Below are 100,957 nucleotides of genomic sequence, written 5' to 3' on the forward strand. Positions count from 1 at the left end.
GGTCCTAATAGGCCAAAGATTAAATTAGAGAGAGTGGGTGGATTTATCTATAGATTTGGTGGGTAGATTAGTTAGTTGTGGATGTGCTACATTTGATCAATATCTTGTCCACTTGAAGAAAGAACTGTATCATTACCTAAACATTGACATTAGAATGCTCCCTTGAAGGAACCACCATGGAATGCAGACTAAATCTGCGGAGATATTTAGGCTAGTTGTTAAGGTAAAAACATTCCGTGTGAAAAGCAGTGTAAAGAAACCTTTGTAGTGAAGAAAAACATAGTTTCAGCTCACTTCATTGCCTTTCAACCGCTTCAGGAAAGGAAAGGCGATTCCCTGGTTACCTTGAAGAATAACAGTTGACTTACATGGCCACTGAGATTACCAATAACAATCGTCAGCTCCATAAAACATTTTAAAGAATCAAGTAGCACATTCATATTCATAGCTCAAAAAGGATGGTCACAACAAATACATTAACGACCATCTAAAGACGGACCAAGTGCATTCAGCTATCAGTGACAAAGTCTATAACACAGCTGTGAAACCATACTGGTCACAGTGGGTATCCTGGCCCTTTCCCATCCTTATGTATGCCACAGTTTATTCTAAGCATTGCAGTATTTGGCTGTGTTCCTTTGTCTTTGTAAAAAAGAGGAGGGTTGTGACTATGAAGGTGATTTCAGAAGATTGACTGACTGCACAAGCGCTTCAGATGTTTTTTAGACATTTATAAATCATATTTTATTTCTATGGTACCAGGTGATCTTGTGCCAATACCTAGGACTTCTGTCAACATGACTATAACACAAAGCTTATTATTATTACTACACAACATTAAGTTTTGAGGTCAGTTTCATCCATTTACAAGCAATGTTCCCTCTACTTTTTTTGGCCACTGAGCGAATGGCAGGTCTGCTGAGCGCAAACTTGAAAATTGTGAAAATTCTGTGCAACTTCCGGCTCACGTTTACTGTGAACACTGAGGCTGTACCCGCTTTAAGTTACAGTTTTACTGTGAACACAGAGGCTGTACCCGCTTTAAGTTACAGTTTTACTGTGAACACTGAGGCTGTACCCGCTTTAAGTTACAGTTTTACTGTGAACACTGAGGCTGTACCCGCTTTAAGTTACAGTTTTACTGTGAACACTGAGGCTGTACCCGCTTTAAGTTACAGTTTTACTGTGAACACTGAGGCTGTACCCGCTTTAAGTTACAGTTTTACTGTGAACACAGAGGCTGTACCCGCTTTAAGTTACAGTTTTACTGTGAACACTGAGGCTGTACCCGCTTTAAGTTACAGTTTTACTGTGAACACTGAGGCTGTACCCGCTTTAAGTTACAGTTTTACTGTGAACACTGAGGCTGTACCCGCTTTAAGTTACAATTTTACTGTGAACACAGAGGCTGTACCCGCTTTAAGTTACAGTTTTAAAAGTGGCCAAGTAGGCTATTTTGTCTATTTGATCATAATGCAGCTCTACCAGAGTGGCCTACAATAAAAAAAACAATGGAGAAAAACTCATCTCATAACATTTTAACATGGAAATAGCTGTTTTATCGTTCAGCCTGCAGTAGCAGCCAATGTGTGGTGTTCAATGTCGGCCGACATTCCATGAGACTTTTGAGGAGAAAAAAACATGCAGGGCTTGACATGAACCTGTTTATCCACTCGTCCTTCAGACAAGGTGACTGAAAATGTTTGATGCAAGAAACCACTTTACAAAATAAAATGTATTATTATTCCCATACAGTTATTACAGAGAATCAGACAAATTATGCTGTGCTCTGCCTATTGGCTACTTAGCGTATTCAAGACCGTCTCAAAATACAATACTGCCCCTTTAAGACAAAAAGAAAGCTCTTTACATGTAACCAGACTGGCTTTTCAAAGATGTCTAGAAATATACATGTTTTGTAAATGGCATAGATCCATATAAGGCAATGATCTATTTGCATGTAGGCCTACTGCAGCTCTGATTGGTTATGGTGCACTGGTCTGTGTAGAATATGGGATTTAAGTCGTGCTGGTCAATGCAATAGTATTCTACTTCAATGTGCTCTGCTTACAAGAAAATCTCAGTGCACAGTTTAGAGTGAACATTGTTTACAAGTATTCAATGTAATACTAATATACGTATAATATTTTGATGTACCTCTATGGAGTATGCCATGGCCTGCCAGATCTGGGTGTTTACTTAGCTCTGTCAAAACTGGAGAACAGATGACTGCCGGCTTTACCAACAACAACAACAAATTGTGCATTTGCCGTAAGTGCAAGTTGTGAGATGCAGGTGAAAGCAGGTTAATTGAATTGGGCTTTAAAAATAGTGTATTGAGTGTGAGAGCATGTGCCAACTCTTGGCCCTCATTCTTTATTCTCCTCCACTTTTCCCACTTGTGCTTCATGCATGATCAAATCTCACTGAGGGGTCTCAACTTGAATGTTTTTGCACAGGTTTGAGTGAGTGAGTGAGTGAGTGAGTGAGTGAGTGAGTGAGTGAGTGAGTGAGTGAGTGAGTGAGTGAGTGAGTGAGTGAGTGAGTGAGTGAGTGAGTGAGTGAGTGAGTGAGTGAGTGAGTGTGCACATCAACGCCAGCGTGTCAGTACCCTTACATGTTACTCTTGTTATTATTATTTTTAAATAAAGAGCATGTACTCAGCCCTATAGGTGTGGATCAATCTGATGTGCCTCAGAACCAGTTTATGTACTCATCCGGGTTGGGATTAATTCCACTAATTCAAATGAACTTCCCTCTCCCTGTAAATTCCATTTAATTCAATTCCCTCTCCCTGTAAATTCCATTTAATTCAATTCCCTCTCCCTATAAATTCCATTTAATTCAATTCAAATTCCAGGTCATTCTTTGAATTCAGAGATAATTAAATTTCTCAACTCAAATGTTAGGTACATTTCAAGAATGTAACTCGTTATTAAATATTATCCCTTACAATTCCACAAATTCCAATTTGAATTTAACTCCATCAGGCTTTCCGACTGATCATTTCACTGTTCAGATAGCCTAGCTACAGTATCCTGGAAATATACATTTTACATTTTACATTTAAGTCATTTAGCAGACGCTCTTATCCAGAGCGATATAGAAATACAAGTTGAAATGATACTAGAATATATATTCTCCACTTCAAGAATTGTATTTGAAATGAATATGGAATTGACTCCCAACCCTGGCATTCAGCCCTGTAGGTGTGGGTTCATCTGATGTGCCACAGAACCAGATGAAAGAGGTCTTGAAGAGAAACTCGTCTTCCAGCATTGACCCAATGTTTGCTCTGACTGACAGGATATTTCCAGGTGAATACCATGATTCACTCATTCCCCGAAAAAAAGTTTAACTGTCATTCTCTATTGTAAAGCGTTAAGTACAGAGGCATGTTTGGGCACTGCTTTGTGGGTTTCTAAAGGAAAAGGTGTATTTCAGTGTGTTTAAGGACAAATGTTGTTTAGCAATGTCCATAAGAAGAACAACTTCTGAGATGTGTTGTATGGTGTATCATATTACAGCAGGTCACATACTGCAACACATTTTGAACATACAGGTCACCCCCCAAACTGGTCAACTGGGGACTTTATTTTCAACTGGACTTCTCTTACCTTATCATACACTGCAGGTTGTGATTTGAACAAAACACTTGCAAGAAAACATTCCGACAAAGTAGTTCATTAATTTTGCTCTTAGGCATGCCGCTGGATACTCACACTGGTTAGAACACGTGGTATAAACCTGTTAGCATTATGATTCAGATGAACTTGGTTGGACAGTTTTTGTTTCTTAGCAATGTGGGATTATGTGTCCTTTACTACAGCCATTTCCCAGCAACTATAAGACAAGTAAATAAAATGTAAGACAGAGATATTTAAATGAGTTATCTGCACATTTCTTGGCCATATTCTGTTTTAAATTGTCAATAAAGTGGATATTTCAGCCCAGATTTTCTGTCTGCAGGTTTGCTTCCGCTCAGTGGTTAAGAAGGCACTTCCAAATTAATTTAATTCACTGTCACCTAATGTACGAAAATAACAACGGTAACCCATTTGCCATAATGCTTTGTGTACTCAGAAATGCATAGTTCGCAAAGTAATTTGTCGCATGTTGAAAGCTTTTTTAAACTCGAACAAACATAGTTTAATAATGCATCGTGCTTTGAAGGTCCAGTGAGTGCATCATGTTTACAACACAGTAGACCTCAAACGATATTTTATGTCAAGTCTGATTTATGAATAGTTTGTGATAACAGAGTGGCTTTTACATCAAATTATATTGTGGAAGAGAAATTGTGGAAGAGAAATATGAGCTTCAAGTTCCTTACCACTAAGAAATTAACATGGTCCACACACACCCGCAAAGTCGTGAAGAGGGCACAGCAGCGCCTCTTCTCCCTCAGGAGGCTGAAAAGACTTCGCATGGGCCTTCGGATCCTCAAAAAGTTCTACAGCTGCACCATCGAGCAGCTTGACTGGCTGCATCACCGCTTGGTATGCACCACCCTCGACCACAAAATGCTACAGAGGGTGGTGCGGACAGCCCAGTACATCACTGGGACTGAGCTCCCTGCCATCCAGGACCTCTATATCAGGCGGTGTCAGAGGAAGGCCTGAAAAATTGGCAAAGACTTCTGCTACAATCCAGCAAACAAACATACGCAAACACACACACATACTTTCATACTTATCATTGGCTGATGTTACTCAGTTCTTTATTTTACTATTATTATTATTAACTATCCTAATGCCAAATCAAGTTACCCTATCTTCATGTACAATAAACAAAAATATAACCGCAACATGTAAAGTGTTGGCCCCATGTTTCATGAGCTGAAATAGAAGATCCCAGAAATGTTACATACACACAAAAAGCTGATATATCTCAAATGTTGGGCACAAATTTGCTTACATCCCTGCTAGTGATTTCTCCACCTGACAGGTGTGGCTTGTCCTGAAGCTGTTTAAACAGCATGATTATTACACAGGTGCGCCTTGTGCTGAGGACCGTAAAGGGCTACTCTAAAATGTGCCCCACGGTGGCATTTGGGTTATGGTATGGGCAGGCATAAGCTACAGACAATGAACACAATTGTATTTTATCGACGGCAATTTGAATGCACAAAAATACCGTGACGAGATCCTGATGCCCATTGTCATGCCATGCCGCAAGGATCTTCTGTACAAATTTCCTGGAAGCTGAAAATCTCCCAGTTCTTCCATGGCCTGCATACTCACCAGACATGTCACCCATTGAGCATGTTTGGGATGCTCTGGATTGATGTGTAAGACAGCGTGTTCCAGCATGTTCCCGCCAATATGCAGCAACTTCACACGGCCATTGAAGAGGAGCGGGACAACATTCCACAGGCCACAATCAACAGCCTAATCAACTCAATGCAAAGGAGATGTGTCACACTGCATGAGGCAAATCATGGCCACACAAGATACCGAATGGTTTTCTGATGCACACCCTTACCTTTTTTAAGGTATCTGTTACCAACAGATGCATATCTGTATTCCCAGTCATGTGAAATCCATAGATTAGGGCCTCATTTATTTATTTCAATGGACTGATTTCCTTATATGAACTGTAACTTTAAAATAGTTATATTTTTGTTCAGAATACATACTATATTTACCTCAAATACCTGGTACCCCTGGACAGAGATATGGTACTGGTACTCTGTGTATATAGCTTCATCATTATGCATTTTATTACTCTTGCGTTATTTATATATTTGTAATAATTGTTTTATCATTGGAAAGGGCTCATAAGCAATAATATCACAGTAAAGTCTAAACCTGTTGTATTCAGCGAATGTGACAAATAAAATATGAGCTGATGTGATTTAAAAAAAACATAAAACACCATCAAATCTAAAATCTTGCCTTTACACAAGTTTCAAGGAAAGTTGACAAGACCGGATGTGAACCACTGCTATATTCATACATCTTAAAGTTCTAACTGTACTGTACAGTGAACCACTGCTATACTCATACACCTTAAAGTTCTAACTGTGCTGTACAGTGAACCACTGCTATACTCATACATCTTAAAGTTCTAACTGTGCTGTACAGTGAACCACTGCTATACTCATACATCTTAAAGTTCTAACTGTGCTGTACAGTGAACCACTGCTATACTCATACATCTTAAAGTTCTTACTGTGCTGTACAGTGAACCACTGCTATACTCATACATCTTAAAGTTCTTACTGTGCTGTACAGTGAACCACTGCTATACTCATACATCTTAAAGTTCTAACTGTGCTGTACAGTGAACCACTGCTATACTCATACATCTTAAAGTTCTTACTGTGCTGTACAGTGAACCACTGCTATACTCATACATCTTAAAGTTCTAACTGTGCTGTACAGTGAACCACTGCTATACTCATACATCTTAAAGTTCTTACTGTGCTGTACAGTGAACCACTGCTATACTCATACATCTTAAAGTTCTTACTGTGCTGTACAGTGAACCACTGCTATACTCATACATCTTAAAGTTCTAACTGTGCTGTACAGTAACTCGATTCAACAAGGGCCCTTTACCATTGTAGTGCTAATACCTACTGGGAGGAGATTAGGTCATTTGCTTTGGCTGAGAATCATGTCCCACTTGTTTTTGTGACAACACTAAACTACAATATGTATAATATGTATAACCATAATCAAATGCATGATTGACAATAAACGTATATAATTCCCTAGTAGGGGCTGTATGTTGCCACAATGTTCTTTAATTTTTTTTTTTAAATGTTTTTAATCACTGTGTTGCATTAAGGGCCTTGTATATACTTGCTCTGTGGTTGCACAATCAGCCTGCCTTTTCCTGAATCTCAAACAAATTGTCCAGAACAAAAGAATTGTATGCCCAACAGTTTTCATAACATTTGTCATTGATGTGCAATCTGACTACAGTATTTAATGGTATGTCTGATACATCCGATTTGTTGTGTCATCCAAATCAAGCGATCCCTTGATTGAGGAAATCGTTTCATGGAGACTGGTGCTGTGTGGGTTTATATCAAAACTGCCATTGTATTGTTCTGCCATTTCAAATCCTGGTTCATACCTACCAAGCTATGCACGACTCTGGTCCCAAGTACCTGTCTGAACCTCATCCTACCCTCCTGCCCCACACGCACCCTTCACTCCTCCAGGTCAGTCTCCCTTCAGCAGACTCACAGCAAACTACAAACTATGGGTGACAGGGCTTTGAGATGTGCAGCTCCTCGGCTGTGGAACGCACTTATAGCCACTGTCAGGGCTGCAGAGTCTCTGGCCTCGTTTAAGACACAAGCTAAAGACAGAGCTGTTCAGAAACGCTTTCAAGGTCCTATGTTAATTTTGTTCTCCTGTCCACCGGATCTGACGACACCTGTATAAAGCTTTGATTGCTGTCTGTTTACAATGTTCTGTGTTTTGGATTGTTCTTATTATAATTGTCTTTTTGATTTTCTTCAGAACCTTGGGTGTGAGCGAATTTCTTAACAAATTAAATGTGTTAGTATCATTATTATTATTATTTTAGAATAATACTTAGAGATGTATGATCTTAATTTGAACCAGTTTGCTATAGCAGGAAAATAATCCTGCAGCAACAGGAAATATGAATTATGTGAATTATAATTAATGGACATTTTTTGTAGGGGTTGATACATTTTTTGTTAGGGCAAATCATGTCTGACATTTTAAAGTGGAAATTACAAACTGTAGAAGCCTTTTTAAACCTCGTTTCCTGACGTGCAGGAAAAAAGGTAGACGACAGTAGCTGAGAGGAGAATTTAAACTAATCCTACCTGCCTGGAGCAGGAGGAGGGTGGCACTTGTGGTTTATTTGAAGTTACCCGCAGCATTTGTGATTCATGAGAGCTTGTCAAATCTAGAGGTCTTCACCAGGTTTGCCTTCTCAGGATCTTATTATTTTACCATATCCAAATGAACAACCTGGTCTCAGAGCATTTTGAATGATTCTGTACGTAAATCAGAGACACTCCATTTAGTAATATATGCTACGTTTCATATGGTATGTATTAATTTGTGGCTGTCCATCACACGAATTACAATTCGTATTATATGTTACGAATATGCCAAATGTACAATATATTAAATATTTGCAAAAAGTATAATATGTTAAGAATTCTGCCTAGGTGGCTAACATTAGCTATGTAGCTTGCTAATGTCAGCTAGGCTAGGGGTTAAGGTTAGGGCTACGTTGAGGAGTTAAATTGAAGGGTTAAGGTTAGTGTTTGGGTAAGGGTTAGCTAAAAAGGCTATGGTTAGGGGAAGGGTTAGCTAACATGTTAAGTAGTTGCAAAGTAGCTAAAATGTAGTAAGTAGTTGAAAAGGTGCTAAAATGTTCAAGTTGTCCGTGATGAGATTCGAACGCACAGCCTTTGGGATGCTAGATCTTCACGTTATATCCCATCCCTTAAGTTACCATCTATCTTATGTAACCATACCAAACAGTATCATACTAATTTAAGTGTTCCGGATTTACATTTACTATGTTACATCTAGTCTATGAGACCAGGCTGCAATGGAATACAGAGTTCGTTGACCTGCTCAACAACAGATCTTGTCACTCACCATAGAAGGGCATGTTGTGATAGCCTGAGTCTGCATTTCACATCTGACCACCTGACGATGCACATTTTAAGGAATAAGACGGTGTTTACTGACATTCCATTGTGAGTGAGCTGAAATGTCATAATAACATAATAACAATAACAAACATCTTCAACAAACAAACTGGTGTCTTATACAATAGCTTGCAATAAAGTAGCCTAGTCATACATAGTCTACTTTACAATACGAACATAAACAACCGAAACAACATGTTATTTGAAGGTTTAAATATTTGAGGCAAAGCCTATGACTGTGAAAGGCAATGATTGTAATAACTTTCTACTTACCTGCATTGCTGTCGAACGATCCTCCTTCCGAATGACGTCAAAACACTTGAAAGTTGCTCTGACTGCTATTCTGGAGGAAGAAAAGAGAGGACCCTTCTCCGGGAAAAGAGAGAGAGCCAGCGCAACTAAGTCCCACCCAAACAGGCTACACCTATTACCTCCCCCTGGACGTAAAACGGGGATAGATACATCACACAAACTTAGTTTTGTTCGCCCAAGACTATGGACAAGTTTCTCCTGCAATTTCATTGAATATAACACATTTTGGAAACAATGCGACCTGAAAGTGGAATAGTTATTGCTGCCTTGTTCAGCCTGGGCTGCAGCATGACACTGACAGCGGACAAGAAAGGTAAGTGTGAGACCGACTTTTACACGTATATGCTTGGGAAAATGGGAAAATAGTAGGGAATAGTAGGCCAGTCTAGGCTAATTACTTGAACGGAATGATATACAACTATGAATGACAATTCTTCTGGATATACCACAGTATAACATATAATTTTTTTAGGAGACACCGACAGCATGTTGCCTAATAATACTGAAGAAGTTTTACATGATTTCAAAAGCAACTCTCTCTATGGATCAGTAGAAAAATATACACAGTAGTATGTATGTCGACTGATACACTTAAATAAATTGCACTTAATTTTTTTATTTTTTATTAATAGTATAGTATAGTATTGACATATGCAAGCTATTTAGCCTACCTTTCTGAACACCTACCTCATGTCTTCAGATATTTACATAGAGCTCTACAATGTTGTTCCTGTCACTGCATTACTGTCTTAAAGTAATTGTCCAGTGTTTCCAGGTTTTTATTAAATATGACCTATAATTCATAAGAATATGAATAAAATAGTTTTCCTTCCCCCCAAAAAATGTCATTAAGTATATTAAAAAGCATGTTTTCTGATGTTGGAATGGTGTGGGCGTATACCGTTATTAAAAATATTAACGCAAGTAGACTGTTGATTGGCCAGCTCGTCCTCCTCAGGAGGATGACATCATCCTCTATCAAGAAATAGCAAGCATTTTTAAATAGTCTGTTTGAGATACAAGTTTGAGGTGGGTTTTTTTTTATGTTTTTTTTCTCTCCAATTTATACTTTGGCTACAAATACGAGTATATGATGCGTCAACAACATTATTAGTTAACAAAATAGGAACTTTTTAGATTTTCACTGGACAGTTAATTTAAGTCTATTTCTAAGCAAAATAATAATTTTCATATTCTGAACAGAAACACAATAAATTAAGCAAAATTTGGATCACACAGTGGTAAAATGCTTCACTCCTTACACATCAAACATTACACCTCAAACTTCAAATTAAAATGCAAAAGTCATCTTTATTTATTTTTTACCCAGCGACAGATAGCCTAGCGGTTAAGAGCATTGGGTCAGTAACCAAAAAGTAGACTTAGAGCCGACAAGGTGAAAAATGTGTCGATGAGCCCTTGAGCAAAGCCCTTAACCCTATTTTCTCCTGTAGGTCACTCTGTATAAGAGTGTCTGCTAAATGACTCAAATGTCAATGTAAAATGGACATAAGTAACCCACAAGGAGTTGCAAAGCTGCTGTGGGACTGTCCAACCCTCCTCCTTGTCTAAACTGTCTTGGCACATTCGCCAACCCTGGGAAAGAGGAGACAAATTCTGGAACGGTGTTGTGCCAAAGTTTGTCTCCAGTCCAGATGGTGGTGATGACAGACGGCTGTCCCCTATGGAGCAGGGACTGCCCCATGTCCCCCTGGCTCCCCTGTGGACCTCCACTTGCAGTAGGAGACCCTCTAATCTGGCCATAGTGTTAGCTGTCTGTCAAAACACAGCAGATTGTTTGCTAGCAGGTTGTGGATATGTGTGATCTGGTTGGGGTTTTGTTTGGGGGTGTTGGGCAAAAGGCATTTCCATTCTAACCAAAATGGATGGAACATGTTAGTATATATTCTATTCTATTTTACATTTCTCAATTTAATGTGCCGTCATACAGAGAGTGTTAAAAAATCACTGGTTTAAAAAAAAGCAACATTAGACATATTTAGCAGTCATTTATAAACTGTGATATAGAAGAAAGAGCATGTTCTGCCGGGACGAATTCGCAAGTTGTGTTTGATGGAAATGTAGGGACTTGGAAATTCTACAATGAGCCATTATAAAGTCTGATTTATTTAATAATCTATTGAGCACCAGGGAAGGAAGATTTTCCTTTTTAGTTACTAAAATGGATTCAAATTGAGCTATATAATTGAGCTATATAATTGAGCTATATAATTGAGCTATATAATGCTGTCATGATTTTCTTATTTGTTTCTGTAATTAAAAGATCTCTCATCACGAGATAAAATAATTGAGTTATTGTTCTTTTTTTGAGTCAGAATAGCTGACGGTTCCTTTTCTTTGTCTGGTCTGACACAACAGCTTCAATATCTTGGAAGGACCCTTGCTTAATGCCCACACCCAAATTATCCTGGTGTGTGTGTGTGTGTGTGTGTGTGTGTGTGTGTGTGTGTGTGTGTGTGTGTGTGTGTGTGTGTGTGTGTGTGTGTGTGTGTGTGTGTGTGTGTGTGTGTGTGTGTGTGTGTGTGTGTGTGTGTGTGTGTGTGTGTGTGTGTGTGTGTGTGTGTGTGTGTGTGTGTGTGTGTGTGTGTGTGTGTGTGTGTGTGTGTGTGTGTGTGTGTGTGTGTGTGTGTGTGTGTGTGTGTGTGTGTGTGTGTGTGTGTGTGTGTGTCAATTAGTGTTCATCTTCAGTACATTGTCTGAATTGATAAGACTGTTCCTGTGTCATAAACTTGACTCCTTAGGAATGTTCCCTCTGTTTCCACTATAACACAGACCTTTAAGAAAACATGTACAGAATTAGTATTGTTAATAATAAGGATCGTTGGTACAGTATGTCAGTGTAATTGTGGTCTGTTCTCAATATCTTTTTAGAATTCATTAACTGAGTGATAATAGCAATGTAACAATGTCCTTGATAAAATGAACACAGTTATTTAATTCACGTAAAGAGAATGTGCATAGAGTTGATTGGAAGACCCATCTCAAATTGATGTTAGGAATGTCTTGTTCATATGACACTGGTTCAGTTTATACCAGGGATGCTGAAGTAACATTTGCTGTTGTTTTGATTCAATGAATGTTATTGTTCTCTAAAACTCTTGCCAGACTCTCAATGGCAGCTGTCTGCATTTAATCGTCATTTTATTTTGTCAAGGGGCGTCATGGGTTTTGTTTTGTTACTCCACTCCGTCTGTGGCCTCGAACAGTTTTAAAAACAGTCAAAGCAGCCAGCCATTCAGAGCTCATCAGACCTAAACACATTAGAATGACAGTCCTGCAAAGCTGTAGTAGGTCTTTAATGAGTCACACAGTCAATGTAACAGCTTTTAATCCATTGACAGAACATCCAGGCAGGTTGCAAACATTCCAGGACTTTAAGAACCCTACGGAGCATACTGTAATGGTGTGGTGTTATGGCTCACCAAAGGTCTCACCTATTGTACAGGGGAAGAGTTAAAACAACACTCCAGATATGACACACAACTGATTTGGAATTATTTTATAGAATGAGAAGGTAAGGTGGAACTCGTTCCGACAGTTTGTGACATAAGTAATTGGGTTTAAAATGGCCTTCGTGTGGACATCCTCTATATATCCTGTCTGTATGTCAAGTCTTTGTGTCTGGTTCAGGTGTTCATAAAAACACATACAGTATCAAGTATTTCAGTTTGAAATGCAATGCTAAGACAGTAAACTCTCGCCTTAATTGTGACCTTGCTTATCAACAACACAAAGTTATCACAAAACATTTGAACGAAAGCAATCCATTTGAGAAAAAGAAACATTTCTTTCTTTCTTCCTCAAGATTAGAAAATCAGTTAAAGGAAAACTCCAAAAGATAGTTTTTGGGTGGAGTTTTCCTTTATGTTCGTCTGCCTCACCTGTTCCAAAAACGTGTGGCGTCATGTTCTGGACTGCATTTCCCTAGGCTCCATTTATGACAGTATTTCTACCCATCAAACTGTGCACTCTAACCCTACCTGGAATGCTTGTAACGCCTCTGTTTCAAATCATGAAAGTATGGGCTCTATTCAATCTGGATTGCTGAAATGTAATAGAAATGTGAAGGTGTTTTCTGATTGAGCCGAGATATGCGTTTACCATGAATGCAGTCTCCGCTAAAAAAAACGTTGCCTTTAATTTTCAATCATGCTGTAATGTTGAACTTCAGTGATAGATACTGAATCGAGGCCTAAGTATCGAAGTACATTGAAAGGAAGTTGTCAAAATTTCAATCAAATTTTGTTTTTTTAAAAGCTCGATGAGTGAAACATTTTGATTGGTATGAATGTTATTGACATTTTCTTGTACATGTTCTTTAGACCACTATCTAAAAGACACCTAATCAGTTTGACTGGAGGAACCTTAAAAACCTCTTGAGTGTAGGGGGCAGTATTTTGATGTTTGGATGAAAAACGTACCCAAATGAAACTGCCTATTTCTCAGGCCCAGAATCTAGAATATGCATATCATTGTCAGATTAGGATAGAAAACATTCTAAAGATTCCAAAACTGTCAAAATAGTGTCTGTGAGTATAGCAGTACTGATATTGCAGATGAAAACCTGTGGAAAATCCAACCAGGAAGTGCCAAAGAGAAACGATTCTCCCTGTTCCATTGCATGCCTATCCTCCAATTAAAGAGATATCAACCAGATTCCTTTTCCTATGGCTTCCACATAGTGTAAACAGTCTTCAGACATAGTTTCAGGCTTATATTTTGAAAAATGAGCAAGAAAGATCACATCGCGTCATTGGATGGCTGGGTGTCAGCAGCGTTTTGCATGTACCAACAGAGTGGAGCAGACATTTTCTCTCTCTCTCCTATTGAAGAAGCTACAGTCCGGTTGAAATATTACCGATTATATATTGTAAAAACAACCTGAGGATTAATTGTAAAAAACGTTTGACATGTTTCTTCGAACTTTACGGATACTATTTGGAATTTTTGTCTGCTCCGTCGTGACTGCTCGGGCCTGTGGATTTCTGAACATAACGCGCCAACCAAATGGAGATATTTCGGATATAAAAATAATCTTTATGGAACAAAAGGAACATTTATTGTGTAACTGGGCATCTCGTGAGTGCAAACATCCAAAGATTATCAAAGGTAAGCCATTCATTTTATTGCTCTTCTGACTTTCGTGACCAATCTACTTTGCTGCTAGCTGTTTGTAATGTTTTGTCTGCTGAGAGAGATATCCTTACATAAACGCTTGGTATGCTTTCACTGAATTTTTTTAAATTTTAAATCTGACATGCCAGGTGGATTAACAACAAGCTAAACTGTGTTTTGCTATATTGCACTTGTGATTTCATGAAAATTCAATATTTTTAGTAATTTAATTTGAATTTGGCGCTCTGCAATTCAGCGGATGTTGACGAAAATGATCACGCTAACGGCATGGGTGCATCAAGATTAATGCTAGAATCTTTAAACAATAACAAAGCAGCCACCCCACCTCTGTTAACATAAAAAGCTGAGGGACGGCACTGGTGAAAGGTAACCACTCTCAAATTAAGACAGAGCTATGGATGCAAGGACTGACCATCCATGATATCAAAATGATAGTTTTAACCATGTTTGGATACTATGCAGTGTTTGTTTACATTTACATGGTTTACAACCATTGGAGTAAACAAACTTATATTTTGAGTTCTAATGGGCTTCGACCATTAAATAAGCAAATGAGCAAATAAGTTATATTCTTCAAGAATCAATAGGTATACAGTTTATAATTAATTTCTAAGACCCGAGTGGATATAGCAAGATTTTAGCTTTACACCTCCCTCCACAAAGAGTTACAGAAAGAGGTCCCATATTTACGACACTATATGACAGTAAATTGAACAGCATCCAAGCTGGTCAACAAATAACTTCAATATTTGTTTTTCTTCTTCCATGACTTGGCTTTTATTGTTTTAGTGTTGTTTAGCATGGATTTCAATAATCTGCCTAAATACTTCAGTGTCAACAGCATTAGTACTAATCACCTATGTCTATGGCGCAACAAGGGCACTGTCCAGCGTTGGCATTTGGCTCTAGGGTCTTCTCAAGCATACGTTGGCTATTCCCAGAACTACAAGTCCTCTCCAACCCAGAAGCCAAGCTTTCTCATTGCCGTTTTCACAAGACTAAATCGACCTTTTGAGATAAATCACGTAAATCACTATTTACTGGAAATGGATTTGATGCCACATACAATTTCAAGAACAATGTAAATACAGAACTTGTTAGCCATTTAGGCATCATCTGTTATTGAGTGTGTGAACAATGTTTTCAAGCCTGATTATCCAAATGTATCACCCAGGGGGAGGTCACTTGGGAGTGTGTCCACTCTGTAACACTTATCAGTGTTAGTCCAATAGCATTATATCTCACTAATCACAGCTGATCTGTTGGCTGAATTGCAATGGACTTATTTTGCTTGAACATTACTGGACTCGTTATTGAAATAGCTCTGCAGTCTTATTTGGCAAGTAAATGAGGGAAATTAACCAGAGAATTTTAAAAAAAGTTGTACATTCAGATCAGAACAAAATTATACAATATAGATGAAATTATGTTTACTGTAAAATGAAGAGTTTTATCATTTAGATTTTTAAAAAACCAAGTGTAAACTCTGCACCTTGTGCAAACACTTCTCGGTATAGGTCTATCTAATTGTACATTAGCAGACAGACATTTTTGTGTTGTCCCCTGCGCTTGATCTCATTATTTTAATTTGGCACATCATCATAAAAGTAATTTATGGGACAGATCATGCTGCATTAATTTTGTTTGGGAAAAAACCACCACTTTCCCAGGAGAAGTACTGTAGGCATTATTAAACCAATGTCTCTGTTTAAAAAGATCATGGTCAGGCTAATATTTAACACATTTGTTGATGTTGTACTTATGTCCAGAAATAACTACAGACATTGGTGTTTTAAAATAGAACAGGAGTGTTCAACCCTCCTCCTGGAGGGCTGCTGGGTCTGCAGGCTTTTTCCCCAGTCATGCTTTACACTCTGGAAAGGCTTTTTCCCCAGTCATGCTTTACACTCTGGAAAGGCTTTTTCCCCAGTCATGCTTTACACTCTGGAAAGGCTTTTTCCCCAGTCATGCTTTACACTCTGGAAAGGCCTTTTCCCCAGTCATGCTTTACACTCTGGAAAGGCTTTTTCCCCCAGTCATGCTTTACACTCTGGAAAGGCCTTTTCCCCAGTCATGCTTTACACTCTGGAAAGGCTTTTTCCCCCAGTCATGCTTTACACTCTGGAAAGGCTTTTTCCCCAGTCATGCTTTACACTCTGGAAAGGCTTTTTCCCCCAGTCATGCTTTACACTCTGGAAAGGCTTTTTCCCCAGTCATGCTTTACACTCTGGAAAGGCTTTTTCCCCCAGTCATGCTTTACACTCTGGAAAGGCCTTTCCCCCAGTCATGCTTTACACTCTGTAAAGGCTTTTCCCCCAGTCATGCTTGACACTCTGGAAATGCTTTTCCCCCAGTCATGCTTTACACTGGAATTTTACTAATCAAGATACGAAGCTGATACTGGTGTGTTAGGACAGGGCTGGAGCAAAAACCTGCCTATCCAGTAGTTCTCCAGGAAGAGTGCTGGCTGCCCCTGGAGTAGAGATTCTCACTTGTCTTGAGTTTCCAGTATACTATCATAAAATTGGTGTTATACAGTTGTTTTCTTCAAATTGCCTGAATCCTGTCAGCGTCAAAACATGTTTAACTCAAATATACACCGTACACACTGTGAATGTATGGTCCTTTTTGACATGTAATATGAATTTTAGAAAACACTTCTGTAGTAACAAATAAACCATTATGCTATCTTATTTCATCTGAATCGTGTTTCTATACATGTATGTTCCACCTCCTCGTTAACTGCACTATCTCATTTAAAGCAGCCTTAATTTCATTTTCTAAACAATGTAATATAAAGCTGCTGGTACACCTTCCTGTCTTTGTTGGTAACATTTACTGAAAGGGGAACTGCTCAGTGAATAATATTCTTGTCTCTCGCTACATACTCTGTGGGAGACATCTAAAGCCAGATCTCAAAATCTCGAGTCCAAAGTGTTGTGAAATACTGGCTTGCTGGGGAAAAACAAAAATCCTGTCGCTGAGTTGATTCTTCTTATGTAGTGTTGTTTTCATATGTAAATTATTCATACCAGTCAGTCATGGTGATTAAATGCGAGACATTCACCTAGAAGAGAACAGATTTTGTGTTCCTATTGAGATAAGAAGCTAAAAAGCCCTTCTATTCGTTAAGAGAGTGACATACCCCTCTTGCTGTTTCAGCACAGGTGTCAGAAAGCAGATTACGGTTTTTTTGTGAAAGACTCAACTTAGACCCAATTCTTAGAATGAATCTGGATCTAAGATTACTATTGCGTAGTGAACCACACCTTATTTTTCACAAAAGACAGGAAATGAATCCAAAATAAAGTCAGAAGGGAGACAGCACAGTGAGTCTGTGAAGGAGTGAATGCATTTGTGACTTACTGGATGTGTGACAGAGTAAGCTAATATGTTTGAAGATCTAATTCATTATGTTTCCTCAACCCAATTCCCTGCCATTTTACTCATGTTTGTTTCCTCCCATTTAAATCTTCCTTCCTGCTTTGACAAACAAGGCCTGTTTTTTTTTATCCTCATTGCCATGTTGAAACATCAGGGTCACCTGCCTCTGCCTCAGTTCAGTGTTGACTTTGACAGATTTCACCTTCCAGTCTTCACTGAAATCAAACATCCCTGAACTGCCATAGCAGGGGTTTGTCAAAGAACATGTACTGTACTTAACAAGTGATAGATGGCTCACTTGACTCCTGTGCTTGATGTGGGAGGAGGAGAAAAACAGATTAGAATTTCTGCTCTAGATCAAAATCAATAACGTTCTTGTGACGCTTGGTGGTGGGCTTCAATGTAAATAACATCCTGTAAATCCTATTGATTTGCCCCCCCCCAAAAGGTTTGTTTGACCAATGTTGGACTTACACGAAAGGTGTGTTCTGTATTTTAAAGTGATTTCCCAGGTTGCTAATATACATGTGTATACATCAATTGTAGAGTCTGACTAGGGCATAGACACCAAGACTGCAGCTGTGTTATTTTTATACTGATCTGAATGGTTGTGAATTGATGACCCACACTTGAGGTGAGGGATGTGCCAACAAGTGCAAAGTTGCCTTTTCTTGCGGGAAACGACCAATTAATTTGTGTTTATGCATGCATTGTGTATTGGTACAATAGTCATGCAACTTTACAGCATCAGTATTTCAACGTTCATTCCCGTTACAGAGATAATCTGGAATTGGTACATCCATTTTTGTCTTTAGAGGAATGCAGTTAAATGGTAGAGGGACAGGTTATAGATTATGCCTTAAAACTGATTCTTGTAATCAAGTCAAATTAGAGTCACAAGAATATGATTTCTCCTGATTATTTAATTTAGAAAAGTAGTAGCGTGCTATGTAGGCCTATGCATACTAACATGTTAAAACTTTGGTTTTACTTGGTTGCTTGCCAGGCACTAGCCAAGGCACTTGACTGTTTCTGCATTCAACAACGTTAGCCATATCAATGCCTTGCCAATGCAAGACAACAACTAGTTAGCTAAAGCCAAAACAGACTGGCACCCAAGCTAGCCAAACACACCCCTATAATTCAACAGATGGTAAAACTCTAAAAAAAAACATTCGGAATCGGTACCACCCTCTATTCTTGCTGATACCACGTTCCCATAGTAGACACAGAGAGAGGGATATATAAAGAAGACCATGGTGAAAGAAAAAAGTGTTAAAGATAAAACCAAGGGTTGAACGGCCAAACACAGAAAACGGGGTCGACAGCCTTTTGAATGAGGGTAAACAACAGAAAGTCCAAGTTCTCTGGCCTTGACAGGGGAACACAGGGGATAAATCTGTTGGCCAATTAACTGAGCCGTGTGCTGCTACTTCAAATGCAGTCCACTGCCTGCCACTGAGATTTACACGCTTTTCATCTGCGGGCTTTAGGGGAGAAAGAGTTCGATTTTTTATCAGTCCACAGCATATTTATATTAGTGCCTCGTGGGATTGTTTATGCAAAATAAAATTAAAAAAACAGATCCTTTCAACACCTTTCATGCACTGTCCACACAGCACCGGACCTGGGTTCTAGTAGTGTAAAAAATATTGAAATACTTTTAGCTGTGCTTGACTGAGCATACCTGGCACAATTGAACCAATGGAATAGTCCCAAAAGTGCCAACAGAACCCATCTGGCTCTCAAGGCAGGTTCAAGCAAACATTCAAAAGATTTGAAAGATTTTTAGCACTATTTGAACCCAGGTCTGTTGTGCATACTCACTCAGCAGGGTGGATTCCCCTAACGTTATTGTACCAGAGATAGGCAGGCTATCGAGCCATTCTCCTTAGAAGACCCACCGATTAAACTACAGTAAAAAATAGTGCTGTTGAATGAGGCAGCCGTCAGTTTGTTGTTTTATAAAGTTTTGAAAGTGTCTGAAAAAGTGTTGTATTGTAAAAGTTTGGTTACTGGCTAGCTACCTTTTGATTTGGATCCCGTGACGCGGTTGGCATCAGTTGCTGGGACTGCTGCTATCTGTCCAGGGATTTGTTGCTGTTTCCATCTTCCCTGTGACCTGCCCTGTCTGGAATTGCAGGGAGTAACAGCATAGCCTACGTTGCTACCATGATAAAGACCAAATCCAATGGGAGTATCGTTGAGGACAGTGGGGTCTCTCTATCACAGGTGAAGGATCTTTTAAACAAACGAAAAGAGTTCTACAAACAGTTGTTACAGCAATAAGAAAATAGCTTGTTGTGTTGTGTCCAAATACTGGTAGAGTCAACTAATAAAAGAATGGACGACCTGACCAGAGAGGTCCAGGACCTGAAGAACAGTTTGCAGTTCTCCCAGGGTCAGCTCGATGAGTTTAAACAGGAAAATGGCAAGATGACAACAGTCTGTAAGTCATAGAGTGAGGACATTATTTCTGGATGTGTTTATAAAGAAGGGCACTCAACATGTACTACACTGAAACAAATGACTGACGATTGGTTGAAAGAAAAGGATAATAAGAAGATATTATTGACCAAAACCTGTTGAAAAAACATGTGTTTTATGGGTTTTCATCCTCCGTGATATTGTGGATTCAGAGCTATGCATCTAATAGAACTCAGAGGGTTTTCTTTCATGGAAGTTTCTCTAATGTCAAACATGTAGGGTTTGGTGTACCGCAGGGCCGTCCTCTAGGCCCTATACTTGTTTCTATTTTTACCAACGACATGCCACTGGTATTAAACAAAGCCTGTTTGTCCATGTATGCTGATGATTCAAACATATACGTGTCAGCATCCACAGCTAATTAAGTCACTGAAACCCTTAACAAGGAGATGCAGTCGGTTTTGGAATGGGTGGGCAGTAATAAACTGGTCCTGAACATAAAACTCTAAAACTAAGAGCATTGTATTTGATACAAATCATTCCCTAAGTTCTAGACCTCAGCTGAATCTGGTAATGAATGGTGTGGTAGTTGAACAAGTTGAGGAGACTAAATTACTTTGTGTTACCTTAGATTCTAAACTTTTCATAGTCAAAACATATAAACTCAGCAAAAAAAGAAATGCCCTTTCACTGTCAACTGCATTTATTTTCAGAAAACTTAACGTGTAAATATTTGTATGAACATTTTTTAAATTTTTTATTTTACCTTTATTTTACTAGGCAAGTCAGTTAAGAACAAATTCTTATTTTCAATGACGGCCTAGGAACAGTGGGTTAACTGCCTGTCCAGGGGCAGAACGACAGATTTGTACCTTGTCAGCTCGGGGGATTTGAACTTGCAACCTTTCGGTTACTAGTTTAACACTCTAACCACTAGGCTACCTTGCCGCCCCATAACAAGACTCAACAACTGAGAAATAAACTGAACAAGTTCCACAGACATGTGACAAACAGAAATGGAATGGTCCCTGAACAATAGGGGGGGGGGGCAAAATCAAAAGTAACAGTCGGTATCTGGTGTAGCCAACAGCTGCATTAACTTATTTGGGATAGGGGGCAGCATTTTCACTTTTGGATGAAGAGCATGCTCAGAGTAAACTGCCTCCTACTCAGTCCCAGATGCTAATATATGCATATTATTATTAGTATTGGGTAGGAAAGACTCTGACGTTTCTAAAACTGTTTGAATGATGTCTGTGAGTATAACAGAACTCATATGGCAGGGAAAAACCTGAGAAAAAAATCCAAACAGGAAGTGGGAAATCTGAGGTTTGTTGTTTTTAAACTCAGCCCCTATCGAATACACAGTGGGATATGGGTCATTTTTCACTTCCTATGGCTTCCACTAGATGTCAACCTTCCTTACAAAGTTGTTTCAGGCTTCTAGTGTGAAGGGGGGCCGGATGAGAGCTGTTTGACTAAGGGGTCTGGCAGCAGCCTCATTCTCAGTCATGCACATTTCACATGAGAGGTAGCTCTCGTTCCATTGCAGACAATGGAATTCTCCGGTTGGAACATTATTGAACATTTATGATAAAAACATCCTAAAGATTGATTCTATACTTAGTTTGACAAGTTTCCACGACCTGTAATATAACTTTTTGAACTTTTTGACCGATGTTCGGTTGGACCTGAACGCGTGTTTGGATTTGTTTACCAAACGCCCTAAAAAAAGAAGATATTTGGACATAATTGATTAACTTTATGGAACAAATCAATCTTTTATTGTCGAACTGGGATTCCTGGGAGTGCATTCTGATGAAGATCATCAAAGGTAAGTGAATATTTATAATGCTATTTCTGACTAATGTTGACTGCGCAACATGGCAGATATTTATTTTGGCTGTTTTGGGCTCTGAGCGCCGTACTCAGATTATGCTTTTTCCGTCAAGTTGAAAAAGAATATGACACAGCGGTTGCATTAAGGAAAAGTTGATCTATATTTCCATGTATAACACATGTATTTTCATCAACATTTATAATGAGTATTTCTGTAAATTCATGTGGCTCTCTGCAAAATCACTGCATGTTTTGGAACTACTGAACATAACACGCCAATCTAAAATGATATTTTTGGATATAAATATGAACTTTCCCGAACAAGACATACATGTATTGCGTAACATGAAGTCCTATGAGTGTCATCTGATGAAGATCATCAAAGGTTAGTGATTCATTTTATCCCTATTTGTGCTTTGTGTGACTCCTCTCTTTTGCTGGAAAAATGGCTGGGTTTTTCTGTGAGTTGGTGGTGACCTAACATAATCTTTTGTGGAGCTTTCGGTGTAAAGCATTTTTTAAATCAGACACTGTGGCTGGATTAATGAGAATTTTATCTTTAAAATGGTGCCTAATACTTGTATGTTTGAGAAATTTGATTTATGAGATTTCTGTTGATATGTATTTGGCGCCCGGCAATTTCATTGGCTGTTGGCGAGGGGTTCCCAGACAGGTTAAGTACTGCAGTGCATCTCCTCCTCATGGACTGCACCAGATTTGCCAGTTCTTTTTTTATTTATTATTATTTTATTTCACCTTTATTTAACCAGGTAGGCTAGCTGAGAACAAGTTCTCATTTTCAACTGCGACCTGACCTTCTTTCTGTGAGATGTTACCCCACTCTTCCACCAAGGCACTTGCAAGTTTCCGGAAATGTCTGGGGGGAATGGCCCTAGCCCTCACCCTCTGATCCAACAGGTCCCAGACGTGCTCAATGGGATTGAGATCTGGGCTCTTCGCTGGCCATGGCAGAACACTGACATTCCTGTCTTGCAGAAAATCACGCACAGAATGAGCAGTATGGCTGGTGGCATTGTCATGCTGGAGGGTCATGTCAGGATGAGTCTGCAGGAAGGGTACCACATGAGGGAGGAGGATGTCTTCCCTGTAACACACAGCGTTGAATTTGCCTGCAATGAAAACAAGCTCAGTCCGATGATTCTGTGACACACAGAATTCTGCCCCAGACCATGATTCTGCCCCAGACCATGACTGACCCTCCACCTCCAAATTAATATAATATAATATAATAAATAATATATGCCATTTAGCAGACGCTTTTATCCAAAGCGACTTACAGTCATGTGTGCATACATTCTACGTATGGGTGGTCCCGGGGATCGAACCCACTACCCTGGCGTTACAAGCACCATGCTCTACCAACTGAGCTACAGAAGTACCACATTGATCCCGCTCCAGAGTACAGGCCTCAGTGTAACGCTCATTCCTTCAACGATAAACGGAAATCCGACCATCACCCTTTTTGAGTCAAAACCGTCATTCGTCAGTGAAGAGCACTTTTTTCCAGTCTTGTCTGGTCCAGCGACGGTGGGTTTTGTGCCCATAGGCAATGTTGTTGCCGGTGATGTCTGGTGAGGACCTGCCTTACAACAGGCCTACAAGCCCTCAGTCCAGCCTCTCTCAGCCTATTGCGGACAGTCTGAGCACTGATGGAGGGATTGTGCGTTCCTGGTGTAACTCGAGCAGTTGTTGTTGCCATCCTGTACCTTTCCCGCAGGTGGGATGTTCGGATGTACCGATCCTGTGCAGGTGTTGTTACACGTGGTCTGCCACTGCGAGGATAATCAGCTGTCCGTCCTGTAGCGCTGTCTTAGGCATCACACAGTATGGACATTGCAATTTATTGCCCGGCCACATCTGAAGTCCTCATGCTTCCTTGCAGCATGCCTAAGGCACGTTCACGCAGATGAGCATGGACCCTGATCATCTTTCTTTTTGTGTTTTTCAGAGTCAGTAGAAAGGCCTCTTTAGTGTCCGAAGTTTTCATAACTGTGACCTTAATTGCCTACCGTCTGTAAGCTGTTAGTGTCTTAACAACCGTTCCACAGGTTGTTGTTCATGAATTGTTTATAGTTCTTTGAACAAGCATGGGAAACAGTGGTTAAACCATTTATTTTGATTTTTTAGATTTATCTTTCAAAGACAGGGTCCTGAAAAAGGGACATTTCTTTTTTTGCTGAGTTTAGATTCATTGGTTGTAAAGATGGGGACAGGTCTGTCCGTAATAAATTGGTTCTCTGCTTTTTGACACCACACTCCAAAAAGCAAGTCCTGCAGGCCGTAAAGTCCTGTGCCTCAAAGAAAGACCTAGTGAAGCTGTAGGACAGAGTGACTGCACTTCTTCTTTTTATAAAAAGCATTAATGTGTTGAAAATTCCAAATAGTTTGCATAGTCAACTTATGCACATCTCTAACACACACACTTACCCCACCAGACATGCCACCAGGGGTCTTCTCATAGTCCCCAAATCCAGAACAAATTCAAGAAAGCTTACACTATTATATAGAGACATTATTGCATGGAACTCCATTCCATATCATATTGCTCAAATGAACAGCAAACCTGGTTTAAAAAATGTGATAAAGCAACACCTCTCCCCTATTCGACCTAGATAGTTTGTGTGTATGTATCCTTTATCTAACTAGGCAAGTCAGTTAAGAACAAATTGTTATTTACAATGACAGCCTAGCCCAGACAACACTGGGCCAATTGTGCACTGCCCTATGGGGACTCCAAGTCACAGCCTGATGTGATACAGCCTGGACTTGAAACAAGGACTGCAGTGACACCTCTTGCACTGAGATGCAGTGTCTTAGACCGCTGTACCACTCGGGAGCCTGAGTGATATGTAGGCTATGTGTACCATTTTTAAATATATATAGTTCTGCCCTGGAGCTGTTCTTGTCTATAAATGTTCTGTATTATGTAATGTTTCATGTCCTGTGGCTTTCACAATCCTAATAAAATACAAAAAACCTGACCGGTTATGGTCAGTAACACCCCAAGGACCGGGTATTACTATAACAGGGTTACAAAACAATCATTTTGCAGGAATTGAATGCACCTTAACTGTGTTATTGAGTCAACGAGGGGTGGCTAATGGCTATCATGCACGTTCCTTAGAATAAATGTATAATAGAAATAGAATGGATTCACCTCAGTAACACATACATTTGCATCAGCAATTGCTCCATAACCAGTCATCCAGGTTCACAGTGGAAATGATCAAGAGTCTTTAAAATCTCTCTGTAACCAACCTTGGGAAGGTAAACACTGATTATGGTGAGCAAGTCATGTATCTGCCCCATTTCTAAATGCCCACTCTGTTTAAGTCAACATAGCATTTATTGACTCAGATTGGCCTAGACCTACACACTGATGTTATGGTCTGTATGATGTGAAATGATGCAATATCTAGTCATCTATAACTGTAAGAGTGAATGTAGAAATCCATGTCACTAAAGAATGTGAGGGAAACCGCAGGGGAAACGGCTTGTTCAGTCAGATCCTGCTGCTCAGGTATCATTTTTTTAGATTCAAACATTCAGATAGGCAAGTACATGCACTCAGGCCAGGGTGGAGCATGCTTTTGCTCCAACCAAACAGTCACACAGCTGATTCAGCTAATTCACTTTCTTGAAAACTATTTAACAGATTTGTTGTATCAGGTGTGTTACTGCTTTGACTAGAGTGAAAGCCTGCAGCCATACCGGCCCTCTGCGGATAAGACTATTCCATTGGTCCCATTGCACCAGGCAAGCTCAATCAAGCTCAGCTAAAGTATTCGAAAGATTTGATTGATTTGAACCCGGGTCGGAATTAAATTCACTCGACACATATTAGGCCATTATTATTAACGTAATTCGGTGGATGCCGATTAGACCTTCACTAGTGCTGTAAGTCAGTAGGTACACATTTTAGACTCTTAATGTAATTCTTAAGGCAGGCAGTCCAGAGTCGCAGCATGGCAATTGAGGCTATTTTTATTAGATTGCATTAGGGGGATACTGTGGCAGGAGATGGGGTCAAGCTTTCGCTATTATTAAATGAGATAGTTTGGTGCAGTAAGGCAGCCCCAGCCAACTGGGGTGGCAGGTAGCCTAGTAGTTAGAGTGTTGGGCGAGTAACCAAAAGGTTACTGGGATCGAATCCCAAGCTGACAAAATAAAAATCCGCTGCTCTGCCTGCCCCTGAACAAGGCAGTTAACCCACTGTTCCCCGAAATAATAATTAGTTCTTTAACTGACTTGCCTAGTTAAAAATCAAATAGAAATATTTTAAAAAGCTGGAGGATATGAGAATAGACTTAACAACGTGGAGCTGAAGGGCAGACTGTATCATACACTATGACCACTGTTACTGTAATAGACAACCTACTTGCATCTTTAAGTTAGGACCACCAAAGCTATCCAACCACCAGGTTCATGGTACAACACATGAAGAAGTGTTATCGTCAATGTCCTACTGTCATTCTCTTCGGGCCCGATTCACAGTTGCGATATGCATGTGCTACTCAGACTTATTGTCAATTGGAAGACTTCAGTTAAGATGCCCTTAGCTTGAAACATGCCACAAGTGTGGGCATGTTGTGGTATGTATCAAGTACGGTGGTTGTGTTGTTTTTGTGTTGTGTCTGTTTATTTGTCTTTCATTTTTGCTTTGTTGTTTGTACTTACATAACAAATAAAATAAGAGATGTTCAAGATGCCCTTAGCCATTTAGACAGCAGGACTGTGGGCAATTCAGCAAGATAGGACATTTTCAGCAGGAGCAATGAATGAAACAGGAAGGGATATTACTTTCCTTCTTTCTCCTCCCTCCTTCAGCCAGCAGTCTGAGAGACTGTTTAAAGAGACATCAGTGGTGAGTGGGCAGGCCAACCCATTTTCTGTGTGAATTGAATGAGTGCGACTACGTGTTTCTGCAAGAGAGAGTGTCCATCAGTGTCCTCTCACTCCTCCTTCCCCCCATCCCTCCCGCTCTACCATTGCGCAGAGGATACATGGCACAGACTCAGGAAATTCCACACTTCTCTGTGAGGAGGGAGGGGAGAGGCAGGAGCACAGGAGTGGGCAGAGGAGAACTCTGGAGGAGGAGAGAGGTCATCAGTGGACTGTATACGAATGGAAAGTATGACTTATAGTTTGTCTTGGTTCCCACTCTGCTATACCCATAGTAGCACAGAACTTGTATGACAGTCAACTGTTACTCAGACTTCTATTGAGGCTATTCAAGTAGAAATATATAGACACATATTTTGCTTCAAATGTGTTGCAGCCTTACTTTGCAACATATATTCTCACACAGAAGACTTCTTCTGGCAGTGAATATACAGTCTACAGTCTACACCCCACCCCCCACTCTTCACATTGTATAGTGTTACAATGTGGGATTCAAACTTTTTTTGTCAACGATCTACACAAAATACCTTGGTCAAAGTGGAAGAAAAAGTATATATTTTTAAAGATAATACACCTAATATACCTTGTTAAGATAAGTATTCACCCCCCTGAGTCAATACATGTTCGAATCACCTTTGGCAGCGATTACAGCTGTGAGTCTTCTTGGCTACATCTCATAAGAGCTTTGCCCACCTTTACTGTGCAATATTTGCCCATTATTCTTTTAAAAATTCTTCAAGCTCTGTCAATGTGTTGGGGATCAGGCCGAGACAACAATTTCCAGGTCTTGCCATAGATTTTCACGCAGATTTAAACTGTCTTGTTGCGTACTCTACATATGCATATTCTGGAATATTTTGTTGATCCATCCTCAGCTTTCTTTGCTCTTAGTGAGACTCTCATCTGTTTTTCAACAGGACAATGATCCAAAACACACTTCCAGGCTGTGTAAGGAGAGTGATGGAGTGCTGCATCAGATGACCCGGCCTCCACAATCACCCCACAACCCAATTGAGATGGTTTTGGATGAGTTGAACCGCAGAGTGAAGAAAAAGCAGCCAAAAAGTGCTCAACGTGTGGGAACTCCTTCAAGACTATTGAAAAAGCATTCCTCATGAAGCTGGTTGAGAGATTGCTAAGAGTGTACAAAGCTGTCATCAAGGCATAGGGTGGCTACTTTGAAGAACGTAAAATATTAAATATATTTAGATTTGTTTAACACTTTTTTGGTTACTACATGAATCCATATGTGTTTTTCCATAGTTTTGATGTCTTCACTATAATTCTACAATGTAGAAAATAGTAAAAAATAAAGGGGAAAAAAACTTGAATGAGTAGGTGTGTCCAAACTTTTGACTGGTACTGTATACACTTTTACAGTATTTTGTGTAGATCAATGATCAAAAATTACAACTAAATCTACTTCAATCCCACTTTTTAACGCACCAAATGTTACAACAGTTCAAGGGGGTGTAGATATTCTGTAGGCACTGTATGTAATGGGTCCCATAGCACTTGGACAGAAGGAAACTTGCTCACTCTCGAAACTATTCTAGTGTCTAATTTGGCCTTTCAGAGTCATCCAGCTGTAACCTGTAACATATCATATTTGGAAATTGAATATAAACTTTAGTTCTATATTTCCAGCTAAGACAAATTAACTGCAATGCCTCATACAGCAAACATTGAACTTGCAATGTCAGCTAAATAAACTCGTACGGTGGGTGTACAGAAGAAATAAAACGATTGAGATTGCAAAATCTCTCTCACATAGACCCCACCCAGTACAACACACACAGGAACTTCTTCCTATGCAGTCTGGCATGGCCTTGCAGTGGAGGCTTTCCAAGTCAAACAATCAACTAAAACCTGTTCTTCAGAAACAAAGCAGGAGGATCATAGAGAGCTAAACCAGAGAGGATAGCACGCTTTACATCACTGGAATCCAAAGTCATATTAGCAGTCTAATTTATCTTCTCATGCCCCATCTCTTTCACTTAAGGTTTTTAACGAATTGCTCTAATAGTCTACCGTGAACTACAGTCATTGAAAAAATAGCCCTTGCACACCTACTTTGTGCATGTTTGAAAAAGAAGAAACCAGCATACTGGTGTTCTTGAATACTTCACAATTTGATTCAAATATGAGCATATAAGATCGCCAGTGTCCCTCCAGGAGGGATACTGGAACAGTAGGGGGAGGGATACTGGAACAGTAAGGGAATGAATACTGGACCAGTAGGGGTGAGGGACACTAGACCAGTAGGAGGGAGGGATATTGGAACAGTAGCGGGAGGGATATTGGAACAGTAGGGGAAGGATACTGGAACAGTAGGGGAATGGATACAGAGGGGGAGGGATATTGGAACAGGAGGGGATACTGGAACAGTAGGGGGGAGGGATATTGGAACAGGGGGGGAATGGATACTGGAACAGTAGGGGAATGGATATTGGAACAGTAGGGGATACTGGAACAGTAGGGGAATGGATACTGGAACAGTTGGGGGAGGGATATTGGAACAGTAGGGGTGAGGGATACTGGAACAGTAGGGGTGAGGGATACTGGAACAATAGGGGATACTGGAACAGTAGGGGAATGGATACTGGAACAGTATAGGGAGGGATACTGGAACAGTAGGGGGAGGGATACTGGACCAGTAGAGTTGAGGGATACTAGACCCGTAGGAGGGAGGGATACTGGAACAGTAGGGGGAGGGATACTGGAACAGTAGGTGGAGGAATACTGGAACAGTAGGGGAATGGATACTGGAACAGTAGGGGAATGGATACTGGAACAGTAGGGGAATGGATACTGGAACATTAGGGGAATGGATATTGGAACAGTAGGGGATACTGGAACAGTAGGGGAATGGACACTGGAAGAGTAGGGGGAGGGATCTTGGAACAGTAGGGGAATGGATACTGGAACAGTAGGGGAATGGATACTGGAACAGTAGGGAAATGGATACTGGAACAATAGGGGAATGGATACTGGAACAGTAGGGGAATGGATAGTGGAACAATAGGGGAATGGATACTGGAACAATAGGGGAATGGATACTGGAACAGTAGGGGAATGGATATTGGAACAGAGGGGGAGGGATATTGGAACAGGAGGGGATACTGGAACAGTAGGGGGAGGGATATTGGAACAGGGGGGAATGGATACTGGAACAGTAGGGGTGAGGGATACTGGAATAGTAGGGGATACTGGAACAGTAGGGGAATGGATACTGGAACAGTAGGGGGAGGGATACTGGAACAGCAGGGGAATGGATACTGGAACAGCAGGGGAATGGATACTGGAACAGTAGGGGGAGGGATACTGGACCAGTAGGGTTGAGGGATACTAGACCCATAGGAGGGAGGGATATTGGAACAGTAGGGGAGGGATACTGGAACAGTAGGTGGAGGGATACTGGAACAGTAGGGGAATGGATACTGGAACAATAGGGGAATGGATACTGGAACAGTAGGGGAATGGATACTGGAACAGTAGGTGAGGGATACTGGAACAGTAGGGGAATGGATACTGGAACAGTAGGGAAGGGATACTGGAGCAGTAGGGGGAGGGATACTGGACAAGTAGGTGGAGGGATACTGGAACAGTCGGGGAATGGATACTGTAACAGTAGGGGAATGGATACTGGAACAGTAGGGGGAGGGATACTGGACCAGTAGGGTTGAGGGATACTAGACCCATAGGAGGGAGGGATATTGGAACAGTAGGGGAGGGATACTGGAACAGTGGGTGGCGGGATACTGGAACAGTAGGGGAATGGATACTGGAACAATAGGGGAATGGATACTGGAACAGTAGGGGAATGGATACTGGAACAGTAGGTGAGGGATACTGGAACAGTAGGGGAATGGATACTGGAACAGTAGGGGAGGGATACTGGAACAGTAGGGGAATGGATATTGGAACAGTAGGGAATACTGGAACAGTAGGGGATACTGGAACAGTAGGTGGAGGGATACTGGAACAGTAGGGAATGGATACTGGAACAGTAGGGGTAGGGATACTGGAACAGTAGGGGAATGGATATTGGAACAGTAGGGGAATGGATACTGGAAAAGTAGGGGGAGGGATACTGGAACAGTAGGGGAATGGATACTGGAACAGTAGGCGAATGGATACTGGAACAGTAGGGGAATGGATACTGGAACAGTAGGGGAATGGATACTGGAAAAGTAGGGGAATGGATATTGGAACAGTAGGGGGAGGGATACTGGAACAGGAGGGGAATGGATACTGGAACAGTAGGGGAATGGATACTGGAACAGTAGGGGAATGGATACTGGAACAATAGGGGAATGGATACTGGAACAATAGGGGAATGGATACTGGAACAGTAGGGGAATGGATATTGGAACAGAGGGGGAGGGATATTGGAACAGGAGGGGATACTGGAACAGTAGGGGAATGGATACTGGAACAGTAGGGGGAGGGATATTGGAACAGTAGGGGTGAGGAATACTGGAACAGTAGGGGATACTGGAACAGTAGGGCAATGGATACTGGAACAGTATTGGGGGGGATACTGGAACAGTATGGGGGGGGATACTGGAACAGTAGGGGAATGGATACTGGAACAGTAGGGGGAGGGATACTGGACCAGTAGGGGTAGGGATACTGGACCAGTAGGGTTGAGGGATACTAGACCCGTAGGAGGGAATGGATACTGGAACAGTAGGGGGGGAATGGACACTGGAAGAGTAGGGGGAGGGATCTTGGAACAGTAGGGGAATGGATACTGGAACAGTAGGGGAATGGATACTGGAACTATAGGGGAATGTATACTGGAACAGTAGGGGAATGGATAGTGGAACAATAGGGGAATGGATACTGGAACAGTAGGGGAATGGATAGTGGAACAATAGGGGAATGGATACTGGAACAATAGGGGAATGGATACTGGAACAGTAGGGGAATGGATATTGGAACAGAGGGGGAGGGATATTGGAACAGGGGGGGAATGGATACTGGAACAGTAGGGGTGAGGGATACTGGAACAGTAGGGGATACTGGAACAGTAGGGGAATGGATACTGGAACAGTAGGGGAGGGATACTGGAACAGTAGGTGGAGGGATACTGGAACAGTAGGGGAATGGATACTGGAACAGTATAGGGAGGGATACTGGAAAAGTAGGGGGAGGGATACTGGACCAGTAGGGTTGAGGGATACTAGACACGTAGGAGGGAGGGATATTGGAACAGTAGGGGAGGGATACTGGAACAGTAGGTGGAGGGATACTGGAACAGTAGGGGAATGGATAGTGGAACAATAGGGGAATGGATACTGGAACAATAGGGGAATGGATACTGGAACAGTAGGGGAATGGATACTGGAACAGTAGGGGGAGGGATACTGGAACAGGGGAATGGATACTGGAACCGTAGGGGAATGGATACTGGAACAGTAGGGGAATGGATACTGGAACAGTAGGGGAGGGATACTGGAACAGTAGGGGAATGGATATTGGAACAGTAGGGGATACTGGAACAGTAGGGGAATGGATACTGGAACAGTAGGGGAATGGATACTGGAACAATAGGGGAATGGATACTGGAACAATAGGGGAATGGATACTGGAACAGTAGGGGAATGGATATTGGAACAGAGGGGGAGGGATATTGGAACAGGAGGGGATACTGGAACAGTAGGGGAATGGATATTGGAACAGGGGGAATGGATACTGGAACAGTAGGGGAATGTATATTGGAACAGTAGGGGATACTGGAACAGTAGGGGAATGGATACTGGAACAGTAGGGGGAGGGATATTGGAACAGTAGGGGTGAGGAATACTGGAACAGTAGGGGATACTGGAACAGTAGGGCAATGGATACTGGAACAGTATTGGGGGGGATACTGGAACAGTAGGGGAATGGATACTGGACCAGTAGGGGTAGGGATACTGGACCAGTAGGGTTGAGGGATACTAGACCCGTAGGAGGGAGGGATACTGGAACAGTAGGGGAATGGACACTGGAAGAGTAGGGGGAGGGATCTTGGAACAGTAGGGGAATGGATACTGGAACAGTAGGGGAATGGATACTGGAACTATAGGGGAATGTATACTGGAACAGTAGGGGAATGGATAGTGGAACAATAGGGGAATGGATACTGGAACAGTAGGGGAATGGATAGTGGAACAATAGGGGAATGGATACTGGAACAATAGGGGAATGGATACTGGAACAGTAGGGGAATGGATATTGGAACAGAGGGGGAGGGATATTGGAACAGGGGGGGAATGGATACTGGAACAGTAGGGGTGAGGGATACTGGAACAGTAGGGGATACTGGAACAGTAGGGGAATGGATACTGGAACAGTAGGGGAGGGATACTGGAACAGTAGGGGGAGGGATACTGGAACAGTAGGTGGAGGGATACTGGAACAGTAGGGGAATGGATACTGGAACAGTATAGGGAGGGATACTGGAACAGTAGGGGGAGGGATACTGGACCAGTAGGGTTGAGGGATACTAGACACGTAGGAGGGAGGGATATTGGAACAGTAGGGGAGGGATACTGGAACAGTAGGTGGAGGGATACTGGAACAGTAGGGGAATGGATAGTGGAACAATAGGGGAATGGATACTGGAACAATAGGGGAATGGATACTGGAACAGTAGGGGAATGGATACTGGAACAGTAGGGGGAGGGATACTGGAACAGGGGAATGGATACTGGAACCGTAGGGGAATGGATACTGGAACAGTAGGGGAATGGATACTGGAACAGTAGGGGAGGGATACTGGAACAGTAGGGGAATGGATATTGGAACAGTAGGGGATACTGGAACAGTAGGGGTGAAGGATATTGGAACAGTAAGGGGGGATATTGGAACAGTAGGGGGAGGGATATTGGAACAGGAGGGGTGAGGGATACTGGAACAGTAGGGGGAGGGATACTGGAACAGTAGGGGAAGGATATTGGAACAGTAGGGGGAGGGATATTGGAACAGGAGGGGTGAGGGATACTGGAACAGTAGGGCGAGGGATACTGGAACAGTGTTGGAATGGATACTGGAACAGTAGGGGTAGGGATACTGGACCAGTAGGGGAATGGATACTGGAACAGTAGGGGAATGGATACTGGAACAGTAGGGGATACTGGAACAATAGGGGAAGGATACTGGAACAGAAATGGGGGTACTGGAACAGTAGGGGGAGGGATACTGGAACAATAGGGGGAGGGATACTGGAACAGGAAGGGGAGGTTATTGTCACAGAAAGGGGGGGTGTACTGGAACAGTAGGGGGGTACTTAGTGGTTAGAGTGAGGGAGCCATACATATACACTTGTGTGTTGATTTAGTCAAGAAGTGAAGATTTTCTACGATTTCACTTATAATGTTATAATGTTTGTTTAAAGCCTAGGAGCTTGTAATTGTTTAAGTTAAAAGCAGTTTCTTGAAGAAAAACTTGCCTTTCTACTGCAAACCACATCATGACTCACTGAAAAACTTTCTCACAAGCTGCGTAAACAGCTAATATGAACCACAAGTATATCAGACTTATTACATTATTTGTTTGGCTACATCCTCATGATCATGCTGTGAGCCCTGTTGTCTTATCCCAAGATAAATTACACAGGAACTGGCTATTCCCTAACCTGCTGCTTCACCTCCCGCTGACTACAGCATCTGCCTCTAAAACTGTGTGTGTATCTGTGTGTGTCTGTGTATGTACGTGTGTGTCTTCATTCAACTCATGATATCCTCGTACATGCTGCCTAACTCTACGTACCAGCGACAACCACTCCCCAAAACACACTACTATCTGAGAGACCTATGGATTGGTGAACATTTCCCCTTGGTTGTTGTGTAGCCTGCAGCTGTGCAAAGGTTAATGATGTGTCAACCTTTCATCTCCTCAGAACCTGTCCAACCTGTTGTGGAGATGTTCATATCTCACTTACACTGAGCATACAAAACATTAAGGACACCTGCTCTTTCCATGACATAAACTGACCAGGTGAATCCAGGTGAAAACTATGATAGGTTATTGATGTCACTTAAATCCACTTCAATCAGTGTAGATGAAGGGGAGGAGACAGGTGAAAAAATGATTTTTAATCCTTGAGACAATTGAGACATGGACTATGTATGTGTGCCACTCAGAGGGTGAATGGAAAAGACAAAAGATTTAAGTGCCTTTGAACAGGGTATGGGAGTAGGTGCCAGGCACACCAGTTTGTGTCAAGAACTGCAACGCTGCTGGGGTTTTTACGCTCAGCAGTTTCCCGTTTGTATCAAGAGTGGTCCACCACCCAACTTGACACAACTGTGGGAAGCATTGGAGACAACATGGGCCAGCATTCCTGTGGAACACTTTCAACGCCTTGTAGATGAATGTTTTGTACACTCAGTGTATATGTGGTCCTTCTGTAGCTCAGTTGGTAGAGCATGGCGCTTGTAACGCCAGGGTAGTGGGTTCGAGATGAATGTTTGACTGTAACAGCGTCTGCTAAATGGCATATATTATATTATTATTATATCAGAGCTGACAGTCAATCACCTGCACCTCAACACGATTAACTATGCCCACAGTAGGTTGGGTTTCTATGTTAATGTTCAGTGGGAACCTGTTTGGAATGTACTATTCCCACTGAATGATGTCTCTCATCCAGAAGTGAAACTCTGTTTCGTTCATTATGTAAATTACTCACTCATACAGCCAACATTCAAGACAAAATTGGACGTAAACTATGAGCAACTAAACTGTCATTGTGAAACACATTTTCCCTTTAGCTGTGTCGTCCTGTGGTTTCAGTGTGTCAGGGGATCAGCAACAGGCTGACGCTGCTGGGGACTGTAGACGACCACTACAACAACCTGGTGAGGATGTACAGCAACTGTACCGTGGTCCTGGAGAACCTAGAGCTTACCTACATCCAGGACTACCACGACCTCTCCTTCCTCAAGGTGAGTCTCCTTCCTCAAGGTGAGGAGATGGAGGGATCAATTATAACACATTGTTTGCAGTGGCTTCCCTTCCACCATTCCTATGTCCTAGCTCCTCTCCACCTCGCAGATCTAAAATGACGAGAGGAAATTGTGTATCAGCCATTTCAGTCCCTTTCGTGCCGTGGCATCTAGCTCCTAGTTGAATGTACTGGCTGTAAATAACTCCGGATAAGAGTCTGCTAAATGAATGCAATGTCAATGTAATGGTCAGAATAAAGCATTTCTCTCCTTTGTGCCTTTACTAACACCAACTGAACAATGATGGTATTGCAAACCTGGCATTACCTTCAGGGGCAACATGTATTCTGGGGATGGCTGCAATACTACTAGACCAAACTTGAACATCCTGTTAGCAATTCTTTTCATTATTTCTATGGTGTTTTGCCCTCCAGTCCATTCAGGAGGTTGGAGGCTATGTTCTGATCGCCGTCAACAAGGCAGCCATCATCCCACTGGAGAACCTGCGTCTGATCCGAGGACACTCCCTCTACGACAACAAGTATGCCCTGGCTGTCATGTCCAACTACGAGAAGAACCACTCCTCTGTGACCCTTAACTACACACGGGGCCTGAGGGAGCTGATGCTGAGAGGACTGACAGGTTAGTGGGTGACTAGGGGGTTCACTTCAGTGAATGTATCCAGGATTCTGTCCACATCTGAGAGGGTCAAATACATTATATCATGTTATTTAAAGTACTTTGAAGTATTTGAGGTGCACGTGATTAAGCGTGGAGTTAGAACTTTTGGGTCTATATAAAAATATAGCTCAAGTGCCTTCAGAAAGTATTCACAGTCATGACTTTTCCCACATTTTGCTGTGTGACAGCCGGAATCTAAAGTAGATTTTTTTGTCACTGGCAAAAAAATGAAAAGCTGTCAATAAGTATTCAACCAACACCATCATTTAACATGATTTTTGAATGACTACCTCATCTCTGTACCCCACACATACAATTATTGGTAACACTTTACTTGACACCCAGTGTCATAACACGTTACCCCACACATCAAGCAGTCCCAAAGTCGAGCAGTAAATTTCAACCACAGATTCAACCACAAAGACCAGGGATGTTGTTCAATGTCTCGCAAAGAAGGGCACCTATTGGTAGGTGGGTAAAAATAGCAGACATTGAATATCCCTTTGACCATGGTGGTTATTAATGACATTTTGGATGGTGTATCAATACATCCAGTAACTACAAAGATTACAAGCCTCTTTTCTCTTCTAAGTTGCCGGAGAGGAAGGAAACTGCTCAGGGATTTCCCCCATGAGGCCAATGATGACTTTAAAACAGTTACAGTTTCATGTGATAGGAGAAAACTGATGATGGATCAACAACATTGTAGTTACTTCACAATACTAACCTAATTGACAGGATGAAAAGGAAGCCTGTACAGAATACAAATATTCCAAAACATACATCCTGTTTGCAACAAGGCACTAAAGTAATACTGAAAAAAAAATGTTTGTCCTTAGTACAAAGTGTTATGTTTGGGGCAAATCCAATACAACACATTACTGAGTATCACTTTCCGTATTTTCAAGAATAGTGCTGGCTGCATCATGTTATGGGTATGCTTGTAATCGTTAAGGGAGTTTTTCAGGATAAAAAACAACAACAAAATGGAGCTAAGCACAGGCAAACTCTTAGAGGAAAACTTTCCACCAGACACTGGGAGACAACTTAACCTTTCATCAGGACCATAACCTAAACCACAAGGCCAAATCTACATTTGGATTGCTTACCAAGAAGACAGTGAATGTTCCTGAGAGGCCGAGTTACAATATTGACTCTACATCGAAATCTATGGCAAGACTTGAAAATTGATGTGTAGCAATGATCAACAACTAATTTGACAGAGCTTGAAGAATGTTTTAAAGAATAATGGCCAAACATTGCACAATCCAGATGTGGAAAGCTCTTAGAGTCTTGCCCAGAAAGACTCACAGCTGTAATCACTGCCAAAGGTGTTTCTAGAAAGTGTTAATTCAGGGGTGTGAATACTTATTAAAATGAGATATTTCTGTATTTCATTTTAAATAAATTGAAGAAAAATGTTTTCACTTTGTTGTTATGGGGTATTGTGTGTAGATGGGTGAGACAAAAAAATCTGTTTTAAATTCAGGCTGTAACACAACAAAATGTGGAATAAATCAAAGGGTATGAATACTTTCTGAAGGCTCTGGATCTGTCCTTCTATTTTGCACAGACATTCTCAAGGGAGGGGTGAAAATTGCCCACAATCCTTTGTTGTGTAATGTGGAGACCATCCAATGGTGGGACATGGTAAACAAGGCCGGCAACCCCAGTATGGATTTCAAACTGGAGAGCTATGGCCGTTACTGTAAGTATGTTAGCTTCATTTAAAAACAAAAACACTGTAAAGTAATTCATCCTTTTCTCAGTTGTGTTCAGTGGAATAATTTTGGGTTGTTGTTTTTCATTTGAAGCTTCTGTAATGGATGTACAGTATGTTACACAACTACTATGATTATTCCATATGATACAGATTTCGGGTTTGCATGGACAGGTTTTGCCATGTGTTACACTTGAGCAATAAGGCCCAATGGGGTGTGGTATATGGCCAATATATCATGGCTAAGGGCTGTTCTTTTGCACGACGCAACGCTGAGTGCCTGGACACAGCCCTTAGCCGTGGTATATTGGCCATATATCACAACCCCGAGGTGCCTTATTGCTATTATAAACTGGTTACCAACATAAATAGAACAGTAAACAAGTGTTTGTGCATCATACCCATGGTATATTGTCTGATATACACATGGCTGAAATGCAGTTTCATTCTATCATTTTCCAAGATCCAAACTACCTGGTTAATAATAGTTTTCTATAAATGAGATCATTCAGAAGTTAAGCAGTGTTTTTCAACCTGACAGGTCGCAAGTGTGACAATGGATGCTACAATGGATCATGCTGGACACCAGGACCAGAGAACTGTCAAACATGTAAGGATACACTCTTCTCTACTTGAAATTAGCACAAGAGTAGTCACACAAAAACCTCACATGCTATTTCTCATTATTTTGTTGATGTTGAAAGTATTTTGTTCATTTTCTCCCACAGACCCTTGGTCTCAGTGAAGGGTGTGTTCTGTTGACTGGTCCTTATCTCTCTGCCTTCATCTCTCTGTCTATCCTCAGTTACCAAGCTGAAGTGTGCAGAGCAGTGCTCTGGAAGGTGTAGGGGTCCTAAACCCAGTGACTGCTGTAACGAACACTGTGCTGCAGGGTGCACCGGCCCTAGGCCTACAGAGTGTCTGGTGAGGGACTCTTCTGACTCCAATTAATTTATCATTTGCAAAAGTTATAATCACATAGGAAACACATCTAAAAGACAACAGGTAGACGAACCACTCCTGGGCTGCTCCACATTAGAAAACAGATATGGTTGACAATATTGCACACTAATTGTGATCCTAGTCTTTCATTCTTGTATTCAAAGGCCTGCAGAGACTTCCAGGATGATGGCACATGTAAGGATGCCTGCCCTCCTACCATGATCTACAATCCCAACACCCACCAGCTGGCTTCCAACCCTAACGCCAAGTACACGTTCGGGGCCACTTGTGTGAAAACCTGCCCACGTAAGGCCAATAGTATCCATCTGTATGATTCATGATTAATACAGATGCACTCAGGGGGCTGCTCAGAAAGGTGCAATGTTACTCGGCCAGATAGAATGTAAAGAACAGATGCTTGTCAGTCAGGTAGAATTGTAAATTGTGCGAGATTTGTTACTTTCCTTTCTGCAATTTTTAGAACGTTTCACCTCCCTTAATACAGCCCAGTTATCTAGAAAGCTCCACTGTACCTACAGGGTGAAGAGACTTTTGCCTATAATTGGTTGGAGTGGTGAAGGTGTCTTTGGGTGACCCCTGACCTGTCCTGTGATTGGTTGTTTCTTGCAGATAACTATGTGGTGACGGACCACGGGGCGTGTGTCCGAACATGCAGTGGCAACACACACGAGGTGGAGGAGAATGGTGTCAGGAGGTGCAAGAAGTGTGACGGAATCTGTCCAAAAGGTAAAGGGGGAGTGGCGACGAGTCAAACTGGGCAGTTTTGAGGCCCATCTGTTTAGCTAAAGAAGTGTTGCCTGTTTTGCATGTTATTTTGGCATAAATATCCGTTTGCAAACATTGTAAAAAGATAATTGAGTTAATAAAGCCGCATACAAAATTGGTCTCTTTTTTGGCTTTCTTGAGTAAGGCAGCTTCAAAATAAAGGTGTTTTAGCCTAGCTAAATGCTTTGTCTGTGGTGGTGGGGCAGCCAGCAGAAAATACAGAGCGTAGGGGTTGGTAATGTTCTCTAGTTGCAGCGTGATTGGCTAAGTGTTCTGTCACTCATGGTGACACTACGTCCCTGCGAAATCTACGGCTTGAGCTTGAAAATTCAAGCCCCTTGGGTGCTACAATAGAATTACATTAGAAGTGCCCATCCAAGAAGGCTCAAGGTCATTGGCCACAGATAGAATGACGTCAAGTCACGTTGTATCTACAGTAGCTTTTATTGGATCTAAGCTAGCAAGCTTGCAGTCATCATCATGAATCAAGTCGACAATCTACTGGCAAATCCTTTTCAATCCTCGTGATATGAAGAGAAATAATGAAGAGAAATTATAGATAAAACGTATCGGTGCTCATCGGCCATTGGACATAAACATTACACAGCAAGATGGAAATCTCAAATAACAACGAGTGGTTTGAAAGGAATCAGTGGCTAACTGCAAGCATTGCAAAGCAATCACTAGCCTGCTATTCAGTGGAGTGGGTGTGTGGTCCAAGTCTGGGTTTAAGGGTCTCTTTTACAAGCTTAAAAAGGATAAACATTCAACATTAGCCATGCTGTCAATCCAGCATGACTTCTGCCGCGCTCAAAACAACTGGAAACTCGGAACTGGGAAATCTCAGACTTCAAGACAATTGGGGACTGGGAAAATTTTTTGCTCCGACTGGGAAAATGTTTTTTGAACAGTCATCCAACTCAGAATTGCAAGTCAGGAACTCGGGCCTCTCTCTAGAGCTCCAACCTGAAGATCACTGACATCATCATGATTCCGCCTTGTTTTTTTCCGAGTCCCCAGTTGTCTTGAAAGCACTATAAATCCAGAGAATGCCAGACTTCGATGACAAAGTTTGATGACAAAATTTGCCCAGGAAGGACCGCCGCGCCACCTTCCTGTTCAAGGGACCACAAGGTGAGTCCAAAAATGTTGTGTATGCTGCTGCATAAATTATGTAATATGCCAGGAAGATATGTATACTGTAGCTAAGAAAGTAAAACTAAGGGTATGTTGTGTAGTAAGCTGTTAGTAGCACATGTGCCTCACCCTACTAATTTGGTCCATTTTTCCCCTCTTAATTTAGCCTACTGTTCTGACTTGGTGGTGCACATGTAGCCTATAGCCTGTTTTAGAGAAATATCATCATCAAATATTGTAAGATCTTTCATTGTCTGCTTATTATGCCCCATTTATTTATCTGACTTGCTGTATAGGGAAAATACTGTAAGAATGGCTCATGTTCTGAATTCTGTCGCTGTACATTTCAAAGTGCTGAACAAATAGTTATATTGACTACGTCCGTCCTAGCTCACTCATTAATGCCTTAATAGAGATTACGGATTGCATTTATCCTCTCGTCGTCCCCTTACGCCATATTTTGTACATCTCGAATGTCAGTAGAAACCACATTTGTTTAAGCAAGTCAGCCGTATCAGCTATGTTTTTTTAAAGGCAGTAAATGAGGCTGAAGGAACTGTTTCGCTGCCAGGCAAGGCTCCGCTTATAGCCAGGTGTAGCAGTGGTAAGGTGTTGGGACTGCTGTTGGGACTCTGAGGTTGGGACAGCTTTATGTAGGCCTTAACCGTTTGTGGGCACCGTTTGTCACTGTTATAGTGCAATTCATGTATTGTTTAGAGTTGTGTTGTGTAGTGGCTTTGCTGGCATGTTTTTAAAAAACATGCCACTGTAAAGGGGTCTGAATATTGTAAAGACTTTTTTGTCTGTGGTAAGCTGGACAATATAATTGTACATTATTTTCAACTTTGCTAGCTGTGTGGTTTATAAACCTCATAACGTTGCATTAGATCGTCCATGATTTTAATGTTTTGGTGTTCTTCTCGTCTAGTGTGCAATGGACTTGGAATGGGGCCGCTTACTGCCGTCTTGTCAATCAACGCCTCTAACATTGATTCTTTCAAAAACTGCACCAAAATCAATGGCGATGTTTCAATAATTGGAACCTCTTTGAATGGGTAAGGAATAATAATAGCATTGTACAGCATCCATGGGCTGTCCTAATATGAACACTGTAGCACTGAAACAAAATGCTATTTGCCCTGTGTTCATTCAAATTAATTAAACGTTATATGAGATGTGTGTCTTTGTAATTGCTTCTCTCAGTGATAGGTACACATCAACACCAAAAATGGACCCCGCCAAACTGGATTATTTCAGAACTGTGAAGGAAATTTCAGGTAGAACAATGTTTAACTTATCTTCAATTGCTATGTAATTCAGCTGAGGGTAACCAAAGCAAAGATAATGCTTGATTAAATGTATTTTTGTTACTTCCCTAAAGGGTTTCTGCTCATACAAGCCTGGCCAAAGCACCTCGATTCTCTCAGTGCATTTGAAAACCTGGAGATTATCAGGGGAAGGACCAAACAGTTGTAAGTGTATCTCTGTCTAACGCTTTGCTATTGTAATGACTATGAAACATGGTTTTTTGGGTGTTTTTTCAGTGGAGTACCGTTCATGATAGAATACTGTATGATATTTTAGCAATGTCACAAACATTGTTCAACGTTACGTATGGGCTAGCTACAGTAGCAGTAAGCTAACATTACTTTCCCTCTTTCCCATAGTGGTCAGGTGAGTTTTGCTGCCCTGAACGTGGCCCATCTGAAGTATCTAGGCCTCCGCTCCCTCCGAGAGATCAGCGATGGCAACATTGTGGTGAAGAACAACCCCCACCTCTGCTACAGCAACGGAGGCCACTGGAATGGCCTGTTCAAACTGGACAAACAGTTCGCAAGGGTGGACAACAACGCCAACATCAGCACATGTGGTAAGCAAGGACAAGCATCAAGTATAAACTCTGATCAACACCTTTGCAAACACTGCTTTTCTAAAAAACAAAATGGTTAACAATGGCCAAATGCTAACATTCATCCTAACAGCCATATACACATAGGCCACAGGTAGTTACAGTTAGCTTAGCTATCTAACATTCATCCTAACAGCCATATACACACATAGGCCACAGGTAGTTACAGTTAGCTTAGCTATCTAACATTCATCCTAACAGCCATATACACATAGGCCACAGGTAGTTACAGTTAGCTTACCTATCTAGCATTGCCATTATTGGATATAAGCAATGTGGTTGTGGCTCTAATTCCACCCTCTGGTAGGTTAGATAGATTTTGAGCACTACAGCTTAGACCTGTCATATCCATTCAGATTTAACCTAGCCTAGGGGGTTGGGTGCATGTCCTAGGACAGGACTGTTTCATTCCGGTCCTGGAGAGCCGAAAGCAAAACGCTTCAGTTTTAGTTTCTCCCTGGCAGTTAATTGCACTCACCTGGTGTCCCAGGTCTGGAGAGGATTAAAACCAGAACCAGGACCAGCATTGAACAGTCATGGTCTAGGAGTTGTTTCTGGATGGAGCCTGTAGTCTTCCCTTCTCTTCCCTACAGCCCAGCTGAACAGTACCTGTGATGACATGTGCACTAAGGAGGGCTGCTGGGGGCCCGGTCCAACCATGTGTTTAACCTGCCTGTACTATGCCCGTAGGGGCCGCTGTGTGGGGGCCTGTCACGTACTGGAGGGGTGAGTTAACCCAACGACACCAAGGGCAATACTAGTGATACTGCACATATGTGAACTATACCCTACATGAGATGGAGGGTTGTGCTGTGTCAATGTTTTGATAGTTTTTCCTCGCCTTCCTCTTGCCTTCTCAGGACGCCAAGAGAGTATGTGTTGAACAACATGTGCCTAGAGTGTGACCAAGAATGTATGGTGAAGAACGGAACCGGAAGCTGCTCTGGATCTGTACGCTCCTTTAACTTTATATCCATCTGAATAGTCTCATCTTATTTAATTAATTTGACATTCAGGTGTGATAGCTATTGAGTTGTGTAACAAATTTGGAAAGTTTGATGAGAATTCTGTGTGATTTGGCAAATATTGCAAAGTCAGCTGTATTTTCACTCAAGACAACAATTAGATCAACAATTCCAACCTCTGACCCTCCACTCTGAAGGGCCCTGACAAGTGTGTGGAGTGCGCCCACGTCAAAGATGGCCCCCACTGTGTCTATCGGTGCCCACGCGGCGTTCTCGGGGACGGGGACAGGCCCATCTGGAAATATGCTGACAAGAACAGAGAATGTCAGCTCTGCCATGAGAACTGCACTGACGGGTAAGGCACAGTCTACACCGTGATCTCTAACTCCTCCTTGTAAAGGCAATGTCAGCCTTTTTTCAATGATTGTATATTCAGAAACTTATGATGAGTGTTTACCATGGTCAGGACTGTGTGAAGTAGTCACTCTGAGAATACTCCTTTCTTTCTATAGATGCTCTGGACCTGGACTGAATGGCTGCAATGCCAGAGGGTGAGCGAGATATTTCAGATAAAGCAACATGAAACCAGTCCGATTACACATCTGTTTGTGCTGTTTGGTGTGACAATGACTGTAGTAATACACACAAACACATCTGGGATCAGGCTAACGCCGAAACCCTATCATGGTGAAAGATCAAGATAGATCAAGTGCTAAGTGATCTTGGTTGATGTAACCTTACATAAGTCCAGTATAGGCAACAGATGAAAGATCAATCAATCAACCAATCAAAAGTATTTAATGAAGGCTTTTATACATCAGCAATTGTCACAAAGTGTTTGAGATCAGATGTTTTTATTAAGAAGCTACCAGGAAACTCACCTCTCGTGTTGTTGCTGCTTTCCCAGTGGTCCCGTCCCGTCGGCGGTGGCTGCCAGTGTGGTGGGAGGCCTCCTGGTGTTTGTGGTCCTGGCCTTGGGTGTGTTCGTGCTAGTCCGCAGGCGTCACATCGTCAGGAAGAGGACGCTGCGCCGCCTGCTGCAGGAAAGAGAGGTAACAGACAGAGACCACACTGCCAGAGGAAGGACACAAACTGTACTGTTCACAAACTGTATACTTGGGCATGCATCAGACATGGACACATATAGACTCAGTCACAGACGTGACACGCTCATGTTGATCATTCAACAAGAGGGACCAACATACATGTTAACACCTTTACAGGGCCGCAATGACGTACAGTAGGTAGATAATTACACTTGCTTTGTTGTTGATCCCATAGTTGGTTGAACCCCTGACCCCAAGTGGAGAGGCACCCAACCAGGCCCTGCTCCGCATTCTGAAGGAGACCGAGTTTAAGAAGATTAAAGTGTTGGGATCGGGGGCCTTTGGGACTGTCTTTAAGGTAGGCAGAGTGATCAATGCTTTTTTAATGGAGGTGGTTCAGACCGTGAATGAGTAATCTTACCTGAGAGCTGAAGACTTGTGTTCGCTCTGAACATGGTTGGGATCAATTCAGAATTGAATTGAGAATGCCTCATAATTTCCAATTCAGTTCTTGAACTTGAATTGAAGTAGTAAACAGGAAACCGAATTGTAATTCGAATTTGTATTAAAGGAAATATAATTTAATTCAGTGAATTTAAATTAAATGTAAACGCCTCTTCTATTCTATATGATGTATAGTCTATACAAATACACAAACAATTGAATATTAAACATCAAATGTCATTATACACAGTACCAGTCAAAAGTTTGGACACACCTACTCATTCAAGGGTTTTTCTTTATTTGACTATTTTCTACATCTTTGAATAACTAAACAAAAAGTGTTAACAAAATCAAAATATAATTTATATTTGAGATTCTTCAAAGTAGCCACCCTTTGCCTTGACGAGAGCTTTGCACACGCTTGGCATTCTCTCAACCAGCTTCATAAGGTAGTCAACTGGAATTTATTTCAATTAACAGGTGTGCCTTGTTAAAAGTTAATTTGTGGAATTTATTTCCATCTTATTGCATTTGAGCCAATCAGTTGTGTTGTGACAAGGTGGTGGTGGTATACAGAAGATAGCCTATTTGGTAAATGACCAAGTCCATATTATGCAAGAACAGCTCAAATAAGCAAAGAGAAATGACAGTCAATAATTATTTTACGACAGGAAGGTCAGTCAATCCAGAAATTTCAAGAAATGTTAACGTTTTTTTAAGTGCAGTCACAAAAATCATCCAGCGCTATGATAAAACTGGCGCTCATGAGGACCACCACAGGAAAGGAAAACCCAGAGTTACCTCTGCTGCAGAGGATACGTTCATTAGAGGTAACTGCACCTGAGATTGCAGACCAAATAAATGCTTCACAGAGTTCAAGTAACAGACACATCTCAAAATCAACTGTTCAGAGGAGACTGCGTGAATCAGGCATTCGTGGTCTAATTGCTGCTAAGAAACCACTACTAAAGGACACCGGTATTAAGAAGATACTTGCTTGGGCCAAGAAATACAAGCAATGGACATTAGAACGGTGCAAATCTGTCCTTTGGTCTGATGAGTGGAAATTTGAGGTTTTTGGTTCCTCTGTGGAGATGGAAGAACTTTCAAAAAGGACAATCATCTCTGCAGCACTCCACCACTCTGGCCTTTATAGTAGAGTGGCCAGATGGAAGCCACTCCTCATTAGGCACATGACAGCCCGCTTAGAGTTTGCCAAATGGCACCTAAAGACTCTCAAACCATGAGAAACAAGATTCTCTGGTCTGATGAAACCAAGACTGAAATATTTGGCCTGAATTCCAAGCGGCACATCTGAAGGAAACCTGGCACCATCCCTACGGTGAAGCATGGTGGTGGCAGCATGTGGGGATGTTTTTCAGAGGCAGGGACTGGGAGACAAGTCAGGATCGAGGGAAAGATGAACGAGGTAAAGTACAGAGATCCTTGATGAACACCTGCTCCAGAGCGCTCAGGACCTCAGGCTGGGGCGAAGGTTCACCTTCCAACAGGACAACAACCCTAAACACACAGCCAATACAATGCAGGAGTGGCTTCGATTCAAGTCTCTGAACGTCCTTGAGTAGCCCAGCCAGAGCCCGGACTTGAACTCGATCGAACATCTCATGAGAGAGCTGAAAATAGCTGTGTAGCGACGCTCTTCATCCTACCTGACAAAGCTTGAGAGGATCTGCGGGAAATGATTTGAGAAATTCTCCAAATACAGGTGTGCCAAGCTTGTAGCATCATACCCAAGAAGACTCTAGGCTGTAATCGCTGCCAAAAGTGCTTCAACAAAGTACAGGTGTAAACGGTCTGAATACTTCTGTAAATGTGATATTTATTTATTTTTAAATAAAAAAATCAACTACAACACTGAAATTGTATTTAACAACAATGTTGTTACTGGGGTTATTACAGCTTTAAAACACATGGTGGGTAGGCGGGTAGGAGCATTGGGCCAGTAACCGAATGGTTGCTTTATTGAATCCCCAAACTGACAAGGTAAAAATATGTTGTTCTTCCCCTGAGCAAGTCAGTTAACCCAACGTTCCCCAGGCACCGAAGACGTGGATGTCGATTAAGGCAGCCCTCAGCCCCTCTCTGATTCAGAGAGTTGAGTAAACGGTCAGAATACTTAAGTAAATGTATTATTTCCGTTTTTTATTTGTATAAATTAGCAAAATGTCTAAACCTGTTTTTGCTTTGTCATTATGGGGTATTGTGTATAGATTAATGAAGAGTATTATTTTTTTAATCCATTTGAGAATAAGGCTGTAATGTAACAAAATGTGGAAAAGGGGGACTGAATACTTTCCGAATGCACTGTGCATATAAAATGTTGTTGAAAACATTTATTTACAGGAAAAACTCTTCAATGAATGATCAACAAAAACAAAACCTGGATGTGAATACTCTACGTTATTATATTTTATTAATCACTTAAAATTGGTTAAATATTGGGAAAATACAACATTCCCAGAATGCATTAGTTTAATCCTCAAATTGATCCGGAGGCTTAGAAAAGGAGCCAAACAAATGAACTGGTTTGTGCAAATATAATTGGCTATTATATCCACTAAGGTTAAAAAGAGTATACAGTATATGAACATTGTTTTCAGAGACAAATGATATATTCTTTGTAATCTGTAAGTGTGACCTGTCAGATTCAATGACTGAGTAGAATTGCACTGAATTAAATTATATTTCCTCAAAATCTGTTGAATGTGAGTCGATTCCAAAATTCTGAATGGAGTCCAACCCTGCTACCTAAGCTTTACCTCAGCGGAAGGACAACGTCTTGTGGCAGGTCACCAGGGTCCAAATCCCGTCAGTCACACTTTACACAAATCACTAGTGATCAAACGGATCCTATGAGGTGTTCCTCGTCCAGTGATAGAATAGTATGAACTCATTAGTTTATTAAAGGGGACAAACGTTAGAGCCGGGACGATACCAGTATCGCGATACTCGTTAGTATCGTGGCAAGGAAACAAAACACGAAGAGGATTTAACTTCTTTAGGAGAACAGCTCTAATTATTATTCTACCGTTATTTCAACAAGGAACACAGACTGAGACCAAGGTCTCTTTTACAGCTGGGCCCTGCGTATACATGTTTACACATACAGTTTAGGTACAATGATTAAGAAACTACACAAGACAAACAAAACCATCACAGATAACACAAAAAAAAAATACAGCAAAAGATTACATTTACACAGGTTATTATTGTTGGAAACAATCATGATTATGTTGTCATCCAGAGTCACGTTTATTTTCCAAGCTATAGCACATAATATTTAACATACAGCAGATTTTTAAAGGAACAAAGAGTTTGGTCTGTTTCGTGATTACATTTTTGGCATGGAAGAAATATTGCGATACTGGTATCATTCCAGACCTAATAAACGTGTTTTTTCTCCCCAGGGCGTTTGGATTCCTGAGGGAGAAAACGTGAAGATCCCTGTTGCCATTAAGGTGTTGAGAGAGGCCACATCTCCCAAAGCCAATAAGGAGATTCTAGACGTGAGTCAACTGTTTGTATAGTAGATATCCTGAATGAAGCCCAAGCAGTCAATGTTCCCTTTTTACTGCAGTTGGGCTGCGCTTTTCAGCAGATTGCCATATCATAATAATGTGGTTCCTTCCTGAGATGTTAAACAGTTCTTCAGTCGTTGTGAGATCTGAAGATGACCCCCCCTAACCCATGTTTTCTGTCTTCAGGAGGCCTATGTGATGGCCAGTGTGGAGCACCCCCACGTATGTCGCCTGCTGGGCATCTGCCTGACGTCCACGGTGCAGCTCATCACCCAGATCATGCCCTACGGCTGTCTGCTGGACTATGTCAAGGAGAACAAGGACCTCATTGGCTCCCAGTGCCTACTCAACTGGTGTGTACAGATCGCAAAGGTGAGCAAACAGGAAATAACTGCTGTGTTAACTTACATTTGTGTCTTATTTCTGTATACAAGTATACTGTACCAATTACTTCTGGGGAAACAGAACCTTCTAATAAATCATTAGCAAGCAAAGAGGTAGCTACATTGTCAGTCAATCTGGATCTGACTAACGCGACAAGTCTCGCATAGAACCATGCCAGCCGCTATCACAGCTGGATAACCAGATGTGTCTGCAATATGTAGATGGACGGTAGCTCGCACAGAATGGTTAAAAAGGCACCGAAGAGGATGACTGATGTTTTACATGTCCGTAATCAATTGTGCTATTTTCTTTGTTTTTTTGCTTTGTTTTGTAAATTATTTTTAAAACTTATTTTGTACATAATGTTGCTGCTACCGTTTCTTATGATGGAAAATAACTCCTGGACATCAGAACTGGGAATATGGACTGGAAGAAGCTTTTTCCTTTAACGAGTCCGACAAGAAAGATATATTGCTCTCCCAGGAACAGGACCAGATCACGAGTTCAACGCTCCAACCACTAGCCTACCTGGGGCGGCAGGTAGCTAGTAACTGGAAGGTTGCAAGATCGAATCCCCGAGCTGACAAGGTTTAAAAAATAAATAAAAAATAATGATACAACTTTTTTATTAAATTAAATATATATATATATAATAATCTGTCGTTCTGCCCCAGAACAAGGCAGTTAACTTACTTAAAACAAGCAAACTTAAATCAGTTTCACCAAATTTTTACCAGCATGTCACATGCTGGCCCTCGCTTCATACTCGTCGCCAAACCCACTGGCTCCATGTCATCTACAAGACCCTGCTAGGTAAAGTCCCCCCTTATCTCAGCTCGCTGGTCACCATAGCATCTCCCACCTGTAGCACACGCTCCAGCAGGTATATCTCTCTGGTCACCCCCAAAACCAATTCTTTCTTTGGCCGCCTCTCCTTCCAGTTCTCTGCTGCCAGTGACTGGAACGAACTGCAAAAATCTCTGAAACTGGAAACACTTATCTCCCTCACTAGCTTTAAGCACCAACTGTCAGAGCATCTTACAGATTACTGCACCTGTACATAGCCCACCTATAATTTAGCCCAAACAACTACCTCTTTCCCAACTGTATTTAATTTATTTATTTATTTTGCTCCTTTGCACCCCATTATTTTTATGTCTACTTTGCACATTCTTCCATTGCAAAACTACCATTCCAGTGTTTTACTTGCTATATTGTATTTACTTTGCCACCATGGCCTTTTTTTGCCTTTACCTCCCTTCTCACCTCATTTGCTCACATTGTATATAGACTTGTTTATACTGTATTATTGACTGTATGTTTGTTTTACTCCATGTGTAACTCTGTGTCGTTGTATCTGTCGAACTGCTTTGCTTTATCTTGGCCAGGTCGCAATTGTAAATGAGAACTTGTTCTCAACTTGCCTACCTGGTTAAATAAAGGTGAAATAAAAATTTTTTTTAAATTACGGGCAACATCCGCATTGAGCTAAAGGCTAGAGCGGCCGCTTTCAAGGAGCGGGACACTAATCCCTAAGCCTATAAGAAATTTCGCTATGCCCTCAGACGAACCATCAAACAAGCAAAGCATCAATGCAGGATTAAGATTAAATTCTACTACACCAGCTCTGACGCTCATCAGATGTGGCAGGGCTTAAACTCTTAAGGACGACAAAGAGAGACCCAGACGCGAGCTGCCCAGTGACGCTAGCCTACCAGAAGAGCTAAATGCCTTTTATGCTCGCTTCGAGGCAAGCAACACTGAAGCATGCACAAGAGCACCAGCTGTTCTGGATGACTGTGTGATAATGCTCTCGGTAGCCGATGTGAACAAAACCTTTAAATAGGTCAACATTCACAAAGCCGCGGGGCCAGATGGATTACCAGGACATGTACTCAAAGCATGTGCGGACCAACTGGCAAATATGTTCACTGACATTTTCAACCTCTCCCTGACTGTGTCTGTAATGCCTACATGTTTCAAGTAGACCACCATAGTCCCTGTGCCCAAGGAAGCGAAGGTAACCTGCCTAAATGATTACCGCCCCGTAGCACTCATGTTAGTAGCGATGAAGTGCTTTGAAAAGCTGGTCATGGCTCACATTAACAGCATCCTCCCGGATACCCTAGACTCACTCCAATTCTCCAGTAAAACTAAATGCATGCTCTTCAACCGATTGCTGCCCGCACCTGCCTGCCCGTCCAACATCACTACTCTGGACGGTTCTGACTTAGAATATGTGGACAACTACAAATACCTAGGTGTCTGGTTAGACTGTAAACTCTCTTTCCAGACCCACTTTAAGCATCTCCAATCCAAAATTCAATATTGAATCGGCTTCCTATTTCACAACAAAGCATCCTTCACTCATGCTGCCAAACATACCCTCGTAAAACTGACCATCCTACCGATCCTCGACTTCAGCGATTTCATTTACAAAATACCCTCCAACACTCTACTCAGCAAATTGGATGCAGTCTATCACAGTGCCATCCGTTTTGTCACCAAATTCCCATACTACCCACCACTGCGACCTGTACGTTCTCGTTGGCTGGCCCTCGCTTCATACTCGTCGCCAAAGCCACTGGCTCCAGGCGATCTACAAGTCTCTGCTAGGTAAAACCCGCCTTATCTCAGCTCAATGGTCACCATAGCAGCATCCAGCCGTAGCATGCGCTCCAGCAGGTATATCTCACTGGTCACTCCCAAAGCCAATTCTTTCTTTGGCCACCTCTCCTTCCAGTTCTCTACTGCCAATGACTGGAACGAACTGCAAAAATCACTGAAGCTGGAGACTCATATCTCCCTCACTAGCTTTAAGCACCAGCTGTCAGAGCAGCTCACAGATCACTGCACCTGTGCATAGCCCATCTGTAAATAGCCCATCCAACCACCTCATCCCCAAACTGTATATTTTTTTTATCTTGCTCCTTTGCACCCCAGTATCTCTACTTGCACATTAATCTTCTGCACATCTACCATTCCAGGGTTTAATTGCTATATTGTAATTACTTCGCCACCGTGGCCTATATATTGCCTTACCTCCCTTATCCTACCTCATTTTCACACACGGTATACAGACTATTTCTACTGTATTATTGACTGTATGTTTGTTTATTCCATGTGTAACTCTGTGTTGTTGTTCGTTTCGAACTGCTTTGCTTTATCTTGCCCAGGTCGTAGTTGTAAATGAGAACTTGTTCTCAACTAGCCTAGCTGGTTAAATAAAGGTTGAATAAAAAAATGAATATTGAAATCTCTAACCTGTACACCCTGCACACTGACTCGGTACTGGTACACCCTGTAAATAGCGTCGTTATTGTTATTTTATTGTGTTACTTTTTATTATCTTTTACTTTTAGTTTATTTTACTTTAGTTTAAGTTTAAATATTTTCTTCTGGAACTGCACTGTTGGTTAAGGGCTTGTAAGTAAGCATTTCACGGTAAGGTCTACCCTTGTTGTTTTTGGCGCATGTGACAAATAAAGTTTGATTTGATAGATTATTACAAATGGGAGCAAACTTTGCTTTCTTTGACACTCACTCTGCCTTCCCACAATTTCAGGTGTAGTTAGGAATGGATGTTTAATCTGAAAGATTAGCGTAACCTCCCCACACATTCACACCCATCAACCTCCCAGGCCTCTTGGTTGAGCAGCAGTCTCTTCCCAGCCTTGGTTGGGACCTTGCCTCTGGCTTTACTTAGTCTATTTGTACAGTAAGCCTACTGAGGGCTAATTATTGAATACACAGTGGTGTCTATCTGTTTGCAGCTTGTCTTATTGATTCTATGGAAATATGGTTCAAAGCAGGCATAAAAAGCTATAAAGGCTGTATTTGATAAATGTTAGTGAATTAGGCATCTGAGGCTGTTTATTCCCCCCTCAAAGTAGACCTCCATGGAAGGTTAAGTGTTGGGAGGTTATATGTTAAAGTTCCTGGTCAAAAGGGCTTTGTTTGTACAAATGCTTACCTCTGGATAAACACTAATTTGCCTCATTTTGATAATGATAACCAGCAGTGGAATTTGGGGTGAAATACACTATATATACAAAAGTATGTGAACACCCCTTCAAATGAATGGATTTGGCTATTTCAGCCAAACCCGTTGCTGACAGGTATATAAAATCAAACATACAGCCATGCAATCTCCATAGACAAACATTGGCAGTAGAATGACCTTACAGAAGAGCGCAGTGGCTTTCAACATGGCACTGTCATAGGATGCCACCTTTACAACAAGTCAGTTGGTCAAAATTATGCCCTGCTTGAGCTTCCCTGGTCAACTGAAAGTGCTGTTATTGTGAAGTGGAAACGTCTAGGAGCAACCATGGCTCAGTCGCAAAATGGTACACGACACAGGCTCACGAATGGGACCGCCGAGTGCTGAAGCGCTTAGCACGTAAAAATAATTTGTCCTCGGTTGCAACACACACTACAGAGTTCCAAACTGCCTCTGGAAGCAACGTCAGCACAAGAACGGTTCGTCGGGAGCTTCATGAAATGGCTTTTGCATGGCCGAGCAGCCACACATAAGTCTAAGATCACCATGCGCAATGCCAAGTGTCAGCTGGAGTGGTGTGAAGCTCACCGCCATTGGACTCTGGAGCAGTGGAAACGCATTCTATGGAGTGATGAATCACTCTTCCCCCATCTGGCAGTCCGACAGACAAATCTGGGTTTGGCGGATGGCAGGAGAATGCCACCTGCCCCAATTCGTCGTGCCAACTGAAAAGTTTTGAGGAGGAATAATGGTCTGGGGCCCTTAGTTCCAGAGAAGGGAAATCTTAACGCTACAGCATACAATGACATTATGTGCTTCCAACTTTGTGGCAACAGTTTGGGGAAGACCCTTTCCTGTTTCAGCATGACAATGCCCCCTTGCAAAAATCAAGGTCCACACAGAAATGGTTTGTCGAGATCGGTGTGGAAGATCGGTGTGCACAGAGCCCTGACCTCAACCCCATCGAACACCTTTGGGATGAATTGGAATGGCGATTGACAGCAATGTTCCAATATCTAGTGGAATCCCTTACCAGAAGAGTGGAGGCTGTTATAGCACTCCATATTAATACCCATGATTCGACGAGCAGGTGTCCACATACTTTTAGTCATGTAGTGTATCTGTGAATTCACCACTGTAAAATCAATAGGAATTCAGATCAAAAAAACATTTTGAATGGCAAAATGATTTTCTCTTTGCACCTACATATCACCCCCAATTCTACTACTGATAATATTAATGGGTTGAATTTATACAATGCTTTGCATTGTGTGGAGGGAAACAAATGACCTCATCTACTACCATTGTGTATGTAGTGTCCATATCAGGACAGCCTCAGAGTCACAAGGAGTCTTTTGGATGTTGTCTGCAGGGTATGAACTACCTGGAGGAGCGTCACCTGGTTCACCGTGACCTGGCGGCCAGGAACGTTCTGGTGAAGACACCTCACCATTTGAAGATCACAGACTTTGGACTGGCCAAGCTGCTCACTGCCGACGAGAAGGAGTACCACGCTGATGGGGGAAAGGTTGGAGCAGCCGACACCGCTGACCATTTCAATAGTCACATTTATTTTTGTACAACACATTTAATTTCCCTACTAGAACAATAATCATTGAATTCAGTTCAATCTTTACTGGATGATCAATGGATTTAACTGTGTGAATAAAGTGAGTGAAAATACTCACTCAACCATGGCTGACCAATAATCTTTACTCATAGGTGCCCATAAAGTGGATGGCACTGGAGTCCATCCTTCACTGGACCTATACACATCAGAGCGATGTGTGGAGCTACGGTAAGTCCAACTGGACAAACAGTACAGCACGTATTTGAGGAAATAGTCAAATAAACTGAACTTATGAACAACTGCAGCTTCTGAAAGGTTTTCTGATGATGTTCCTTGTAATGACATACAAGGTGTGACATTGTGGGAGCTGATGACATTTGGGTCAAAGCCCTACGATGGCATCCCGGCCAGGGAGATCGCTGGAGTCCTGGAGAAAGGAGAGCGCCTACCTCAGCCCCCCATCTGTACCATAGACGTCTACATGATCATGGTCAAATGTGAGTGATGTGCGACATAGCTATATATGTATTGCACACACACACACACACACAAGGGGTTTGATGCCAGTCTTATTTTCCTTCAGGCTGGATGATCGATGCAGACAGCAGACCACGGTTCAGGGAGCTCATCTCTGAGTTCTCCAAAATGGCCCGGGATCCATCTCGCTATCTGGTCATTCAGGTAATTGAAAATATTATTATTATTATTCTATTAGATAGTTGCACCAACTCTTATTTCTTTGACGGGACATTAGAGACAAGGTATTGATTGTGATCGCGATAGTGACTAATTCACTTTCTGATAAAGGCAGTTGATGGCCGAAACGTTTTTACATAAGCAAAAATAAAATAAAGCTTTTAATTAAGAATGGTAGTTATTTTATATCTAATTCACTTTAAATGTACATTTCAGGGAGATGATTGCATGTACCTGCCCAGTCCCACGGACTCTAAGTTCTACCGTAGCCTGATCAGTGCATCAGAGGACATGGACGATGTGGTCGATGCCGAGGAGTATCTTCTCCCCGACAAGACCACCCAGCACCACAACTCAGGGGTAAACACACGTGCAAACCGACACACACACACACACACACACACACACACACACACACACACACACACACACACACACACACACACACACACACACACACACACACACACACACACACACACACACACACACACACACACACGGCTGATATTTGAATTTTCGATCTGCTCACCACAGAATGGCCATCTGATGAGAGAGAACAGTGTGATCCTTCGCTACATCACAGACCCCACCCACGGTGGTTCTCTAGAGAAAGACATCACAGACCCTACCCACAGAGGTTCTCTAAAGAAAGACATCACAGACCCTACCCACAGTGGTTCTCTAGAGCAAGATCTCGCTGCTCTTCCAGGTACAGTACAAACTGTATCCATGGCGAGTTATTGACTTAAAGATCAACTTACAGTAACACAAATGCATTGAGAGCGTAACAGTTTAGCAACATGCATCATCACTGCTCTCTACTGTAAGCCTGGGTATTAACTTTTTTCTTCCCGTATTCTAGAATACATGAACCAGAACACCAAGCTCTCTGATGTCTTCAACCCCAACTATGAGGACCCCAGCGTGCCAGCCTGGGCAACTCGGACCTCTTCTGGGTACGACCCGGACAACAAGTTCTTCAACTCCCTGCCACGCGTGCCGGAGGGACCCGAGTATCTCAACATGGCCCGCAGTACCCTCCCTCGCTCTGTATGTGAGAGCAACCAAGACTACCAGGAGGACTTCCTGCCTCAGGCCACACCCACCAGTAGTCACTTCCTGCCCGCAGCAGAGAACCTGGAGTACCTCGGATTGAGCGCTGCTGTACACACCCCTGTACGCTAGAGGACTCCTCCCACAGATCTCAGGGGACAGTGAGGAACAATGGGACCTGAATAAACTTGGATGGAGACAGATGTGGGACATCAGTGAGGTTTTGGAGGAATTTCTCATGTGGTTGTCCCTTTATTTCTGGAGGAAATAGGCTTCATGGAGATGTCAGCTATGAACGGATGCTCCTGGAAATGATGTTCTCTATTTCAAATCCATGGATCAACCATCCATTTAGATGACTTTGAGTGACTTTCAGATCAGAAGAATGAGCCAAAGCCTTGACATAACAATTATGTCATGCAAATCATTTTTACAGTCCGGGTCGAGTGTGTGGAACAGTTGTTTTTTTATTTGTCTTGCCATGAAATGTGAAGAGGACGGAGTAGACGCAGACCGCTAAGGCTGGACACAGATGGACTGTGTGCTTACATTGTATTGTGGACATCATTCTTTACAGCTCTGCTCTCTGGTTGTACACACTTGAATGCCAAGACTCATTTTGGTGTACCAAGCTACCGGTAACTAACAGGGTCAATCCAAAGGATTTTTGGAAAATGACACAGATGTATAGATTGTGTAGATTAATGCATGTCTCTTACAAGACCCACAAGACAGTAAATAACTATTTATTCTAGGTTATTCGGGTCTCTATCTTGGAAAGAGGTCTTACCTCTTACTAGTATTAATCATTTGAATTGGGCCGTAGAAACCATAAAGACATACGTTTAGGACTCAATTCAATCTGGATCGCTGAAACGTTACCGATTGCGGAATAGAAATGTAAAGGTAATTTCAAATCAAGCCGACATCTGCAGCGTTTACCATGAATGCAGGGGACATTGCCTTGAAAAATCACCCAATAAACGCTGAACTCCAGGCGATGCAGATTGAATAGAGCCCAACATATCTGTGATAGTAACTTTGTTTTTCTGGTGAGAATTGTCATTGCCGTGGTGACAATATAAAGTAATACATTACTGAACAGGTACTTTACTGGAAGAGTACAAATATATACTATAAAGTACCATAACTACACAAATGTACAGCCCACTTTAACATATTGAATATCTTTCGGGTTAAGGTGTTGATGCTGTATCTAGAGGTTCTTCTTCTGGTACCATCAGTGTTCTCTCCTTACTTTCCTTAGATACTGAGGCTGATGGGGGAAAGGAAGGTCACCAAACAGTGTGTGGTATTGAATGGTTGTTGCAGACGTTTAAGCTGAATTTAAATTGTCTATACCGGTTTATTACTATTGAAATGTTCAGGTCAGTCACAAGCCAAGTCACAAGACAATTCAATTTTGAGTGCCATTCGTGGACTTGGAATAATTGGGTCAGATACCAAAAGAGCAAATGTAATTAAATGTTTGCACATAGTGACCCAGTAAAATGCCCTTTCCAGATTTTTAGATTTTAAGCACAAATCATTGGTCGACATATTCTCCACTTAAAATAACCTTGAATAGGTGTTAAATATTGTATATGTAGTTTTGAATGTGCACTAGTTTACTTCCATCATTGTCAATAATGGATTAAACCTATTACTGTGAACTAAAGTATGTTAAGTGTTGGTTTTAGATTTACAATAGCTCATTGGCAATGAAGATAAATCCTTTGGGGGAAAATAGTTGTGGGTTGTCATTTGAAAGAAAGGGAACATTGAACCCTAAAAATGTACAAATGCTAGAAATGTTTACAATACATAAAGCATTGTTCATTGTAAGGGGTCTAGTTGAGAACGTCAAGTGTGTCATGTAGACTCTTCGCTCTTGTTAACAATAGGTGTAATGTCACATTGTTTGAAATTCCTTAATGTCTAACAAAACCTAAATGTGATACTGTCGGTGCCTGAATTACACATCCACATGCAAATTCACTTTCAGTTCATATAGTATGAATGTACAATACCAATTAAAATGTATTTCACTAGAAATTAGTCTTAAGCCATGTTAAAAGGTTAGATACTTGTACGTAAATGAGCATTTCCTGGAAATCCCTTCTCCGTGACTCTGTCCATTGACTTTTTTGAACCAATAAGAGGCGGCTCAGGCCCTGTTTTTGTGATTGTGTATGATAGGGGTTAGAAGTGTAATGCATGCAAGTAGAAAACAGTTGGCAATTCAACTCAATCAAGCAGTTAGTGATTGTGAGACTACTACCCTCTTTTTGAGCCAGAAGTGTTTGACACGTTACCATGACCTTCCTGTGTTTGTATACTGCATCTAGTAGTAGTGTTTATGAGATCACTTTCAATTGTGCACTTCACACATTAAATAAATTACAATGTTCCACTGTAAACCTGTCCTAGATGCTACGATGCTGTAAAATAAAGAGTTTAATCTACACTATGGGTTATTTATCAGGTTTTCCGTCAGTAATAGAAGCTGACATTTTCAAACCATAAGCCAGGTTTGTGTTAAGGTAGTCCCTCTGCCTAATTGACTTGTCCAATAAGACTCCTTTTGCTTTCCGTTGCGTGCCCTAATGAACATGACCCAAGGATAGTCAGAAGGACATTTTGTCAAGCAGAATAAAGCATGACATTTAATACAAAATTAATTGTTAGAGTATGTACAAATGACTTTATTAGCATGATTTCAACAATTTACAATAAGTTAGATGGGCTGTGGGATAAGATGAAATGTCACAGCTCAAACTGTTGCTTGCTTCATGAGTGCTTGCTCCCCGAAAACTTGCTTGAAGTATACCACGTGTTCCTCACAGTGCTCACCTAAAGGCCAATCAAAACAGAGTATTGGGTCAAAGGTCAGTCAATACACACCAGTTGCAGTTGGGTGGGAAGTGATTTATTAGCAGTTCATTCAATAATGAGCTATTTATTCCAGGTTTTACTTATTACCCATCTGTTGGTTGTGTTTTTAGCATTGGTACCAATTGGGTCCTTATTAATTTATACGTTTTCAAATGTATTTTTATTGGATATTTAGAAAAGGTCTATGCTTTGCTCTGTCATGGATTTCAGTTTGCGTTGATAATGTTGGCGTCTATCAAAACCTGAAACCTATAGGAAACAGGTTCAACCATTGATACTCTCCCATGTGTTCCAACGTTTCAAAGAAACCATGCAACTAGGATAAATGTGTTCATATGAATAAAAAAAAAGCAATAGGAGCACACAACAGCAGGCGAAGCCAACTAAACTGCTCCAGCACCTTTCAGCATATGCCTGTTGTTCCTGGCTTAATATAGTTATTTGGGTCAAGGTAATCTAATAGAAGAAAAAAAAAAAAATCACAGAGGGCACTCATTCATTATTGAAAACTATGGCATTATCAACATTTCTACAACATTCTTTCTACAGTCATTACAAAGGAGTTAGTCAGACCAGAGCCATGGAAATAGATGAATTTAGTGTCACCCTACGCAGAGCCATTCCTTCCACCTTTCGGTGCAGACAAGTCACACCATTGGTGAAACCACCAGACCTAAGACAATGGTCTCCATGGTGATAAATAGCACATTACATAGGGAATAAGGAGCCCTTTCAGCTGAAGACCTGGTGTAGAAGTGTCACCTAACCTGGGTTGAAGCTGGGGTTGCCTCTCAGGCGCAGGTTCCTCTGCTCAAAGAACCGGAATATGGTGTAGAAGAGCATCTGGTCGGCCGTCTGGAGCGCCGCGTCCAGGAACTTGCGAGCGGAGATGTTGTCGTTGCCGCCCACGCTGCGGATGAAGCGCAGAGCACCCAGCACCTGCTGTTTGGACAGGAGCACCTCCACAATCTCATCGTTGGCCGTGGACAGTCTCTGTCACACAGACAGATAGACGGAGGACGTTACAGATCAGCATGTTAAAACATGTCTATATGAGTACCAGGGTTTATTGTTATAAGTTAGCCTTGAATGAAGTTCACATGAAGGCTACTTTCTATAATTAGTTGACAGGATTCTCTGAAAAAAACAACCAATTCTACAAAGGACTTTGGGGATGTCCTGTGTGATAACCGATAGTTGTTTAAAATAGTCTGCATGTTAGCGTGTGTGTGCATCATACCTTTAACATGTCCAGGGAGAGCTGGTGTGCAGCGGGGTAAGTGCCTTCTAGAGACAACAGCAAACAGGCCTTAAGACAATACAGACACTACACATGTTAATTCCACAACCAATCAAAATAAAGATCATACAGTGGAACTGATCCAAGGTCTGCTCAAACAATGGAACAGACAGTAAATAATCAACGAGCGCTACAGTAGCCTTGTGCCTTTTACTTCCAACAAAACAGTTAGCTGGTGAGAAATGGGATCACAGGAAGGAGGTTCCCACGCATTATGTCGGATTAAATATTATAAAGAAATCAACTTTCAAAGACCGGGGTAAAACACACATGTCAAAAGGATTTTATATTGTTTCCATTGGAACAGGCAAATGTTATGACGTGCAGTTGAAGTGAAGTATTTGATATGGATCTTTTCTGAAGCATTGCGTCTACAGAACTAACAGCCTGCTGGCGACTTTGCATTAAACATCACCCCCAACTCCTCTGAAAACCCAAAACCTACAGGATCAAACTACCATGAAATAGTTGAGCTTTGCTTATAATAATTGAGGACTCACCAGAGGTTTAGAGTCACTGAGGACGTGGTACTGGAGGAACTGATGAAGCATGTAGAAGAGACTGTGATGAACCAACGTCTTAATGACCAGCTCATACAGGTAATGCTGGAAGAGAGGAAAGTGGACCTTATATTTCAGACAACTCAACATCACAGTTCCCAATTGAAAGATAATTTGATGACAATATGGGACAATAAATATGCAGAATCTACAGGAACACAAAGCATACTAATGTAGCACTGACAACATGTTTCAAGATGAAACCGTGTCTTCCCACCATTATGCATGAAACACCAAAAAAACTGTTCTGATAGAGCCTCCCGAAAAGACTTTTCTGCAATGAGTACCTACCTGCACAGTGATCTGGACCTGGTTGAGTGAGCGGATGTACTCCATCAGCACAGCAATGATGAATTTGTGAGACACGTCCTGTTGGAGGGGTGAAACGATAGAAATGTTCAGTCATCTAACAGGCAAAAAAAAATACTTTCAATTCAAATAAGGCAGCAGCCATTGGAATATGGGCTTCACCACCACCAGTAGCCTTGTGCCTTTTACTTCCAACAAACAGTTAGCTGGTGAGAAATGGGATCACAGGAAGGAGGTTCAGTCACCTTTTTCTCTGTGAAGGAGGACAGGACGTGTGTGTACATGTCGGACTGGTCGATAACTGCCTGCGTCCGGACAGGCCTCTCCCGAGCAGTGCTGCCTCGGCTGGGACCAGACTCCATAGCCTGAAAGAGATCCAACAGGTAACAACTAGGGCTGTGGCAGTCACAACATTTTGTCAGCCTATGGATTATCAAGCCAATAACTCTGGTCTCATGGTAATGAACAGATTTAGCATCTCCTGGCTCCCACACATAGCCTACAAGCCACTGATGCAGACCTTTGTAACATAAATCCATGTAATATGGCCTACACATTCACAATAAGTCGTATTTATTTTAGACAGGTCTAAAACATATGAAGAAAATGTAGTCCATTTCAGAAGAACAGAACAGCATTCTGTGAGTTGTCCTTAGATCTGGCTAAGTCATATGGCTGTGGGCTACACTAGTTCATTTAGTAGACAAGATTTACTTATAATTCTGTGGCATTATTTTAGAGTATGAAGAACACAATTGAACAATGACGTGACTAATGATGACTTGAAAAAAAGTCCCTTGAAAAGACATGAGCTCTGCTTTGTTTGTTTTTTGCTCAGGCTGTACACACTTCATCAGTCTCTCATTCACAATTTGACAAGCACTTGATAATGCCTTGAATTTCCAGGCGGCATCTCCTTAGTGTGGCCATAATGCACCCTAAAAAAAAAATCCATGCCTTTTGCAGCCAGTGGCCGTTGTGCCCTTGGGGTAAATATAATAATTCCCTTCTCCCGGAGTGCTGCGGGCTCCAAAGCACCTCTCACTCACATGGCTCTCCATCATGTGATCGTGTCTTTCTCACAGGCTAAAAGTGAAGACAGACACTTTGGGGACGCAACTGTGCGCGTCATTATTCAATTCCGAGGTGCATATTTAAGATATTGGAAGAAATGTCCGCATTTACTTAACGTCAGCCAACAAGATGAGTAGACCTAACAAACAGCAAAAGCACTAGCCTATGTCAATCTACTATCCCCCATAGTACAAAAGTTGACCTATTATATTCTGTGTGAGAAATAAATATTCCAAACATAGTCTGGGAGAGTTGTGGGATGCAATAGATCCCAAATGAATATAACCACTAGTAGCAAATACAATTATGCATGCAATGCTTTTATTATGAAGTTGCATTTTTTATGGGGGAAATTATCTTCCCCAAACTTGAAATTCACACGATGCTTATATATGCCAGTTAAGCTCCACAGCCCTTGTAAAAGAGGATCAAATATGCCTAATTTTAAGATGTTATTTGGCCACTTTAGTTGTGATACAAACCTTATTAAAACATACAGGCCTATGGGCTAGGCTACATGAGGTGTGCGACCATGATTAGAAAAAGACGGGGGGGGGGGGGGGCTGATTCTTACATTACGCTGTGAATCATTTACAAGTGATAATATATCATTCACAAGTGATATGCTAATATTGTCACCCATCAGACTATTCTTGATTTAATCTGGTCTTTACATATACTACACAATATATGTTTTAAATGCGTTTTTATTTAGAATGGCTCATTATCATTCACCCGTCTCAAAACAGGGGCAGTGGGAAAAAAACACGTCATCTATGCACTTAAATAACGAATGGAGGTCGCTTTTCCTGTGGTTCATTTTCATACCAGCCAGGTAGGCAATACTCCTGTTGTGAAGAGAAGCAATCTGCTTAATATTAGGAACGTTGAGAAATAAATACACTAGGTCTAGCCTATAGAAAGCTGATGGCCTCTTTTAAAAAGAGGATCCCATCACTTTGTTTTCTTCTGCAATTGCATAGCCTATAGAAATGTTGTGCAACATGAGCTCATGAAGTATTTGATTAGACTTTCGATCAGGGTGATTAGAGGGACAATAGAGCGCTGAGTACCAGACAGTTAGCAAATTTGGTAGGCTACTAATGACCATCAGCAGCAGAGCTTAGAGAAGCCTAATTACTGTGACTAAACAGTCACATGGAATTTGACTGCCGGTGTGGAGATAATAGGGTCACGTAACAGCCCTAGTAACAAAGTCAAGTTACTGCAACAGACAGTGTATGGGCTACTGTCCTGATAATTCGTAATATGGACAAATAAAATCTATTCAGTTGACTATATCCTCTTCATCCTTTTTGTTATTCAAGTTACAAGATCAAAATGGTTAAACGGATCTACTAGTAAGATACCGCTACTGTCCTAAATAACTTTTCACTAGTGTCACTTGACTTTGTTTCCAACATTAGGGCTGTTTTCCTAAAGAAGTCCTAAAGTGTTTGTTTTGTTTCCTCGATACTGGTGTGATCGTGACTCTAGTAGGCAGTACTCACCACAGTGTAGGTCTGCTCTGCCTCCAGGTACTCTTTGAAGACTTGGTTGAGTTTGTCAAACACTGTGGCCACTACTGGTAAGCTCCCCTTGTCTTCCCCGTTGAGCACTGAAACACACAGAGAGATAGGCCTTGAGTGAACACCGCCTATGTTCTCTATGGTTCAGGCTCTAATCGTCTATTCTACAACTTTGTTTTATTAGAGTGCTTCCTTCAGCGACGAACACAGTCTCCCCTATCTGTTACACAAGGCAGTCTTACTTTGTGAGCACACAGACAGGATGACCATCTTGCAGTCTCGTCTGCGCAGGAGGAAGTCGATCAGCTTGCCCTTGTCCTGCAGGAGGTTGACGGTGGGCGGCAGCTTCACCTGCAGATACCACTGATACCCTGAAACAGAGGAGGAACACACAGGTCAGACACCCTGAAACAGAGGAGGAACACACAGGACAGACACCCTGAAACAGAGGAGGAACACAGGACAGACACCCTGAAACAGAGGAGGAACACAGGACAGACACCCTGAAACAGAGGAGGAACACAGGACAGACACCCTGAAACAGAGGAGGAACACAGGACAGACACCCTGAAACAGAGGAGGAACACACAGGACAGACACCCTGAAACAGAGGAGGAACACACAGGACAGACACCCTGAAACAGAGGAGGAACACACAGGACAGACACCCTGAAACAGAGGAGGAACACACAGGACAGACACCCTGAAACAGAGGAGGAACACACAGGACAGACACCCTGAAACAGCGGAGGAACACACAGGACAGACACCCTGAAACAGCGGAGGAACACACAGAACAGACACCCTGAAACAGCGGAGGAACACACAGAACAGACACCCTGAAACAGCGGAGGAACACACAGAACAGACACCCTGAAACAGCGGAGGAACACACAGAACAGACACCCTGAAACAGCGGAGGAACACACAGAACAGACACCCTGAAACAGAGGAGGAACACACAGAACAGGACAGACAACCATGCAAGAACATGAGCACCATCCGGAACAAGCTGTAGATGAGAAATGTGGAAAGCAATATGGTAACTAAAAAAAGTGAAGTGAAAGCAATATGGTAACTACATAGCCTAGAAGAGGAGGCTCTACTACCACGTTGGTTACTATACACCCATCTTATCTACAGTGAATAGGGGTTAGTGGTCGTTTCCGGTCCAGATGATAACAGACAGTAAGCCGGGACATAGCAGTCTATGGTTAGATGTTTCTGGTCCAGACAGTAAGCCGGGACATAGCCGTCTATGGTTAGATGTTTCTGGTCCAGACAGTAAGCCGGGACATAGCCGTCTATGGTTAGATGTTTCTGGTCCAGACAGTAAGCCGGGACATAGCCGTCTATGGTTAGATGTTTCCGGTCCAGATGATAACAGACAGTAAACCGGGACATAGCCGTCTATGGTTAGATGTGTGGGTGTTCTCACTCACCTTCGCTTGCACTGATGATGATGTCAGGTTGAAAGACGCTCCAAGATGAGGAGTCTGAAGGTCAAGGGAAGCATCCATGATCATCAGTAATACCACCACCTACCATTTCCCTGCTAGCTGTTCCAATTGTCATTGACAAAGTTTCATTGACAAGTGCCTGCCGCAGCTCATCTAGCTACTTGCGTTTCATAAAGGATACAGAGCTCACAAGGCACCGGAGGCTGGCTGGGTACAGCAGAAGGACCTATGGAGAAGTGAAGTTAGTTTCTGTCAGGGCTTTAGGAGACATATTCTAAAAGTGACAGATGGGAGTGAAGTGACAGGAAGTTACGTCACGTCTCAGACAGAAAAATGACACATGGGTAGAAAGAGACACCTGTCTGTCACACATGAGTGATACAATTACAACTGGAATGACTGAAAGGCGGAGAAGATACACACATACTGTCAGCGACCAAAACAGCCAAGCAGTTGGTAAAGTCTGGCCTGTCCATACACACTCAGTGGCCAGTTTATCAGAACACCACTCCGTTCACAGAAATGATGAGTCACGTGGCCTGCTATATAAAGCAGGCAGAAAGGCATCCAGTTACTGTTCGATTGAACGTTCCAGTGGGCAAAACCAGTGACCTAAGTGACCGGGTTCAGAAACGTCTGGCGTCCTAGACTTTTCACGCACGACAGTGTCTAGGTTTGACAGAGAATGAAACAAAAAGCATCCAGTCCGTGGCAGTCCTGTATGTGAAGACACAGCTAGTTGAGAGGTGGAAGCAGAATGAATCGTGCACGCTAACAGGCGGGCCACAAACAGACAAATAACAGCACAACAGTGGTGTGCAGAACGGCATCTCAGAACGCACAACTCGTCAGTCCTTGTCACGGATGGGCTGTTGCATCAGACAACCACACCGGGTTACACTCCTATCAGCTAAAAAACAACAAGAAGAGGCTCCAGTGGGCAGGCGAATACCAACACTGGACAATTGAGGAGTGGAAAAACATTGCCTGGTCTGACGAATCCTGGATCCTGTTGCATCATGGCAGTCAGGAATTGGCGTAAGCAGCATGAGTCCATGGCCCCATTCTGTCTGGTGTCAACAGTACAGGCTGATGGTGTAATGGTGTGGGGAATGTTTTCCTGGCATACGTTAGGTTTCTTGATACCAATTGAGCAACGTTTCCATGCCACAAAGAATTCAGGTTGCTCTGAACACACAAGGGTATCAGGCCCAGTACTAGATGGGTGTATCTAATAAACTGGCCAATGAGTGTATACACATAGAGTAATTCCAAGTAGCCTATACCTGTGAGGGGAATCCTGTAGGGGTGTATGGAGCGAGGAGGCAGCACAGGCTGGTGGACGTTCAGGGCACAGTCAGGCTCCCGTAGCTTGATGTCAAATATGATGGAGGTCTGAAATAAGACATTAAGTCTGCCATGATGTAGATAATGGGTTTGGACCCTGAATATGAAACACAAACGTAGTGGTAGTTTGCCTGTCTAACCTCAAACAGGGTTCTGCCTTGATTTTGTAACAAGGTGGTCCCCCTTTGGACTCAAGAGATTGCATTTATGAACACCTGTAAAATGCACCCCTCTTACATTCTTTGCTGAGAACCCTCCTCAAAATGCTCCAATTGTCATTTCTTGCCAAAAGGACTCACCTGAGTGCTCTGATGATGCACTACCACCAGGTTATCCACCACGTTGAGGGCAAACTTCCCTGTGGTGTTGAGTTTTAACACGTTGGTCTTCTTACAGGATCCCTCCCTGGGAACAACATGTCGTTAGGCCAGACATCATTTATCAATTTAGCCCTTCAGATATTCCCCATGTACAAATTACACCATGGATAGTTCATTTCAAGATTGATCCAGTAAATGTCTATGAGTAGCTTCTTACTCTAGCTAGTTTCTCTAGTTACACAAGAAACTCTGAATATAAGGGCGATATGATTGCTTCATGACCATGTTAAGTTAGGAGGAATTTCAGCATGTTTAGAGGAATGTCCATTAGGAATATGCTAAATAAAATGTACCTGGGTAGCTGATAGAGGATCACCTCAGCACAGGGACTGTCGGTAGTTCTGGAGTGATGCTTCAGATACATTACATACAGCTGACCGTAACTACCATTAGAAACAAAGTGAACAACTCATTCAGCGTTCATACCGCTTCATACAGCCCAAAGGGCTTTTGCTTTTTGTTTGAAATTGTTACTTGAATATCGAGCAAAAATATGAAATATCAATTCAAAACAGTTACAAACTCACATGTTGGCCACAGCAATGTCCCTCTCTGACAGATTGAGCTTGGCTGGCTTGGGAACCACCGGAAGCTCGATCTCAAACTTGGACATTTTAGACATGGTCCCACTCTGGTGGGACAAAAAAACAATAGGTTTGATGATTATAGTTCCAGCCACTTTAGGATGCTAATGCTTGCTCAAACATGAACTTTTGGTGGTATATATAATGTCTTACTGTATCAGCAGGTGGACATTTTTGAGACATCTTATGTCAGTTGTGACCACTTACTTTGAAGGCAAACGGCTGCAGCACATTGCCCTGGAAGGTGGTAGAAAGTAGAATGACTGCAGTCTCAGGACAGTACATGTACCAGTTCACATTGATGCTCTGACTCTTCAGCAGCTTCAGGCTACGCTTGTCAGGAAGCACCTAAACACAGAGAGCATCTCATTGACAACTTCAACTCAAATGAAAAACTGGAACAAGACACCTTTTTGTAGAACATTGAGCCTAACAGGCATCCCTGTTCACATTGCAGTCTTCCTCTTTTCGTATTCCAGTCTAAAGAGGTAACGTTACCAATCAACCTAATACTGTGCAGTACTGCAAAATCTGACAACTTTATTTCTCAGTCAGTGGTACATTAAGACCTCTAGTGGTTGTAGTTTGAATTGAGTCACGCAAGTGTCATGTGACAATGTTTTAGTATAAGAAAGAGTAATACAGGGCAAACTCAATTGAGTGCTGTGATACAATAACCTAGGAAACAATCTAGGTGTGCAACTTTCCTGATAGTGCATTCCTATCCTAAATCACAAAAATGACTGGCTTTATTATATATCACAAGAAATAGGATTCATGTGAAACATAGTTACCTGGTAGAACTCAATTCCCTGGTCAGTGATGAAAACTATTTCATTCCAGTTAGTCCAACAGAAGCCCAAAATACTGGCATTCTTCATCTGTCAATCAAAAAGGAGAATATAAAACAAAATCACACCTATTGAAAATTGACTCGTGCTTAGTTACAACATGAAGAAATTACAGCTATTTTGAACTTCAAACATTTGACACTGTATATGCATACCTTACATTCCTGGGAGAATTCCAAATGTGGATAGTCCGGTATGAAGTTTATGAAATCCTACAAGAAACAAAAACTGAGGCTTTTGGTCAGGCCATCAGCGTGGATAGAAAACACAATAATTGAATAACATCTAGTTGAGAATGATTGCTGTAATGTTTACCACAGATTTTGGTGTTCTCTGAACTGCCAAAATCTTATTTCCGATTGAAAACTTGATGCACTTCACCTCTCCTTTGTCATCCATTCTGTGAAGAAAATGTATATACTGCATGAGAGACCATTATCATTGAGCTTATGATCATCATCGTCGCAATATATGCATCATCTTGTTACCTGAAGGCAACTGAGCTTTTGTCCTCTGGTCCTTTAACCACAACCCCAGTGGCACCCCCTGATCGCACTGCAAACACCTGAAGGAGCAACCAGGGTAAATAGAGAACAATCAATATAAAAGGATTTGGAGCCTGGTATCCATTACATTAGGAGGACAGTTCTACCTGAGGCATTAGAATGAGGGTTACTGCTCATCTAACCTGCCTTGTTTAGCTGGTGAATGTACTACCAGAGACATGCGTTAAATGTTGACTGAAGTTCACCAATTCGTCTACCATATTAATTAGCCATACTGTATGGCTACACTTTAGGACCTTCACCAAGCTGCAACATGGGATTCAACAGTTTGCCACACTCATCAAAGCTAGTTATTTGTACTTGCGTTCACATTAGCCAGCATACTGCAGTAGCTACCAAGCTGAATGTAAAATCAATATAAAATATGATTTATTTAGCTAGCTATAATCGCGCTAACTAAGCATCTAGCTAACTGTTTCTGGAGTAACCACCATAGCTGAGCATATCCTTCTAACTAGCCTTGGCTATTAATGTTAGTAATGTTAATGTACCTGTTTGTTTGCTTCGTCAAAAAACACATTGTTGACGCTTGAGGCATTTTCAAATTGCACAGGATTTTCACAAAGTTCCAGGTAGTAGTGTTCCTCACTCATTGTGAAGCTTTAGCTTTGCCGACTTTTATGTATTGCAGTTAGTTGTCAGTGTTTGCTCTGCATTTCATAAATTAATTGTCCAAGGCCTCTCTCTACGGCAAGTTCCGGTTTCAAAATCATGTGACAGTCACGTGACTGACATAAAATATTAATGCCACATAGAACAATGACATATATTCCACCGGATGTATAAATCTGAAAGCTTGGCGTGTCCACTCAGTACAGCCCAGTGGCCGGCAGCGGGAGGAGATGGACTTTGACCGACATTCTGCACATTTTCTCATCGATAAAACATGTGATCTCAATACAGTTTTCGGTTACTAAAACGAAAATATGTTATGAACTGATTGGAATAAGTTTAGTAGACTTTACCCTTTGCCAAAACACTTTTCATATTGCGTTAAATATTAGTTATTTAGTAGTGCAAACGCGAATTGAGTTATTGCACACGCGCACTTCACAAAGTAGACGTTCCCTAACGGAAATATACAGATGCCTCCTTGTTCTGCCCAAAATGACACATTTGTTCACAAAGGAAACGACAGACTGGTCTATCTTGGTTTAGTTATAATCTTCGGTAATGCTGCGTTCATATCATGTCAAAAACTCGGGACCTCCGAGTTAAAAGGAAATTATTTGCGTAAAGCTTCCTATTTGTTGATTCTAGTACCTCCCTGGTGGGAAACTCGGGATCCGACTCTTCCGCCTAGATTAGCAAGTTAGACATTTCTGGAGTTTCCAACATGCGACTAAACGCTACTTTCAAAATAAAAGTTCATTGTCAAACTGAAATCAAACACTCAAACAAGATATAGGTGTTTTCTGCAGGCTTTTATACAAGTTGGACTGGCTGACTGAGTAATATTGACATGTTATAGTTACATATAGATTGCTTGTATTGTTTTATAACTCCTAGCCGAGCAGTTTGGTGTCTCCTGTCAAGCTGCTGCTGCTCGATTTGTCCAGAGCAAAGGAAAATGAATGACAAAGCATAACTAAAATTTATGCCATTTATTTCCACCATTATATTGAAGTTGGAGAAAACACAGCTCCCTTGTACGCTCAATGGACCTCAATGCATCTTGGTGCCAATGGAAAAACAATTCATTGTGTCTTCATTCATGACGCCACCTTTCATGATTCAAATATTGACTGACACGAACTAGGGCTCTTCACCAAATGTTGGATTGCAATTTGTTCCATTCATATAACGCAAAGCTCTTTTCATTCAAGCCCAGTTCACCTGTGAAGATAACTTAATGTCATGAATGCTGAATACCATCTAATTTTTAAAAAGCAATAATTGTGTACGCATGTAGATGCATCCGTCATGTCCCCCTTAGAATTCCCCATCCATTCCATCTACAAACGTAGTAATGGAATGAGATGTTGACATTTCATGGAGGTGTATGGGAGGCTTTTCAGCCCACTGCCCCCAGTGTAGCATCTTGGGATGCAGTGACCTTTCGACCTTGTGTCCCTCATTGTGATGAAAGACCTTGGGTGGGGGTTTACTCGCCCATTCTCTCAAACAGAATCAACTGAACAGGATCCATGGAGCTAATCATGGTGTCTAACATCTCATTGTTAATCATCCTCGTGGTGTAATAGGGGAGGCCCTCCGTCGCTGGTGCTGGAGTAGGTTTTCTTGCCCCTTCTCTGCACGTGGTCTTCATTCATCTTCTCCAGTGCCTCGATCTATAAAACGACAAGTGAGGACAGTGTTAATACAAAAATCACAAAGACGTAGAGGAAAGTAACCCAACAACTTAATTATGTGCATACAGGTAGTCAACCACTGTATGAAAGTTAATAACTACAATCCCCGGTTTCTGGTAAGCACTTTGACAAAAAGCGCTCTATAATCTATACAATTTGATGGTTTAGGGTCAAATTGTACATTGAACAAAAATATAAGTGCAACATGTAAAGTGTTGGCCCCATGTTTCGTGAGCTGAAATAAAATATCCCAGAAATGTTCAATACGCACAAAAAGTAAATTTCTAACAAATTGTGCACATCCCTGTTAATATGCATTTCTCATTTGCTAAAACAATCCATCCACCTGACAGGTGTGGCATATCAAGAAGCTGATTAAACATGATTATTACACAGGTGCACCTTGTGCTGGGGACAATAAATGGCCAATAAAATGTGAAGTTTAGTCACACTCCACAATGCCACAGATGTCTGAAGTTGAGGGACCGTGCAATTGACATACTGACTGCAGGAACATCCACCAGAGCTGATGCCAGAGAAGTTAATGTTAATTTCTCTACCATAAGCCGCCTCCAACGTTGTTTTAAAGAATTTGGCAATGCGTCCAACCGGCCTCACAACCATAGACCACCTGTAACCACGCCAGCCCAGGGCCTCCACATCTGGCTTCTTCTTATGCGGGACCATCTGAGACCAGCCACCCAGACAGCTGATTAAACTGTGGGTTTGCACAACTGAAGAATTTCTGCCCAAACTATTAGAGACCATTTCAGGGTCTTGAACTGACTGCAGTTCGATGTCATAACGGACTTCAGTGGGCAAATGCTCACCTTTGATGGCCACTGGCACGCTGGAGGTGTGCTCTTCACGGATGAATCACAATTTCAATTGTACCGGACAGGTGGCAGAGAGCGTGTTTGGCATCGTGTGGGCAAGTGTTTTGCTGATGTCAAAGTTGTGAACAGAGTGTCCCATGGTGGCGGTGAGGTTATGGTATGGCCAGGCATAAGCTACAGACAACAAACATAATTGCATTTTATCAATCGCAATTTTAATGCACAAAGATATCGTGATGAGATCCTGAGGCCCATTGTCGTGCCATTCATCCGTCGCCATCACCTCAATTTTCAGCATGATAATGCACAGCCTCATATAGCAAGGATCTGTACACAATTCCTAGAAGCTGAAAATGTCCCAGTTCTTCCATGGCCTGTATACTCACCAGACATGTCACCCATTGAGCATGTTTGGGATGCTCTGGATCGACATGTACGACAGCGTGTTCCAGTTCCCTCCAATATCCAGCAACTTCGCCCAGCCATTGAATTAGTGGTTCAACATTCCACAGGCCACAATCAACAGCCTGATTAACTCTTTGCGTATGAGATGTGTAGTGCAGCATAAGGCAAATGGTGGTCACACCAGATACTGACTGGTTTTCTGATCTTCTCCTACCTTCTTAAAATAAAAAGTATCTGTGACCAACAGATGCATATTTGTATTCACAGTCATGTGAAACCCATATGTTAGGGTCTAATTAATATATTTCAATTGACTGATTTCCTCATATGAACTGTAAGTAAAATCTTTGAAATTGTTGCATGTTGTGTTTATATTTTTCTTCAGTTTAGTATAAACATTCCCCACCCCAATAAGGCATTCAGTGCATGATAGATTTTTTTTGTGTATGGGACTATAGTTAAGACAAGAGCCCACTTTAAACTGCCTGTAAAACTTAGTTCTGTAAATTCAATGCAACTACATGAATCTCCAACAGAGAAATAATACCCTCATAGGGACCTCAATGTTCACTGACCTGGGCAAGGAAGTCTGCCTCGCTGTCACCGCTGAGTTGCAGCCCAGACACGACGTTGAAGAGCTCGTACACATTCATGGCTTCCGACACCCCGCCCTTCTGGAAGAACTGCAGAGACAAGATAAAAACGATATCTTGTTATTAAAACCACCAGCATGTCACTGATACAAAACCTGATGCAAGAAGTGGACATGTTTTTACTTTCGCCTAGTTTCCACCAACACACATCGTATGTTCTGAGGTGTGGCAGCTAAATATACAGGACCTCCTTCTGTATATATACACATCCTGTACCTGAACCCTTCCCGTAACCATTCAGAATGAGCGACTAAACTCAACCCGTAACCATTCAGAATGAGCGACTAAACTCAACCCTTACCGTAACCATTCAGAATTAATGACTAAACTCAAGCCTTAACTTCAGGATTTGACGTTTGAAGAAATGGAAACGAGAGAGCAGCAGAAGCAACGAAAACACTTCGAAATTTGACGTTTGGAGAACATGGAAACACATGAATGCTGCAGTGAGACAGAGCTTGTTGTGCAAATCAGGACTTTAGTCCGTGTTTACTGTGAGCTGGAAGTAACAGGCAATTTAAACCTACAGTACTTGCATCACTGTGAGCTAACTTACCGTAGACACATTCCTGCAGTCCCTGAACAGGAACTCAAGGCCATGAGGGTGATTGGGCTCAATGGACTGACTTACATCAATTAGCCAAACCTACATAAAACAAGATGATTAAATCATTCATGCTGAATGAAGGTAAAATCTCATGCCAGAATATCCAGTTGAAATTAACCATGAGGAATCGGGTATAAAAAATAAGGTGTAGATTGACCCACCTGGATAAATAAAGGTTAGACAAACATGATAAATAGCCTACCTTCCCCTGATGCCACAGCATGTTGTATTCGCTCAGGTCGGCGTGGACGAGGTTACACTCGTGATACAACTGCTGCATCATCTGCAAGGACAGACACACCCAGGGGTCATAATAACCCAGAATTATACTTCTCAGTCAGATACTCATCTCTTTGAAACGAGTGCGCACAACCAGACATTACTATAAGGTACGTAAATACACAACAACATAAGTAACGTCTACATTAGTGCATGGCAGCACAGCAGCTGCACTCACATGAAGCACTTGGTAGTAGGCCCTGTTCATGTCCTCAGAGCCCAACATGGCTTCTTTTAGCTTGGGAGCCGGCACATGGTCCTTGCCAATGAACGACATCACCAGGATGTGCTTCTTCAGAATCACCACCTCGGGGCATGGGATGTCAGCCTTTTTCATACTGATGGAGTGGGGAAGAGAGTGAGCCATAACACAGTTGGAACATTAGAAACTGATATATAAAAATAAAAAAGTTATTTGAACTGAGCTTTTAGATAAATGAGGTGAATCGGTGTTGGTCCATTTAAGTGACATCACCACCACGCACCGAGCCAGGTTGTGCATTTCTTTCTCAGCCCAGAGGCGGATGATCTTGCGGGGATTCAGCTTGCTGAAGCGTTCCTTGAAGCGGTAGTCGTCCTTGATGTACTTGTCGCGGTTCTTGAACTCATTGAGTGTGGTCTTGAAGACCTTGAGTACACACTCATCTGGGACAGCCTTCTCCTCCATGCTGGGAGAAAAAACAACAGTATTGGAAAACCTTAGAAACCAACTACAACTTAATTGACATTTAGGGGTGGCAGTTCTATACAAAAACTGTTAAATACTACAACTATGGCTAATGAAATATGGCAAATAAATCTACTGCTATAGTGTCTCTGTCATGACAATCATTGACAATGTAAATGTCATGACTTAACTTCAGGCAATGAAAGTTCCTGATCTGACTCCTCAGGCCAGGTGATAGACTCCTTGGGTCGATCAACCTTTGGTCAGTCGATTCAAGGTGTGGGTTCTTGCAAAACACAATTTGTCATGTCACCCTCACCTTCCCCCATCTGCATGGAACACCACAGACTCCTTTCCAGTGCTGATGCAGCCGTTGATGTTCTCCAGAACGCCTGCGTTCACCATTTTGTACATGAGCAGACGGGTCCTTGGGTCCACTGCTTGTTCCTGTGAATGAAAAAAAGGGAGGAAAGTACAGAAAAGAAAGCAGAAGTGGATAATCATGACGGAATTCAAATATATTAAAATACTATACAGATCTGAACATGGCATGGGGCCATTTTGTTGTCATTTTCAAATTCTTATTTCTATTGTCAATTCCTCCTTTTGCATAGACTCACAGCAGTGGAGTGCTCCTTTTTGTCATGCAGTCGGGCACTGCGACGCTGCTCAGAGTGGCAGTGTTGCTTCAGGGAGTTGTACACCTGGTTAGAGAGCTTCAGGTCCATGCCAAGCCCATCTCCCACATTGATCTCTGGGGCAAACTGGGAGGACAGGACAGAGAGGGAGATTACAAAAAGGCTGACAGTTTGGGATATGTTCACATTAGTGCGTACACAAATTAAACCACACATTTCAAAGCTCAATGGAGATAAATGCAATTTCCCCAATGTGTCTGTCTATTGAATAACGCTGAACCAAGGAAAAAGGTGAGCTTCTTATCACTCTTACATTGTCCATGCGTGCAGTATTCTTCCTGCCACACACAACCTCATCGTGCTTAGTAGTGATGTTCTTGCCTTTCCCAGTAAAGCCTCTTCTTGGAGTTGTCGTGGGCTTATCTGGAACACATTTAGAAAAAATAGGGAAAAAGGGTTAATGTAGTAAGTTAAACTATTGCTTTAACATAAAACAACCACCAATCAACAGCAACCAATATTTTATGCAAGAAGATGTTGGCCTGTTACAAGTATAAAGTAGATTTATTGGGCCTAGCATCAATACTGATATATGGGGTAAAATTATAAAGGGATGGACGTTACCGGCTTTGTAGGGGTCGTGGCGAGTGTCTTGCCAATCAACTTCATCCTCAGAGCTGTCGCTATCCTCGTAAGGGTGCACCATGCGATAGTTCTCAAAGGAGATGGACACTACAACAGTAAAGAACAATCATATCTCAAATTCTTCATAACGCCACTACTGTTCATTCTTTTTTACACATTCTAGAAACCTGGTCATGTTTACTAGGGTACAAAACACTTGAAAATGTTTTGACATGGAAAACTAAAAATGAGCGGTCCAGGTGTTCTCACCCCGTTTCAGTCTGTTTTATTCCGTTCAGTATCTAATGAAAACGACCCTTGTATTGTTCTAATACCAGACATGTTCATAGGCTTACGTTTGCTATCCCCATTTAATTTTTTTTCTTCCGTGCGCAGCTGGGTGTCAAACTCCTTGTCAAACTGCATCTGCAGCATCTGAGCCAGCATCAGATCACTGTCCGTTTCTGGCTCCTCACCGGCATCCAGAGCAGCATTGACACTAGAACACATAGGATATTGGACATGAACATGCCGCCCTAAACCCACACAATAACCTAATGTGAGTGTGGTGCTAGTTTCAATTGACACTGAAGTGCCTACAACGGCTAGACAAGAGGGTGAGAACATATCCTTTCAAGTTTTGATTTGATTTCACCTTTATTTAACCAGGTAGGTCACTTGAGAAAAAGTTGTCATTTACAACTGCGACCTGGCCAAGATAAAGCAAAGCAGTGCGACAAAAACAACAGCGTTACACAAACAAACGTACAGTCAATAACACAATAGAAAAATCTATGTACAGTGTGTGTAAATGTAGATGAGTAGGGATGTAGGCAATAAATAGGCCATAGAGGCAAAATAATTACAATTTAGCATTAGCACTGGAGTGATAGATGTGCAGATGATGATGTGCAAGTAGAGAGGGTAAGTAATACTATAGGAATGAGGAAGTTGGGTGTGCTATTCACAGATTGGTTCACGTGAATCGACAACACAGACAAGGTGGTGTAAGGGATAGGGATATTGATGATATTATTATTATGGTACTTACTCTGGGGAATCAGGGAAAGCATTGCTTTCCTCATCCAGTTGCTTTGCCAGCTGCTCGCTCATGACGTCAGCGAGGGAACAGGGTGACACCGCCTTGGTAGTGGTGGCGCCCCATGGACTCTGAAGGACCATATATTCAAATGAGCTAATAGCAATACAGTCCAACATGATGCTTCCCTTTGCTAACATATCGATGTACTCGTTACGTGCTTGAATAACTACTTGAATGAAGCGGTAGTTAAACCAATTAGTTGACAATCTATGTGAACTATACGCACCTTAGCCATCCTGTCAATCAAAGAAGCCATGCCAGGGACATGCCGCGACTTGTCTAACATTAATATAGCTTGCTAGCTAATACGTTAGTTACTTATTCTGAATTAGCCAACGTTTGAAGCATGTCAGCCTGTTGGCTCGCCGCTATCAGATTTGCTGTTGATGGATACGAATGTGAATTAGCGTTACAGTAGATCAATTAATGTGTAGCTGTAACATTATTTAAAACTAATTTAGGTCACGTTAATCTGTCCTCCCCAAGACGAGCCTTTTAAGGCTCGGTTTTCGCAAGGGCCATATTACATGTCAAGAATGACGGACTGATTAGCTAAGTTAGCAAACCAACTCACCTTTGGTCCTTCTGCAGTGATCCCTATTTGATCCATGACAGTAGCCCAGAGTTTCAGTCTTTTGGCAGCAGTATTCAGACAGTCAGATGTAGAGCTTGACGAGCAATAATCTTAGCTAGCAACACGTTTACGACGACAGTCTCCTTTTATCGTTTCTCGAATTAGACACGATAATGAAACCGTTTAGATGTGTTATCTTAAGCCAAATAAGAGTTAATGTCACTAATGAACAGATTTCTTGCTAAATGACAAGGATTTTACGAGAGCTGTAGAGCAAATTCTGTTTTGCGTTGTTCCAGAGATATTAGAAAAGGAAGAGAGGAGAAACCTAGCCGGAAATGACTGGACCAACGTGTAAAGCCCCGCCCAGCAGACTTTTGACCAATCGCGTTCAGGTTGTTCTACTGCGTCACGCAGTTGCTACGCTATTCGTCAAGCAATCCCTTCTAAAAAGTCAAGAGTTTGAGTCGAGAAACTTGCCTATTTTCCTCAAAATAACGTAATTTCAAAGTTACACGATATGGTAGAGAACAAGTTAAATATCTCATATCTCGAAAAATATGTGTAATCTTGGACCTGTTGCTCACGCAATTCATGCTATTTCATGCTTTTTTGAACTAGCGTCCAATTAAGTCCCATTTACTCCATGAAGGAGTGATATCGCCCAAAATGCACCGTGCGGGCGATTGATGTCAATAGAATTTCCCATCTCCTCAAAAGTGTTTCTGGTTCTTCATCCTGAATAAGGTAATGACGTTTCGTTCCTTCTTTGTGGGGAAAAAAAGGAAACCAGCAGGTTAAACTAGGCGCATTGCTGCCATCTACAGCTCAATGTGTTTCCCTGCTCCTACCATATGCAGTACATGGATCTTACCCTGATCTTACCAAACTCGGCTCTTTTTAGTATAAAAAAATGCATCCGGTCTTGCAATTTTGTTTTTAAAATGTATGTTATTCTTTCAAAAGCATTTTTAACAATATCAGCCTAAAAAGCAATCACATTATCTCTGAAGTAAATTAGTAGGCCAGACACCTATACAGATCTTTCACCATTAATCAAGGTATACTACACAATATTGGCATTCAATAAGTTTAATTCAGAATACATGTAATTGTTCAAAGTGTGTGCGTGCAGGGGCAGACTGGGACCAGAAATCGGCGCTAGCATTTCTAACCCACTGGGCCCATTTTCTTCCTTGAGGACCCCATTATTAGCCAGATGATGACAGGCCACAAGGCAAAAAATGGACCAGGCCATCGGGCATTTGCCAGAAATGTCAAGTGGCCAGTCTGCCCCTGCGCAACTTGGTAACTTGTCAGTTCTCACTGATCACACACATTCAATGTCCAATCAGCCTGTCTTATATTATTTTCAGTTGAGCAGCCATTCCTCTTATTATTTGACCAAAAAAAACAACATCCCCCTCTGAAACTCATATGCCACTGCATCATCGTTTAGCACTACCTTACTACTATTACACACACACACACACACACACACACACACACACACACACACACACACACACACACACACACACACACACACACACACACACACACACACACACACACACACACACACACACACACACACACACACACACACACACACACACACTCAGTGTCTGTCTGTGGTACAAAATACTTTTAAACTAGAAGAACTTGTCCCAATTGGTATTTTTAAATAACCGATGAATGATCTTGAGACTGATTCCCTGACCTGTCAATGTTTTTAATTTGCTATTTTTGATTTTGTTGTACTCTTGTGAATACTATGGTTTTTACTAGATTACTTGTAGTTTTTCATGTTGTTTGTCTGTAATTTTTGTAATGACTTGGTGCTGCCTATCTTGCCCAGGACGCTCTTGAAACATATATTTTAAATCTCAATAAGCCCTTCCTGTTTAAATAAAGATTAAATAAAATAAAATAAAATTGGGCCAGTAACCGAAAGGTTGCTGGACTGAATCCCTGAGCTGACAAGGTACAAATCTGTCATTCTGCCCCTGAACAAGGCACTGTTCCCTGGTAGGCTATCATTGTAAATACGAACTTGTTCATAACTGACTTTCCTGGTAAAATAAAAAAATGTATTCCGCCTAAAATACATCCACAAAAATAAGAATTCTTGTACGGAAGTCAATGAGACTGTCAAACATATTTTTTTATTTCAAATTTGCTACCTGAGGCTTATTTGATAGAATAAGCTGTAATGGTAAGGTTGTTGTGCTGATATAAGTGGACTTTATATCAGAAACAAACAAACAGACTTTATATCAGAGTTGATCCAGTTGTTCACATGGGTATCTGCTCTCTCATTGGCTAGAATGGTCCCACCGGATTCTCGCCTCCTCCTGCCTGCCTTCCATCTTTAAGGACATGTATTTCCATTGTTAGAGCTGTCACTAAACTATCTTGTCAAATATTATAGATCATCTTTGATTACAGGTAGGGGTGAGGGTCACATGACTGAAATGTTTGAGAAAAAACTTTTCACCTTTGACCTCTAGATGAACCACAGAGTAGACATCCAAACCTCGATCGACACGGATGCCACACATATACATCCCAGAATCCTTTTGGGTCAGCTCAGTGATTGTCACGGTGAACACTCCATCTGCGTTGTTGTCATGGAGAGAGAACCTCCCAGTGTTGTGCTTGGATGTGACTGTAGCCTGTTGTAGACATGTTGAGGGTCGGGTCCCTATGCAGAAGTACTTCTGACTCTCCTTGTGCTGAGGCTTGTAGGGACAGCTTACTGACACAGAAGCTTGGCTGTTGCCCTGGACGAGGGCACGGTTGTCACAGCACCAGTCTGCCAATCAAATGAGATACAAATTTCAGTTCAATTCCATTTTGTCCAAGACATTATTACACAAAGGGCAAATTCATGACAGGAAAAACCACATGAATGTCACGTAATCACTTCTCACATGTAATATTACGTGAAGTTAATTTGATAACATGTGATAGCAGGTAAAGATAACATGAAACAAAACATGTGAATGTTCTTGCATGTGGAACTGCAAATTTCAAATGTTAATAATGTTATTTAACCCTTATTTTACCAGGTAAGTTGACTGAGAAAACATTCTCATTTATAGCAACGACCTGGGGAATAGTTACAGGAGATAATGGGGGGGATGAATGAGCCAATTGTAAACTGGGGATGATTAGGTGACCGTGATGGTAGGAGGGCCAGATTGGTAATTTACTCTTGAATGTTACTCCTGAATCACTATGCTAAATATAATAGTTTTTATTGAGTGTATTGTGCAAAGCTGAAGTCCAAAGACTGGGAATACAGGTACAATCAGTCATTGACACAAACATGGTGGCGTTGCAGGAATATCAGAATGCCGTGAACCAAGAGGTTGTGAGTTTAAATCCCAGGTGAGGACATGTTGAATAATAATTACTGTATAAAAAAAAAACACACACAATGTAATCATGTATGTCAAATATGTACATTGAAAACACTGCAATTATTTTGTGATGTTCTGGGGACATCCTAATGAGTCATTTCTGTTTCCAGGGCATCATCTGTAAAATCTCATGTGAAAAATATTCATGTGAAATCAAATGTTACATGCAAAACGTGGAAATTTCATGTGAAATCATTTTGTAAGGGATGTGCTGGACAAAGCGATTTTAGATATATTATATACAAATGCACAGTAAACATTGGTAAATTGTCATGAGTTTAGTCAATGCTATCTGTATCTAACTGTCTTTAGAGTATATTTGAAATTGTTAAATGTGCCTGCGTCATTTTTGTGTTGATGTTCCTGTAAAAAAATATTTTTTACATACATGTATAAAAAAGGGAACTTACCTTTGACTACTTGCAGTCTGACTTCTGTATAGATGTCTTTCCCATATCTGCTCACAGCGCACCAGTATATCCCAGCATGCTGTAGGGTCAGTTTAGTGACATTCACAGTGAAGACTCTTCTCTTTATGTCATCATGCAGAGAAAAGCTGCCTTTCTTAGTGTATTGAACTCCCAATTGAGTTTCAATGACAATATCAGAGTTGTCACAGCCCCTATTACAGAGGTACTTTTTGTAATTCTCATACCCATGGCCATAGGAGCAACTGATCACTGCTTCTCCTCCTTCGTATCCTGATACTACGATCTCATCTGCAATAGATACACTCCACAGAGCAGCTGGAGAGAGACAACACGTTTACATCAGACACAGATCTGCCCTTTAGTTACTAGCTGCTTCAGCACAGAGAACAATAAAATAGAAGCAACAGCAAATCAAATGTGTTTAGCAACTGCAACAGTGTCCAGTGTTCTTCAAATAAGCTTTATGTTATGTTTTGTAAATATGATGATGAACTCACCAGAGAGGCTAAAGAACACTCTTCGAAGACTTGTCATGATGAACTGCTGTTCTCAGTTGGTCTATATTGACTTCATTAAGTTGCTGTCTCCTGTCTCTCACCTTCAGATTACTCCTACTTCCTCCTAGTGAGGGTAGGTTAGCTAGTCTCTCTCTCTCTGTGTGTCTGTGTGTTATTCTATTCTCTCCACTTCAGTGTTTCCTGTGTGTGTCGACTTCTTTCTGATGGGGGACACCAGCCTTGCAGAACAAGCATCGTTGTTCACAATCATATAATGTGCATGTGTGTGCGTGTGTATGTTATTTGTATACAAAGCCATTTATCTGTTTATCTGTCTACTATTGAACAGTTAGGTATCCATTGTTTTACATTCAGCAGAAACAGAGTCTCCAGTTCTGTACATAGGGAAACCATAAAAATGGACAACAATATATTTTTGTCACCAGTTCTGTACATAGGGAACCCATAAAAATGGACAACAATATATTTTTGTCTCCAGTTCTGTACATAGGGAACCCATAAAAATGGACAACAATATTTTTTTGTCTCCAGTTATGTACATAGGGAAACCATAAAAATGGACAACAATATATTTTTGTCACCAGTTCTGTACATAGGGAAACCATAAAAATGGACAACAATATATTTTTGTCACCAGTTCTGTATATAGGGAAACCATAAAAATGGACAACAATATATTTTTCCTCCACGTGGGATTTTTGTCAAATCAATCATTTAGATTTTCTTTTATCATGAACATTTCTAATGTTGTAAAAAACTAAATTACATGGTAGGGTACTAGGGGGTAACAAGATTTCACCAACTTATTTCCCTGAGGCTCAGCAAAAAATGTCCTATGTTCATGGTCCTTCTGTAGCTCAGTTGGTAGAGCATGGCGCTTGAAACGCCAGAGTAGTGGGTTCGAGCCCCGGGACCACCAATACGTAGAATGTATGCACACATGACTGTAAGTCGCTTTGGATAAAAGCGTCTGCTAAATGGCATATATTATTATTATTATTATAACTTTTGGAGATATTTAAACAAAACGATTTTGTGGTAAATGTATATATTTTAAAAAATATATATTTTTCGTTCTAAATATATTCCAATGAAGTTAGATCTATGATTGTCTTTTAAATATACAAGTAGGAAAGCCTTAAGAGAAATAATCCACTTGTTTACAGAGAAAAATGTAGATCATTTTTGAGTAAAGTAGTAATATGTTGGATGAGTTTGTTGGGGGCAACTCGCCCCCCCTACTATGGGGTAACTGGCCCCTAGGGGCTAGTTACCCCTTTATGGTTATGTATGTGTTTCTATCTGTCATTTAGACAACGACTAACGTTAGCGCTAGTTTATGCTAACTTGCTAGCTAGTAACTTCACTAGTAGTAAATGCTAGCCAGCTAGCTAGGAGTGCTAGCTAGAAACCTTACTACCAGATCGTCAGAGGTAAAATACATTAAAAAGAAAGAACGTAATTGAATTTCAGTTGTAAATGTTTACACTGGTGACTGATAGATTTACAGTTAATGTTACTTTATAGTCCTTTAGCTAGTTTCCACAGCATTTTATGTCATATAGCTAGATAGCTAACTTTGTTTTTAAGATAGAGCTTTTCAACTGGCATCTCTCCCAATGTTTTCAGTCACAGATGGGGAATAGATTAGGTGTGAACAGTGCAGGATGTGGGCTCATGAGTTGTGGTACAATAGCTGTGACCTATGTACAAATTAAAATGTGCAATGGCAGAGAATAAGAGAGTTGCCACATCAACGTTACACTGAATGATTTAACCTGTCAGTGCTAGGGCTGTTTACTGCCCCTACTGGAGGAATTTGGTGCCCTTATTAAACAGGATAAATGTTTGTCAAAAGTTGCTAATATATGCATATAAAAAATATTATCGAATAGAAAACACTCTAAAGCTTCTAAAACCGTTTAAAGTTTGTCTCTATGTAAAGCAGAACTGTCAGGGCATGCATTCTCCCAAACTATCTCTTGTCATGATAAAAGTTGGCCCAACTTTGACGTCATCGCAAACACCCTTCACAAACAGTTACAGCTCTGGGAACAGTTCCTACGTGTTCAGCGCGATCCCTGCTTTCAATGGGGCTTCTCATTGTGAGAATCGCGCGCTCACGGGAGTTTGAGGTGCCGAAAGCTCTCGGTCACGCGAAAAAACAGGTTACTTTTATGCGCGCTCTGGTCAAGTTCTGTCTTTTTTCCAAGATCGATTGAACAATGCCTGTGTTTCTGTTCGTCCTCACAATTGCTGTACACCTTTATAACATGTTAAAGCTTGATTATGAAGTTAGTTTGACAAGTTTACTCGACATATAATATGTAAGTTCGACGTTTTGGTGCGCATCCACTTGACTTTTGGCTACATTTTGACCGAAATGTGTAGTTTTTGAGCACCGAAAGACGCAGACTTGAAAACTAAACACTGTTTTGGTAAGTATAATCCCTTCCAGGTCTTTTGATGGAAGAACAGCAAAGGTAAGGGAATATTTATGTGGTAAATTTGGGTTTCTGTGGACTCCAAGATAGAGGAGCCAGAATGCTACATTTGGAGCGCCGACTCCTAGTATAGCCTAGTGAACGCAACCTGTAACGTTAAAAATAAATGTAACACAGCGATTGCATTTAGAAGAAATGTATCTTCCTATACATATGTAGAACATGCATATTTAGTCAAAGTTTATGATGTGTATTCCTTGTTAGCTGACGTTATCTGCCAGAGCTATCGTCATTTCTCCTGACATTTTAGTAGCATTTTTTGAACGAATCGTCATTGTAAACAGAGATTTATGGATATATATTGCAGATTATTGAAAAAAAATGTAATGTACTGTGTAACATGTTATATTACTGTCATCTGATGAAGATTTCAAAAGGTTAGTGAAATGAGTTTTCTTTTAATCCTGCGTTTGTTGATTGCATATTTTTTCCTACTTGGCTATGCAAATGAGTTATGTCTGCGGTGGTGGTTTGACATAAATATGTGCTATGTTTTCGCTGTAAAACATTTTAGAAATCTGACTTGGTGGGTAGATAAACAACTTGTTTATCTTTCATTTGAGCTATTGGACTTGTTAATGTGTGGAGGTTAAATATTTTTAGGAATATTTTTGCGTTCCATGCGCCACATTCCAGCTGAGGGTGTGGGGGGGGGGGGTCCCAGCTGGGAACGGGTGTCCCCAACAGGTTGAAAACTTGCTTGATTGATGTCCTTGGTTTCACAGAGGTGCTTAATAACATTTCATGTACACACTTTATTAGATAACATATGAAATGCACATTGTTATATTTGGTAACACATGGTTATTTTCCCTCGACTCAATCCCCATTCGATGCATGAACGGAGGTGGAGCAATGTCTACATAAGGGCGCCAATTAAAAGCTCACAAAAGCTCTGATGAAGGATTTGAGGCCGATACGTAAAGCTTCATAAAGCGCAGTGATACTAGCAAGAGCCGTGTGCGCACTGTAAAAAATGACCCACCGGTCTAGTAAATATTGGAAAAGAAAATCTAAGATTTTTAAAATTTGTAATTTAAAATGTACCCCCAATTTCGTGGTATCCAATTATTTTAGTAGCTACTACCTTGTCTCATCGCGAATTGTGGCCCGGCCAATTGTGCGTCGCCCCACGGAGTTTCTGGTGGCACAGCTGGCGCCCTTAACCACTACGCCACCCGGGAGGCCCTGAAAACCAACGATTTTTACTTAAAATAATAGGTTTTTGGTTTTACTGTTATGCAGGTGAATGAGGACCCAAAAGCAACTTGGCGAAAACAGAGTCTTTAATCCAGTAAAGTAAAAATACAATCATAAAGCACAATTTCCACTCGTAATGACGAGAACAGACTGGAGACTCGATCTTGAACTGCAGGTTGCCTCGGGAAGGCACTTGAACGTAGCAGACTCAGACACCTGCTCACCACGCAGCATCTGAGGGAAACACGACACGACAGGGCGATACACAGACACAGCACGGTGAACAATAGACAAGGATCCGACAGGGCAGGAACGGAAAACAAGGGGAGAAATAGGGACTCTAATCAGGGAAAAAAGATAGGGAACAGGTGTGGGAAGACTAAATGATTGATTAGGGGAATAGGAACAGCTGGGAGCAGGAACGGAACGATAGAGAGAAGAGAGAGAGGAAGGGAGAGAGAAAAAGGGGAACGAACCTAAAAAGACCAGCAGGGGGAAAACGAACAGAGGGAAAAGCAAAATGACAAGACAATATAAGACAATACATGACAGTACCCCCCCCACTCACCGAGCGCCTCCTGGCGCTCTCGAGGAGGAACACTGGCGGCAACGGAGGAAATCATAGATCACAAACGGTCCAGCACGTCCCGAGAAAGAACCCAACTCCTCTCCTCAGGACCGTAACGGAAAAACGAAAAAAAAAAAGGAAACTAGGGTACTACTCTAAAAAAAAAAAAAAAAATGAGACACGGGTAGAGAACTGAAAGCTTTAGAGCAAACAGGACCAAACAGGCCAGGAGAGTAACAACTAGGGACAGACTGAGACACAGCAAGGGCAGGAACAAGAACAGGAGAGATGCGATGGCAGGGAACAGACTGAGACCCAGCAAGACCAGGAGCAGAAGCAGAAAAAAAATTACCAGACTTCTTCTGCGCGCAGTCCGAACACGCAGCCACGAAACGGCGCGTGTCACGCTCCTGAGTAGGCCACCAAAACCGCTGGCGAATAGAAGCAAGCGTACCCCGAACGCCGGGATGGCCAGCTAACTTGGCAGAGTGAGCCCACTGAAGAACAGCCAGACGAGTAGAAACAGGAACGAAAAGAAGGTTACTAGGGCAAGCGCGCGGCGACGCAGTGTGCGTGAGTGCTTGCTTAACCTGTCTCTCAATTCCCCAGACAGTCAACCCGACAACACGCCCAACAGGAAGGATCCCTCGGGATCGGTAGAAGCCACAGAAGAACTAAAGAGACGGGATAAAGCATGAGGCTTGGTGTTCTTAGTACCCGGGCAATAAGAAATAACGAATTCGAAACGAGCGAAAAACAACGCCCAACGAGCATGACGCGCATTCAGTCGTTTGGCAGAACGGATGTACTCAAGGTTCTTTTGGTCAGTCCAAACGACAAAAGGAACGGTCGCCCCCTCCAACCACTGTCGCCATTTGCCTAGTGCTAAACGGATGGCGAGCAGTTCGCGGTTAGCCACATCATAGTTACGTTCCGACGGTGACAGGCGATGAGAAAAATACGCACAAGGCTGGACCCCATCGTCAGTATCGGAGCGCTGGGACAGAATGGCTCCCACGCCCACCCCCGACGCGTCAACCTCAACAATAAACGGTTTAGTGACGTCAGGTGCAACAAGGATAGGAGCGGATGCAAAACGCTTCTTGAAGAGAACAGGACAACAATCATACGACCGGTGAGGAGGAAGGGAGTTGGTTCTGGACCGACTGAAGACCGTGCGCAGACCATGATACTCCTCCGGCACTCCTGTCAAATCACCAGGTTCCTCCTGAGAAGAGGGGACAGAACAAACAGGAGAAATAGCAGACATTAAACACTTCACATGACAAGAAACGTTCCAGGAAAGGATAGAATTACTAGACCAATCAAAAGAAGGATTATGACACACTAGCCAGGGATGACCCAAAACAACAGGTGTAAAAGGTGAACAAAAAATCAAAAAAGAAATGGTCTCACTATGGTTACCAGATACAGTGAGGGTTAAAGGTAGTGTTTCATATAATATACTGGGGAGAGGACTACCATCCAAGGCAAACATGACCGTGGGCTCCCTAACTGTCTGAGAGGAATGTCATGTTCCCGAGCCCAGGCTTCGTCCATAAAACAGCCCTCCGCCCCAGAGTCTATTAATGCACTGCAGGAAGCTGCCGATCCGGTCCAGCGTAGATGGACCGGTAAGGTAGTACAGGTACTTGACGGAGAGGACCGTCTAGTAGCGCTTATCAGTCGCCCTCCGCTTACTGATGAGCTCTGGCCTTTAACTGGACATGAAATGACAAAATGACCAGCGGAACCGCAATAGAGACAGAGGCGGTTGGTGATTCTCCGTTCCCTCTCCTTAGTCGAAATGCGAATACCCCCCAGCTGCATGGGCTCAACACCTGAGTCAGTGGGGGAAGATGGTAGTGTCGGAGAGAGGGGAGACACGGTTAACGCGAGCTCTCTTCTATGAGCTCGGTGACGAAGATCTACCCGTCGTTCAATGCGAATAGCGAGTTCAATCAAAGAATCCACGCTGGATGGAACCTCCCGAGAGAGAATCTCATCCTTAACCTTAGCGTGGAGTCCCTCCAGAAAACGAGCGAGCAACGCCTGCTCGTTCCAGTTACTGGAGGCAGCAAGAGTGCGAAACTCTATAGAGTAATCCGTTATGGATCGATTATCTTGACATAGGGAAGACAGGGACCAGGAAGCTTCTTTCCCAAAAACTGAACGATCAAAAACCCTTATCATCTCCTCTTTAAAGTTCAGATAATTGTTAGTACACTCAGCGCTTGCCTCCCAGATAGCTGTGCCCCACTGCCGAGCCCGACCAGTAAGGAGTGATATGACGTAGGCAATCCGAGCTCTCTCTCTTGAGTATGTGTTGGGTTGGAGAGAGAACACTATATCACACTGGGTGAGAAAGGAGCGGCACTCAGTGGGCTGCCCAGAATAACATGGTGGGTTATTAACCCTAGGTTCCGGAGGCTCGGAAGACCCGGAAGTAGCTGGTGGCACGAGACGAAGACTCTGATACTGTCCTGAGAGGTCGGAGACCTGAGCGGCCAGGGTCTCAACGGCATGCCGAGCAGCAGACAATTCCTGCTCGTGTCTGCCGAGCATCGCTCCCTGGAACTCGAGAGTAGAGTAGAGAGAATCCATAGTCGCTGGGTCCATTCTTGGTCGGATCCTTCTGTTATGCAGGTGAATGAGGACCCAAAAGCAACTTGGCGAAAACAGAGTCTTTAATCCAGTAAAGTAAAAATACAATCATAAAGCACAATTTCCACTCGTAATGACGAGAACAGACTGGAGACTCGATCTTGAACTGCAGGTTGCCTCGGGAAGGCACTTGAACGTAGCAGACTCAGACACCTGCTCACCACGCAGCATCTGAGGGAAACACGACACGACAGGGCGATACACAGACACAGCACGGTGAACAATAGACAAGGATCCGACAGGGCAGGAACGGAAAACAAGGGGAGAAATAGGGACTCTAATCAGGGAAAAAGATAGGGAACAGGTGTGGGAAGACTAAATGATTGATTAGGGGAATAGGAACAGCTGGGAGCAGGAACGGAACGATAGAGAGAAGAGAGAGAGGAAGGGAGAGAGAAAAAGGGGAACGAACCTAAAAAGACCAGCAGGGGGGAAAACGAACAGAGGGAAAAGCAAAATGACAAGACAATATAAGACAATACATGACATTTACTTACATTTTGGAATATAATGCTTAATTTATATGTGTTGAAAAAGACTGGCATTTGTAAATAAAAATCCAAGGTAATATACTGCTAAATTAGAATGAATATTTCTAAGTAACAACCAACAACTTGAAAATATGACATTCAAAGTATCATTATTATGTTGGACTGGCATGCTAAATCTAGTTCTGAATGTCAATTGTGCTTATAACATTTCAACGGACGTTGTCTTGATCTTTCTCCTCTGGAAAGGCCATGCGGCAGGTAAGGATCAAATTATAACGTGGAATGTAGTTTGGATCTCTCTACATATATTTTAGACAATTTCGAAAATATTTGTGGAAAACGTTAGAAAATATTCTTCAAGTACAAAAAGCCTTTAGCTAGCAATATTGCCATAGCATGTTAAATTTGCATGTTGATAAGCTAGCTTTGCAAGTGGTGGGCAGGCTACTAGCTAGTAAGTTAGCAGTGCATTTAATCGCCTTTGCGCTGTTTCTAACCTTTGCCTTTTTTTGTGTAAGTTTTATATGAACCAAAATAGCTATGTAACATATTACCCACCTAGCTTCCCAAAACATGTATTGTCAGCAAGCATTAGAGTAGAACGGTGCCATTGCAATTTAATATTTGCTCCCCCAGTCACACTGTACAAGAGGAAGCAGTTTAAGAAAAACCTTTCTGTGGTGAAGCGGGTAGAATATGTACTTTATGTACTTGATGCAAAGAAAGGAAGAAGTTTTCAGTGTGTTCCTATTCTGCAGTCCCTGTTACAAGTATTGAGCAACAAGAATTTTCAGGAGAAAAGCTTTAAAAAGTAGGCCTACAAGTTTTTCTCGATTACAAGTATTTTTATGATGGCACACATTTCAAAGAAAATGACTGTTTATCAGTAGATGAATTAACCCTATCTTTACTTCTCTATGTTGATGACTTTGAAGTGTGCAATCCCCTTGGAACATCCCGCGAAAAGCACGATATCCCAGGAGTCTATTGGGTGTTGACAAATGTCCCATTACAGTTTAGGTCCACACTCAAGTCTATTTACTTAGCTGTTCTCTGCAAGTCTGTTGATGTTAAAACATACGGATATGGGAAGGTGCTACTACAGACACTTTTAAAAGATCTTGCAAAATTGTAGGAAGAATAACTTTTCATTCCTGTGCTGGGAAAGATACTGAAGGGCACTGTTATTTGTGTGGTGGCAGATAATCTTGGAGCCCACTCTACTGGTGGATTTGTAGAGAGTTTTAGTGCAACGCATGTCTGCAGGTTCTGTTCGGCTGAGCTGTCTGAGATCCAGGTAAAAGAAGTGAGAACTGGGGCATTCCAACCCAGAACAAAAAAGCAACATTCTGAACAAATACAGACAGTTTTAGAAAATTCCACCTAAATACATTGCTATGCTATGGTGTGAAAAAGCAATGTGCTTTGACTGAAAAACTGAAATATTTTGACGTGCTGTCTGGCTGTCCACCAGATGTGCTGCATGACTTTTTTGAGGGAATCCTGCCTCTGGAACTGGCATTGTGCTTAAAGGTTTTAATGAAGAATAAATATTTTACTCTGTTGAAACTCAACAATCTTATCACCCAGTTCCCCTGTAAGTGGAGTGATAAAACTGACTGCTCAAAATCAATTCCTCTTGACTTGATGAATCCAAGGAAAATAACTATTGGAGGAAATGCTCATGAAAACTGGTGCCTACTGCATCTGCTTCCATTCATTATAGGAACTAAAATACCTGTAGGTGAACCATCATGGGAAATTCTTATGAACCTCAAAGATATTGTTGAACTTGTGGTTTCGCCAATTCACACAAAACAATCAATTTGGTACCTTGACAGCAAGATATCCAAGCACAGGCATAGATTCTTAGAGGTTTTTCCTCAGGGTAGTTTTATCCTGAAACATTTCAATGAACTCTACCCGCAGCTGATGAAGGCGTGTGGACACCTTATAGCTTTTTGGACTCTATGCGATTTGAAGCTAAACACAGCTTTTTTAAACGGATTGTTCGACAGACCGACAGCTTTCGAAACATTTTGCTGTCACTTGCAGTTAAGCATTAACTAATGCTTGCATACCATCTGCATGGCACCAATCTTGTCAAGCCTGCCCTATCTGCCACAAAGCTGTCCACTGTTGCTTTGGAGATGTTAAAGGATGACAAAGGAAGCGGTACAATTTTCTTTTCTAGATGAGACTTTTGTTCAGATGGCAAACACACTTTCCTGCAATGGTACCAACTACTCGGTTGGAATGATCCTAACCTACGGATCCACTGGAGGTCTACCAGACTTTGAAATAATTCGAATGACCGTTGTTCATGGTGAACTTGCTTCTATTGCCAAGTGTCAGAATGCTTGGTATAATGAGCACTTTAGGGAGCTGGAATCCACACAGAAGCTTAAGGTCATTAAGCAAAAGGAGTTGGCAGACATCTACCCATTAACAGCATACGCTTTAGGCCAAGGTAACCCTGAAACACCATATTTGCCTGCAATATTAGGTAACAACCTTGGCCAGCAGCATACCACCCTGCATACCACTGCTGGCTTGCTTCTGAAGCTAAGCAGGGTTGGTCCTGGTCAGTTCCTGGATGGGTGACCAGATGCTGCTGGAAGTGGTGTTGGAGGGCCAGTAGGAAGCACTCTTTCCTCTGGTCTAAAACAAAATATCCCAATCCCCCCGGGCAGTGATTGCCCTGTGTAAGGGTGCCGTCTTTCAGATGGGACGTTAAACAGGTGTCCTGACTCTCTGTGGTCACTAAAGATCCCATGGCACTTCTTGTAAGAGTAGGGGTGTTAACCCCAGTGTCCTGGCTAAATTTCCAACCCTCAAACCATCACGGGCACCTAATAATCCCAGTTTACAATTGGCTCATTCATCCCTCTCCTCTCCCCTGTAATTATTCCCCAGGTTGTTGCTGCAAATGAGAACATGTTCTCAGTCAATTTACCTGGTAAAATAACAGATAAATAAAATGGAATAGTTTTAAATGTGGTCTATTTATACATGGGTTTAAAAACAAAGCATAAGTCATGACGAATTTGGTATAGAATTGCTTGGTTTTGGACGTTTATTATTATGAGATCTAGTAAGCAGCACTTGATATCGATTTAATGGGACACCAATGTTTGACATCATACCCATTTGATAACGTTAATGCATTTTTTCTTGACAGGATCACTATCGCTACCACCGAATAGGATTGTCTACCGGGCTACAGGCCCTATTGGAGGGCCCTGATATCCGTAAGCTAACATTGCCTTCTGGAATCCCTGCTACTGTGGCTGCGCATGGCACAATTGTGAAGAGACATTTCATCTTAAAAATTAATTTGTTCTACAGTACATGGACAGTGCATTTGGAGATCAGTTATTTTCTTTTCTTGATACTGAAGACCTAAAGGATGAAGACAACATCAAAGTGGATGACCTTGATTCCCCACCTCTTATTACTTTAAATGTACAAGAACTCAATAACAGTTCCACAGAGACATCTGATGAGAAGGGCTCCCGTGGATCACGTGATACTGTCCTCTCCAGAAAGTACCTCTTCCCAACGCTCCAGTCCGTGGCCATCTGAGCCTGAAGTTCCTCGCTTTGCTTATGATACAGAGCTCATTCTTGAGGCAGCTAAGGAAGCACACACAAAGGATGGAACACTAATCAACAATCTGTGAAATCAGCCATCCTGGAAAAACTGAAAGGATCTTTCAGTTAACAGCCTATCCATCATGTCTACATATTTGTCAGGTTGCAGAAGCTTTGGTAAAAAAAAGTATGCATGTCTTAAAGAGCCTGGGTCCTTCTCAGGCCTGTATGGATGGCAAACCAGCCTGAAGTACAAGATGGGCAATTACAGATCGAAACTGAGAGGAATTGGTTGCCCAGAACTGGAAGTGAACTCTGTCAAGAGAAAATTACCAGAGGACAGGTCCATTGCCAAGAACAACGAACATACAAAAAAACAAAGAAGGCGGAGGTAAATGACCTCCCACCCCACCCTGTTGGAGAAACAGATGAGACCCTGGAGAGGGAGCGAGTGGAGCTACTGGGAGAAGTACAAATATGTGACAACCACAACATTGTGAGTGCCAAAATGGCAAAGACCTTCTCATATGGAAGACAAGATGTCGTTCAGGCCCTTCCCGTGAAGGACTTCAAAGAAAGACGGCCAGCCCTGTTCCAGCCCACTCAGGTACAAAATACAGCTGAATGAAAAGAGTCAATGTAAGTAAAAAAAGTATTTTGATTTAAATATTTATAAGATCTTTTTTTTTCTCTCTCTCAAGGAAGAATTCAGAAGAATTACAACCCTTGCTCTTGAGTCCAACGTATTTACACCAAAACTATTGGACTTGTTTAAGTCAAAATGAGGTGCTGTAAAGGCAGACAAGCAGATAATCATTGAAGTTCCGTACAGGGTATGCACAGTAACACCTTCACAATAGTATTTAGGTTATATTGTGCATTTATTTGCCGGTATTAAATGCAATTATTTGCATAACATTATATTACAGTGTAATACCATCCAGGAAAGAAGAGACAGTGTGATCCTTGGCTTGATCATACACCCCTGCAAGAGGGTTGAAGACCTTATCACAGAATACAAGGTAAAGGTTTTTATTTCTGTATCCTTATTTATCTTTAAATTAGGTATCTTCTTTTCTTTCCCTCTCTTTCCTCTCAAGTTTCACAGTTAATCTAGTAGCCTAGTCTGTTATTTCTTAATTTTTTCACTCGGGATGCTGACGACACCATGATCCGAGAGGACCTCGTTCAGCAGGTGATGAAGGTGTTCACTGTGAAGGATCTGCACCAGAATACATAGCATGGGATCTGCACCAGAATACAGAGAATGGGATCTGCACCAGAATACAGAGCATGGGATCTGCACCAGAATGTAGAGCATGGGATCTGCACCACAATACAGAGCATGGGATCTGCACCAGAATGTAGAGCATGGGATCTGCACCAGAATACAGAGCATGGGATCTGCACCAGAATACAGAGCATGGGATCTGCACCACAATACAGAGCATGGGATCTGCACCAGAATACAGAGCATGGGATCTGTACCAGAATACAGAGCATGGGATCTGTACCAGAATACAGAGCATGGGATCTGTACCAGAATACAGAGCATGGGATCTGCACCACAATATAGAGCATGGGATCTGCACCACAATACAGAGCATGGGATCTGCACCACAATACAGAGCATGGGATCTGCACCACAATACAGAGCATGGGATCTCTCCAGAATATAGAGCATGGGATCTGCACCACAATACAGAGCATGGGATCTGCACCACAATACAGAGCATGGGATCTGCACCACATTACAGAGCATGGGATCTCTCCAGAATATAGAGCATGGGATCTGCACCAGAATATAGAACATGGGATCTGCACAACAATACAGAGCATGGGATCTGCACCAGAATATAGAGCATGGGATCTGCACCAGAATATAGAGCATGGGATCTGCACCAGAATATAGAGCATGGGATCTGCACCAGAATACAGAGTATGGGATCTGCACCAGAATACAGAGCATGGGATCTGCACCACAATACAGAGCATGGGATCTGCACCACAATACAGAGCATGGGATCTGCACCACAATACAGAGCATGGGATCTGCACCAGAATATAGAGCATGGGATCTGCATCAGAATATAGAGCATGGGATCTGCACTACAATACAGAGCATGGGATCTCTCCAGAATATAGAGCATGGGATTTCTCCAGAATATAGAGCATGGGATCTCTCCAGAATATGGAGCATGGGATCTGCACCAGAATATAGAGCATGGGATCTGAACCACAATACAGAGCATGGGATCTGCACCATAATATAGAGCATGGGATCTGCACCAGAATATAGAGCATGGGATCTCTCCAGAATATAGAGCATGGGATCTGCACCAGAATATAGAGCATGGGATCTGCACCAGAATACAGAGCATGGGATCTGCACCAGAATATAGAGCATGGGATCTGCACCAGAATATAGAGCATGGGATCTGCACCAGAATATAGAACATGGGATCTGCACCAGAATATAGAGCATGGGATCTGCCCCAGAATATAGAGCATGGGATCTGCACCAGAATACAGAGCATGGGATCTGCACCAGAATACAGAGCATGGGATCTGCACCAGAATACAGAGCATGGGATCTGCACCAGAATGTAGAGCATGGGATCTGCACCACAATACAGAGCATGGGATCTGCATCAGAATGTAGAGCATGGGATCTGCACCAGAATACAGAGCATGGGATCTGCACCAGAATACAGAGCATGGGATCTGCACCAGAATATAGAGCATGGGATCTGCACCAGAATATAGAGCATGGGATCTGCACCAGAATATAGAGCATGGGATCTGCACCAGAATATAGAGCATGGGATCTGCACCAGAATATAGAGCATGGGATCTGCACCAGAATATAGAGCATGGGATCTGCCCCAGAATATAGAGCATGGGATCTGCACCAGAATACAGAGCATGGGATCTGCACCAGAATACAGAGCATGGGATCTGCACCAGAATATAGAGCATGGGATCTGCACCACAATACAGAGCATGGGATCTGCACCACAATACAGAGCATGGGATCTCTCCAGAATATAGAGCATGGGATCTGCACCACAATACAGAGCATGGGATCTGCACCACAATACAGAGCATGGGATCTGCACCACAATACAGAGCATGTGATCTCTCCAGAATATAGAGCATGGGATCTGCACCAGAATATAGAACATGGGATCTGCACCAGAATACAGAGCATGGGATCTGCACCAGAATATAGAGCATGGGATCTGCACCAGAATATAGAGCATGGGATCTGCACCAGAATATAGAGCATGGGATCTGCACCAGAATACAGAGCATGGGATCTGCACCAGAATACAGAGCATGGGATCTGCACCAGAATACAGAGCATGGGATCTGCACCAGAATACAGAGCATGGGATCTGCACCAGAATACAGAGCATGGGATCTGCACCAGAATACAGAGCATGCGATCTGCACCAGAATACAGAGCATGGGATCTGCACCAGAATGTAGAGCATGGGATCTGCACCACAATACAGAGCATGGGATCTGCACCAGAATGTAGAGCATGGGATCTGCACCAGAATACAGAGCATGGGATCTGCACCAGAATACAGAGCATGGGATCTGCACCAGAATACAGAGCATGGGATCTGCACCAGAATACAGAGCATGGGATCTGCACCAGAATACAGAGCATGGGATCTGTACCAGAATACAGAGCATGGGATCTGTACCAGAATACAGAGCATGGGATCTGCACCACAATACAGAGCATGGGATCTGCACCACAATACAGAGCATGGGATCTCTCCAGAATATAGAGCATGGGATCTGCACCACAATACAGAGCATGGGATCTGCACCACAATACAGAGCATGGGATCTCTCCAGAATATAGAGCATGGGATCTGCACCACAATACAGAGCATGGGATCTGCACCACAATACAGAGCATGGGATCTGCACCACAATACAGAGCATGGGATCTCTCCAGAATATAGAGCATGGGATCTGCACCAGAATATAGAACATGGGATCTGCACCACAATACAGAGCATGGGATCTGCACCAGAATATAGAGCATGGGATCTGCACCAGAATATAGAGCATGGGATCTGCACCAGAATATAGAGCATGGGATCTGCACCAGAATACAGAGCATGGGATCTGCACCAGAATACAGAGCATGGGATCTGCATCAGAATACAGAGCATGGGATCTGCACCAGAATACAGAGCATGGGATCTGCACCACAATACAGAGCATGGGATCTGCACCACAATACAGAGCATGGGATCTGCACCACAATACAGAGCATGGGATCTGCACCAGAATATAGAGCATGGGATCTGCACCACAATACAGAGCATGGGATCTCTCCAGAATATAGAGCATGGGATTTCTCCAGAATATAGAGCATGGGATCTCTCCAGAATATGGAGCATGGGATCTGCACCAGAATATAGAGCATGGGATCTGCACCACAATACAGAGCATGGGATCTGCACCAGAATATAGAGCATGGGATCTGCACCAGAATATAGAGCATGGGATCTCTCCAGAATATAGAGCATGGGATCTGCACCAGAATACAGAGCATGAGATCTGCACCAGAATACAGAGCATGGGATCTGCACCAGAATATAGAGCATGGGATCTGCACCAGAATATAGAGCATGGGATCTGCACCAGAATATAGAGCATGGGATCTGCACCAGAATACAGAGCATGGGATCTGCACCACAATACAGAGCATGGGATCTGCACCAGAATATAGAGCATGGGATCTGCATCAGAATATAGAGCATGGGATCTGCACCACAATACAGAGCATGGGATCTCTCCAGAATATAGAGCATGGGATTTCTCCAGAATATAGAGCATGGGATCTCTCCAGAATATGGAGCATGGGATCTGCACCAGAATATAGAGCATGGGATCTGAACCACAATACAGAGCATGGGATCTGCACCAGAATATAGAGCATGGGATCTGCACCAGAATATAGAGCATGGGATCTCTCCAGAATATAGAGCATGGGATCTGCACCAGAATATAGAGCATGGGATCTGCACCAGAATACAGAGCATGGGATCTGCACCAGAATATAGAGCATGGGATCTGCACCAGAATATAGAGCATGGGATCTGCACCAGAATATAGAGCATGGGATCTGCACCAGAATATAGAGCATGGGATCTGCCCCAGAATATAGAGCATGGGATCTGCACCAGAATACAGAGCATGGGATCTGCACCAGAATACAGAGCATGGGATCTGCACCAGAATACAGAGCATGGGATCTGCACCAGAATACAGAGCATGGGATCTGCACCAGAATGTAGAGCATGGGATCTGCACCACAATACAGAGCATGGGATCTGCACCAGAATGTAGAGCATGGGATCTGCACCACAATACAGAGCATGGGATCTGCACCAGAATACAGAGCATGGGATCTGCACCAGAATACAGAGAATGGGATCTGCACCAGAATACAGAGCATGGGATCTGTACGAGAATACAGAGCATGGGATCTGTACCAGAATACAGAGCATGGGATCTGTACCAGAATACAGAGCATGGGATCTGCACCACAATACAGAGCATGGGATCTGCACCACAATACAGAGCATGGGATCTCTCCAGAATATAGAGCATGGGATCTGCACCACAATACAGAGCATGGGATCTGCACCACAATACAGAGCATGGGATCTCTCCAGAATATAGAGCATGGGATCTGCACCACAATACAGAGCATGGGATCTGCACCACAATACAGAGCATGGGATCTGCACCACAATACAGAGCATGGGATCTCTCCAGAATATAGAGCATGGGATCTGCACCAGAATATAGAACATGGGATCTGCACCACAATACAGAGCATGGGATCTGCACCAGAATATAGAGCATGGGATCTGCACCAGAATATAGAGCATGGGATCTGCACCAGAATATAGAGCATGGGATCTGCACCAGAATACAGAGCATGGGATCTGCACCAGAATACAGAGCATGGGATCTGCACCAGAATACAGAGCATGGGATCTGCACCAGAATACAGAGCATGGGATCTGCACCAGAATGTAGAGCATGGGATCTGCACCAGAATACAGAGCATGGGATCTGCACCAGAATACAGAGCATGGGATCTGCACCAGAATACAGAGAATGGGATCTGCACCAGAATACAGAGCATGGGATCTGTACGAGAATACAGAGCATGGGATCTGTACCAGAATACAGAGCATGGGATCTGTACCAGAATACAGAGCATGGGATCTGCACCACAATACAGAGCATGGGATCTGCACCACAATACAGAGCATGGGATCTCTCCAGAATATAGAGCATGGGATCTGCACCACAATACAGAGCATGGGATCTGCACCACAATACAGAGCATGGGATCTCTCCAGAATATAGAGCATGGGATCTGCACCACAATACAGAGCATGGGATCTGCACCACAATACAGAGCATGGGATCTGCACCACAATACAGAGCATGGGATCTCTCCAGAATATAGAGCATGGGATCTGCACCAGAATATAGAACATGGGATCTGCACCACAATACAGAGCATGGGATCTGCACCAGAATATAGAGCATGGGATCTGCACCAGAATATAGAGCATGGGATCTGCACCAGAATATAGAGCATGGGATCTGCACCAGAATACAGAGCATGGGATCTGCACCAGAATACAGAGCATGGGATCTGCACCAGAATACAGAGCATGGGATCTGCACCAGAATACAGAGCATGGGATCTGCACCAGAATACAGAGCATGGGATCTGCACCACAATACAGAGCATGGGATCTGCACCACAATACAGAGCATGGGATCTGCACCAGAATATAGAGCATGGGATCTGCATCAGAATATAGAGCATGGGATCTGCACCACAATACAGAGCATGGGATCTGCACCAGAATATAGAGCATGGGATTTCTCCAGAATATAGAGCATGGGATCTCTCCAGAATATAGAGCATGGGATCTGCACCAGAATATAGAGCATGGGATCTGCACCACAATACAGCGCATGGGATCTGCACCAGAATATAGAGCATGGGATCTGCACCAGAATATAGAGCATGGGATCTCTCCAGAATATAGAGCATTGGATCTGCACCAGAATACAGAGCATGTGATCTGCACCAGAATACAGAGCATGGGATCTGCACCAGAATATAGAGCATGGGATCTGCACCAGAATATAGAGCATGGGATCTGCACCACAATACAGAGCATGGGATCTGCACCAGAATACAGAGAATGGGATCTGCACCAGAATACAGAGCATGGGATCTGTACGAGAATACAGAGCATGGGATCTGTACCAGAATACAGAGCATGGGATCTGTACCAGAATACAGAGCATGGGATCTGCACCACAATACAGAGCATGGGATCTGCACCACAATACAGAGCATGGGATCTCTCCAGAATATAGAGCATGGGATCTGCACCACAATACAGAGCATGGGATCTGCACCACAA

The 100,957-nt window shown here is 42.2% G+C and overlaps 4 protein-coding genes across 5 annotated transcripts; 1 reads left to right on the forward strand and 3 right to left on the reverse strand.

The window, feature by feature from the left end:
- The first annotated feature begins 8,699 nt into the window (after nucleotides 1-8,699).
- On the forward strand, nucleotides 8,700-58,977 carry LOC123991361 (melanoma receptor tyrosine-protein kinase-like). Its single transcript, XM_046292872.1, has 27 exons — nucleotides 8,700-9,281; nucleotides 35,483-35,634; nucleotides 36,069-36,276; nucleotides 37,889-38,023; nucleotides 38,577-38,645; nucleotides 38,841-38,959; nucleotides 39,142-39,283; nucleotides 39,608-39,724; nucleotides 41,829-41,955; nucleotides 42,104-42,177; nucleotides 42,282-42,372; nucleotides 42,568-42,770; nucleotides 43,403-43,535; nucleotides 43,670-43,760; nucleotides 43,972-44,129; nucleotides 44,287-44,325; nucleotides 44,682-44,826; nucleotides 45,056-45,178; nucleotides 48,693-48,791; nucleotides 48,990-49,175; nucleotides 54,563-54,718; nucleotides 54,913-54,988; nucleotides 55,111-55,257; nucleotides 55,344-55,441; nucleotides 55,673-55,816; nucleotides 55,994-56,168; nucleotides 56,322-58,977. The coding sequence occupies exons 1-27, from the start codon at nucleotides 9,203-9,205 to the stop codon at nucleotides 56,642-56,644; spliced, it is 3,609 nt and encodes a 1,202-aa protein (XP_046148828.1). The 5' UTR covers nucleotides 8,700-9,202; the 3' UTR covers nucleotides 56,645-58,977.
- A 169-nt stretch (nucleotides 58,978-59,146) lies between these two features.
- On the reverse strand, nucleotides 59,147-70,546 carry rmc1 (regulator of MON1-CCZ1). Of its 2 annotated transcripts, XM_046292873.1 has the most exons (20): nucleotides 69,859-70,546; nucleotides 69,290-69,366; nucleotides 69,117-69,201; nucleotides 68,957-69,013; nucleotides 68,745-68,831; nucleotides 68,158-68,298; nucleotides 67,894-67,997; nucleotides 67,660-67,749; nucleotides 67,286-67,391; nucleotides 66,926-67,034; nucleotides 65,821-65,865; nucleotides 65,622-65,675; nucleotides 64,422-64,550; nucleotides 64,162-64,268; nucleotides 61,822-61,941; nucleotides 61,559-61,636; nucleotides 61,208-61,312; nucleotides 60,648-60,716; nucleotides 60,175-60,400; nucleotides 59,147-59,365 (listed from the first exon to the last, which is right to left on the reverse strand). In XM_046292873.1, the coding sequence occupies exons 1-20, from the start codon at nucleotides 69,958-69,960 to the stop codon at nucleotides 59,286-59,288; spliced, it is 1,971 nt and encodes a 656-aa protein (XP_046148829.1). In that variant the 5' UTR covers nucleotides 69,961-70,546; the 3' UTR covers nucleotides 59,147-59,285. The 2 variants fall into 2 exon arrangements, with proteins under 2 accessions (XP_046148829.1, XP_046148830.1); XM_046292874.1 differs by lacking the exon at nucleotides 69,859-70,546 and having other exon boundaries at nucleotides 68,957-69,035; nucleotides 69,183-69,201; nucleotides 69,290-69,356.
- Nucleotides 70,547-70,956: 410 nt separating this feature from the next.
- Nucleotides 70,957-78,409, reverse strand: LOC123991363 (serine/threonine-protein kinase RIO3-like). Its single transcript, XM_046292876.1, has 13 exons — nucleotides 78,065-78,409; nucleotides 77,440-77,558; nucleotides 76,745-76,887; nucleotides 76,389-76,496; nucleotides 76,078-76,187; nucleotides 75,747-75,890; nucleotides 75,446-75,573; nucleotides 74,945-75,127; nucleotides 74,638-74,797; nucleotides 74,383-74,463; nucleotides 74,130-74,219; nucleotides 73,496-73,603; nucleotides 70,957-71,658 (listed from the first exon to the last, which is right to left on the reverse strand). The coding sequence occupies exons 1-13, from the start codon at nucleotides 78,098-78,100 to the stop codon at nucleotides 71,548-71,550; spliced, it is 1,521 nt and encodes a 506-aa protein (XP_046148832.1). The 5' UTR covers nucleotides 78,101-78,409; the 3' UTR covers nucleotides 70,957-71,547.
- A 1,808-nt stretch (nucleotides 78,410-80,217) lies between these two features.
- On the reverse strand, nucleotides 80,218-82,534 carry LOC123990338 (polymeric immunoglobulin receptor-like). The gene is made up of 3 exons (XM_046290922.1): nucleotides 82,421-82,534; nucleotides 81,903-82,238; nucleotides 80,218-80,882 (listed from the first exon to the last, which is right to left on the reverse strand). Exons 1-3 carry the CDS (start codon nucleotides 82,455-82,457, stop codon nucleotides 80,500-80,502), a joined length of 756 nt encoding a protein of 251 aa, XP_046146878.1. The 5' UTR covers nucleotides 82,458-82,534; the 3' UTR covers nucleotides 80,218-80,499.
- Nucleotides 82,535-100,957: the final 18,423 nt, after the last annotated feature.

This window comes from Oncorhynchus gorbuscha, linkage group LG12, assembly GCF_021184085.1.
Source record: "Oncorhynchus gorbuscha isolate QuinsamMale2020 ecotype Even-year linkage group LG12, OgorEven_v1.0, whole genome shotgun sequence".
NCBI lineage: Eukaryota > Metazoa > Chordata > Actinopteri > Salmoniformes > Salmonidae > Oncorhynchus > Oncorhynchus gorbuscha.

Coding starts and splice junctions, on each gene's coding strand:
- LOC123991361 (XM_046292872.1), top strand. CDS start 9,203: ATGCGACCTGAAAGTGGAATAGTTATTGCTGCCTTGTTCAGCCTGGGC. Junction 35,635..36,068: donor ACGACCTCTCCTTCCTCAAG/GTGAGTCTCCTT, acceptor TTTGCCCTCCAG/TCCATTCAGGAGGTTGGAGG. Junction 39,725..41,828: donor TGACGGAATCTGTCCAAAAG/GTAAAGGGGGAG, acceptor CTTCTCGTCTAG/TGTGCAATGGACTTGGAATG.
- rmc1 (XM_046292873.1), bottom strand. CDS start 69,960: ATGAGTGAGGAACACTACTACCTGGAACTTTGTGAAAATCCTGTGCAA. Junction 69,367..69,858: donor TTGACGAAGCAAACAAACAG/GTACATTAACAT, acceptor TTGCTCCTTCAG/GTGTTTGCAGTGCGATCAGG. Junction 64,551..65,621: donor CATCATCAGTGCAAGCGAAG/GTGAGTGAGAAC, acceptor CCTCTGTTTCAG/GGTATCAGTGGTATCTGCAG.
- LOC123991363 (XM_046292876.1), bottom strand. CDS start 78,100: ATGGATCAAATAGGGATCACTGCAGAAGGACCAAAG. Junction 75,128..75,445: donor TTCCATGCAGATGGGGGAAG/GTGAGGGTGACA, acceptor TTTTTCTCCCAG/CATGGAGGAGAAGGCTGTCC. Junction 73,604..74,129: donor ACTGCAGGAATGTGTCTACG/GTAAGTTAGCTC, acceptor TTGTCTCTGCAG/TTCTTCCAGAAGGGCGGGGT.
- LOC123990338 (XM_046290922.1), bottom strand. CDS start 82,457: ATGACAAGTCTTCGAAGAGTGTTCTTTAGCCTCTCTG. Junction 82,239..82,420: donor AGTGTTCTTTAGCCTCTCTG/GTGAGTTCATCA, acceptor GTCTCTCTCCAG/CTGCTCTGTGGAGTGTATCT. Junction 80,883..81,902: donor CAGACTGCAAGTAGTCAAAG/GTAAGTTCCCTT, acceptor TTTGATTGGCAG/ACTGGTGCTGTGACAACCGT.